This window comes from Apteryx mantelli, chromosome 2 (assembly GCF_036417845.1).
Source record: "Apteryx mantelli isolate bAptMan1 chromosome 2, bAptMan1.hap1, whole genome shotgun sequence".
NCBI lineage: Eukaryota > Metazoa > Chordata > Aves > Apterygiformes > Apterygidae > Apteryx > Apteryx mantelli.
Window position 1 is genome coordinate 114800832 of NC_089979.1, and position 110049 is coordinate 114910880.

A 110049-nucleotide genomic window follows, 5' to 3' on the forward strand; every position below is an offset into this window, starting at 1 on the left:
AAGATGCCATTTGGAGCAAATCCTTCTGAACATTATTTGTATTCTTTGAAATAAGCTCTGTAAAAGCAACTTCATTGATTCCTGTGTGATTAACTGATTCACAGCTGTGAGAAAAAGATGGGTGGCGGGGAGCCCTGAGAGAAGGGCTAATGCAAAATACAATACAAATACTAGTATTTGAAATACAATATTCTAAAGGCTTTTCCAGCTCAGTTATTTTAAAATATTGGAAAGATTTAGTCTGGCAAATGCTGTAATTTCACATATGCTGCAGAACAACATAAACTTCAGTTGCCACTGAAGAAGTCATTCTGCCCTAGCCATCTCTTGTGGTAGCATGAACTTTCTTGCAGTCAGTACAGAGACTTGAACCAAGAAGGAGAAAAAGCATCATGGAGGAAGATACAGACAGGCAACACCAGCTTTTCAGCTGACACTGGTAGGAGAGATCAGCATTACCTCCCCTACTGCGAAAAAGCCAGCAAGACCTATCTGCTGTGGCTGCCTCTGCCCTAACAGCCATGCTGCTGTCTCTTGCCTGTGCAAGATGTAGTGAGGATATGGGGAAACGAGGTTATGGCGGTAAAGGAAGGGGGAAGGAAGGCTAAGAACAGGCTTCACTGTTCGTGGGTCTACTGGTTTTATCCTTGGCAAGTGCTTATATTTTAGAGGTTTTGTGCACAGCTTTGCACATAGGAGGAAGAAATGCACCTTTCTTTGGAAAGTATCAAGATGGCTATCCATAGGTATGGATATCCATATCCAAGGTATCTGTAACACATGAATGATGCCCTGGCCTAAATTTAAGGTGAGATTACACCCCCTCAGCCACCTGCTCCCTCTGGAAAAGGCTCCTCCTCCTGCCTTAAATTTGCAGGCAGTGCTGGAGGAGCAGAGGCTCCTCTTGGGGCTCCCACTGTGCCCTGAGGGCCCGGGGGAGAGAGCTCCAGCTCCAGCTCCAGCTCCAGCTCCAGCTCCAGCTCCAGCTCCAGCTCCAGCTCCAGCTCCAGCTCCAGCTCCAGCTCCAGGTGCGTGGAGCCCCTGCTGAGGCCGCACAGGTGGGCTGAGTGGTGTGGGGGCTCTGTGACCTGCTGCAGGAAGCCCCCCACTGCGAGCGTTAGTTGAAGAGCAAACCTCCACCTGGCCTGTGGAGACTGCAGGCCTTCCTCCAAGGGCACAGCCGAAATTCAGAGGTGGCTCTAGGCAAGCCCAGCCCCGGGACTCCTCCGGGTCCCGCAGCGGGTGGCTCTCTGCGCTGGGTGACTGCTGGGCCGGCTGAAGGTGAGTGGGAAGGCTGGGCATGATGCTGGGCAAGGGAGCAGGAGGCACCGGGAGGGCGCTGGTGGGCGGCCGGCAGGGGCTGTGGCCACATGGCAAGCAGCAGGCCTCAGCGCAGGGCTGAAAGGTAAGCCGTGGCGCGGGGGGATTTCTGCAGGTTTTGTGTGGCGCAAAGGTTCAGGGGAGGTGCGCTGCGGGGATGGGAAGTTTGGGGCTGTGTCTGGGCTTCCTGGGGTCTCAGGCAGAATTTATTATTTTAATGTCATCCTTTATCTTGGTTTTTATTTTGCTTGATCGGTTGGGTTTTTTTGCTTTTTTGGAAAGTGCTGGGTCACCTGAGATTTGGACTTGTTTATTAATTTAGTAGGCCCTTAGTCTACTTATTAATTTAGTAGACGCAGGATTGCAAAGGAGAGAGCCCAGGCCTTGCTGAGGCTGAGCTGACTGGCACCAGCCGGGGTGCAGGCTGGCGTGCACCATGGGTGCGCACCGCGGATCAGTTTGGGCCCTGTCCTAAAGATATGGATTCTCTTCCATTTTTTCCTCTCTCTCCTGGGAAGGCTGATGTCATGCCGGGCAAATCACTTAAACCCGCGTGTTCGTGGGGCCGGGGCTGAAGCGCTCTTCTGCTCTTGGGCTCCTTCGCTGAGGCCGCTGGAGTCCAATTTAGAGCAGCGCTGAGCACTCACAGCTGCCTGTGAAACCATCAGGATTTCTGAACTGAAAACATAAATTTAAAACGGACAGTGCAAAACTCCTCTTCCGTGTCTGCGAGAGTGGAATAACAGTGATGTGCTGCCTCACAAGGGTGAAAGGGAGCGAATCTCACTGATGTGGCTAGAGTGAACTCATGGTGCAGTGATGAGTATTATATAAAAACCTAATGCAGAACACTTGAAAAGTGTGGAATAAATAAGGTCTGTAGTCATACATTAAACGATTAGGATAAGATTAAAATAATGAAGAAGTACTTGTTGGGGTTGTCTATTCTGTGTACTGTATAAAATAAATACACTTTGTGGTAATAATTCTGTTCTATATCATGTTATATCCACATACAGGAAGAAAGGGTAAATCAGGTTGCACAGGCAACCTTAGTTTTGACTTGTGCTAGTTTTTGAGGGATTAAGTTTGACACATTTGTGGGTTTTCTAGTGCTTGGATATGCATGCGATTGCATTCATATGCTGCCCAATTAGAGACTGTGTATCTGTCTGAAATAGCAGGTCACTTCCAGATAGTCTGTTGATTCAAACTTTCATCCATAGCGTTTTCACATGCTTTGTCTTCAGAATATATTTTACAAGACAATTATTTCAGAAAGTTTTTACCATTTGAAGGACCGCACTCTTCCTGCATGTAAAACTGATGTCAGGCATCCACATACAGCTCTATAAGCGGCTGTTGCTGCCAGAAAAGACAGTCCATTGGCTCTTCCCCTCTACTGCCCTCTGCTTTTGTGAGTCTAGATTTCTATGAAGAAACATGGTGAACAGGATATGGGAACTGAGGATATGGGAACTGACCGAGGTAATATTTATCCACATTACTCCAATTAAGGCTAACACAGCAACATCCCTCAAAGTGATTGTGTGCTTGAGCTGGCAAACAGGAGTATGAGGAGAGGGTGGGAGAGGACAGGATTGCTCTTTTCAGTGACATGTGCTTACATCGCCTTAAAGTGCATGTGGAACATGAGCATGAGAGTGTAGGTGTGAAGCCAACAGCTGAGGGCCAAAAAACAACATACTAATTTCCCTCAGCTACTATCGTAAACCCTCTTGACAAGGCTTAAAATAAACTTGCTGTACATCAAAATGTTGCACCCTAAAGCCTGAAGTCTTAGGCTTTTTCAATGTGCAAAGTGAGGACTGTTTTTTGACATGAAATTGAATATCTGTGAGACTAAGCAGTGTGGGGCTCTGAATGCGCCCTGGATAGAGAACTGAATAGTGCCTGCACGTGCACGCACACACGCCAGCTGAGAGGTTTCCTTTGTTGCAAAAAGACAAATTCCACATTTAAGCCGCAGAGAGAATCTTTTCCAGCATTAAAAAAATTATAAACATTTCATGACAGCTACTCAAGCTTATATTCAGCATTTTGGATTGAACAGGGAAGGTACATGATAAATAAGGCCCCTAATGAATATAGATCATCATCTGAGCGTTCACCAGCTCTGTGTGTGTATACACATGGGGAGGGAAGTGTGAGATCAGCATGTTTTGTAGAATGAAGCTATATCCATATCTGAGATACCATGTGCACTGTAAATATTTTGTTAGTTTTATTTTGCCTTCTCCTACATTCTTGGTCAGTTATGAAGGGAATATAACAAGTGAGTGGGAATCCTGTATTTTCTTGTGTGATATAATAAGGAAAACCTCAGAATGCATGTATGGCTCAAAAAAAGTGAGAACAAAGTTATCACATCTTGTGCCTTGCCAATAGTTAATATTGACACTGCTCTGAAAATCCAGGAAGAAAAATGAAGTGGATGAACCATGCCTAATAAAAGAGGAGCAAAGTTCTATTCTTTAGTTTGCTCATCTTCAGTTTGTACAGTCAGAGATTTGGAGAGAAATCAGGATAAAGTAGCTAGGAGGTATGAGAATAAGTATATTCCTAAGTGCTTTTGACTCCAGTCATCTGATTCTATTTGACAATCAAAGCGAACAGGCTTTGCACTGCTAAAGGTAGGTGCCATCTGTATCACACACAAAGATGGGTATTAGAGCCAGACTGTCAAGTAGCTTCCACGTGACAGTCTTATCTCTTATATTTGGCATTGATCAGCAATGTCTGTCCTGGGACAGAAGTGTTTTAACTCAGTCCCACAGCTTCAGGCTTTTAGAAGTTGTTGTCCCAGGCCATGAAGTGCTGTAAAGACGAAGGCAGATGTGTTGAATGGGACTCGGCACCCTATAGCAGCTGATAATGTGTGGGGCAGGGTCAGATCCAGTATCCTCCTGTTTTGTTGGAGGAGTGCTCAGAAGCTTGCAGGAGAAGCTGGAGTTTTTGCATCCTGGACATGGCATTTAGAAATCCTGAATAACAGCAGTCTAGCTGAAAGAGTGTGTTAGATACTGAGACCAATTCAGTGTCAGTAAACCATAGGGTCTACTAATCAATCAGAAATGAAGCTCAGTGCAGAGTTCAGAAATACTTCTATGCTACGGTTGAATTGACTAAATGCACATCTTTAGCTTCAATCAAAGGATAGTCAACCATGATTTAAAATGTCTTAGGTTTGGTTTCAGTTAAATGTTCGATATGCTGTTATTTACATAAATGTGGATGCTATAGCCCTGGAAAAATATGCTCATCTTTTCTTGCCATTTCTTATTCTCTACATAGTAGTTACTCAGGTAACTTCAGAAACTTAGCTCATTTCTGTGTAAAAATTCCTTTTGTTAAAATACCATGCTTTGTTTGCTGTATAACAAAATGATATGTTAATACTACAACCCAGTAATGAATTCTCACTTTAAATGGAAATACAAAAATAATGTAATTTCTCCTCCTTCCTGGAAATAGTCCACTTTGTTTTTCTTAGGATTTAGTCAGATTTTAAACCTCTTCTTTCCCTGACTTTAAGTGCTTAGAGTAAACTAACTATTAGGAACTTTTGCTATCTAAAGTTGTGACTAAGCAACTCTTCCTATACTCATTCTCTTGCATATGTCATTTAACTTAGATACCAACAATGAGTCAGAGCCTCAGCTGGAGGTTAGCTGATAAATAAGCAAGTAACCAAGCAGGAGCCTTTTTTAGGGAAATGAATAGTTTTTGTTTTTTTCTAGTGTTTTGAATGGAACTACAGTTTTTGCCTATAGTACAAAAAATCCATTTTTCTCAAGTGCTGGCTTATAGCCAGGGACAAGGGGGTGTTTCAGGTAAGCTTGAAACCTGCAGTGCTCTGAGAATCCTTGGCGTGATGTTGCTGCCAGTGTACAGTTGAGGATGGGCTGGTTAAAGGATGAGTCTAATGACCGTACAGTCAGGAAATTAAAGATTGCAGCTGACATAAAAGCAGAGAAGCTAGCTTTCGTCTCGAAAGCTGAGATAACAGTAGCCAAGTAGCTGCAGCAGCACTAGTCCTGAATGTGTCCTGAAGGCAGCTATGCCTCTAAGTTGTGGTGATCTTGGGTTAGGTCAGCCCAGTTAGGTGAAAAGATACCTTGCGTGTATCCGCACAGCCATGCTTGCATCTGTAATCTTATTGTGCAGGATAGCAGATGGATTCAGGCCTGGCTAAGCTGCGCTGTGACCTCCTACAGCCCACAAAACGTCTAGGAGCATCACAGGACCAAAGGGCCCTTGTATGAATTGCGAGGTGTCTGGGAAACACAGCCCTGACTCCTCTTCATGACAATTTAATCTCGGAGAATGTAAAGAAACACACTCGCCACCCTGCAGCAAACTACATGTAGTATCAAGTCCTGAAGTGGTGCAATTCAAAGTGTAGTCAAAGGTTACACACTTTGCTTTCAGTGATATAATAAAATAGAATTAAAATGAGGTATTATAAATAAAAAATGTGTGTGCCTGGATGAATAGAATGACATTTTTAAAAGGACAAAGGATTCTTCTGAATAGTATTTAAAACTTAGTATTGCAAATTGCTTGAATTAATAAAAACGACATTTTTAAAAGGTCAGAAATTGCTTTAAAATGGTATCTAATATTTAAAGCTGAGTAAAGGAATCTGCTTCTTACAATCACTCCTCTGCCGGCATTGTCTGGGACTTGCTTACATCTGAGGTCCGAAAAGGTGGGTCTGACTCTTTCTCTGTAGGTTAAGATGCACCAACCTGGATGGTAGCGTTTTTCATATTCTTTTCATTAGCATAAATGACTCTGTGAAATACTGATCAACAGTTGGTTGAGCCAAGCTAAAACAAGCCTTTTGGAAAATCCATCGCTCCTCCAGGGAATGGAGAGAGGGAAGATCTGAGCCTCATGTGAACCCCATCTATGCAGTAAAGCTGCAGAAGTGCAGTGGCTGCCAGGGAGGTTCAATAGGATTTTCTGGAGGCATCTGGTCAGCATCCTTTTCCTTCAGCTCCACGTAAAGTCTCTTAGTGAGGTGCTTGGAATCTTCTTCCCCTTGTTTTTATGTTCGTGGTCTCTGGTTTGGGTTTTATCTCACTTTTTGGATGGCTGTTTTTCCACAGGTGCAGGATGTGCTGCAGCTGAGTGGGTCTGTTACAGGGTGGAAAAGCAGAAGCCATTCTGGCACAGACACAGTAGGACTGTTTGGATCCAAAGACATTTTTCTTCTATGGCTCAGCATCTTTAACATGTTGAATTTACATGTTGAACTGGGATGTCAGTACTCTGCCTGTTTCCATTCATATATTCATATACTTAAAAATATTTTAGGTATCTGTGGCGTTATAGACAACTCAGTTAATCATATGCTGCCACGTTAAGTTAGCTCCCTTGCATGCCAGCTCTTAAAAGCCTTACTGTCTGAAGCAAATTGTTAAGCGAGTTCAGGAGGATGAAGTCTGGGAGACAATAATGTGACCTTCTGTACAAAAGGTCATCGGTGGATAGAGTCATATTTTGAAGTACCTTTCTGAATCAGGGTTCTACTGGTAATGGAGATCTACCCGACCATTGGATGAGTAGCGTTGGGTTTGTTTTGAAAAACACAACAAAAAAGAAAGAACACAGTGTTTGCAGAAATACACTCAATGCTTTTTTCTTCTCTCCCATCTGGTTGCCAAGGAGAATAGGGGACCAGGGAATTATCCTGGCCATAATTTATATTGGATTAAACAAGGACCATGGGAGTATTAAGTTGTGAGCAGTACGCAAGTGTTTCCTGCTTGGAAGGAGATACTACCAGCTACTGAGTGGTTCTGGCAGAGAGCTGTTTCCTCTGAGACCCAACCTTCCCATCACAAGTTCTCCTTTCTTGGCTCATTTTATTTGTTCTTTACATGGTAAATGATTGTACATCTAGCGGAATCTGCATAGGCTGCAGTGGGCCTTTGCTTAATGTTATCTTTTTATCATGTTTTTGTAATTTTTGGACATGGTTACAGTGAAAACTAAATAATTATATTGTTGCTTTAAAGCCTATTAAATAGTTATAGTTACAGAGATAGTATCAGCCTCAGTTCCTGTAAAGCTATTATACTGGTAAGGCTGTCTTATCACTACCATCTTTTTTTTGTTAAGACATCTTGTCTTTAGATTAGTGCTGACTCTAAAAATGGTTTTCTATGATAACTAAATATGTTCAGTCATGAAAACTGAGCAGACCTAGTCTGCGTGCTTGTCTTTTGATGGAGAGTCTCTGGGAAACATGGGTGGACAGGCTACAGAGCTGTGGTGATAAGTGTGGTTAGCTCTAGACCAAGAAATGGAATGAATGGGAAGACTTTGCATGGGCTCATCAGCAAATTAGACAAAATAGTCTTTGTAGTCTGATTAAAACGCTAATTGTCACAGTGCCAATGAACTTTCCTTTCATGAGCCGATTAGAAAATTGCAGTTTTCCTTGTAATAACTTTTGAATGCCTTCCCTTCCTTCCACCTCCTGCTATTGTTTCATTCTGGTATTTGAGAGCTTGCTCATTGTTGCCAGTATTTCCAAATAAAACAGTCTCATTCAACAACAAAAAAAATACTGTTTGGAAACTTGTTGTGCAAAGAGTTGTCAGAATCAAGCTTTTCTGGCAAATGTGTAAATAACTAATATTTAGATTTTGACCGGTTGTCCTTCCTCATGTGTTTCAGGCAAACTGACTTTGGTACTCACCTTGAACGCTGACCACATGCTGGGGAAATGACTATATTTCACTCACTGTTCTTCTCACCCTGTGCTGACTGAGAAAGAAGTGAATTCAAGGTCGCTGCATAATCCGGTAAGGCAGACTTTTTTTTTTTTTTTTCCTTGTAATGATGACTTCCTTCTGTTGTTCAACTACCAAAATGCATCACTAGTGGCAAGCATGATAATACATGAATTTCAGGGTACAGAGCTTTCACAAATCTCTGGTCCAAACCTCTCCATTCTCAGTGGATGTTCATCAACAGTGAATTCAATCTTGAGGATACATCAGCAGAAGATCTAGTTAGATCTATCTGTAAACTGATCAGCTAATCTAGATGTCTTGTACATTGGCACAGTAACAGTTGTACAGATCGGTGGCTCATTTGGGAAAGTGCAAAGTGGCATCAAGGACTGAGTCTGTCTTTTGTGGCTTAGCCAGAGACAGGTCTTAGCTGAAGCACCCAGGTTTTGTTTTGCTCTGTGTGTCTGTAGGGCTGAGATCCCCAGTGCATGAGGGAATCAGAAATCTGAGTAAAGAGTTTTCTCCTGGTGCCTGTAGTTTTGTGTCACATGGAGATGTCTTGCTGGGCTTGCTGGGGTGCAGGCAATTTTGCATGGAGACGTGTGCGCCTTCGCAGTGATAACGCTGATGTGGAGAAGCCTGGAGTTCCCCTCAGCGATGCAGACAGCTCGGAGACCCTGTCAAATCCCCTCTCTGCCCTCAGCTCCCAATACCCTCATCAGCAATCTGTATGGGGAGGGAGTGTGCATTTTTATAACACCTTCCACTTCTGTACTGCAAGGTATGTCTGTCGCTGAAGTGCCAAACACTCCTCAGTAAGTCAGGGCTGCTGGTACGTGTTTGCTCCTGGGGTTTTCCAGAGTTTGAGAGGAAAGAGTAAGTAGCTCCCATCCTACATTTGATATACTGATGCTGCACTGACACTACTCAGCAACATAGTGTCAGTGGGGGCAAAGTCTGTGGCAGCTTAAGTCAATCTGGGCTGCTGCAGTTCTGCCCTCTCCCTGTCCCCGAGAGCATGTTCCCCCTCTCTCCCCGTGCCCTAACACTAGTCTCTCTCAGAAATGATCTGTCTGGAAATAACTCTACGAAAAATAAATAATTAGCTTTCTAGCAGCCTGGTGGCTGTGGCACCTCAGATTTAGATCAGCCTCAGCAGCTGTAAAGGAAACCTCACAGACACTTGCTACCTGAAGGACCTAACAAGCTATTGGCCTACAAGCTATGCTCACAGCACGGCCATCCCTTCTTTCTTAGCATCCTTGTCTGGTAAATGGATGAAGATTTAGATGAAGTTAGCTGCCCTATTGCTATTTTCTGTGAAAAGAACGAAGCTGCAGAAACAAGAGAACCTCCAGGAACTGGGAATTGTTCTGGTACGATCAAGAGCTAGGCTCGTGCTTTCAGACTCCTTCGGCTCGCAGAGGTTATCACCCAAAGAGTTGTTAAGTGAGCACTTTGCTAACATTTTGCTGTGATGGAGGACTAAAAAGAAATTAGACAAACTTTAGAATTCAGAATTTGGGTGACATTTAGGAAATGCTAAATTAACCTTCAAAATCTACCCAAGCGTCTTGTTTGGCGGGGGGGAATACGGAAAGTCAAAGACCTTCCATCTGGTTAACACTGAAAATGAATGTGTGCATGTAAACAAACTCCCTCAAGCATTCGTGAATGCATTTCCTCAGTTGCCAGTATTTTATCAGTAAATGAATAACTTCTACGTCTGTCTTGTTTAATAAAAAAATCATAGTCTAAGCTTGGAGGTGGAAAGGAAGCAATATATTTAAAATAAACCTGGACTTCACTGAACACAGAGAGATTAAAAAAAACTTGAACTCGCACAATATTAACTTCTTTTTCCAAACAGAAGAAACTAAAACAGGCCTAATCCTGTATTTTTGTTGATAGTACAAGTTCACCATTGTTTTGTGTGACTGCAAGTTCAGGCCTTGAAAAGAACAGAAGTTCAGAAAGAAAGAAAAATTGAAGGGGAAATTACTATAGGTTAACTGCTGGGGAGACCCTTACCAGCCTTGTGTTTGGGTGCAGACCCTTGCACTCCCACATACGAGACACCAACGCATATATTTGCTGGTTGCCCTTTTAAAGAGAGGCTTTGTCTTGACGATGGCTCAACCGAACCAAAGTCCTGGCACCGCTGGCCGGGCGGAGCAGTGCGCAGGGGGAGCAGTGCGCTGCCCTTGCCGATCCTGGTGCTGGGGGCCCGCTCCAAGGGCTCCTCCCATGGGGCGGTCTGGCTCTGTCACTGCTTGGCCATGGGCATCCTGGCATTTAAACAAGTGCAGCTGTGAGGTTTTTCTGAAGCAGAACATCTCAGTTGTCACAGTGGACCATGCTTCCCCTGGGAATCTGCTGAATATACTGCCTTCAGGAAGGAATAACATCCAGTAATCCGCCATTGAGGAAAAAAGGAACGTGTGCCAAGCACCAACAAGGTAGTTTAGGCGTACCTTTTTTTTCTTCTTCTTCTTTTTTTTTTTTAATAAATCCTTCTCAAAATTACAAAAGCAGATTCAAGCAATCTCACGGTGGCTCAGCTGTAGAGTTATAGGCAATACACATTGCAGATTAAATGTACAATTGGTAATATCACTGGGCTGCTCTGTGAAAATGAAAAATGACTCATTTCCTATTTGCTATATGCAAAGTACTATAGGCAAAGTTTTACATCAAGCCAGAACAGTTGTGAGAAGAGAACAGAGGGCAACGGATAGCCTCAGACAGACTAAAACACCATCCCCTCAATGTCCTGTTTTACCAGTAAAGGGATCTTTGCTGCATGTAGCAGCAGAGAGGAAGGTCGTGCACAAAAGCAGGATGGGATTGGACATTTGTGCAGAGCTAATGTATGATGCAGGGAATGGAAGTTTTTTCTGATCCAACCTGTGGTATTTTTTGCCTGGGAATGTTACAAGCATTATGTTTTTAATTTGGAATCCACCCAGAGCTACAGTAACTGCAGGTGCTCTTCTTATTCATTTAAGCCTTTAATCAGTTTAAATCTTTGTAAACTATTCAGTGTTAGCATGGAGTAATGAATTCTAAAGACTGATATGTTAATTATAGTATTGTATTTACAGCTATTGCTTACAAGTGTGATTACTTTTATAATTAAATTGAATGTTCTCTGTTCTTTTGTTATGGGACAAAATAAATAGGAGTATCTGATCTGCTCTATATCTGTATTTTATATACTTTATTCCTATCTTTTTAAAGCACCTGTCACAGCAGTATATAAATGATATTAAAGTAGTGTCCAAATCCTTACTTTCTCCTGTGTAAACTAAGTAATGTTTGTGTGAATTCCTGATTCCTTTTGAAATCAAAGGTAGAATTTATATTAACTGCAGAAGGGCCAGGAGATCTCCTTCACAGTCCTGGAAGTTTCTTTCTGCTGTCCAGCTGTTTTGTTGTTCACCCCTTCTTTCAGCATCCCTTTTATTTTCTTTTTTTGTTTTTTCCCCTGTGTCCTACTGAGGCGAGATTAAGAGTCTGCTTTACTCGGACTGAAAGTACCGTCTCCTGTTTTTCCTATGCCAACTCAACATGTTCTAAAAGATACTTGGGCATGTCACTCCTGTTGATTAGATATAAATAATCAATGCTTTGCATTTGCTTCTATCCAAAAACAAGAATGCAAAAATCTGGTTGTGGGACTTTTCAAAAGCTAGCCAGCCATTTTACCTTTGGCTCTCACTTTATCTAATATAGCTAACTATTGCTAGAAGAGGCAATGCAAAGCCATGCAGAATATGACTTTGCTCTTCAAAGATTTTAAACTGAAGAAGGGCTGTCGAATTGTGTTTCTAAAGCACAAAGTCCTCGACTTTTCATTAGAAGACATCAGAGATGAAGAATCCAGTATTTCTCATGGTAATTCCCTCCAGTAGTTAAACACTTTCACTATTTAAATGTGATTCTAATATCTGACTTCACTGTAGGCTTCAGCTTTATACCACTGAATTGTGTTATGCCTTGCTCCACTAAAATTTTTGGCACTATGTTTTTCTCAGATGTTGTGTTCAGTAATCTTGTCCTTGCTCTAAGCAAGGTTGATTGATCTTGAAGTTTCTTAGCATAGGAGGTTTTCTTCAGTCCTCAGATTCTTTTATGGCTCTCTGTTCACAGCCTTCCCAGGTTCTTTAAACTTTTTGGGGAAAAAGATGCAATATCCCCATCTGTCCTTCCCATTGGGTATATAGGGGTATTGAACAACAACTTGTTCCTTTTCACTGATCTTCTGTGATCCTCTGATCACTCTGGGTGCTCATGCTAAGTTTTTTAAATTCATTATTATTCTCTCTAGTTCCTTTTCAGTCTCTGTTTTCCAGATACAGTGTCAGGAGGATTTCTGAGGAGTCATATGGGACTTAAGGTGTTTTAGGGAAAAGCTCTAAATGGGAGAGGGGAAGGGCGGTTAATATGTCAAGCTGTCATGCTACAGTCCTGTTGTTAGCTGTAGGCTGCAGTAAACAAAATTTCTTGAGAGTTACTGTCTCTACTAGAAATACCTTTTTTTTCCTCTCTCTCTCTCTCTCTCTCTCTCTCTCTGTTTCCACAATACTTTAAAGGGCTTAAAAGGAGCTTTAGGATAGAAATGCTATTTCTGTCTCTACTTGCAGGTATGTGACATAAAATAGTATGAACCATAAATCAGTTTAATAGTTAACAGCAGACAAATCCTTGTGATCCAAACTTCAGAAGAGGCTAATGTGGCAATTCAGAAGTGGAGGACTGGAAAACTGCAGTGGTGCATTTTGTGCTGGTAACTGATTGAAAAGCTCATGAACTGAATTTGGCTAATCACATGAGGGATGTTAGCCAATTGAGCCATGGTTATATATTTAAAGGGATTAGTGACTCCACTGGTGAATGTCCTGTGACTTGATAATTGTTTGCCCTTGAGTTAATTATCTGAGCCACATTAGCTTTTTGAAGCAGAGGTGGAGATGTGGGTGGCTTTTTGTGCTTTATATACCATAGGAAGATTAAAATCAGATTACTATATCATGAATCTTAAAAAAGAATGTGTTTCAGGGGAAAGCACTTTTATTTTGAAGCTCACTTTTTGCTTGCGTCTCTTGGACAAACAGCAAAGCAGTCAAACATGCTGTGTGTTTAATCCAAAAGCCTTTCCTTATTAAAGAGACAGATTTCAGAACCTATTTGACTGTGGCCTTAGACATAAAGCTGGCACATATGCAGAGGCAGTATCCCAGTATGCAGCTGGGTGCAGGAGCAAGCAGAGGTATCCAAACCAGCTCCACATGAACTGTAGTATGGGCACAGAGTGTGGCACATGACTTCTTGCCCGTGCCTATAACCCCACACATGCACGACGGAAGCGCAGGGAGGGCCACCCAAATAAAGGGTCTGGATGTGGATTTGAATCACAAGTAGATTTTGCCTGGACTCTTTCCAGCCTGCTTTCTTCTCTCCAGACTGGGAGTTTAGGCTGCAGCTACCCATGGTGTGACCAGTTCCTCCGTAAGATCTGATACGCCCCAGGGCCTGCAGCTTCGCTTGCTCTGAGTGCAAAGAGAGTATCCAGCAGTGACTGTCCAAAGTCTTCATGAAGATCCTGGTAACTGTGAAATACTCCAAACCCACTTTCAAAAGTCCAAGGCTTTTGGTCACAGTCTGAGGCTATGGTAGGAAATTTTATTGAATTTCAGATGTTTTGTCCATCAGGACCTCTGAACCAGGTCCTGTGGAGTTTGTGCTTGCATGCAGTGAAGGGTGAGGTGGAGTGAAACCCGACAGAGCTCTTGTCTAGACAAGAGAGAGGCTTATGTTGTCCTTTAGATTGCCTGTAATTCCTACAGGTGGTGACTCTAAGCATACTCAGTGAGCCAGAAATTATATTACACCAGTACTCAGCCCATAAAAATATAAAGAACATGTATGAAGTTGATGCAATATTCTTGGAGTGATCTGTGCCTCTATAGTGTTTTTGACTAGAGTGTTTCCAGAGCATCACATCTGTCAAGTGTCGATGTTTTATGATTTTCTGGTCTGTAGTGTAATTAGAATCCATTAAACTTTACTGGCTATCAGGGAAGTCTTTCAGGAAATAGGAATGACCTGTACTTATAGAGAGGATGCATTATTATTATTATTATTTTTTTCTTTCTGCCATGCATTTAAGCAATGCCTCCTAGCCTGTTTCTTATGCTTTCCTAGGTAATTCTATGTCAATGTGCATTATTTTCTCTTAGCATTTTGCTTGGCTGACCTGAAAAAATTTCTGCAATTTGGGTTTTAAATGTCAGTTTGATTTGAGGTGGTAGTTAAATCAGTTCAGTGCTGACTGAAATAGTAAATGTAAGCACGTTAACGAGGTCTCGTGTGCTTTCCTAGAATAGAGCCCAATCAACTGCTACTGAAACCAGTAAGAAGAATCCTCCTGACTTGTGAGAGGCCTGGACTGATCAAATATTATTTATTCATAACTAAATAGGCCTCCTCTGCTAATACCTATGGAAGTTCATGCTGCTTAATTTAATTTTTTTCCTCTCTCTCTCTCTTTTTTTTTTTTTTTTTTATCAGATACTTTCAAAATATAGCAGCTTAATTGCTCTCAGGCTTTTGCAAAGTGTACAGCTGGGAAGGATATTAATCTTTTATTCTAATAATTATAAAATTATAATTATGCCTGTTTTCTGATGATTGGTCATAGTTCAGAACAATTCAGATGCATATTCCTTGATATATGGATGTAGGCCGTGTGTGTGTGTGTGTGTGTGTGTATACATGCACGTGTGTGTGTATATATACACACACACACACCCCTTCTACATAGGGTGATAAAGCTGTGCTGAGATGCATGAACCGAGAACTTGGCTCAGAATGTTAAACAGGTACAAATGTGTAATGTTGGGTTCCCAACAGGCTGTTTCTGATATTTCACTGAGCCCCTATAGTAGCCTTATCAACAGTGTGTCTCCATACATTGTTAATTAGGCATCTCACCCGGGTCTTTGGGATGTGAAAGGAGCATTTACTGTAGTCAAGCAGTATGTTGTGTTGTAATGAGTCTCCCCTATCAAACAGTGCTTTTGTAGAAAGCTGAGACAGAGCTATGTTACCCCTCTTCACTCTTGGGCAAAGCTACTTTGTACTAAATTTCACTTTTTTTCAGAGGTCAGACATTTTTTCCAGCCTCAATGAGGAGTCCCAGCCCACATGAAAGTCTCAGCATGGGAGGGAAGACTGGCAGAGAAAGAAGGGAGCAGACAGAAGCAAGGGAGTGAAGCCGGCTCCCAGGTGTCCCACGGGGACCAGGCACTGTGGGACCCTGCTCCTGGGAGTCGGGAGCTCCGTCTGGGCATTTCACATCCAAAGGGCGTGCATGCTCTGCAGCGTCCCAGAGATGTCTCCAAGAAGTCTCTCCTCACCTTTCCTGTTGGAGTAGTTCAGATCCGAGTGAATTTTTAATTAGTTCAGAGGCAAGTACCCAGCCACATAACCCAGGGGTTTTAGGATTTGGGAAACTAAGGTCAAGTCCTTGCTTAAGTGTGTTCCTTAACCACCAGGCCATTGTTATGCTGAGGTGCCTCCCTCTTCCATTTTATCCATAAGATGTAGTCTGCATGCAAGAATCTTCAAAATCAAAGTTTTTCTCAAAAATAATTTCCTGCATAATAATTTCTGCTTGACAAGGCAGATTCCCAAATGACTTTGCTCCCTGTCATATGTGAACAACCACATCAGCAATGTGTTCTCTGGGCCAAATATTTAGAGGAATTGCCAAATATTCCTGAAAGAGTGACTGCATTTGACTTTCCTCTGTAAATGATTTTTCATTCATGGCATTTTATAAACACTGCAAAGCAGAATCACTTTTAAATTATTATTTTGGTGCCATATCAAAACTGAGCATACTTCTTCCACCTACCTGATACCTACATAAATCAGCAATTCCCCTGTCTGTATTTTTAAAAACTCTCTCTTGGAGTAATCCTTCTCTCCCACATGAGGAGATTAAGTCATGGGCTCTGAATGGGACTTAGTGATATTTTCCTGTTTGATCACTTTAAAGTCTTCTCTCTCTATGTTAGCTTCATAAGGTACCTTTTAGCATGATCAAGGGACTCTGAGTTCTCTTTAATTTCTGTGTAATGCATCTTAAGGGACCCAAATCCTTTAAGTCAAGGACAGTTTGTTAATTTATGGCTACATGTACTTTTTCCCTTTGATATTAGTCTGTACTGCCCAGGAGGTGCAGTTTTCCAGTCATGTAATGCATAAATGTATGTCAGATTACAGGTTCTTAATGAATTCTCTGTAAAACCACAGGCATATCTGATGTTAATACAATGGCAAGCCCACTAAGAGGTGAATGCAGTCAGGTTGGCTGAAAGACAGCAGTATGGGCACAAGGTGATGTCCTAACACACATTTTTCATGTGAGACTGAACAGTGCAAGTCACAGTATCTTGGGCAGACAGGAAAGAGGATTATACTTCAAAGAATAATGCTTGTATAATTCTGCAGTTATCAAATTTGGTTCCAACCTGATAGTTTGAAGATAAGAAAAAAGGTCAGTTGCTAGTCTGTACTTTTCTAAAACCTGTGATGTGGGTTGGTAGGCTGGAAATGGGAAGGGCATGTATGTGCTTGAAGGCTTGTTCATTTTCCTAGTGACATCAGTTAGTCTAAAAACATATTACCTTTCCAAAGAAATATTCCCCCATTCACATTCTTCATGATAAGGCCATGGAGTCACACAGGTGTCTCCATACCAGTCAAGGCAACTACCATGTCATTTTGTACCTTGCAGAAGCCATTTTGTACGCCTACACTACTAAGTGAGGTATTAGGATATCTGGTGATCTTTAGGCATGAGTCAGTTCAAATCTGGAGGAAATACAGTTCTGACATCTCTGTATTCTGTATCTCTGTATGTTGCCTTGTCCTGAAGTGGCAAGTCCTTCCCCTTGGTTTATGGCTTGCAGACTTGAGGTGAGACATCCACACAACACTGTGATATTCCTCGAGGACTTGCAGGTTGTCCCAGCTAGGATCTCCTTACTGCACTGTTATGACAGCAAAAGCATGGCCACTAGCATGATTCAAAATGAGAGGAACTAACCCCTCCTCTCACTGCCCTTCTGTGAAAAGCTTGCGCAGAAAGTCTTTCCTTGCCTTGTGTTTAGACCTCAATAAACAGCAGTTATGCAAGCTAAAAGGGCTCTCTTATTCCCATAAAAGCTTTTTTCTGACCCATGCAATAAGATCGCTAAGTCTCATAAATTTATTATTCAAATTTATTCATGATAAGTTTATTCCTTGGGGGGTGGGGGAGGGTGTTGCAAAACTATCATTTATTTTAAGTAGGTCTCTCCTCTCCCTCCTTCCCCCAGTCGACATTCTTGATGTATTAATAGTCAGCAATAATAGCTCTCTTCATCTTTCATTATACTAACCCCAACAAGCCAAATTCTCAGGTTGTTCTGTTCCGTTCCATCTTTTTTTTTTTCTTTTTTTTTTTCCCCCCACTTGTATTGCACAGAGTGGTCTCTACAGGGATTCACAATGACACTAACATGGCCTTAGCTCTTCTGATATATATATATATTTTACCAGATACATGTTGGGATCATATTAGCTCCCCACCACCTGCAGCTGCACTGTGCTGTCAATAACCAGGTATCATCTGACCCATGAACACACTCAAGTCTTTCTCCTCCTCAGACATTTCCAACTGATGAGCTCCCAATTTATAACATAATTTTTGTAATTGATGGAATTAAATAGTAGCACACAGTATGGTACCTTTCATCACGTTTCTGCTATTCCAGTTCTGAAGATCATCCCGTTCTTTCTAAGTGATGCCTCAGTCTGTGTTCATTTTTACTGACTTGATTAAATCTGTTGAATTTTAGCCCATTTTAATTTGCCTCACTTGAGTCTAAATTAACAGTTAAGCTTCTAATTATGTACCACTCTAACCAGCTCAGTACAAGGAATCGACAGTGTCTATTTGTAAATTTATGTCTGTGTTTGTGTGCTTAACCCTCTACCCCCATATTTTATGAGTACTCAGAACGAGCTGCCATCCAAACATGACAAAAGATTATCTGATGAACCATTCAGCTATAACGCTTATCTAAATTTAATGCTATGTAAAATAAATTAGTTTGCTATAGAAAGTGAAACATATTTAACCTTACACTAAAAATTGCATTTACTCCCCAAATCAATCATGTTTCAAAAGGCTGATAAATAAACTAAGTTCTGTGCTCCTGTAAGCAGCAGTCTCTTGGTTAGAAGATGGAGGCAGATAGCTTTTTTGGTAGTTCATTATCTGTGGAATGATTCCTCGCTTGAGCAAAGGCGCCTGTGCCAATGATGTACATGTACGGTTTTGCTCTGCTTTCTGTAATGTCCTTCTTTTGTAGTCATCAAGTGTTTCTGAGGATTGCCTGCAGTCCTTGGGATGGGTAAGGTGCAGTGGCACACAGAGTTGAGCTCTTTGAGTTCTTGTGTGAAACACATCCGTACAAACAGCACAGGCAGTACTTTCTAAAAGGATTCACAATTTGGAGCATCTTGCCAACAATGGAAGTGCCAAGAAGCTTTTCTTAGGTATCTCAGATTGGTATTATCCCAAAGTTCTCATGTCTTGAGGAAATTCTCTGCCAAAGTCCCTTTGAAAATGTTCTTTTTTTCAAGTCACTTGTTCGTATGCTCTCAGAAGAGGCCTGTTTTTTCCTATTTGGTCTTGTAATGTCAAGAAAACAATATAAGAAATCTTAATAATCTTAAAGCTTTCTTTTATTCAAATGCCAGGGCTTGAACTAAAATAAGTACTAGACTCGCTTATGCTTCCCCTGTTTATGCAGCCTTCTTAGAGCCTGCTATCAGTACGGGTTTGATGCTTGCAATAGCTGATACACTGAAGCTATATTGTGTCAAGACATTTATGTGCCTGTTTCCCATTGAAATGAATTCACATTTAAATGTCTAGATAGCTTGTATAACAGGGACCCTCATTCATTCAAAGATTGTAATACCTAGAGATGTGTAAGAAGTTGAAGTTTTGTTCAGTGGAAGACAAACCATTCTGCATCATGCCAAAAAGTACATTTTTTTTCTGTGGAACACATCTTTGGGGGAAAAAAAAATCAAGTGGAGACATAGACAACTAGGGAGCCTAGGAGGCAGAGAACGCTTTTATTCCAGAAACTCATCCTTTTCTTCCAAAATTGCATTGAGTAGCTATAGTGCTATGTATCCTGTGTACACGTACTCCTTCCCAGAAGTATCATGTTCAAGAAAAATTAAAATTTTCCATCGACTTAACAACAGGTACTGCAGAGTCCATTTTTAAAATATTAAAATGGAATGCTATGCTGCTAAATGACAACGCAGCAAAGGGAAAAGTCAGTCTTCATGGGGACCATCCAAGAAAAACACCACTAAAAGCACAGTGTATGCAGAGATTGGGACAGATGTTGCCTCCCCTGTCCAGTCCCAACAGCATAAATTTTTTCAGAGATGAGAGTCTGCCCCTGGTTGTGGGATGCATGTATGGCTGAGCCAGTAAATGAGTATAGAAACCTGGGCTATTCGCACATCTTTATGCATTTGAAGCACTGAAATCTGCACTGTGTGTTGCTCAGTTAGCTGCACTGGCTACTGTATTTCTTGACCAATAATATCTGCACCTCCAAGCTCTTGATCTGCAGTGTGCAGGAGGATGCAAAATGCCTCAAGATAGGCTTTTACTTTGTTATTCTTCCATGGTTGCAATACTGAATATTATAGAAAATTACTAGAGTATACCCACCCAGGGATTTGAGCATTTAATTTCATTGTCTTTCATTAATTTTTTCAAAGTAAAAAATAAAAATGGAAATAGAAATTTCAATGGCAAAACCAGCATGAAAGACAAAATACAGCCTTTGCACTTTTAGCAACAGATGGAAATCTGACTGAGAGAACTGGATTTTTAATTACATCCGAAAATGTGCAAGAGCAAGTTAAAATAGCTTTTCCATTCAGATTTTATTGGCACCTGTCACAGAAAGCACACATCTTCTGTTCTCTTGAATTAACGTATTACTTTGAAAAGTATCGTAAACATGTGCTGTTTGATGTGGCTGGGAGTTATAACACTTACCTGTTTTCTGTGGGGTGAGTATCTGATTTCTCGTGCTTCCTGGGAATGCATGACCATACAGGATTTTATGTCCAAACAGGCATGCATACAAATAGTTATGGTGGCTGTGGGAGTGTTGGAAGGACAAATGCACCTCGAAATGCTATAACTGATGAAAAACGGACCTCCTCATGAAGCTTATTTTTTGGGGGCTGTCACAGGCCAGCTACCTGGGTGCCCTTTTTTTGTTACGTTCAGAGTCTCTCTCAGCATTCAGATCTTGAGATTGACATTCACTACCTCTCCTGTGAGACTGTTTTCTGGACTAATGGCAAAACTCAGCTTAGTTTCGGTTTCTTTACTTAGTGCACCCTAGCATACAACAAAAATATTGGAGAACATAAAAACCTAGCCAAGATCCATCTCCTGCACAGTAAGAAGGCGGGAGAAGAAAATGAAGCAAATTAATGTGTATTTAACTGCTTGGAAGGGATTTGGGCACAAGTGGTGTGGCACCATTTAAACTGAAAGATCCCCATATGAAGAGCAGCATCCCAAGCAGGTCCACAGGAAAAATAATGTAAATAACATGAAAATGATGCATAGTACAATAATGGTTGAAACAAAATGGCTGTTTTTCTGAAAGTAAATGGGTAAGGATTTCATTTAAGGCTACAGTCATCATGTATATGCTTAATTTAAATGGGATAATTCACGTGCTGACCCAGCTAAATGATGAGTGAGCTTTAGTGAGGTTGAGGTCATGTTAAGTTTGCCAAAGTGCTGCTCAAAAATATTATGTGATTTTTAGGTATTAAGCCGATGAACTCCATTAGCTGTTCAAAAGTAGGCAGCCAATGTATTTGTATCTGGTGAAAAAGTTTATACATATATTATCTCATTACGAGGCTTAAATCAAGAAGTCCACTGTTGGGAAAGTGATAAGATGCCAACAAGGAAAAAAGTCATCTAGTCCTTACATACAGTATATCTAGTGTGGCTGTTGTAAAGGGTGGTATAGATTCATGGTTTTAATTAATTTGGTACCAAAATTTAGATATAACAGAACTTTTTAATAATAGAAAGAGAAACGTTACTAATTTTCTTGAGAATATAAAGCCCCATGATCTTATATCTCTCTTATTTAGGAAGAAAGATTATTGTAATATAGATAACTAAATAAATTTTATTCAGTTCGTGTTTTGCAGGGAACAAACTCATTGTAAAGGATAATAATAATAATAATAATAATAATAGAGAAAACCCTGCTTAAACAGATTCTGCTTATGTAATAATGCAAAGCTTGTAGTGAGAGAATAAAGCAGAAGATATAACATATCAGAAGATCTATTATAATGCACGGTGTAGTACAGCTGGTTAGAGTGTATTATCATGCAAACACTTCAACTTGCCTTACAGTAAAGTAAACATTGAAATCAGTATCATTTACCCACATGCTAAACCTATGTGAGCACATTTCTCGTTAAATTTGAAAGCACTGTGGCAGGAGGGTCCCCTGAGAGCATAGGGAAGAAAGTACCCAGCTTGTTGGGGCACCAAGCTCTCTGCCCAATGGCCTGTGCTCTGTGGACCCTAGGAATTAATATACAAGAGTGGACCATTAAAAAATAAATTTCTCATAAAATAATCTGAATTTTACAATTTCATCCAGGCCTTTCTCTGCCTCTTAGGTTCTCTGAAGATGTATGCCATTTGTAACCATGATTAAAGTGGCATGGACTTTTTATGTAGGGCACCAGACAGTAAAATACCAATTGCTGTCCAGAGCAGCAGTTTTCATTCCCCTGGGAGGTATAGGGGGCAGCAGCAGTTACGGAAAAAGCATTAGTGGTTTGCGCAGTCAAGCAGGGAATTAAGTCTCTATGCAAGTGAGCAAGGTATCCTGCAAATGCAAACTGTGTGTGTGTGTGTGTGTGTGTGTGTGTGTGTGCGCTCTTAAAGTACATTGACTGGTTGAAACCTGAGTCCTAAATGACAGGGAAAAACTAAAGCGAAGGGCAGGAATGGCACGGGCCGGGTCACCCAGCAGCAGCCGGGTGAGGGCAATGCTGCTGCGTGGTGGCAAGGTTGACGGGGATTTGCTGAAGTGCTCTGCGTGGGCAGCTCACCTTGACCGGCATGAGCGCAGGATCCCCAAAAGGTTGCTTGGGGCTTTGTGCTCTGGAGTCACGGAAGCACGTGGGAATCTGAGCACCGCAGGGTTTGGTAAGGGCTGGCAAACAGTTTGGTCATACAGTAGCCTAGAGAAAAATAATTCCCTGGGTGTGTCATATGGCAGTGCTGCAGGGAAGCTACAGTGCCACTGATGCAACAAGGTAAGGTAATAGGGACTTACTGCAAGGGATGGAGGAGAAGCACCTGTATGGACAGTGGAGCTGGGAGGACTGGCGTGGGCTGAAAAGCGGGGCCGGGAGATGTGGAAGGCAGTAATCCAGCCCTTTATTCCCCTCTTCTCTGAGTACAACATTGTAGGTGGTGGTGTGTGAAAACAAGACAAGATCATAGAGCGATGGTTGTGTGTGCACCGATGGGAAAAGTGCCAGTGTTTTCATTTTAAGTAGGGCTCTCCCTCTGTAATTACTTTTAAATGCTCTTTACCAGTTATATGAGCCACACGGTATAGTAGATGGCTTCAAGAGACTCCTTAAAAATAGAGAGAAGATTCTGATGAGGCTCTGTTTACATTGGTATTTGTCATATGTGCATATTACAGCTTGTTTGAAAACAGGGAGCCAAAAGGAGCCATCACAAAAGCAATGCATGCAAACCCCTGAAAAATTTGGCCCTGAAGGTGTGCAATCACCGAAGCTGCGGTACCATTCAAAATACTTATGCTGCAGATCGAGAAGGAGGCAGCTGCTTTTTTCTGTTGGTACACATATGATGTGCACCCATGCTCACAGCGCGCCGAGCTTGGGAGGAACCGCCACTTTCCTCATCACAGGTCCCAGCGTGACTTTGGGGGACATCGCCTGCGCTAGATGTATTCTGGTTTGGATAGGACCTGCATCTCTTGCCCTGCATCACTTCTGTCTCTGAAAGTTCCCTCTAGCCTTCTTGTCCTTCTTTCCCTAAAGAAAATAAAAAAGGCCAGAATTAAGACATGCAAAAACAGGTAATCAGTTGGTGAAGTTTAGCAACTGTATCTATGTGTCTTCCCCCCACCACCACCTTCTTAGTGATAATAAAGGAGCAATACTCAAAAGGAGGGCAGAGACGGTTGCTGAAGATGCAGTATATGAGGGGATTGATGGCGCTGTTTAAAGCCGGCAGATTCTGGATAATCACAGATGCATAGAAGCGTTCTTTGGTCTCAGGAAGTATGTTGAAGTTGTCCAGAATATCAAAAAGAAAGTAGGGGCTCCAACAGAGAACAAATGCTGCAACAGAGAGAAAGAGAGAGAGATGGGAAAAGCTTGATGTTAGATAGCATAGCAATTTAGGGAGGTAATCTCACAGACACACAGACACAGACACACACACACACACACACACACGGTCACAACACATACATATTTGTTCACACAAGAAATATCTCTCCCTATTCAGGGTCTTATTTAAGAGAATAGTTATTAGAATATGTTTTTTATTTGTCTTTATTTTTATTTTAATGCCCATAAAATATATTATGTGTGCTTCTTTAAGTGTTTAAAGTGCTCCCTCTAGACATATTGAGGCACTTTTGAGCACTACACAGCTCATAAAGGGTAAATAGGTAGCCAGTTAAAGCATCATCAGTTATAGCAAAGAGCTCTTTTAATGGTCCCCTGAGTGAACACCAACCTAAATGTACACACCACCAAAATGCTGCTCTGTGACAGTGCTGCCTATCACAGCTGCCTATTAAGAAGAGGCTCTTAAGCACCCAGGAGCAAGGAATGACACTCTTTCAAATTACCAGAATTGCAGCCGACCAACAAGCGACTTTGCATGCTGGTTGCAGGCAGTGTATAAACTGAGCATGCAGGAAGACTCTCTAGTTACTGTACTGCAGTTTGAGAAGTGAATTTGGGGAAGGGAAAAGAGGACTGCCTTGTTCATAGACCCTGCTTTTGTTTGGAGGTGGCAGATATGAAGAGGCCACAGGTTTACCTGTATTTGCAGAAATAGGGAATGAATCTGTGCCTCATGAATTTCTGTGTTGTCTCCTCTCACAAAGTCTGCTGATTCAAGATTTACATAGAAACTCTGAGATGGAGAGCTATAAGTTCATCTCATCTAACCTGTAAGTTCAGGAGTTGCAATGCACGGTTATCTGTGAAATCAAACATGCGATCTCTCTGGTATCCAAACGAGACAGCAGAGTGACCCGATGTTTTGTTTCTTGTTACATTAAACAGCATTTCTTAGTTGGCAGTTAACTGAGTGCTCACTGAATGTGCAAGGAAGAGGTAAACTATCTTCCTGTTTTCTAGAGTACCAGACTGATTGTGTCTATGTACACAGACCTGTAAAATAACGATATGCAGTGTCAGTGTGAGGATCGTCATACTGACCATGCAGAATTTTAAATTTCTTTAAAGAAATCTAAGAATGTTAGGTACCGTAATCTGTTTACACGCCAAGAGATACAGAGTGCCTAATATGCTCAAGGGTCTCTGAAGTATTTAGCATCCGGCTGAGCTTTTGACATCTGGTGGCATGGTAATAGTAGTTGTTTCTGACATACTTTCTGTGATTGCTGCGCAGAGAAGTTCTGACACAGCAAATGTGTACTTGGTCTTTTGAGAAGCATGAACCACACTGGTGGCTCAATACTGCTAAACCGGGAACTAAGCACCTCTCTAGCAGCTATTATCACAAAATCAATCAATCCAAATTTTGTGCAAGATTGGAAAGAGGAATGATCACTGATCTGTTTTTTAATGGTGGGCGATGGCTGTCAGCCCTTGGGAGTAAGTTGCTTCAGTTGCCTTCCTGCCTGTCTCTGGTAGCTAATCACGATCCCTGCATGACGCTGCCTTTATTTATTGAGACATAATGTCAACCTCCTAATTCCATCAGGATAATGTCATCTCCCTGGGAGACAGAGGACACCTGCACTGAGTCATCTGCTGCCTCTTTGGAAAAGGAGAGCTCCTTGTTCCCACCTAGGCAAGCTGCATCAAATTCAACTGCTCTGCATCTCCCTCCGCCCCTTCCTTTCCATTTCGCTGCCCCAGCTGCTAATATGCCATATATATTCTCTAAACCTAAAAGGCAGCTCAGTTGCAAAGTCTTTTGGCAGCCTGGATTACAAGGAGACAACCCCCTCCTTTGTTCCTTTTTTTAGTGATGCCTGCTCCTTTATTTTCTTACACGCATATGACGGGCTGTGCATATGACTTCCTTTGAGGCGTATGTCAGATGCCTAAATTAGGAGCCTATCAGTCAACGGAGAGAGGGGGACAAGGTCAGAAGACAAGTCAGGGGTCTAAATAAACTGCCTTCTCCAAGTCATTCCCTGCATTTTACGCTCTCCACTGATGATGGAGGGAGCTGAGGAAGACTAGCTCCCTACCTCCAGCATCCTCCGTAGCTACCAGCTGTGGGGATTTTCACTTACCAAGAATAATTACAATGCTGTACTTGATCGCGTTCACTTTCGCCCTGGATATGAAGCCACGGTTGGTGTAGCCAGCAGAGACTTGGCCATCTGGGGAAAGAACAGTTCAGCTGGTAAAAGAGCAGGGGTGGTGCAGGCATCTGTCAGTGCATGCCGCTACAGTTAGGACAGTGGCATGTAGCTTGTCCTTCCTGGGTGTCAGTCAGGGGCTCAGCACTTTCTGAAATGCAGGTGCTTGCAAGTCTTCTCATGTTGGACGCTCACAAACCCAAGCCATCCAAAATCAGAAGTGGAAATGGAAGCAAAACAAATCTTCCTGCGGTGTTGGGGCATTGTGATCCTCAGCACTTGAGTGCACAGTCAGCAAAAACAGTGCTTCTGTGCCCAAGTATATCAGTTAGTTAGTCCATTAAAAACCATGTGGCTATCACAGCTACCAAAATGCTACCACAGTGGTGTTATAAGAATATTTTGTGAAAGGAACTAATAACTGTAATGAAGAAAACATAAGAAATAACCTGGCAAAACAGACTACCTGTTCACTTTAAATGCATTTCAATTAGAAGGATTTTAAAAGCTCCATACTCCATTCCTTTAACCTTTTACTCTTTTCGATGCTTTAGATAATCAGTCGAGCATTTTACTCTTCATGTTGGCTCAGTAATGAAATAAGAAATGGTGTAAGACTAGCTTTTCAGAAATGAAGAGAGTATTGTATTGAGAAGAAAATGCTATTCTGTCTCACACCAAGGCTGGTCAATCTCATTTCCTTTGAAGTCATGCTAATGTCTCTGAGGATCAAGTTCTGTATTTGAATAACAGTACTAGCATGATTGTAATAATATGCTTGATTTCATTATTAATGTCAATATTCTGTTCATGTTGCTGTGTTAGAATAATTAAGTTCACCATAGTAAATATGCAAGCAGGTCATATTTATCAAAACATCTCTAAACTCCTGTAATCCCAATTTAGAACTGGAATTTTGATGAATATAATCAGAAATAACCCTGTGTACGTAATTTTTTGCACCTCTTATAAAAACAGCACATTAAGGCTGTGTAATACGTGAGAAAAAAATATAAATAAAGTTAAGGTGGGCTTTTTGTCAGTGAAACACCCCATCCAGAAACTTGAAAATAGTCCATACTTCGTATTACTGGAAATTACTTGTTGGCTCACAGAGCAGAATATACCACTTGGGTGAGAAGACTGATATTTTTTTCAAGCCTACTTGATACTGATTGTGTCATTGAGGCAGGATGGTTAGAAATTGGTCCTGCTCAGGCATTTCAAAGGAGGAGTAAATTTTTGCAAGATTATAATTGACAGAAACGTGGTTATGATGCAAGGATACCTGAGGAGGTGCAGCATCATGTCACGATGCTTCCTCTCGTAACAGGCATGATTCTACTAAAGGCAGATACCAGCCGCATAGTCACCACAGTTTGATGCGTTACCACTCGTCACTTAGGTGAAGTAACTCGTTGTGTGCACTGTCCTCTTACAGTAAAATGCATTAGTGTAAGGAACCGTACTGTTCTTTGCAGTTTCAAATGTTTAGGAGCATGGGACAAAGTTAGTTAATATGGTTCATCTGAGAAACTGTTATGACTCTATTTGTCTGTATTGCCAATTTGTGATTTCAGAGGACCTTTTTGTGCGAGTAAGGGTAGGAAAGAGAGTTGTCAAGTGAGGATCTTTATTTGTTAGTGGTTTGTGTTCAGATCCTTTAGCTCAGAACAGCTCAGAACAGTCCAAGCAAGTTTATGATCTTGGGATGAAAATTTTGGTTCATTTTATGGGGTTTTTTTTTAGCATTCAGGAATTTGCTGTCTTGATCAAAATCCACAATTGCAAGGGCATGTAAAAGTACAGCAAATTATCTAAATGCTTACTAAACATCTATGAAAAAATTTTGATTCTAGAAATGGGCAAAGGTTCTAGGCAGAGTAGGAATTTTTACCTTTTAATTCTTTTCTTGCATATATTTTTTGTCATTTTTCAAAAGGGGATTTAATGTCAAAGGAGAGAAAGTAAACACAGTAGAAAAGAACTATAAACGGTTAGAGAAAACCTGTTCCCATTGTAGTAAGACCTGGGGCCCGATGCAACACTGTATGTTCAGCCATTCCCAGATTTGATGGGACAGTCCCGATTTGACTCGTGGCTGAAGACCACGTGTGTGCTGAGACTCACCAGGACAGCTGGATATAATGACAGCCTGAGCTTTGCTCTTCATCCAGATCTTTTGAATCACAATTGAGTATATGACGCTACAGTAGGGAAAGAATCATTGATATTATGAGGCACAGAAAACTCACCTAACATCCCAGACATTCATGCTCTGTGAATATACATATCTATCTGTATAGAGCTCATGGAGATGACAGGACTTCATAGTAATGATGACAACAACAATAACAAACAAAACGTGACTCCCCTGTAGTACTTTGCACAAGCAAACCTGAAGTGTTTTCACGATGGTAGTTGTTATTGTTGCCCTGGCTTTACGGATGTCAAATCTGAGATACAGGGAAATAAAATGATTCAGCCCCAATCTCACAGGCATTGTTTGTTGGCAATTTCTAGCTAGCTGGGGCCAAATCTGTCTGATTACCGGCTCCAGCCAGGAGGCACCCGATTCCCACACAGGCCTACGTGCTTTTTGTGGGAGGTGCAAGGGGGAAAGTAGCCCTGAAATAGGGGATGCAAGTGGGGCAGCCACTGGCATTGGAAAGCCTGGTGTGGGTGGGTGCAAAGGTCTGTTCTGGGATTACTTTGTGAATTCAAGGCTAAAGAATAAATCTGTACCCTGGATGAAGGAGGTAAGGACAAGATCCATTAGAAGATGCAAGTACTGCAGTGCTCACTTTTAGGATCAAGGTCCTGGGAGTGAAACTGAGGAGCTCAGAAGTAGCAGGTGGGTGGGAAGAGTTAAATGATGCAAAACCAGATCCACCACAGTTGAAGAGAATATACATATGCTTTTAATGGGAAAGATGAAAAGTGCTCTAGTCCACAGCAACCTTGAATAGCTATGGCCTTTCCCTAGGTGATAAGAACTGTGGAATTGTATGTATTTACTACAGAATGGGTAAAACAAATTCCTTTCAGCTGAAGAACTGCTTGATCTCACATCCTGGATGAAGATGTTACCCTTTTAGCAGCTTATATATTAAAAAAAAAAAAAAAAAAAAAAAAAAAAATCCGGCCTTGTTCTGTGTCCCTTTCCTCCTGCAAGTTTGGATAGTGTGCGGGTAAAATCACCAAGCAAAAACATACTTTGTAATAATGGTGATTTCCTTTTTAGGTAAGAAAGATAAAAATAATTTTAAAAAATTTCAGCTAATGCACTTGGGTTGCCCCATTTTCCCGGTATAAAAACCTAGTGTCATAGCAGAAGTTGTCATGTGCAGTTTGCAGCACACCATGGTGTTTGGCTGGGCCTGGGGCAGCCTGAGCATTAATTGCTATAAGCCTTAGTGGTGAGTCTGTGAAAAGGGGCAGCTCTGGAGACTAATTCTAGGTGTTTTATAGAGACCAAGAGGTGTCGTATTATCATATGGCTTTTTTATTATCATAAGAGACATTATTCTTATGAGGGCTTTCAGACTAATATACGAGCCTTTCCTGCAGCACTCTCAGTTATTAGATACATCTGCAAGGGTAGTATTTGTGTGTGATGGGGGTTTCCTTTCTGTGGAAGTTCGAGCCATCAGCTTTCCAGGCGGGCAGGTGACAGCCAGACGTTTAATGTGACCTCCGGGCTGTGTAGTCAGGCTGTAGCGTACTTGCCCTGGGAGGATTTTGCACGCATCTGCCACGGACTCCAGCTTCCCCTTTTTAATCCCTTCAAAAGTCCAGCGTGGCTCCCAGCTGACTTAAACATTTTCCTTTTATCTTCTGGCTTTTCAAGAACCTGTTTATTTGTCAGCTGGTACACTTGAGAGTTCCTTTGTACTTTGTACTAACAATGGCTGAAAATTCATGCATCATTTCTCCTTTGATTGTTCCAATGAATGAGAATGTATTATAATGATAATTGTTATCTCAAGAAAATGTTAAGAAAATTTCTGCCCAGCTGCTATAAATCCTGTTTGTATTTTATCACTATCCTGGTATCTCTAGCCTGATCTTTTTATTTCCAGTCAAAACAATATCCTTTCTGATCTAGATCCTGTTGGACACATCCAGAGTTGCCCAAACACCAGGATAAAGGAGCCTAACTCTGTAGTTAAGTGATGCTATGATGAGCGAGAGGAGGTCCTGGACATTCTTTATAGCTTTTTTTTTTTTTTTTTGCCCCCCTCCTTTTTTTTTAACCTAATGGCAGTTCAATGTGAAACGTATACACAGCAATGAGAAGAAGGATGAAATACTCAGACTTCCTACTTCCAGCCACATGCCCTAATGATTAAACTATGAAGTCAGGCTTCTCACCTGCTTTCCTTCTGGCCCTAGAAATCCTGCCCTCTTGGCTGCAGAGTTTGATAAGAGCAAGCCTTTCACAAAATGCAGCTATAGCAGCTTTCTTTTTAGTGCACCAGTAGAGGGGTATGACAGTGGGCCCTGGAATACACGTGCCATTTCATGTATCAGATTACATGCTTTTTCATTGGAATCCTTAATTTTCTGAAGTCCAGGGCAAAGTTAATTCCTGGTTTAATCCAGGGACTTCAAAAGTGTTGCCAACATAATAGATTTGTTTTGGTGTTTTTGCCTCTGTTCCTCTTTCTTTTCTCTATAGCAGCTGGGTCTACTTGGAGCTGTCCTTACTGGGAGGAGTCCAGCAGTGGTGGACACTGCTGAGGGTGGGTGTCAAGGAAAGAGGAGTCACTTGTCACTCTGGGGACACTCTCAGTGGCTGCTTTGCCAACCATAATTGTGCCTTGATACCTTGATCTCTCCTGGACTCCAGATCTTATCAGTGCCTAATCTTTTTTTTCTCCAGCTATTGTGGCACAGAGCTAAACAACTGGAGTTTCTAGAAATGTATCAGTCAAAGTTTAAGATCATAGAAAGCATCTGTTTACGTATTTCAAAGCCATGACAAGAAAGTAAACATTTAGGGAGGAATTCTTGCAGATTTCTTGCAGAATGTGCTTGTAGATGCTTTTCTTCCTTTAAAAGCTGGATAGAGGGGTAAGTGGTGGTTGGTAACATCTTAAAGGGTGGGAAGAAATTCCTGCTTGATGGAAAATGAAATGGCAGATGGACAGAGAATAGAAATGGACAGATAAGAGTTGGTATTCAGATGGACAGGAGTGTGTTTGGCAAGGGCCTACATCGTTCTGTCCCCTCATAATCTTTGGGTTTTTATTCCTTTTGACTTCAAGTTACTTAGTATTCACTGTCAAGAGGTAAAAGCACACCACAGACACATGCATGGCATGCCTATAATGGTAAAAAAACTCATTTTCCAACACATGGAACTTCAAAATATGCCTTTGTGCCACTTGCCATGCTGCTGGATGAGTTCTTGTCACCACTGGGAGATTTGATGTATAGTTCCTTAAGTCCAGATTTTACCAGGTTTCTTTGTTTCTGTATGTGTTTAGTTCACTCATCTTCAAACCCTAACTGGGAATTCTTGGGGGCTATATGAACATGAGTTGGGGTCATAAAGATTTTAATACATACTATAATGTTAAAATAATATCTGAATTGTTATGGCCCATTGTTTGCAGCTGAGGGACAGAAAAAGGGAGGAAAGAGCTCAGATGAAGTAGTCAAATCTGGGTGGAAAAAGAATCCAAGCCTTTTTGAGAAGTAACTGCTCAGGCTGTGATGGCGACAGGGTAGAAAGGACATGCTGTTGATCTGAAAATACAGCAATTTTTTCTGGCCCTGAGAAGATGCATATGTGTAGTGGTGGCAGAAAAATATAAGAATATGTTTCAGATTGTGGATGTATCTCAGCAAATTAAATTCACTGCATGTCCAAAAGCAATTTAGCTTGATCCAGATTCTGAAGGACTAAGATGCTTGTTCATTGTAGCATGTTATTAGTTAATGGCATTGGTTAATTTGACTCCATCAGTAATTACAGCAGTCTTTGTCACTGTAAATAACTAACTAACTAATGTTTAGTCATACAAATCCCACTGTGAGTATTCCTACTCTTTTTTTAATTTTTAGATCACACTTCTTTTGAAAAATAAAATGTCTGCTGGTTAAGCTAAGTATTGTTATTAACAACCATTATAAGAATTATTGATCTGCCCACTCTTTAAACACAGAAACTTTTTAAATTTTACATTAACTAATTGCATTATGATAGCATCCCATCCAGTGTCAACATTTACTAGTAAAGTGAGCCTTTACAACACCAAAAAGTACACTTAAGCTCCCTACTAATTGTGTTTATCATCCAGCATTGGCTATGCTTGCTTGTATTCTATTTGCATAAAGCCATGCAACTGTATTATGTTTTATGGTAGCTAATTTAGAGCATCATTTATCTGAGACAAAAATCATGTGTAACTTTATCCAGACAAATGACTGTAGGCCTGTGTAATAGATGAATGAATAGACAGGCAGATATTGGAACATATGTGCAAGACCTAGGCTTTTTTATTTTTAAGTGGAAATTGCAGGCAAAAATGTTTGCACTGGTTGAATCAAACTCAAAAAATACCTTTGTTATTGTTATTAATGTTGTTTTTATTCTTATTATTTAATTCAGACAACTGCCATTTATTTCATCTACTCTTTATCTCATTGAAGTGACTTGTTTTGAATTCTATATCTTTTCTTTTAATTTATTATGTTTTTTCCCTTCTAGTTATTTTTCCTCTGCTCCAAAGCAAATGTTTTCTTTGGAATTTTGATTTTGAATGGTATATGGATCTTTTTTTCATGGTACTTCAAGAGATACTGCTGCAATTTTTTTAACTTGCATCTAGAATTGTGTTAGGTAAATGTCTATGTATTGCATTTATCAGGTTAAAATACTAAAAATATATTATTGGTGAGCAACAGCTAAAAAAACCAAACCTTTATAGACTCCAAATTTCTGGATACCCAAATGACAGAATATAATTATAGTTTGGCATAGAGCAGTGATACAGAACAGAAACCCAGTAACTGTCCTGTCACCCCATCACAGGACCTGGGAGAGCCAGGTGCAAATATTTATAGGAGAGAAGTCTGTAATCTTTATTCGACCCATATTTAACCTCTGTTCAGCAGTGCCCCAGAGGTATTTAGCTATCGCGGATATCTTTTTGAGATTTGCTTGGCATTTCTCAGTGCAGGAAAATGGCTTTGGTTATAGTTGATGACACTTGTCCAAACATAGGAGAGAATAAACTGCTGCAGATTGCCTAATTCATTTTTCTTATCTTTTTGGTAGTTGACAATATGAACTGCAGAATAAGTGGTAGTTTAGCCTAAATAAGAGGGAAGAACAGGCCAGATTTTTAAATGCTGTAAGGAAGATGATGATGCAGGATATTTGGCCCTAACCAACACTAAGGAAGGAGGGCAGCTTTTACATAAAAAGAACAAATACTGTCTCCTTTTCTCAGCTCTCAAAGCTAACCACACACTTGGACTAAAAATTTAATCAGAGCCTTTCATTATCTTTTCATTATTCATGTCTTGTTCATTCTTCTTATTATAATCAGACATAACATTTGCCATAGAACCACAGACCACATAATAAATGATGGCTGAGACCCCAGTTGTGAAGACGGGGTAGGAACAGATCTTCCTACAATACAAGTCTCTCAGGACAGGTATAGTTTTGTTTGTTGATGGCCTTTTTGTAAAAAAAAAAAAAAAAAAAAAAAAAGAGAGAGAGAGAGACAGATTGTTGTTTTCTTATGGTTCACATTTTGGTGGAATCTAGAGGGTTTGCTCACGTTACGTCTGGGGGATTATCTCATAAGTGGAAGGGCTTTTCACAATGAGCGTGAAGGTTATCAACTAAATAATTCATTTCATATGCTGGGGTGTTATGAATAACCCAAGTTCCTGTGAATTAGCTGAATGCGGTGTCAGGAACACATGAAATCAGCTCTGCTACGAGTGAGTGGCTGGATGAGAGAAGCTTAAAAGATGATGGTACCTGGACTGTAGCAAGTGAAAACTGCTCAGCCAAAGTGGCATATTTAATATGGAGTTAAGCTCAGCACCTGAACAGTAAAATTTTCCCTCTTGTATGTGCTTTGGATGAATGGCACCAGAAAATGTGCTGTCATCAGTAAACTACTTTGCTGTGGAGTGAACAGGCTTTCTGCAGATTCAGGCAGTAGAACTAATTTAGAATTAATTCCACCAGACGGTGTCCCAAATGGTGTCATGTACTTGCAGTGCAGTTAAGTCAGAATGCTATGGAAGAGAAAATAAAGTAGCTGTGCAAACAAAACTGAATTATTATAGAAAAGGTCTTACTCTTTCTCTGTGTGCCGCCTGCATTGTGAAGCTTTACTTCCTCAGTAAGTGCTGTACGCGTCTTGACTACTTGTTTGGTCTTATTCCCTGCTTCTTAGATACTGTTCCTTGATTTTCAGTTGCACGTTTATTGACCGTGTCTCCATTGTTATGTTATGGCATTTTTTATAGAATCTTCAGGTAAAGGCTATTAAACTCAGAAACCACAAAATACCTTCCTTAATTTACTAAATAACACATTTCCTTTTTATAGTTAACCTTTCAATAGAGTAGCACATAACTAGAACATATCTGGTATCTCTCTCAACCTTTTGAAAGTTTCTCATTTGCAGTCAAATTTACTATGCATCTGAAAGAATTAAGCTGAACAGCACTTTTGAGGAGAAACAGAGTTCCTGCATATGTTAGCAGCCGTTCCAGACATCCTTTAGGTGCAAACTGCCTACCAGAGTATTTACATGTTGCAGCCAGATTAGGTGGATTAGTTTTAAACTCCAGTATTTTCCAACAATTTTAAAGGAATAGATGATGTGCCTTGAGGCTACACTGAAAAATGCTTGGAAATTCAGAACTTGAAGACATAGTTTAAAAAATCACCGATTATTCCTAGACTGTATGGCATGTGTTGTTCATAATGTCTCTGCTGATTTGGTCCTGATGGTAATTCTCTTTTTAAGTGGTTTTAGTCCTCTCTATTCTGAAGAAAACAGTATCACTGACATCTAGAGACAAATGGGCACAAAAATCCTTCCACGCCCCCCACCCCTTCCCTCCTCCCAGCGCCCAGCACCACTTAGGACGTGTTAAGAGTTTGACTTCAGCTTTTGTATTAGCGTATACTGAACTCAGAAACACATCCAAAAAGGCAACGGGCAGTGCTCTACCCTGTGACTCAGAGGTTGGTGCTTTAAGTTCCTGTCCTGCCATAAACTTCTTCTGTGAAAGTCACTTAAGGTTACAGCCTCAAAAATTTTAGGACATTTTATTCATGTCTCAACTGTCAGGGCAAATTCATTAAATGCTGCATTACCCTGCATTTCCCTTCCCCTCGTGTCATCATCGCCTTCTTGCTTCTGGGGACTTACTGTAAAATAAGTCACAGCGCTGATCTGGTTTGAATATCTTCTTTTGGCAGGGAGGAGGGGGGTAGTGTAATGTCAGCTTGAAAATTTGAAATATTTATTGCTTCCCTTTTTTTGCCAAACATGTATGCCATGTAAAAGAGAGTGGCTGATCTGTGAAGACAAGTGTGCAAATCTGCAAGTCTGAGTATGAAAGAGAGATTTTTATGCATCTGTGGAATGACCAATAAATTGATGGGTTATAGACCTTTTCCCTGAAACATTTTAAAATGCTGATTGAATTTCCTGACTGTTAACCATTTAAGAAAATTCAGAACAAAACTCCTCCACAAATAATTGCTGGCCTTAAGTTTTTCTAGAGTAATTTGTTGCAGTTGAATTATTTTTGTCTCTTTTGTGTATGTTTATTCTTTCTACTGGTAAAGGTGGGCTGCAGATTCACCCACATCTTTATTCACATGTGAATTTTTTTTTCATTTAAAACTAGGCTAGTTTTAAGATACAGGGATACCTAGAGAGAAGAATGATCCTGTCTAGGAAAGAAGAGCACTGGGATAATCTGGGACGAGTTTTCTTTCTATTGCTATGATGTCCTTTATTTAAGAGCGTCTCATAATTTTGTTTATTGTTTATCTCTGTGCAGTCTGACACGAAAAAGGGAAGGTTTAGCAAATTGGTGTATTATGAGCAAAGTATAAAAGTTGTCCCTTCACTCTGGGGATCAACACTGGTCAGTGTTCAATATCAAAAAGTCAGCTAGATGAATTCAGCCACCAAGGTTTTGTTCCTCCTATGTTTTTGGTTCTACTAGAAATAAGTGTGTTTCCTTTAGAAGCTGCAGAACTAAATCTCTGTGATTAAACAGTAAGAAACTTCAAGGCACAAGTCAGTTGAAAAGGAGCTAAAAAAAGAGCACAGGCTTTAGTATTTAGCTTATGTAGCTGGTCCTGTCATCATGCAGGAAAGATCAAAACCACCTGCTCTCACCAAGGGCACGGATGGAGCAGGCCACTGAGGGACACGCCTGGCTTAGCGCCCACTGCACACACCAGTGGAGCAGTGTGGCCATGAGAGATGTCTGAGGGACCTGCAAACACAGCTCTTCTTTCATAGCCCAAATAGCGTGACACCAAATTACGAGCAAGAAAGGCCTCCTGGTAAGATGTCTTTGCCACTAAAAAAGGAGAGACAAACATGAAGAACTTTTCCACCGAAAGAGAAAAACAAGGGGGAAAAAGGGAAAGGAGTACATGTGGGCTCAGCCAGGACAAGCTGCCGCCACCACCAGCCCTTCACGGCTGTTAAGGATATTCCACACCAGTTTTGACTGCACTCTTGCATTGGTAGCTCCTCCTGGCTGGATAATATTTGCTCAAAACAAAATGGCTAGTGGTAGCGGCCCCAGAGGAAGGCAGTAACAGTCACAGATCACCAAGCACGGTTCGGGATGTTGACTGACCCCAGTTTAAAACCATATGCTGCTCCCAATTGCCTTTGTGATTTTGGGCAAATCGATGTTAAATATTTGTGGCTCAGGTTTCCCGTTACAAAATAGGAAGGATTTCATTCGTTCACTTTTTAAAATGTGCTTGACATCCTCAAATTATTGGGGATTTCTTCCAGACCCTGATGAATAAACAATCTTCTAGTACTATGAAGCTTGGGAGCACTTTAAGTTAATTTTAGTTTAACTAGAATAAGTGTGGTTTCTGTTCTTTTATTAAAACTGTGCTTTGTCATAATACTTTTATACTGTATTTATAAAGATATATTTCAAGCCTGAAGCTATGGAGATAAGTGGACACACTTGGAGATTCAGTTCTTATTCAGAAAAAATGTTCCTGTCTATTAATACCACGTGGCAAGCACCCAGGGCATCTACAGTGACCTGTGCATTGTGTGATACAAACCAAAGTGGCTTTAAGGCAGCTATGGAAATGAAAACATAAAGAATAAGGTAAATTAAAGCATTAAAACTGATTGCACGCTCGACAGCTTTCACCACACACTCACTGATCACAGTTTTCTCCCGCTACCAGACTTACCTGATAATGATCAAAGGAATGAAGTACACCAGGAAAGCAACCACCATCATGTAGGGGATCCAGTAGGAGTCGTCAGGCCAGAGCGCCCAGCACTGCACTTCCCTGTTGGAGAGCTGCCGTTTCCCAAAAATAATCAGAGTCGGTATCGAAAACAGGAAAGAGAGGCTCCAGGCCACTCCAATAAGAATTTTCGCCTGCCTTTCTGTTCAACAGATTTAAACAGACTGTGTTAATGGGGGTGCTGGCGCCACTGGCCCTTTGTAGCAATGCTGAACAACGGGCAGGGGAGAGGAAGAGGAAACGGTGTGAAGGAAGGGAATTTTGGTTTGCAGCCTGTTGATGCTGAAAAGGCTGCACAGGAGAATTTCATCTCGGTCTTAGGATAAAATGTCATTTTGTTATTGGCTTGGTTTTTAACTGTTTTATTTAAAGACACTAAGAGGCCATCAAATCAGAAATGTTGGACAAAGGCACTGGTCAGGGTCAGCAAGTCAGAAACGTGAGGTACAGAAGATTGCGCTCTGCCTCAGAGACCACTTAGCAGATGCGTGGAAGATCCCATGGGCCTGCCCTATGGCAAGCGCTTACTCCAGCATAGCAAAGCTGGGGTCCATACAGGACTTGGATAGAAAAGAAGAAGGAGCCTTTGCCCTACAGGTATCAGAGGAAGGCTGAGACTGGAAAGTGCAGGTTCAAGACATAAACTGGGCTGGAGCGCACAGAGGTCCTGACATCCTGTGGGGAAAGATGTTCTCCTCAGAAGGGAAATTAAACATTTTGATGCATCTTGCAGTGAGAAAGTTCAGAAAACATTTCTTTTCAGGCAAGTTGAAAATGCTTCTGCTCAGGCTTAAAGCAAAACCGCATGGCCAGCTGCCTTTACCTCCCCACTGCTCCTCGCTGGCCCAAGGAGACATGGCCCCAGAAAGGGTTGTGAGAGCCCAGATGTCTCCTGGAGGGGTTGCCCCGAGTGGCCCTGCGGCATGGTGGGGATCAGACCCAGCTTCTGCCAATAGGCAAATGCCCAAACCGTGCCAAGAGGGGGCAACTCTTGATGCGGGCAGATGGTGCTGAGCTGGTGCTTACGTGCTCAGCCCTGTCTTATTCGCTCGTACAGATGCCATGTGGAGATCCTGCTGGACCTCACAGCGAAGATCAGGAGCTCGAGGATCCCCAAATAGTTTGCACATCAGGGCTACTGCTTCCCCTCAGCTTTTGCTCCCCTCCGCTGCCAAGCTGAGAAAACCAGTCAGAAACCAAGTGATGCCTGATAGCTGTCGTGGAATTTTCTAAAAATCAACAGGTTGAAGGAAAAAGCCCTAAAGCTTTTATGTTCCACAAATCTGCATCTCCTGGCTCAAATCCATGCAGCTCTAGCCAAAAAGTGGAGGAGGGGCCCTGGCCTGTGGAGCACTGGTGAGCCACAGTGGCAGTTGTCCCTTCCCAGTTAGGCTGCTACAGGAACAGAAGGTGACAGGTTTTGATCCCAGGCAGCTTTGGTGTTGAACTATTTTATTGTCCTACCTGCCTGCAAAATACCTGAGGTTGTGCATGGAAGTAGAAAATCACTTTAAAGTATGCATATCAAGAAGAACATTTTTCCTCCTTGAAGCTCAAAGAGCAATATGAAAGCAAATGGGAGAAGCATTCAAAAAGTAATTTTACACTTTATAAAACATCAGTTGCAAATATTCATTTATCCTGCTCATTTTTAAATGCTACCCATGTTCAGTAAAATACAGCCTCGCTAATCTAGGGCTTAAGGGAACTCTGAAGACATCTACCTAAACGAGAGGGTTAGATTAAGTCTATAAATATTGCACAGGCAGAGGAAAAACTGTGAAGTTTCACACAGTGTAACAGAATAAACTTGACAAAAGGAATGTCAGGAGCAAGTATCACAAAATATTTGCTGACAAAAGGGCTTTCAGACTGTGAACTAGCTACTTAACACACATAGGAACTTTAGTGGGGTTCATGTATAGGGGAAAAGATTATATTTGGGTAACGTACTTTATTTTTTGTATTGCTTAGCTGCACCCTTAATTTGAAGACAATTGGGCAGTTTGGATTTGGCAAGAGGGTTATTTAATCTTTATGTTTTATAAAACAGCTGCAGTGTTCATTTATTCTCCTTTTTAAACATTCCTCATTTTTGGTAGAACATGATCCTGCTAATCTGAAAGGCTTTATGGGGAACTCATAACATCTAAGTAAGAGGATTTTTGTTTTATCTGACTAATGTTAATTTGGTGCCTCATAAGTAGGGGGTTTTTTTCATTATGCTTTTAATAAGTGCTCTAATAATATGTTGCAGCTAGAAAATCACATGACTAAAACTAAGTATAGATGGACTCTAATAAATAAATGCATCTCTACATATGAACTTCCACTCAACCAATCTCAGTATTTTTCTTTTAAAAAATAATTTTGCTATTTATAAATATATATAAGCATTTATAAATATAAAGCTTTTAATACACTGAAATTCTCACCAATGCTAGCACCCAGCATTGGAGCAGGAATCTCAGCCATGCCTTCTGCTCTCAGCTTTGGCCCTGACTCTTTTAATGGACTTTTTCATGTCATCATCCCCTTTGCTCCACTTCTGCCATCTGTATATCGCTGCGGTGGATTTGCGCGCATCTGCCCGCTCCTGGGAACATGCGGCTTCAAGTCACCTCTCAGGCTGATTTTTATCCCCTGCTAGAGTGAGTAGCAATGCTGTGCAATCCTTCCGTAAGCCAACTGCCATTTTAAAAATAGTTAGATTTATTGCTCACTAACCCCTAGAGAGCTGTTTCAGCATCTCATTGCTATAGTGCACATTAGCGTCATTTGCAGCTCAAAGTTGCTCAGGGAACAGCTTACACCTATTTGGGTTTTGTCTTTTGCTTAGGCAGTTCTATTGTCTCCTGTTGTTTAGTTTGTACAATGTTTGTGTGTATGTTTTAAATATGATGACATAGTCATAAAACTTCTTCAGCTCTAATGTCTAAGGTTTTCTTTTTTCTTTTCAATCTCTATTTTACCTTTTTTCAATGACCCTTTTGGTTATTGAATTAGACTCCTCTTATACAGTAAAAGTGTTAGGATTAGAATGTATAATTCTTCCACATCTTGCACTTTCTGTGGTTATTTATGTCTCTGGAACGTGAGTATAAAATATTTAATTGACAAAGTTAATCTTCTTAGAAGCCTTGCAAAATACAGCTTCTTTCAAATGGTTTCCTAACATAGCTTGAGGCTAGTAATTAAAACACAGCTTTTTTTAAAAAACAAATTGTTCAACATTTTCAAAGCAAAATGTTTGACTTTTTTTCCCCAAAACAATATTTCAGTGCTACATGTAAATGCAATTTTTAAAAGCTGTAAAAAGAAACAATTCTTTTGTTTCTTGGTTGAAGGTCTTTTGGGGGATGAGTGTTTCATTCTGGAAAGAAAAAACAATAATTATTTGCCATAGGTGGACTCAGAATTGTTTTTACAGTTTCTCTGTGTCAGCACCAATTAGAAAGGCTGGTTCTCTTTGTTCTCCTCCTGCAAAATAACTAAGAGGACTTTCCCAAATCGCCACACATGAAATGTCTGCTAGGAATAGCTAGGTGCAAAAGGTTAATATTTTTATATACTGCAGGAGGCTGCTCTGGTAAGTAGAGCTCTCTTGATCATTCTTTTAAATGTATAGCCGCCGCCTCCTTTTCCCCTTTGAACATGTGCAAGTGTGGGCGATTATACGGTGCCACTTCATAAAATATGTCAATCACGGTGTAAATGGCACCGCGAGAGCCAGGCAGAGCTTGTCAGATGGCGTGTTTAGCAGCGTGGCTCTGCTCGGGGCCTGTTTTCCCTTTCGAAAGCTGCCCCCCGCTGGTGTCTCTCATGCCCTTCAGCTGGATACAATGCCAGCTCTTCCCGAGGTTTTAGAAAGAGAAAGAAAAGCCTTTGTAGTGTAGATACAGGAAACTGGATGGAGTTAAAGGCAGCTCCTGACCTCTGCCTGGTGACCGCGTGCTCGCTTCAGGCGCTGGCCGCGCCGCAGCCGGAAGGCGGCGCCCCGTGATGGTCACCTCCTTCTGCCTGGCGCGCGGGATCTTAGCAAAGCCGCCCGAATCACTCGGGCTGCAGTAAGGGCGATAAGGAAAAACGGGCTGGGTTTCTAGTCTCCTTAGGCTCATTATCACTTTATTATACCAGAAACTACAGTTCAGCTCCTGGCATTGATGTCCTGTGTAAAAACAGCAGCTTTGGACAGAAGAAAGGGCCGGTGCAGGTGGTCTCCTGTGCGGGTGTGATGGGGACAGCGGGACCTGGCTGCCCCGGCTCCCCAGCGGCAGGAAGAGTTTGATCAAGGTGGCCTGTCACAAAAGCCAGCCCTCCGCCCATGCAAAGAAAGAAATCACACGCAGTGCGTTCTTTCATCTTTGCCAAATTTTACCTAGCAACATAAAAAAAAGCATTTATAAAGGTTTTTGAGGGTATATACATTTTTTTCCTCCCAGCTTCAAAGTGCTTTGCAAAGATCAATGAACAAATTCCTTACCAAGCCCTGGAGGTAGTTCAACTAGTGCTGCTTTTCCCGTATGGCACCCGAAGAAGAAACGCCGGCGAGGCGCATGGCGTGGCTGGCCCTGCTCGGCCGACGCAATGCGGGCGGGAGCCGCGGAGCACCCCCCACCTCTGCAAAGCTGCTGCCAAAACTTTACTGGCAGTCTCCCCATCCTGAATAAACTTGGTCTGCCTGCTGGGAAATATTCGGCTAAGCTTCGCACAAGTATTCAGAGTTTTCAGACCTTAACATCTGCCAAAGCTGCACAGCTACCTGGGCTGTGATTGATTCATGGTTTCTTAAGGCCAGAAAGGACCATTAATCCGCTCCCCTTCATAGAGCAGGCTGTCAAATGCCATCATTACTCCAAAACAAGAATGATATTTGTGTCTGGTTAAAGTGCATCTTCCAAGCATCATGGTCCCTGTAACTGCTTCCCTTCTTCCCCACATACAATTTCTGTTTATTCACTCAGTGCAATATATTAAACTTTAGACTTTAAGCTCTGTAAAAAAGAAATCATGCTCTTTAAATGTATTGCTAAGCAGCCAAGATATTTCTGAGTGCTGTAAAAATAACAAGCAGTAGAAGAAATTTTAAGAAACAATAAGTATCCCAGACCTATTTTGTACAGTTTTTTAAGTTCTCTGATCAAACTGTCACATTAATTCTCAGTTATCCCAATTATTTTTAGTGTGAATAAATAGATAACATAGGTAAGAAATTCCTGCTATAATTCCTAGAGTCAGTACAGCTGTACAAGAGAGAACTTTTGCCCATAACCATTTTCTCAAAAAGCTGGAAGATAATGAAAACCTATATGCTTCTTTAAATGTCATTTCATTCTTGCTAACACAATGCTTATAGAACTGCTGAGGGCTAAGTGCAGCTTAATAAATCTTGAATCACAACTCTATTGCCATTTGGAAAACTAATGGAGTCCAAATATTGCTACAGCAGGAATGAATAATTCATGGCAACAAGGTTAATAATTTTGAAACTTTTCTTAGCAAAATGGAACTAGCCAATAATATCTATAGCAGTATCAAGGTAGAGAAATTCTCCTACCTCCTTGCAAGAACTTCATTGGATAAACTATGGCATGATATCGATCTATGCTTAGTGATACAAGGACGTAAGTCGAAGCGTATAGAAGCACCACCTGGGGCAGAAGATATACAAGACAGTTGAGCAGTTGAGTTTATAGCAGTTGAGACACATTTGCATAAAATAATGTTAGCCACAACACTGCTCTGTATTTAATATTTGAAAACTTTTTTTGAAAAAAAGGAAAAAAGAAGAAAAAAGAAAATTCTTGTATTCTCACCCAAATCTTTTTCCTTTTCCTTGTCTACAAAGTGTAAAGGATTTCATATGGTTTAATTAAAAGCATTTAAATTTTAAATGATTATTTTTAGCATTTAGCACTTCTGTTGCCTGAAGAATCTATACAGCATTTTTGTGGGGGTTTATTGCTATTGTCTGAGCTTTGATATAGAGGAGGGCATGTGGTTTCTATACCTGTAAGTAGCGAACGACTCTGCAGACGAGATCGGGAGCCATGAAATCTCCAGTGTAGCGCCAAATGATGTCAGTCATTATGTTTATGAGTCCTGTGAATGAATCTGCAAAGGAAAGCCACTGACGGTACATTAACGGCAACAAACGTACGGTGGCAGTTAACCTACGGAGACAGCTCGGACTCTTAGGATGAGCCAGCTCCTGCAATCTTGAGGGAAGCCACTCTGTGGTGGGTCAGTGCAGGATGCTGGAGAAGAGGGAGAACATCAGAAAACACTTAAGTTTTGTGCTTTTGTTATCTTGTTCTCATAATTCAAAGTAAATTCCTTCAGACAGAAACGGTGAGATTGCTCTAAGCATAGGTGTCTGCAGCTCAGTGTCATGTGTGATCTGTGGAGAACTTGTCACTACCCTCTGGGCTGTCGTGTTTCAAACAGGTCAGGTGAGCTGCACCCTTAAAGTGCCTGCTTCTCTCCATTGCTTATCAAGGGATGTGCGGCAACCAGCTGAGATGGCTACAGCAGCCCTGTGCTGTATATAGGTGCCCCTATGCTGTATGCAAGTCCTGATCTATACTGACATCTGTCTAAAATTGGGATACCTAAAAATGATGCCTAAAATTAATTGAGATCAATTCCACCTTAAATAACTCTTTTCTTTTTTTTGTGTGTGAGTGGAGTTGCATACCAAATCACCCATGGGGTTACTCTCCCATTTGGCTCAATGTTTAAGGACTATCCACGAGGGTCTTGGCAGAAAGGCTCCCAAGGCCTGATCCTGCAGCATGCCTGGTGTCCCCTCATCCTGCGCAGGCTCTGCTGGCTCCGGGGCAGGGTCCCAGTGCAGGGGAGGGAGAGGCCCAAAATGTCCTGGTTGGTGAAGTCCAGATGAACTCTAGCTATAATAACTCCAGAACAATTCATCACGGCTTCCGAGTAACGTTGTGCTCAGTTTCAGTCAAATCACTGCGTTGCATTTACTTGACTTACAGAAATGGAGAAAATTGATTTTGGTGTAGTCACTCATACTGACCGTATTTTGCTCTTATTACTTCAGTCAGAGCCCTTGATGTCTCCTTATTTAACGTCTATTATTATAAATCTGATGTCTCTTGTTTATCTGAATACTAGGATAAATAGGAGACATCAGATGGACCCCTATCTTAATGTTCAGTCATGCTTTTGTTTCTGGTATATGCCTAAGCCTGGACTTGCCCATCTTTGGTTGACAGCCATGCTGGGAGTGCTAGCTATTTCCCCCCAGACTTTCCATGACACATGGATAATATATAACATTGAAGAAGCTGTAGGTTAGAGTCTAAATGTGTCAGCTTGCTCCCAACTATGCCACATATTGAACTGTTTAATGGGTGATTTTCATTGTCTTTTTTTTCACTGTAAAAAGAAACATCTCCTGCAAAAACATCTAGGGTGAAATCCAAATGCCACCAAAGCTGGTGGGAAATTTGTCTGGATTTTATTCATGAACATAATTATTTTATAGCCAACCCTGGGCTGTCAGCTTAAAGTTAACCTACTTATACCTGTATTTATCTTGTAGTCTGTATGCACCAAAATAAATTTACCTCAGGCCATCTCTTTTTCGAGAAAATCCAAGGAGATATACCAGTCTTCATTCTGCTACCTTTTGAACAAATGGGTGTTCATAGCTTTTCAAGTTTTACATAGGAATTGCAAAAGCTGTTATTGCTATCGTGCATATGGGCAATAATAAGTTATTTTATTTAAAACAAAAATAATAAAGAAGTTCTCTCCCAGTAGGACAGGATAAATCTTTTAAGTGCTATACACAGAAGAAAATGTGCGTCAGTCTAGTGTTCTCCACTTAAAGCAACACAGCATGTTGCTCTCCCTACACAGCTTACCTCAATGGAAGACAGCAGGTTGGAAAAACATGATTTCATGCAATTTGTCAAGACAAAATTAAGTCTAATTTTTCTTAAACTAGAAATAACTTCAATCCATACTTAAAAAAATTGAGGTATAATGTTTCATTTTGAGACCAACATTTTACATACTTTAAAACTATCTATAAAGTTTAGTACAATAAGGCAGTCTAATCCACAGATCAGAACTTTCTGATCTGAAAATATATGCCTCTGGAAGCAAGACATTTCAACAGTTTCAAAACATTTTTTCAAGCAATAGATGATTTGAACCAGTGTTTTCATGCAAACAGTTTTTGTTTTGACAAACTGAGTTTCTTCTAACCCTTTCCCCTTTAAAGCTACAGATGTTCCAGGTACTTCTAGCTGGAAATTGAGATCTGAGCTTTAGAAGAAGCAACCTCTTTTAGTATGTTGGAAAACTGAGGTTATTTTTTCTATACTAGTAATTCTTTATCTCCTCTTTTTAGTCAAGGCTCAGTTCAAAGTGAAATTAAAACAAAAATGTCATCACTGTTGCAAGTAAATAAAATGCCTCCCTATTCATGACTTTATTTTTCCTCCCCCGGTATTTCTTAATACTTTTTTCTCTTTCTTCACCCTTCTCCTGCCTCAAGTGGGAGACTGGACGAGAAAGGACCTCCAGAAATCCCTTCCAACCAGGATTTCTATGTTCTCTACTCTCACAGCTGCTCGAGACAGCATAAAATCATATGCTTTGAAACTATATGTTAAATGTTGCTCATTGATTAGAATAATGGGGGTGAGGAAATCACTGTTTCTCTCATGAGTGTAGTGGCTTTAAGACTTTCTAGAAAAGATTGTAGGTACCTATAATTAAGGTGATCTTTGTAGAAACCACAGGGTTTAAGTGTTTTAAAGTGAAACGTATCCTCTAGCTGTGGTTCAAACCCAGCTCTTTCCCTCTCCTAACTCCTGAATTATTGATTCATATTCTCTCTCTCTAGTAATGAAATATACATTGGTTCAAAGTAACAAACATTAATAGAGCTTCACCTCAGGGTATCCTCCAGCTTTTGATGGTTTGAGCATCCACCGAGCAGGTGGTAAACAAGGGTTCGGTTCCCCTCCAGAGGAGGAGGGAGCCGAGTCTACCCTTCCCCCCTCCAATCTGAGGGTGCTTTGGAGAAAAGGGGGAAGGAGGGAGGACACTCCAGCTGTCTTCTCATTTCCTCTCACCAGTGTTTTGTCACGTTTTGTCACCAGAATGTCATACATTTTGGTACGTTTGGAAAGTGCCTTGGAGGCAGATCCTGCAGACGAGGCGAGGGAAGAGCCAGCATCTTTGCAGTTTGTGGAAACGCTGGGTGTGGAGCTGCCTCCTGGGGCTAGTGATTTGGGCAGGCCCAGAAAACACACTTCTAGCATACGTCTACGTCAGCTTTTCAGCTTGCATTGGGACTGCATTTTCAGACTTCTCATTGCCCCCACTTCTCTCATTCATGTCACAGAGCAGTCACAAGTGAGTAGACAGGATCTGCTTCAGATTAGACTCAGCCCAAAGACGCTCTCCATGGGTGTACCTCATACACCATAACTGCTACCCAGTGTTCAGGCTGAGGGGCCACACTAGAGAGTAGCTGAAGCAATATCTTCTCCAAAAGTACAGTGACGATATCATGTCCATCTTTTTCATTCTACAGATCTGTTCCAGTTGCACTGCATGACCTGCCGATATAGCAATAGCCTTAAGTACTTTGGGAACTTTAAAAACAAGTAGAAACTGTCTTTCCCTTTAAAGCCTTTGAGCAAGGTTTTCAGGTGACTGCAGAGGCTTTTAGGCAGGGTTTAAACTTCACAGCTTCTTTGTGCTGCAAGCCTAAGCTGCTCTCACCCAGTGGTATATTTTAAGAGCTCTTCATGCTGAGTTTCTGAATCACTGTGAAGTGCTCAGTGTGCGTTCCTCAGAGTGCGTGTTCCCAACCACAGCATGCTTGTGTGTGCCAAAGCACATGCAACCATGTGGTTTGTCGCGTGAAAGGGACAAACCAGCTGCGTGCATGCTCCAAATTAGTCAGATTTCTCAATATCCTTTGATTAGAGAAGCACCCTCCCATGCAACATCCTCATGCCCTCTGCCAGTTTCAGAAATCTCTCTTGTCTTTTTTTGATCCTACCAATTACAGGACCAATTTTTTTTTTCCCCAGCAGCCAGAAAACCTACTGATCTCTCTGGTTGCTCCCTCCAGGGTCTGCTTACTCCATTTGGCTGCTTTCTTTTCCACTACCAGCTCTGCAGGTACTTCAGGGACCTGCTCCTCTCACTTCATGGTACAATTACACTTCTACTAGCTGTTCCAGAGGCTGTTTCTTCTCCTGTCTCTTCAAAGCCTGTCCCAGTCATGCAACTTGACAGCATTTGTCATGCAGGTTACTTTACGTAGGGCAACTGAGGAAACAATGGGCTTTGCACAGGTGGTCGGACAGCATGCAGGTGAATGCATCCAACCAGTAGGTTATGACAAACCAAGAATCTGTGCTTCTGCTGCCTTCTATATCTGCTTCTCAGCAGCTGTTTCTGGGCGTCATTTTTTTTTAACGCACCTATTATTCACTCTGTAGTCAACTAACTATTTACTGCTATGTTAAGTGTACACCCAAGCTCCATTGATTGCCAGCACCAGATTCTCTTCATGCTATGAGTGTCCCATCTGGCATCTGGCTGTTTCTTGCTTTCTGTGTCCTCCTTCTTTCAATACTACAAGTAGCTGGTGCAGACTTCTGGAAGTGATTTAGACAGTGAATGTGCTTCTTGTTACTCTATTACTTAACTGCTGATCACAGCCACAATAATTAGACTTCATATTTTTCACACCTTCATAACATTGCTTTATCCTACAAGCCCTTTTTCTCACAAAGCCCAAATATGCTAGTGCTATAAATTTGAGACACTGATCACTAATTACCTGCAGAGCTCTAGTCAATGGTAGATGAATCCTCCTCACCCACATTATCACCTTGCATACAGTTACAGCAGTGATCATGATGTCTTGAAATCCTTGTTCTTCATGTTATTTCAATTGTTTTGATAGAGTCATATAGAAGTCAGTTTCAGTTATGCGATCTTGGCAGATCACATGTTCAATGTTTACATTTAAAAATCCTATACTTCTACATGTGTTGCTAGATTATATCGTTATGTTGAGCAGTAAAAGTATCAGAAGCCAACCTAGTTGATACATCACTCTAAATCTCAATGTCCTCATTGCTGCTAATGTCCTCATTGCTCCTTACAAAGTTTGTGGCTTGCAAACTATTATTCTTTCAGTAATGAATGTTCCTATGTCAAATGAAATCACCCTCTTTCTTTGCTGAAAGCAGTGCTAATCAGCCTTCACTCATAACCATGTGCAGTCTTATCATTGCCAGTGCTTTCTTAATACTTTTCTTTTTTTTTTCCCAAGAAGTGGATGTTTACTGTAAGTTTTGTGCCTGCATTGCTAGGCAACTGTATGATTATAATTTCATTTAATTCCTCTGAAAAACAGGACAAAATATCAGTTAATGACATATCTTATCTTTTGATGAAAAATAAAAATACCAGCAAGTGGCTTTTAACATGATCCAAATGCATATTCACCAAATGATGCAGACAAAACGTTTGCTTGTTAAAGAGAAGAAAATGGCACCAATGTGATGGTGAAGGTAGCAGCTTGCTGTTGAGAGGAGACAGAGTTTCTAAAAATGTTTTAAAAAGATGTTCCATGAGACTTAAATAATAAGAAAAAGTAGAAGCAGTGGGGAGGAAAGAGGGTGGGGTGCAGAGAGAGGGAAAAATGGTCTGTCAGGGACTGCACAAGCCAGAGAAATGCATGAACCCAGTGATCTGAGAGGAACATAGCTGCCCAGGTTTCAGCTCCCTCCTCCCCGTTGTCAATGCAACCACATCCAGCCCTTGATGGCAGAACCAGTATCTACCTTTAGGATCCTGTTAATGTTTCAAAATGCAGCATTATAAAACAGCGTTTATTAAAAAGACCAAAAAATCACTGGGAAGGAGAGAGACCCTGTTCCTAGAGGGCGCTGAAACACAGTGAATGTAGCACTACAGCATCAATGGCTGGGAAATATGGCAGGTACTGAAACAAACTGTGACAATCCTGGGCCCTAAAGACTAATTCTTACTTCATTGTGCTCAGTAAAACCACTCTGAATTTTTATTGATATAACTCAGCGCCAAACTTGATCTTATATATTTGAGCACAGGAACCAGTTGGTTCATGAGGTGACTACAGAAACTTGTGTAGTGGGCACTACCCCATATGACTGAAGTGTGTAAAAACATGAAAAAGAAAACATTGCCCTTGGAGGGACAAATTTGAATGCAGATTTGCTATTGCTGTGAGACAAATTTTCATGGCAAAACCGCCCCACAGAGATAAAAGTCCATTACAGAGAACAAATGAAGGTAATTAGTGATCTAGCGTAGGAATACAGACATGTTACAACTGTCTCAATTAATCTTTTTATAGAAATTCATTGACTTGATGGCGTTGCCCAAGGGAGGCATCTTCTACAGACTTCAGGATCTTTCTTCTGTTAGAACTAAGAAAGTTAAGACAAAATTCAGTGCCAAGAAATCTGCAAGAAAATATCTCTATGATTTGATTATTAGTACAGACACTGGTCTTCCCATAAATCACTTCACCTTAAGGTTGCTGAAGGTCTTCCTTGTAGGAAGTGGAGAGCAGATTGCTGGGAAGCTGTTCTGATTTGAAAAGCTGTACTTGTCCTCTCAGCTGTAGTTTAGTTGTTTTTTTCTCTGATGAGAACAGTCCTATTAAGTTGAAGGGGGTGATCCATGACTTTTTGATGGAGTCGACAGCCTGTGTTGCTTATTGAAATTTCACCCCTCTCCCCCTTTTTATAGCGTTTATAGAATGATTTCATTTTAAAGAGGCAAGTTTGTTCTGTTTCATTTATAGCCCCAGATTGCATGAGGGACGGCAGCAGCATGTTTTGTAATGCAGGACAGAGGGCACGAGTTCCTTGTCAAGATTCAGCATGTCACTTGGTAATCTCCTGGGGATTCCACCGTGTGCATTGTCATCACAACCTGTGCCTGAGGAACACATCACCCAAGGGCAACAGTTTGTAAACGCCTGCCTGCAGGGGAGTGCTAGACCCTTACAAACAAAAATGGCACCAGCAGTAGGGTCCTGCCTCTGCAGCATCTGTGATTTTTGAAGGGATGGGGCAGCTTTTGTCAGACAAATTCTCGTTCAGCAACAGCCGCTGCCTTTCTGCTGTTTATGCTTTATATCGTTGCTCAATGTTCTGTTACCTAATAATGTTCTCTCAGAGATAGTGCTGTGAATTTGCTTTTAAGTTATTAAAACCACTAGCTGGGAAGTGCAAGGAATTTAAAAGCAAGTATACTGAGAACTCCTGAAGCGGCAGGTTGGCACCCGCGGGGGCTGCTGCGGTCCGGGCCAGGCTGGACTTAATTCTTTTAAAAGGGCTGATGTGGAGCAGCTGGGGCTGCTCGTAGTTCCTGTGAGGAGCCCGGGCCTCCGCTGGGGAACCCCTGGTGAAGGGGCAAAAGCACTGTCCAAAATTCATGGTGCAGTCAGCTTTCCTGGGGAATCTGGCAACATTTGCAGTTTGCAAGACTCTGCTCTGCTGTGGTGCCTGTGTGAAGGAGCACTTCTGCCATGAGTGCTAATAATGTGTACTATGCTGCTTTTATGTATTTTCTCCTTCAGGCGCACAAGCTTGGAGTGGAACACAAAATGTAATAGTTAATACAAAATCCACTTGAAAATCTTCAAGAGGGAACCTGTTCAGTTCTTCTGCTGAAGCTACACAGAATTTTTCAATGGTAGAATTGATGCTTTTTTCTCTTTCTGGCTCATAGGATATGACAAGAAGTTTTGTTGCAATAGGTGAGCATTTTATTTATTTATTTATTGCATTTATTGCATCTCTGCTCTCAGTCCCCCCAGGATTAGGCAGGCTCTGTTATGCTGGATGCTATAAAGGCAAAAGGGAAGATAATCCCTCCGTCCTCACTCCAGAGCTCATCCAGGTTAAAACGTGAAGGGCTTAGAAAAGCTTTTAATACACAATTTTAACCTCTTAACGAACAGTGCTCACAAGGGAGCTGGAGAACAGGTCCTTGAGAGTTCAAATTCAAGGTGAGCTGTAACTGCGAGGGGTGTTAAGGTTTTGTTTAGTTTGCATTTATTAATAAATCTCCTCTTAACATCCCTTCCCACCCCTACCCACGCTGTGGGAATAGAACGGGAAGGTCACAGAGGGCTGGAATGAACCAGGTGTGCTGCAGAGGGTCCTGGGAAGACAAGGCAAAACAACCAGAATAACAGCAGCACACCAAATGCAGTAACGAGTGAGCAAGAAGATGATCTGGCTTATGATACGCAGTCATCCACGTCAGCAAAAGTTTTGGTCATTCAGAGAGCTGCTTCCTTCAGCAAAGATGTGCTGCCCATCTCAGGCAAACAGGATTATGGTGTGGAATGAAGAACTGTTTTCTTGTAAAATCAGGATGTTTATCATGAGCCCGTCAGGACTGGAAAGGCAAAGGATTTCCAACCAAACGCCCCCCTCTCCAGACCTCTCCTAATTCCAGTATGGGGATTGTGCAAGGAAAGATGAATTTAATGGTAATTCTGAGAGTTAGAACAACATTTCTGCTTCCCTTCTTGTGTTACTTCCAAGCAGGTGAGGACGTGGCCTGTCTATTTGGTCAGACATCATTTTGCAGTGTGTAGCTGTTCAGTTCTACATAGAGGGAAAAATTATTTTTAGTTGGACCATGCAAAGGTTCAGCTGAACGTAGTTTCAAACTGAGGCTTGATCAGTGGACAAATTGCAAAACCCATTTGCACAACAGGTAGTGGCAAACGCTATAGCACTGCATAAACTATTGTTAAGGATCCTGTTGTATTTGTTCCTTTCAGAGTGGCTATAGGTGTAGAAATAGGAATCAAGCGTCTCTAGCTGTACAAACATATGACTTCTTATGCATGCCTGAATTTGTAAGTCAAAGTTAAGCAAGAACAACTGCTTGCATAATTATTTAGCTGTTGGGGCAGTATAATTTAAACTGAACCCATTAATATAACCCTCCTTCTCTCCTTCAGGATGAGCAGAGCAGGTACAAAGAATAAAAGCAGCAGAGGGAAAAAATCCTCCATACAGGAGACTGAACTCAGTTAGTATAAATGCAGATGATCAGCTCCTATGGATCAGCTCCTCTCACCTACGCACCAGAAAACAAGCACATACCTTTTAAAGGACACAGAAATTAGGTAGTTTGTACTTCATTGCCTCTTCATTTATTTCAAGTGATGTCTATAACTAGTATTATCAAAAAGAAATATACCTTCTAAGATATCAGGCAGCAAAGAATTCCATTTTAATTCTGTCCTTCCCCACATCTTCTACATAGTTTCTTTTATTATTTCCTCTGTATTGCCCTTGTTGAGCCTGTTGGGCAACGCTTTACCTTGAGTATTTTAAGGACTGCATATCTATACCTTGGTCACAACAGCAGCTGCATGATTTTTCTCATATAAAAATTGTTGACTATCCTGGGAATAATTTCTGTTGGTGTAATTCAGGCATGCTGGGTATTATAGTCACTGAATACCTGTGCTTCCTGTAATACTGTCCCACTAGGCTCAGATATTGTTGATGTATATACTTTAATCTAAGTATGGATGGTAAGAATAAAGCCTTCTTTTCTGCCTCACGTCAAACTGTAAATCAGATTCCCATGATGCTCAAGCAGTGATATTGGAAGCTGCAGCTCGACTTTATCTAACTGTAAGCTTGCAGTTACAAAACACTAGGACAGTCTTCGTTCTGATTTTTGTACCTGCTCTGTCTCCTCTGGCGTTTGCTGATAACATGAACAAAAGCATACTGGTGAAATTCTTTGGAGAATTGCCTTGTAAAAACAATGATGTGTAGAAAAGGTAGCATATGCAAATGTCTGCTGAGCTGCTTTCCATCATTACATATATTGCAATACTAGAACAAGATGAAGATCTCACAACATATGGTCTGGATCTCAGTCTTATAAGTGAGCTGAACTTGGCCAATATGGTCTTCTGAGCTTTTGGTCTCATTAGAACAACTAAGTCTCAGTAATGCCACATGTGATATCTTTGATGTGAATTCCATAAATCCTGTTAAACCTTTATAAGCCAAGTGGTATCCAGCTATGCAATGGAATTAAAAGAAGTAACTCTCTATAGAGAACCTTTGATACATGTGAATGTGAGTTGCACAAATCAGCAGGTTATGAAGTACTGCATGAAATTGCTAGGTGTTTTGTCCTACAGCCATTTGGAAAGATGGGGAAAAGAGCAAGTTCGTTTTATTATTGGTGACACAAAGGCATTCTGGCTTTGGGTATTAAATAAATGCCACTGTTTAAATATACTAGAAGGGAATAGTAAAAAACCTGACCTTTTAAATATAGCTAAAGTTTTCAATGCTTCTTAATACCTGCAAAGGTTCTTTCCAGTATAATTTCCATTAGATTGCAATTAGAAATGCTGCAGTACAGATGCTGGAGTAAAAGGTGTTAATGATGTATTTGTATGCCTAACGTCAAAAGTTTAAAGTCATGTCTTTTAACGGTAGATAATGAGATTCTACATGATGATTCTGAGTAAAGTGTAGTCATTATGGTCAAATGGCTGGCAGCACTGTGAAATACATCCTGCTCATGCATCCTCTCTCTTATGTTTATCACCAGCATGCAGAGAAGCTAAGCAGAAAAGTCCATACACCTGCCCTCGTTTATCAGCAGAAGTCACCCTCATGTAGAATAACTCTGTAATGTAAGTGTCCCCTCTGTCGGATGACAATTCTGCTTGTACTTTCAGCAGAGAATCAAAAGGAATCTATATAATTTAGACGCAGCATGTTTTCCAAGCATTTCAGAAAGAAATCCACTTCCCCCTTTGTGCTGAAATGTTGGACCCAAAGGATTATACAGCTTGGCTGTGAGCACTTTTTATTAAAAACAAAAACAAATACAACAAAACTGTCATTTGGATTTGAACATCTAACATAGGCTGAAGGTAGAAAAGCCATAATCAGTCCTTCAGGACAGCAGAACAATTGCATAGCTGTCAAAACAAGATTTAAGCCTTCCTATAAACTGGCATAAATTGACACAGCATAAAAAAGACTGCTACTGATGTAAAAAATACATAGTTCATTCTGTTGGCTGCTGCGTATATCTGCAAAGCATATGTACTGCTACCACCAGGTCATAGAAAAGGTTATTAAAATATCAGCCATCCTAATATCCAGTTTTGCTCTGTGGCCCCAAAGAAAGCCTCGACTTCACCTTTTGCCCTTCACGTTTCCCCATACCTCTCTGCATGTACTGAATGTGACACAGCTGTTCTTCTTGCACACAGTCTTGGCCAAAAAATGGGTTGTTATGAAGAATGTAATTTACAAAAAGATGCTGTAAACAGGAGCAACATTTTGCTAGCCAGAGTTAATGACTCACCAAGTTTCCCACCAGCCTAAGAGTATTGGGATGAGATGTTATTTTTGGTTTGAGGGCTAAGTCAGCAAGCAGCTTGTGCCACTGTTGCAATCCCAGCCTGAGCTGAAACCATGGCATGCTAAAAATGTGAAGGAAATCAGTCTTTTCAAAATGTCCAGCTTCTGTTCCTGACCAAAAAGGGCTGGGTATGTTCAAGATGAATATCCAGAGTGTTGGATTCTCACCAAAGTTAATTTGTTGAGCTGATGAGATTAAAGAGTGTAAATGAAGAACTCTCATTTAAAAACTAAAATCAATTTACTTGCACCTTTTCTACATCCTCTTTCAGTCTGTATGCCAGTAAAATTCTGAAATTAGAATGTTTTCTGAAATAGTAAATGCATATGAACTCTCATATTTATTAACAATTCACCCTAGAAACCTAACTGTGGGAAAAGCTTCATCCAGAGCAAACTGAGTTTCTCCAGTTCTGGAGCAATGAAAAGGCAACCAGTAAGGGATGTGAACATTTTTACAGTCTCCTAAGAGAAATAGGTAACTTAAGCCACTAACTGCATAATTTCAGCAAGTTGATGAATTTATAAAGTCATTACCTTTTTGAGAACAGTTCTGCAAAGTATAAAAGATGAGTTGTGGAAACATTGTTTGCTAAAACAGCTAACCTGCCAAAGCACTTATTTAAAAATATATTTGGTATACTAATGAGTGGTGTATAAGGATTTGGCAATATGATTGGAAATGCATAAAGCTATCTAGCAAGAGTAGGTAGTCAATTTAGCTGTGACATTTCAGGATGATCAGATTAGTGCTGAGCAAGAGCAAAATATTTTGTTTGTGACATTGTCTATCTATACACAATAAAGCCCAACAGAAGAACTCAAAATCATTTCCTTTTTCAGATCTTACACTGGCATTTTAAAACACCTAAGTGAAGCACAAAGTTAATTAAAAATGTATCTGTAAGGAATATGGTTTTGAAAGCATTGCTTTGTTTTTTAGATAGATCCAGCTGAATCAATTTTCTCCAGTCTATTTGCATTAACTGTGTAGAGTGTTCACAGAAATGCAATTGTGTATTGTAATTTCACCTTGATCACAGTCATTTTCTTTCTGGTGTTATCCAAGCAGTCTTCTAGAAAATACAGTAGTAATGGTATGCAGCAGTGGATACTGAACTGCTTGCAAACCGCTCAGGCAGCTCATAAAAACATTATTAAAAGGCAAATGCCCTTTGTGCTCATAACTTCTACACTATGCAAGCTGAAATGCCTTAATACTTCTAATGCATTGTAATATATTGAAATGTGCTCTGTTTGCATCAATACTGGAGCTTTCTGGCTGGCAGCTTTGTGCTCTCCTGTCCCTCACCAATTTGGTCTGACTCTGATTCTCCCTCCAGCTCAAGACATTGGACGTCTGAGCAGGGTTTGCTGAGAAGCTCAAAGAGCGGCAGGTGGCCCATACCCTTGACTCTGGCCAAGCTGCTAGCATGAGTCTGTCCCCAGTAGTGCTGCTGCCCTGGGAGAGCTATGGAGACCCTCTGCCACGGAGAGAAAGAGCGTGTGAGCTTTCTATAGACTGCTGGCAAAATATGTGCTGTGAGCGCTTCACTTGGTGAAATACTGATGGAGCTATTTCAAAGATATCCTTGCTGTTCACTGAGGAAGCGGCATATTGCTTTTATTTCTGGATGCAGTAAAAAGCCTTCATCCATGCTCCCCGAGGTCATCCCCTGCTCTGCTGTGTCTATGTTCATTATGTTCAGACGTGCAAGTTCACTCCTTTACCTAAGCATTGGGAGTTCATCTGAGGACATGATTCTCTCAGAGTCAGGTCCTATGCAGGTAGCCTGCAGCTTTCCCGGTGTAGAGGAGAGCAGTGACGCTCACCACAGCTTTTAGCAGCTGAATGAGTATCGTCAAATCTCATAGCCTGATGGGGACTCTTTTCTCACTGCATCTGTCCTGGCTTCATTCTATGTTTTTCCTCATTGTAGCTTTTGTTTGCTGTAAAGTTGACTTGTTAGGTCAAAGCGAGCACTTGACCGTGACCCTTAGCACTCTGAGATAGGCACAGGTGTTGTGCTTGTAGGCAACCACTTCCTACAGCCAAAGGAGCTTCTCGTCTGAAAGCTTTCATGTTTGCTACCACAAAGACTGGTTGCTGGACATATGATGCTGCTTCAGAATATGAAACTTGCATCATTTTTCAGGCTGGTTTGTTGCACCGGGTGAATGTCAATGCTTGATTTCCCATGTGCAGAAGATCTGAGCTCAGTTCTTGAAATATACAGCTTTCAGGAGAAAACAATTTTCTACTTGGAGGTTTGCAGCATTAAGAAAGTGGATGCTGGAAATTTTAGTGAGCCATGACTTGATGCATTTACCCCAATGAAATGTCTAATTTAAATCATGTTATATTAGTACTATCTGCTGGTCTAGGATTTGCAGTGCAGGTGCTCAAGTCCTGCCTTGGTGAAGTTACTTCCATCTCTTAATAAACTGGGAATTTGTCTTCATTTGTCTATCTATCTTGCCTATTTCTGTCATAAGCTAAGCATTAACTTTATGGTGTCTATGGGGTCCAGGTTTTGTAGCCCCAGAAGTTTTTCCATAGACCACAGTTATAAAATATGCAGACTATGACAGAATATCTAAGACCTTCATGCAGAAAACATGGACCAATCTAGCCAATATGAAATTGTCAATATATTATTTATTTTTTCAGGCAGCCTCAAGATTTTTATTCCAAACAGTGATTTCTCTATTTGTATGTGACCAGCAAATACCTTCCCTTTGGTAGTCAGTAAACTGTGTTGCCTTCTCTTTTCCTCCTCTCCATTGCTCCATCCCCCATCTCCCGCTCCCAAGTCCAAATGTTGCTATTTGATGATTTATTCATTTTGATCTAGATAGGGAAAAGTGTTCATCCCATAAAGAGCGCTTGCAAGTTTTTTTTAAAGGTGCAGTTTACATCTCTGCCTTGCCTAGAATTAAGTAGTGCATGACGAGCTAAACTGAATTTAAGCACACTAGTTACTCCGTGCTATCTCCTTTGGGGATAGTGTGTGCTTACAGCTTGAGAATGCAGTATGTGTTTTTAATATCATTGCTGACTGAAAATTCGTATTTTAGGTAGCATACTCTAACATTCCCCACAGACATAGTGTAAAAAACTTTCCTGCTGATTTCCGTCAGCCACCCTGTTTGCTCAAAAGCCACAGAAGATGACCAACTTTGAACCTCAGTCCCATGCAGTCTAGAACAAGATCCCTATTATCGCAGATGCCACATGCACACACAACTTACAATTTCTGTTCCAAGAAGTTATTGCTGTAGAAGATACAAAAGTGCTTTTGAGAAGTACCTGAAGGGGACAAAAGGTATGACATACAATCTGTAGAATAATAGTCTCTGTCCTGCTCTGTTTTGAACAAACCCAGTTGGCTTACTTACTGCGCAGAAAGCAAACCGGGCATTTGGGAGGGACTTTACAAAAACCATGTATGTGTTTTGTGTGGGGCTGCTATTCCTGTTAACTTACCAAAATACCAGTACCAGTTTACCTGTGTGGGGAGACTTTGAGACAGTCTTCGTTTACAGTCACGTTGCCAACCGGACTCATGACTGACTTGCTCATTTTAAAGACCTAAGTATTCGAGAGGTATGTTTTTGCAGTACAATATAATGAGAGGACCCTTCAGGGAAAATAGGGTGATGTGCATCCAATGTTGCTGGCACTTACTAATATTGGATTAGCTACCTGTACAAAGCAAAGATTTCAGGGTTGTTGGTTTTTTTTGCTGTGTTGTCTTTTGTGCATTAGAATTTCATAAGTTCTGACTTAGAGCGATGAGTTTTGCCACCAAAAACTCATTGATACAAAGAGCCACATTTAAGGTATCATAGGCAGTTTTAATAACTCAGAGCTATAAAAACTCACCTCAGAAGATCAGCAGAGGTTCAAAATGTGTATTGCACTAGTGGCCCAGTGCTACAGAGCAGACTCTGCAGGTCCCCTGCATCCAGTACTGTGACACTTCCTCCAAATGGGCTGCGCAGTCTAACATGGCCAGTATTTAAAATGTGTCAGATTTGCTGGGTGCCTGTATGTGTTTCTGTCAGGGAACTACAGGAACCCAAGTTTAAACTGACTCTATAAATGAGAGACGGAAAAGGTGAGCTGGTATCCTCCTTTTAGAGAGATGGGCAAACCAAAACACTGACAGACTCTCACTTGTTCAGGGGGCTGTACAAAGCTGGCCTCAGAAGTGGTAATGCTGAATTACATTTGCTGAATTCCAGGCTAGGGCTGAAAGGAAAAAGCCACTTCTGCTTTTCTGCTCTTTTAGGAGGATCTTCCACTGGCTTCCATGAGCAAAGGACCATGGCCTTGCAGTTCTTTAAGTACTGAATAAAGACATTTAGATAAGAGAGACCTCCCCTTGTTTTTTAAATAGTTTGTGTATTTTCTTAAACCAAAGAAGACAGAGCAACAAATGAAAACTTTATTGTATTGCATTTGGTTTACTAGGTATCACTGGAGATAGAATTTCACAAGGAGCAATGTGAAATGACCCTATTTAATATATCTTAGAGTGGTTTTCTGGACCTTTCCTAGTAGTAACATAACAGTAACTCATAACACATTAGAAAATCAGTGTTTATATGATGCCCATCTCTGTAGCTTTGGACAGCCATTTTCTAGGAAGGACCTGCATCCATTCCACATGTGGTGCCCATTCATGTTTTTCTCCCTGCCTATGTGAGCTAGATATTTAAAAATTGATAGAAATCAGAGCCTGCTTTCAAGACTAGAAAACATCCATCCATAGAATAACACCATCTCAAAATGCAGAGGTATGGTACTTGTCTTCATAGTTAAGGTTATACAAAAACCTGGTAAAGAAAAAGCTGCCCTGGTACATTCAGTGGATGGGATTTGATTTTTGCTATTAACATTATTTCTTCAGTTCATAAATGACTTTGTGAAAATACTCCTACGCATGTATAAAACACTGACTTTTTTGAAGGAAATAATTAAATTTCTCCCTTTCTGTCAAGTTTCTTTGGGTTCCTAAAGCTACAAAGCTACAAAGCAAACAATAATTTTCCCCATGCAGAAACCCCCCCAAGTTTGGGGATTGCCCAGATGTAGATTTCATCCTATTTTGACCATTCCTGTCCTTGCTGTTAAGCAGGTTTTACTTCTGTTCTTCACCCTTCTCCCTTTCTAGCTACTGCTTACCTATTTATGCCCTCATGCTGAATAAACATCATAGGAATGGAGAAATATGTGACTTATCTACAAGTTTCTTTTGTATTTCAAAGTTTGGGCTGTGGAGTTTAGCCACCTCAATTTAATACTGTCAGGGCTTTTTTTGTGTATTCGATATGTGCAGAAACAGAATGAGCTGCTAAAATACATCCACACCCACACTATATCCTTCAGTATTTTCAGGCTGTTCTTTTCGTTAATGGAGTGGGACATGACAGTTCTCTACAGGGCAAAGGTTCTATTTTAAGGTTAATCATGCAGCTGTAGTGTTACTGCACAGATTTGGAAAATCACTTACCATTTAAGCTACATTTTTTTCTGGACCCCACTTGAATAAATTGTTCTTTGGGCAGAGCCCAGAAAAGTTTGGTCGAATTCCAGATGGCTGCTTAGAAAAATAGCTGAGTATAAAAAATTAATTATGAGTTTGCTATCAGGTAACATGTCGATATGCCTTGCTGTGCTTAAAAAAAAACAAAAAGTACTGAGAAACAGCTTCTCTGTAAAACTTTTTATTTGCTGGTGGGTTTTGGGTCAGAGCCTTCTGAGGTCTGACTCCAGTGGTGGAGTATTAGATTTTTAGTTGTCAAAGAAGAGTAGTAATCTTGACATATTTGGTGATGTACAAATGTTGGAGGGATTTATATAGTCAACTTTAGGGGTCTAAATTAGGAATTCAATCCTCCTGTACAGTCAGTGAATCTTATCTTAGGCTCTTCTAAAAGGCAATTCAGAGTGTTTTCCTCTCTTGGCTATAAATGGAGCATAAGGAAAGTAACTTCCTATCTTTTGTACCTAAAGTGAGGTGCCTAAAATATATTGTGTGAATAATCCCTAAAATGAAAACCCATGTGAGAGGATGCAGTAATAGAGTTTAATCTGATTACCTCTACAACACCTATGGCCCATTCTGTTTCCCAGGACTGAAGTTGAGCTGTATGATTTCTTCTTCTTACTGCTATAAACATGGTGACAAGCTAACAGAGCATTTTCCCTCCTCCCTCCCTTCTAAAAATGATGACATATAAACCAAAAGACGTAGCTCCCTGAATAACAATAGTACTATGAGGTAAAGAAGATCACAGATTAAACTCTGTCTGGCTCAAAAACGTGCAAATGTATGTTGTCACCAATATGCTCAACTGCCTACTGTAGCTATAAGAGAAAACAGGTCTCTGAAGATATTTGCATAATTCACATTTCCGTAGGCTAAACAGAAAAGTTGCTAAGATCAGAATCTGGTAGGTGTTTTTGTTTTTTCTTTGAAATATTGTATGGTCATTTTAACATACACACACAGACCACAATGCATTTTTGTCTCACAGCCCCCAAAAGTGCTGTAGTCAGCCAGGCAGACCTTTATAATCTGTATACACTTGTACTGGTATCAGCAGAGCTGTGATGGCACAGTAATTTAGCTGCCCAGTGCAGGTCTCAGCACAGGGTTAGAGAAATTACATTGATGGTGAAAGGAAAAAAAAAAGCTACTAGCAAAGACTGGCTGAAAAGAAATGCTTTCATTTTAGTCACACAGGTGTCTAGTCAGGAAAAGCATTATTAAATAATGACAGCTCCTTTTAAAATAATAGAACTGGTAAATGTGGATCTCCTATGTGGAAATATGTAGGTGGGGAAGAGGAATCAAGTTTAGACTGTGTGTGTCTGCTAAAATGAGAAGATGGTGCCTTTGTATAAAGATAAGGCATCTAAGGTTCATTCATCATTTTTTAATGCTTTCAGAAATGACTGATTACCCAGGAAGAGCAAACAGAGCAACTGATTCCATCTTGGTTTAAAAATGCGTGTTCAAGTATGAATTTTAAGAGACAGGATTGTCACAATACTTTCCACTAACGTTATTTATTATTTCTATTGCGGAAGTGTCCAAGGGCCCGAGCCGTAGGGACGGCAGTTAGGGATGTCACTCCTTGGTGACTTAGGAACAGAAGTCTGGTGTGTGCTTGTGATTTAAAACATATGTGTGCACTGCAAAAGAATAATCATTTTGTACAGTATTGGACAGGTATAAGCATATTGGGGCTAGTTTTTCCCTGTGCTTTAGAACGGGAGGGGATCTGTGGACTGAAGATCAGTAAGTATATAAAGGTTTTATAAGGAAAGGCTTCAATTCTTTGCACAGGAATCTACACCTCTCCTGAAAATATGTTACAGCTCCAGAAAAGAAAAGTAGAAAACTACTGCTTTGCCTTGAGAAGTATGATAGTGGCTGCTGTGCAGGGCATCTAGTCTTAGCTGCTAAATTCTCAGGGGTCCCTGGTCTTGTGCAATGTGAAAAACCCATGTTGCCATCTCTGACCCGGCCCTTGGTACTGGAGCTATCAGCAAGCTGGGAGAGTGCTGGGAGCATCTTGCAGTTGCAGGATGGATATAAATTATATCACTGGGTGCTTTGAAAATCCCACTCTGAACAGCATGCAAATGATGAAGACACGGACTGTCCCCCTTCTGGGGCAGTTTAGCCTAGGATTTAGATGCTGTACTTGGAGCAAATAGGAAAGAAGAGCATTTTTTTATGAGTTATCCTTGCGCATGGGGACCCAGCGCTATGCCTGGGTGCTATGCTGCAGTGTGGTTTTGATACCTGTAAGGCATCCGAAGACCACTGCGCAGAGACAACAAGCTGAAAAATGCTGGTTAAAGGATGTCTGCCTAGTGGGTTGTGAATGCATTAATTATAAACCAGGAATCATGAGCATCTTGTTCCTGCATTCATAAGATTAAAGTAGGCTATGTAAATAACAGTCATTACAGGCATTTTAGGGGTATGACCATTCTTACTTTCAGTAACAAACTTGGAGAGCTCATTATCTTTATGCTTCCACTAATAGGAGGGACATTTCATCTGGCCTTCTACACTTCAGCTTTTTTTTTTATCCCTGTGTTTCATCTGTGCCAGTGCTATTGTTTCTTACTGCAGTGAGCTACAATGGAGCAAACAGCAAACAGACTTACTGTATCCAGCCCTGGACTTTCCAGTGAACCTTTAAGTAAGTTGCTAAATTATCATTTATCATAATTTTATCATTAATATAATAATATTATCAAAATATTTTGCATTTGGCAAAATTTACAGTCTGCAAGCTTGGGTCCAGGCTGGTTAAAAAAAGATTCTGAATTCAATTTGAAATTTGGGACTAAAGTGGAAGAAGTAATTTTCAGCAGGTCTACAGCACATTTCTACGCTCTCAGGAAGTGTCTCACTCCTACATAAGCTTCCCTGTTGAGTACTTGCCATCTTGCTTTTTGAGGTACCATATTCCAGACCAAAATTCTCTGACTATTCAGTCAAGGTCAGCTCCGTCACTGTTTCTTTGTCCTTCCTAGAATAAGTCCTTGACTCTGATTCCCTTACCCATGTGCATAGAAAGCAAATGCAGTACAGCTACCTTAGACTTCAGGATTATTGCTAATCCACAAAGATTACTGCCACCAAGATTAGAGCCACAGTCATGTGGGAGCACAACTTTATCTTTTCAAGGAGAGTTAAGGGATGTAATATGGACATTCTGCACAGTTTATTTTACTTTAAACCGCACAAAAAAGTTGTATAACTAGACTGAGGGTATGTGTCCTATTCCCTATTTCATTGTTCTTCCTACACTACTGGACTGTTTCAGGATTGACAATGGCAATGTATATTTAGGATGCCAGATTCTCAGTGCCAAACCTCTAGCCTCATGTTTTCACCTTTAAAAACATGAAATCTACTTTGTTTTGCATGGTCATTTTCCTTTGGTTGTATGACCAAACACTGTGAAACAGAGGTCCTGACTCCCCCCAAGAAACTATGTCCTCTCCTTCACACAAAGCTTCCTTTTCTCTCTCAGTTTTGGTGCTAATGCTCATACGTGTCTTCCTTGCCTAACTCCTGGAGATATTCCACTTGTTACCCCAAGTACTTCAGGCTTGTGTTTGGAGAAAATGTGTTTTAATGAGGATGTGCGTATCGGATACCCTTTATTCTCCCCAGGAAAGACTGAGCCTTGCGTTGACTGACCATACATGCAGACAAGAGTGGTTACGTACAGACAATTTTTCCTGTCTGTTCACATAGGAAGTCTGAGAGTATAGCAAAACATGATTCACTATATCAAACTGCAACTGTATAAAGTCAGAGTGTCCAATTTACTTATTACCATGTAGGATACTATGACTCATCTTCAAATTTGAGTTAGAGGAAGAGTTCAAAGGAGAATTTGAGTTCCTGCTAGGTGGCTTTAAATTGCCAGAAATGGCAATGGTTATTGAATCTGGTTTGCCATGTGCTACCGAAGGGTTTTGTAGGTAGTGACAGCACCACTTCTATCTCATCATCCTGCATTATATTTTGTGGGCACTGCTAATATATACCTAACTTAAAGTAAGTCCCAATTTGTTTTCCAATTACTGGATTAATCTTCTGGCAGATCAGGATGGAGAGTGATAGTTAATTCTCCAGGCATCTAGTGGAATCATACAATGAATTTTCTTACTCACTCCCAGGCCAGAAAACTGAACAGTTTCACAAGATGAACAGAAAAAGTAACATTAATATTGCTGTGTTTATTCCCTGAAACCATTTTTGCTCTTGGTAAATTGATTCTCATTTATTTTGAGAATAGAAAAATGACAGTTTTACTAAACCCTGTAGCTGCTCTGGCCTGCAGGGAAAGGTGGATGTAATCTACTTCTTTCCCTGTTTTTCAACTCATGTATACACTAAGGTCGTTTGCAGAGTTGTTAGACTTCTGCCTACGTATTCAGGAAACAAGCTGTAGTAAATGAAGACTTTGGAAATTTGTTCCTGAATGGGGGAACTTGGCCCCTGTTGGGTATTCAAGCACATTTCAAGGTCTGTACCTGAGGGAATATGAGGAAAAAAATGCTGCTCTTTCTTCCCAGTTCTGCCTTATACTTTTTCAGTAGTCACAGAAACATGTCATGTAGAACACAGACAATGTGTGATCAGTCTGTTTTCTTACCATATGTTAATTAGGGTTTCAGCAGGTCTTAGTAAATAATAAATATAAGAAATGCATCTATCTTTCTTTCAATGTTATTGATGAATGGTGCTGTACAATTATATCTTCCTCCAACTTTCTTTCCTGCATGTTGGATACTGAACTATTTCCTTAATGTAAAAGCAAATGAAAACCAAACACCCTCCCCTTTCCTCAGACCTCACTTTTTCCCACAAAATAAGCAGAAAATAGAGGTGTGAGAAAGAGGAGAAAGCCACAGATTACTGGACATTGGCAAAATAAATTCTATTTCAGTTCAGCATTCTGCATTATGGGTAGACAGTCATGTAAATCTTATGTCAAGTTCCAGCCAAGACCCAGCTGGGGAGGTATACATTTTCCAGTAAAAACGGGAAATCTGTGAGCCCTTTGGCTGCCAACAGTCCACCTCCAATAAGGTGATTTGCTGAGTTAGCCACTAATGGCTCTATGCAATTAACTTCCAATGCTCATAATCACTGCGATGCCTAAGGTACTTGTAGCACTGATAAATTTGTACTTATGATTCCTCTGAAGTGAGGAAATGTTACCAGTACCATTTTCCAGATGAAAAGCTGGAGCAGAGAGAATTATCTGTTAATATTGTTCTACATGTTAATTTTGGTAATGGTCTTACTGTATTAAGCATTGTACAGATCAGGGAGTAACAAGTTGTCCTCATTCCTTCAAGTCCCATAGACAAGAAAGAAAAACAATGAGGGACAGATACAGCCCATGGAAGCAGCAAGCAGCGGTTTGTGAATGTCATACCAGTGCCCGAGCTCCTTTGTTGTAGTTTTATTCTCCAAATCATTTCGAGAGATCACATTTGGAAGAGATTAGGCCAAGGGACCAATCACGAAAAAAAATCCCAAAGAATAAGAAAGAAAGGACAAGTTCTTCCTGGGAGCAACTGAAGAAGATGGAAGTGATGTGAAGAGACACTTTCAAAAATACCTCCCTATCTTTCTAATGTTATTCTCAAATTGTCCCTTAGGATTTGGTGTTTAAATGATCACAGTATAGACTGTAGCTAAAAACTTTTACAGATCTTATTTTGTTTTTCTGCTTGTAAGTACACTACAACAGAAATTAGCTGACATGCTTTGTTTTTCCTTTCTTCATTATGTCCGCAGTAATACCTTAAGTGAGCACATATTTCCAATGAAATCTGCAGGCCTAGGGTGTAAAATTAGACATGTTGTAAAGTTCCTATCTGTATTTCTACTTGTAATAATAGACAGCAGCCTAACACCGTTCTTAAGGTATTGATTTCTGCTAAATGTTGGAATAAAAAGGGAAATATCATAGAGCTAATGGTCATGATATTTCCAACTCCAATTTTCCAAATGTTAATTTTGAATAAAAAATTAAGACTATGCATAGGCATATAAACTTTTGGTCACTAATGGAAACTTAAATACTTTCTTCTATCACTAATAGCTGAAGTTGGGTGAAGTATACTGACAAAATACTTCTTAATCAGATTTTTTATGTATTCTTTGATCAGTTTTAGAATTGGTCAAATAATAACAGTTTTTTATTAAAAGGACAGTTTAGCCAATAAATGACATTACTTGTCCAATGGTACTTGAACAATGCTGTTATAAATAGAAAAGATATATGTTCAAATCTGCTGCTTCTACATTTTGAGAGTAGGGATACGAGAGCCTTCATTTGACAGAGCTGGGTAAAGTGATCTAAATGGAAGTAAATGTGTGGACAAAACCATGCTCTCTGAATATAACCACTTGAAAATTTCCAGTTTAAACACAGTGTCTGTGAATTTGGCTGTCTGTCAGACCCCACTTTTTGTTCTTGAACAACTTGCTAAATTCAGTCAGAGGCAGAAGTCTTAAGGACACTAAAATCTGCAAGTTATGTGAAATGGCATCAGGTAGAGGAGGGAGATCTGAGAGGTTTGCTGCCAGTAAGGACAGCCACACGACAAGCGTAACTTGGGTTACACTCAGAAGAAAACTGTTTGGGAAAAGAGTTTATAAGCTCTCCTAACAGGGTAATCTTCAGAGTTTACACTTTCTGAGACATTAAATTGCCTTGGACATAGAAATCTGTAGGAAACTTGCCTTTAGTTTCAGTCTTCACAGACCAATTTGTTTCTAGGAAAAACATCAGAAAAAAAGAATATGCCCAAAGCAAGCTGAACGCAAGACAAACACAGCAATATTCTTCTTTGTTAAATTAGCTGATGCTAATGATTAGTACTATTGTTCAACTCAGCTGTTAACTCTTAGCTGATTTCCTAGTGCTTAATTCCCGGATAATTTCAAAGGGATTTATGCATGAGCTGAGAGTTAAACATAGGCTTAAATGCAGTATTGACATAGTCATTGTATAGGCATAGATTTAATATGAAATACTCTCTGAATACAGGCTTCAGCAAGGTCTTTAAGTACACTGAAGTTGAAGTGATTACTCACATTTCTAAAGATCACTGCAGCCTCTAGCACCGTGTTGAATTAGTGTATAGTGAGGGAATCTTATCTGCGAATTTGCCAAGTGGGTTAAACCATTGAATTTGGTGGTGGTGAAAGAAGCCTCAATCAGTTACTTACTTCTCTTTCTGCATCTGGCTTGGCAGCGAGTCAAGAAGAACAACAGTGCTCATTTCCTATTCATGTATTATACATAATTTGTTTTGAATACCTTGTTTATTCTAACATGAAGACTACATTTTCACAGAATCACAGAATCGCTGAGGTTGGAAGGGACCTCTGGAGATCATCTAGTCCAACCCCCCTGCTCAAGCAGGGTCACCTAGAGCACATTGCACAGGATTGCATCCAGGCGCGTTTTGAATATCTCCAGAGAAGGAGACTCCACCACCTCTCGGGGCAACCTGTTCCAGTGCTCTGTCACCCTCACAGTGAAAAAGTTTTTCCTCATGTTCAGATGGAAGTGTCTGTGTTTCAGTTTGTGCCCATTGCCTCGCGTCCTGTCGCTCGGCACCACTGAAAAGAGTCTGGTCCCATCCTCTCGACACCCTCCCTTCAGATACTTGTACACATTGATAAGATCTCCTCTCAGCCTTCTCTTCTCCAAGCTAAACAGGCCAAGCTCTCTCAGCCTTTCCTCATAAGAGAGATGCTCCAGTCCCCTAATCATCTTTGTAGCCCTTCGCTGGACTTGCTCCAGTAGTGCCACATCCCTCTTGTACTGGGGAGCCCAGAACTGGACACAGTACTCCAGATGTGGCCTCACCAGGGCTGAGTAGAGGGGGAGGATCACCTCCCTCGACCTGCTGGCAACACTCTTCCTGATGCACCCCAGGATACCATTGGCCTTCTTGGCCACAAGGGCACATTGCTGCCTCATGCTTAACTTGGTGTCCACCAGCACTCCCAGGTCCTTCTCAGCAGAGCTGCTTTCCAGCAGGTCAACCCCCAACCTGTACTGGTGCATGGGGTTATTCATCCCCAGGTGCAGGACCCTGCACTTCCCTTTGTTGAATTTCATGAGGTTCCTCTCTGCCCACCTCTCCAGCCTGTCCAGGTCTCTCTGAATGGCAGCACAGCCCTCTGGTGTATCAGCCACTCCTCCCAGTTTTGTATCGTCAGCAAACTTGCTGAGGGTTCACTCTGTGCCTTCATCCAGGTCATTGATGAAGAAGTTGAACAAGACTGGACCCAGTACTGACCCCTGGGGGACACCGCTAGCTACAGGCCTCCAACTAGACTCTGTGCCACTGATCACAACCCTCTGAGCTCTGCCATTCAGCCAGTTCTCAATCCACCTCACTGTCCACTCATCTAACCCATACTTCCTGAGCTTGTCTATGAGGATGCTATGGGAGACAGTGTCAAAAGCCTTGCTGAAGTCAAGGTAGACAACATCCACTGCTCTCCCCTCATCTACCCAGCCAGTCATTCCATCATAGAAGGCTATCAGATTGGTTAGGCATGATTTCCCCTTGGTGAAGCCATGCTGACTACTCCTGATCACCTTCTTGTCCTCCACATGCTTGGAGATGGCCTCCAGGATGAGCTGCTCCATCACCTTTCCAGGGATGGCGGTGAGGCTGACTGGCCTGTAGTTTCCTGGGTCCTCCTTCTTGCCCTTTTGGAAGACTGGGGTGACATTGGCTTTCTTCCAGTCCTCAGGCACCTCTCCTGTTCTCCATGACCTTTCAAAGATGATGGAGAGTGGCTTAGCAATAACATCTGCCAGCTCCCTCAGCACTCGTGGGTGCATCCCATCAGGGCCCATGGATTTGTGGGTGTCAAGTTTGCTTAAATGATCTCTAACCCACTCCTCCACCAAGGGAAAGTCTTCATTTCTCCAGACTTTCTCTCTTGCCTCCAGGATCTGGGGTTCCTGAGGGCTGGCCTGAGCAGTAAAGACTGAAGCAAAGAAGGCATTCAGTAACTCTGCCTTCTCTGTATCCTTCGTCACCAGGGCACCCACCCCATTCAGCAAAGGGCCCACATTTTCCCTAGTCTTCCTCTTGCTGCTGATGTATTTGAAGAAGCCCTTCTTGCTGTCCTTGACATCTCTAGCCAGATTTAATTCCAAACGGGCCTTAGCCTTCCTTGTCGCATCCCTGCATACTCTGACAACGTTCCTATATTCCTCCCAAGTGGCCTGTCCCCCTTTCCACTTTCTGTATACTTCCTCCTTCTGTTTGAGTTTTGCCAGGAGCTCCTTGCTCATCCATGCAGGTCTCCTGCCTCCTTTGCTTGACTTCCTACTCATAGGGATGCACCGCTCTTGAGCCTGGAGGAAGTGATGTTTGAATATTAACCAACTCTCTTGAACACTCCTTCCTTCTAGGGCCCTCACCCATGGGATTCCTCCAAGTAGGTCCCTGAAGAGGCCAAAGTTTGCTCTCCTGAAGTCCAGGGTTGCGATCCTACTTGGTGCCCTGCTGCCTCCTCGCAGGATCCTGAACTCCACCATCTCATGGTCACTGCAGCCAAGGCAGCCCCCAACCTTCACATCTTCCACCAGTCCTTCTTTGTTTGTTAGTACGAGGTCCAGCAGCACACCTCTCGTTGTTGGCTCCTCCACCACCTGTGTCAAGAAGTTGTCACCAATGCTCTGCAGGAACCTCCAGGACTGTTTGTGCCTAGCTGTGTTGTCTTTCCAGCAGATATCGGGGTGGTTGAAGTCCCCCATGAGAACCAGGGCCTGGGATCATGAGGCTACTTCCAGCTGTCTGTAGAAGGCCTCATCGACTTCCTCATCCTGATCAGGTGGCCTGTAGTAAACACCCACAACAGTGTCACCTCTGTTAGCCTGCCCTTTGATCCTTACCCATAAGCTCTCGACTCGCTCTTCATCCACCCCTAGGCACAGCTCAATACATTCCAGTTGCTCTCTCACATAAAGAGCAACTCCACCACCTCGCTTTCCTGGCCTGTCTTTCCTAAAAAGCACGTAGCCATCCATGACGGCACTCCAGTCATGCAAGCTATCCCACCATGTCTCTGTAATGGCAATGAGATCATGGCCCTGCGACCGCACACAGATCTCTAGTTCTTCCTGTTTGTTCCCCAAGCTGCGTGCATTGGTGTACAGGCATTTCAGGGAGGTGATCGAGCATGCAGGTTTCCCAGGAGGGGTAAAAGAGGGTCCTCCATAGCCACATCCCGTGCGCACTTCCCTGGCTGCATTCACCTGTTGGAGGCATCCTGACTTGAGCAGTCTTTTGCCAACTACCCTGTCACTATAACTCTCCCCTTCCCCCATCTTTCCTAGTTTAAAGCCCTCCTTACCAGGTTGGCCAACCTGTTGGCAAAGACCCGCGTGCCCCGCCTCGTGAGGTGGATCCCATCTCTCGCCATCAGTTGTTGATCTTCAAACAGGGTCCCATGGTTGTAGAAACCAAAACCCTGTTGCCAACACCAGCGGCGCAGCCAGTCGTTAACCTGGAAAGTCCGTCTCCTCCTCCTCTCATCCATCCCCCTCACTGGCAGGATTGAGGAGAAGATGACCTGGGCTCCCAGACCCTTGACCACCATCCCCAGAGCTCTGAAATCCTGCTTGATGGTCTCCAGTTTGCCCTTGGTGTCATTGGCGCCCACATGGAAGAGCAGCAGTGGGTAATAGTCCGAAGAATGGACGAGCCTAGGCAGTCTTTGCATGACATCTCTCACACGAGCCCCCGGCAGGCCACAAACCTCTCTAGACAAGAGGTCAGGTCGACAGATAGATGCCTCCATCCCCTGTAGCAGGGAGTCCCCCACAACAATCACCCACCGCTTTTTCCGGGCATTCCGGCAGGGCACAGGGTCTGTTGTCCCAGGTACTTCCCTGGCAGCCATGCCCATCTCCTCCTCATCCTGGAGGGCACTAAACCTGTTCTTCAGCTTCAGGTCTTCAGGAGGACTAGGAGCCTTTCTTCTCCCACGAGCAGTGACCAGTTTCCAGTCTTCTTCTACGATGTTATGATGTACCGTTTCACACGGCACAGAGCCCTCTGGCAACTCCACTGCTGCAGGGGGTTGGGACTCCTGGAGCTGTACAGTCTCCGAGAATACCCTGTCTATCTCTTGCTCTGCTTCTCGGATGCTGCGCAGCCTACTGACCTCCTCCCGTAACTCCCTTACCTGACGACACAACTCGCCAACAGCAGCACACCTCCCACAGGAGAGCTGGCTGCCAGCCCAGGCCTTGCGGAGAGGCCCCAAGCACTCCCTGCAGCCTGAGACCTGTAGAGCCGCATCTACTGTAAGAGGGTCGGTCTGGGTCCAAGCCTCTGACACAGCAACTCCAACAGCCTTCATTTTATATTAGTACTACATTAGCAAGAAGATGTGAGAATTGAGGCCCCTACTCAGCTATCGAGACACAAATCAATAGAAAAAAAGTTTTTAAATGGTTTTGAAATGCCTGCATTGATAAGCTATATCCATTCTTCTTTCTTCTGCTACTGGGCCAGAAATAATAAATATTTTAAGAATCCAGAAATAGATGGAAGTAGTAATACTGACTAAGCAGAAACTGTTTGCCAGGAGATTAGGCTTTAGTTGGTAGGATTTAAATATGCCTGGCATGTCAAAGCAATGTGACAAGCCAGTGTTTTCATAATGTTCTGCATACACCTCATAACTTGTTGTAAAAGGATGATGACTGTTGCCAGCTTCTTTGTTCTTATTAATATTTTTGAAGATAAGAAAGTGAAATGGCTCCATTTCAGGAATTAAGTCATTTCTTTGTGCCAGAATACTGACAGGAACTCTTGGGAAGGAAAGATAAATTAGAGGTCTGACTCCTGCATCTCAAAAAAGAAGTCAACATTGCTTGAAAGGAGCTTTGCTGTTCAAGCTGATGTTAATTCTTTTAACATTGCAGATGTGAATGTCAAACAAGTTTTCTATGTGAGTTTCTGTAAATTTGAAATGGAACAGACTGTTGAACTCAAGCACTTAAGAGTTCTGATTCTGGAAGTCAGGGATAATCTTCGGAAAGGAGAGGTCAGAAGAATCAGCAAGTGTAGCACGTGGACCTCAGTCAATAAAATAGCATTAGCTGCATAACACTGTTTGCTGCCCCCATCCAGCAGGGTATTAGCCTATTGACAACTAAACATCAAATAGCCTTGTTGTCTCTGCCACTGATTATTGCAGCTCCCTCCAGATTGCGCTTTTAATGCCTTCCACTCCCTTACTGTAGGCTATATTCAAATCCCCAGTGAATAGGTATTTACCTCCAGTCTAATCCAAAAAATCAGCCTTTCCTATGGGTTGAAAATGCCAAAACTCCCATCCAGGATCTTATCCAGAGCAGCAACAGTAACCCGCCTCCTAGTACATCTCACGTGGACCAGCTTTCTCCTGATCTGTCCTGGTCAAGACACTTCTGTCCACTTCTTGCTTTATTCCTCTGACTTGGACATTCGAGTGCTTATTTCCCTTCACTAGCTCTTTCTCTGCTGTAGTAAATCCTTTTCTTACCAGGACAAGGCCCTTTACTCTATAGTTTCTTTCTTCTTATTGGGAGCCATCTTCTATCACCGCATCAGCCATGCCTTTGCTCTGGCAATGAACCCAACTCTTGTGCCCTCTGTGCTGGCCTTACACACAGGGTCATTTTCCGCCCCCCTCCCTTCAAAGCCCTCTCACGGCAGTGCCCCCAGCACTCTGCTCCCTGATGATGGTGAGGTAGGTGATAAATGGACTGTGACCATCTGGGGCTTCAGCTACTGGTTCACTCTTTTCCCACGCTACTGCTTGATTGCCTACTTTTTACCTTTTCCCTCATATTCATCCTAGAGGGGGAGTGCTTTAGGCAGGGATTGGGTATTTTGGACCTGACATGAGTGCAGAAATGCTTGATCTGTGACAGACATTTCTAAACTGAACCATGAGACCACATCGACATGACCTATCTGCATTTTCTGATGGCACACGGAGGAACTGACATGAAAGTCACCACAGAGATAAGGAGTGAAACCTTTCATTAAGGATGACTCAGGCAAATCCAAAAATCAGCCATCAGCACTTCAGAGGAGGAGTCCCATCAAAAGTTCACCTCTTCATCTTGCAACAACTCTTACATCAACTGTCTGTAGTTGTGGGCCAGTCCCTTCGCATCATTTTGCACATGCTGGTGTAACTGTTTTCAGCTGGGAGTAGTATTTGAAACAGGATAAACCCCTGGGCAAACATGGTAGAGAACATGAGCAGGAGTTCATTTACTCACCAAGAGTACATGCATGTTGCAAACTGGGGAGTCTAGTCCTTTGCTTTTTCAGGTTAAACAGAGACACAACAGACATCAAAGGAGGACTCAAAACTGCTGGGAAAACACACTCTTTAGTAGAACTGTGTTATAATTCCTCCCGAATCTTACAAAAAAATCAACAGAAACCATACAAATATATCCTACACACACTAACAATACAGAACAGCTCTCTTGTAAGCTGGGATTAGTAGCGGGACATTGTTATAGAAACAGTGCATGTTTTCCTCTAGGAAACTATTAAAACTGCACAAATTCAGGCCATTCTAGGCCAGAGAGAAACAAAGTGCTATTTCTGTTCCTATTTCTATTCCTAGTTGTTGAGATTGACATTTTACAAACCAGGTTTCTGTATATTTTCCATTTTGTACAAAAACTACAAAGTTCTTGGATTCCCTTTTCTCATTCAAAAAATTAACAAAATGCATTCCTCTCAACATTTATATTTTTTGTATCTACCTTACTTGGCCAAACCAGATGACAGGAAGTTATTTTCTCCCTTCAAAGCATGCATATAATTGATGGAGCAACACTGTTATGAGGTAGTTTTAAAAGATTTTTAGTAAAAAAACAGTGGAGAGTCATTTTAAACTAGTTTAATCTAAACAGTTTTGTGACAACAGCTAGGGACATAACTACTGGGAAATGTGGATGCAAATTCAGACTGGAAGATAAGATTCAATGAAATTATTGAGTTGCAGCTGCTGTCTGACACAGATATTACATAGAGTAACAGCTTTTTAAATCAGAGGCAGACAGCCCTAAGATAAGCAGCCATTGATCTGTCTTATGACAAACTGCAGACAAGATAAAGACATTAGGTGGCAACCGGATTTTTCACCATTCATCTTGAATCTTCTTATTTACTCAAACATCTTCTCTCATTTTGATACTGATCTCTGTGCAGTTCAGAACCACCTTTCCCTCCCATACATTACCTGTGATTGCCAACTGTGTGACAAAGAAGGTCATTCGAGATTTCCGCTTCCTCTTCCAGGTGGAGAACAGCACGATGGCATTTCCAGCAATTGTGACAATAAAGAGAATCCAGAGAGTCACCAGCTGCTCTGTCTGCATTGGAGAGAAGAGAAAAAAAGCATATAGGTAGGTCAGTGGATAGTAACTTGGGTTAAGCCAGTGAGTTAGCTTAGGAAAAATGAGAGAAAAAAAAGAGTGAAATGTGAGTTTTGCCAATTGATTTTAATTATTTGGTCCAAAATGTATTCATCTCCTTTCAGAAAACACTAGCATGCATCACAGCTGTTGATATTCATTCCAGTTTTATTTGCAATGTCTGCATATTACTTCTATTTTCGCAAAACTACTAGCAGCATCTGTGTTCAGCACTTAACACTAAAATGATAGGCAGCCTTCAGTTTTCTCGTATTGCTCCAGCAAACTGTGAAATAACCAGCTGCCTCATTTTGTAAGGAATATTGACAGATTGGCTCCTTTGGAGAAATTTGGGAAATAATTGCTTCTTCCCAGCCCCGGTGGATATGGGTCATACACAAAGCCGATGAAATTCAGACATCCACTCCATGATCTAGATGTGACCAAGATTGAAAAGCAACCATGACCGACTGCAAGGAAAAGTAAAATTGTGTAGTGAGCAATACATGATGACCAAACGTCCCCTAGTGGTAGTGTGCACAATGAAAAGAAATAAGGAAGTTGCTCATGCTTTCAAAGCATCAGGATCCCTTGGACACAAGAATAAGGACATACACGTGTGCGTTTGCTTGTATTGTATGAGCGCATGGCCTACCAAAAGCCACTTGTTCGTCTCTAGACACAGGATAATTATTTTTTCATTGGCTGCTCTGTAGGTTTCTCCTGGCCAGGTAGGACTGTCAGGTCCATGTTTTCTCCTTGTCAGCTAGCCAGATCTGATGCTGAACCTGAGAAGCAGTGAGCACGGGGTCACCTTGGCAAAAAGATTCATTTCTGCAGACTTCTCACTTACAAAGGCTGTCCTGTGTGAAGCTACATGTCATGGCACAGAGGAAGGTGGTTTGCTGCTCTTCTGCAGAGACAACTAGAACAGATGGTATTTTTCATAGCAACAGTTATGTTTGAAGAGCACAGTGTGGGGCAGCTCAGGGTAAAAAAATTCTAACATGCCCAACAGCAACAATATGTACATTATTATTAACTTGTTTAGTCCATGAGTGAAAAAATACACGTGTCTCAGCGGAACTACTAGTTATGAAGGTAAAGCCAACTTCCAGAAGGGACTCCTTGCATTTCCTCTCCCAGAGCCTGCTCCTACTCCCTGGCAGACCCCTGCTTTTGATGATGTTGCATGAAGAGACAGGTTGCACCAGTGACATCTGGAAGGGCCATCAGCCTCCTGTTCTGTCTTCTTATGGTTTTCCTGTGCTTCAGCTGCACGAGTTGCCTGGCTTCACATCCTAGCAACAGGGCTGAGATGCAGGATGTGCCTAATCAGTTGTTTGGGATCTCCCACACTGAGGGGGCTAGAGAAAAAAGGAGGAGCGAGATGAGGGCTGCAGCTGAAGTGTGATCTGTGTTCCTTGCCTGCCGGCCCTAACAAGGTGACCCTGACGAGTGAGGAGCTGCCCTGAGCAGGTGGAAGGAAAGGGCCTGTCAGTGTGACCTGTGCCCACCTGATGGGGTTGGTGGGGGAGCAGGCAGCAAAGTAGAGCACCACTCACAGCATTTGGCAGTCACTGACCCTGACCCACTTACCCAGATCCCAGCACTCTCCTGGCCACCAGCCCTGGTCCCTCCTCTGCCAGGACCCGTGGGCCCAGAGAGGAGCCTTTTGCGGGAACTAGCCCTTTGCTCCAGGTACATCACTACGTGAAGGAACAGCCTCTGGGAGTCACACAGGTGTGCAAAAAGGATGAGAGCTGGTGTATGAACAATTCAAGGCCATACTCTGTGCTTGAATGTGGGGATTAGCGGCAGCATACAATGAAGGCTGTGTTTAGATGGTTTTGCTTTCCCTGGCATGATAACTTTTGACAGAGTAACTTACCGTTTGAGTCATCTCATCTAATTTTAATGGTCTAGACAACTAGTCTAACTTGTCTTACATGTAGTCTGTAGACAGTGATGTATCTGAGATGAATCACCATTCATGTTACCTACCTTGGGATGGACTGTCTCCACTGATTATAGAGGGACCTACCTAAGACAACTAGCTTGGGCTGGATGCTTAGCTTTTACACAACTAAAAACATTTTGAACCTGTTTGTTCTGCAAATCTCTTGGAAACAAATTCCCTTGAAAATGTGTGGCAGAGAGAGAGTGAAACTATTTGTTCAGGGATGCTTTGTCTTATTTAGAAATTAGAAGGAGGTGTCTTTTGTGAAGGTAATTAAAAGAGAAACATGTAAGATTTTACATCATATTTGTACTTGAAGTCGGTGGATTCTTATCAGGGTTTTGTTTGTTTCCATTTCAAAAAAGATCTTTCACATGTGAAAAAAAACGAAGGGAGAAGCTTAACTCCGATTTTCTCTGATATGCTCTGAAATGCTCTCAAGAGAGCATTTCCTTGAAAGAAATCCTGTATTCCTATAGTACACTGATAAGAGTAAGAACAGAACCAGGCTACGACACTCAAATCTTCTTACGATTCCCACAGAAGGAATACCTCTTGAGTGGCAGAAACTATACTAGAGGGGTGTTTCCACACCATGGGGACAGCACATATGGTCAGTTTAAATCCCATTCTACCAAATGAAAGACCAGCACTTAACAGTTTAGCAGTTTTAGGCTTTACAGAAATGTAGCATTGAACCAGCCTACAGAAATGAACAAATAAGTACAAAAGCTGAATCTAAAAATAGTAATTTTGAAAGGACGTAGACAAAGAATAAAGCCAGTGTTTCTATTCCATTGGTTTGTGGTAGCTGCCATTCAGAAAGAGAGAAAAAGATATCATTCCTGGGGATTAAGGAGGTATAATAGCAGGTGACTTAAATCACCGCAGCCTCTCCCAGCCTGCATGAGCTTGCAAATTAAATGTTCTGTGGTTATAAATGGGATGCCGACAGTGATAAAGGCTGTCATGATGGCTAGAATTGAAATTCAGAATAATGTCGATGAGTTGGAAAGGTGTACTGGAAAAAACAGGACGTGATTCAATAGAGGGCAAATGTGGGGGTCTACACTGCAGCAGCTGTAGTCAGCTTGGGTTGGGCGAGACTTCAAATCATGCCCCCGCGTGTGGCAGATAAAGTGCCTCATAAGTGGAACATTAATTGAATTAATAATGTCGTGCTACCATGAAAATGAAAACACCACCACGGGATCAACACCAGCATAGCACACCTCTAATCCGTCCACTGTACCCTGCTGCTGTACTATGTCCACTTTTGGGCAGCCTGCTTCAAGAAGGACAGAGACCGATGAGTTGATAGCAGTCTAGAACATACAGCCAGCGGAAAAGACTGATTGACTGAAGTTGCATAATCTAGCAAAGAGAGGGCTGCAGGAAAATATGATCACAGTCTTGAACAGGCAAGAAGATGGCTGCCAGACAGGAAGGGAATAGTCTCTTTTTCAGATCCACTGCAGATCGGTCGAAAATCAGTGAAGCAAAATTACAGCAAGGAAATCAGGGTGACCATTAAAAAAAACTTGATTTAAAATATACTGGTATAGATTGATCGAGTCAATGAAGCCTCCATCCCTGGAGGTCTTAAAAATAACTAGTAGATTAGAGATATCGCTGATCCATCCCTGAGCTTCAGCTGCATTTTCTGTAATTCTGTTATATTCCTCACGCTCAGTTTGCTTAAACATAGAGGTGTTTCATTTCATGTCTTGTTTGTTCATTGAATAGAAATCCTCTTTTTGTAACAACCTTCAGCAAGGTGATTTTCAAAAATCATTATTTAATATCTTGCATGGACACCAGAGGTATTCTGGATAAAAAGAAAGATAATAATGTCTCCCAAAATCCAGTGTGGAAGCTGCTGGCAAGGGGTGCTTTTGCAATGGGTATTACTAATTAAACCACACAAGAACACTGTGAGAGAGGTTAGTGTCATACACCATTTCTTTTAGATCAGCAAAACTAAAAATGCCGGTGACTTAATTAAGGTCACAAAACAGATCAGAGTCAGGAGGATTTCCCCAACTTGACTACAACTATTACATACACTGCTAGTCCATAAGACTGCTGTGTTTGGAGCGTGGAAGTGCTGGACATCTGGAGCACATATGCATATTTTTCTAATTTTGCTTTGAGATTAAAACCAGCTTTTGCCAGTGAAGCAAGCCTCTTCATATAAGAAATGTAGGCCAGAAAAACCTGTCTGAAAACGGTGGGCATTTTTGTTTGCTTGTAGAAGTGGCTTCTTATTTTGTCTCTCTGACAAAATTTCTGAATTCATAGGCTGCAATAAGTCTAGCATGAGGTGTTTTGTGCTTAATAGTTGAAAAATCATTTCTGTGAGCCTTGTGTGTCACTCGCTCTTGGCTCATAAACCATCCGTAGGCAGAAGGGATTCTTCTGGGTTGCAGACATATGTTTTATTTTACCATCTCTTGTATTTATCTAATATCAATGACAAATTTTTCCTCTGAAATCTGCTTGCAGGCTCTTCATGCGATAACTCTGACTTGTTCTAGTGTGGAGAGTTTAGAAATGGGAAATGTTTAACACCATAAATGCCTGAGCATAAGTTAACTTCAGCCTGATTTTTACCTCAGATTACTTCTCATTTCACTGCTTGTGATGGAGAAAGTCTGAAATTCAGCATTCAAGGAAAAAGCACTCTCTGAAGATCAGCAAATAGCAGAGGAGGAAAGCACGAGCCAGTGATTGGGGAGCTATGCCTTATGTAGCAGTAAATAACAGAATGAATAAACTTCACAGGCAAGACCTGATGAGAGATACCAGTCCAGGCATCTCATATTCATCCAGCCCTGGCAGAGCAGAGTAATTCTGGTGCAGTAGCTTTAACTGAGTCTGTAGCTAAATCCTTTCAGAGCCATGGGAGACATTTTGGTACCGTGGTGCTGTCCCTCCTTCCCATTCTTTCCAATCGTTCTCCTTGCTCACTCATTTCTTAGGGATTTACATCCCCTCTGTTGGGGGCACCAGCTGTGATTGTGGAACTGGAACATATTTGATAGCCCACCCCAACAGAGGTACTGTTGCTCGTATTTTGAGATGCAGAAGCCTTTGTCTGACATTGGAGCAGCTGCTTAATAAAAGGCAGGGGGGAATCCAAATATCGCTGAACAAAGCAAGTGTTTTGCTCAAGGAGCCAAACGGGAACTGCAGGACCTGTTTTGGAAGGGAGTTTTCACTTGAACCGCAACCCACTGTGAAACATAATTTTGCCATAGCTGCTGAGCCTGATTTGGAAATAAATTGAAAAAACAAACAAACAACCCCCCCCCCCCTCCAGGTTGCCAGTTAGGAAAAGAGCAAACCAGAAAAATGAGAGGAAGATGTACACAGGTCCTTATGTGACTGGCTGACCCCTTCATGTGAAGAGAGGAGGCCTATAGTGAATACTAGCACTCACTGACAGGGTGCCCTCTTGCTCCATGTGCCTAATCAGCTGGATGAAGAAGAAAGAGGGACCGTTCCCTGATATCACAGGAACTTCCACAGGTCGGGGGTGACTGAAGTCTCTAAACGACTTTTTCTTACTAGGTGATTAAATTATGCAAGCAGTCTGACCACTTGCCTTTGGTTTATATTAAGAATAATGTTCCTAGTGTAACTTATTGTAGCAATAGAGACATAATCATGGAGAAACAAATAATTTCACAAGTTCTTCTTATCAGATAATATGAAATAAACTCATAAATCTGCTTGTTAAGTTGGAGAACTGGCATGCTCATAGTCAAGTTTACCACTAGTAGATTACATTGCCCGTTCTTAAAGGAGGAAAAGAAAAAAGGAAAACTTTCTTCTCCCCCTTTCACCCCCTGAAATAATCACTTTAAATGGAAGACCATGTAAGCTAATGGAGGACTCTAGATATTGCAGTATTTTGACCCTGTTGAAGAGGATCCAGAATCTTCAACTGTGACTGAATACTGAATATGTACAGGACAGATTTGCTAATTTAGCAGTCCCTGTTTCGGGTGGAACAAAAGATAAAAAAAGATTGGTTTCTTGAAGCATACAGGTGCTATGCAGCTTGCCTGATTCCAGTGGGAATTCACAGCCAGTTTACTTCTCAGGCAAATTGCTCTTTGGACTGTGACATTGAAAGAAATTAAAGACAGACACCCTTTGGCACAATTTAATTAAGGAGTCTTAAAGTTATTGGTACAACCTCTGACATATTTCATAAATTTTGTATTAAAAAAAAAAAGAGGGAGGGAACAGTGCAAACCATGCTGGGATATGAAACAAATTGTTCCATGAAGGAGAACACTTGGTAATTCCCATGTCCTCTGGATACATGCCCCGCACTGCCAGGCTGCCCCACAGCAAAAACCATACCTCCCAGCAGAATTTGAAGAAAAATGAGAACCTCCTAGTCTTTCTCTTCCTGAGGCTCTGCTCTCTCCCCTGGCTAGCCATCCATTTTCATGGATTTAAATATCTTTGAGGCTTTTACCACAATGTCAAATTTTGGTGCAACTAACCCGCTATTTCAGAAGTTACTTGTATTTAGCAAGCATGTTACCTGACTTTAGCAAGGCTTTCAACATGGTCTCCTAAGATATCCTTTAGCCAAACTGTTTAGGTATAATTTGGATAGGTGAACTATAAAGGTGGGTAGAAAATTGTCTTTGCTGCCGCCCTCAAAGGTTTGTAATCAGTGATACAGAGTCTAGCTGGTGGCTGACCTGGAGTTTCAATACTGTCTCATGTCTTTATTAACAACCCTGATGATGGGATAGAGTGCCCTCCTTATGGATGATACCAAACTGGGGGAAGCAGTCAGTAAACGGGAGGGCAGGGCCGCTGTTCAGAGGGATCTTGACAGACTGGAGAAGAGCTGTCAGAAAATTCACGAAGTTTAACAAAAGCAAATGCAAAGTCCTGCAACTGGGATGGAATAACGGCATGCAACAGCACAGGCTGGGGGCCAAATGGCTAGAAAGCAACTTTTCAAAGCAGGACTGGGAGTGCTGGTGGACACCAAGTTGACCATGAGTTACAGACGTAACCCTGCAGTAAGAAGGCCAAACACATACTGAGCTGTATTAGCAAAAGTGCAGCCAGCAGGTCAAGAGAAGTGATTATTCCCCTTTATTTGGCACTTCTGAGACTGCATCGTCTGTTGTACTATGTCTAGTTTGGGCCTCCCCCAATGTCAGGAGAGACATAGACATGCTTGAGCGGGTCCAAGAGAGGGCTCACAAGACGATCAGGGGGCTGGAGCGTGCACTCTACAAGGAGAGACTGAGACCCAGGCTTGATGAGCCAAGAGGAGAAGAGCCTCAGGGGGACCTAGCTGCTGCCTACGACTGCCTAGTGGGAGGGTGCAGAGAAGATGGAGCCAGGCTTTTCTCGGAAGTGCACAGTGAAAGGATGAGAGGCAACAGATAGGAGTTGCAACATGGGAAATTTTGATTAGATGTTAGGGGAGGGTGGAATAGGGGGCTCTGAGAGGCTGTGGGATCTCCATCCCTGGAGATATTCATAACTTGACTGGACACCGTCGGAAGAAACCTGATATAGTTTAAACCTGCTTTCAACAGGGCGGTTTGCCCAGATGACTTCCAGAGGTCCCTCACAAGCTAAACTCTTCTATGATCAGGGGCATACCTGCATACAGAAGAAGTATGCACAAGACCTATTTTCTTAAGGAATTAGTCTAAAACAAAAATGTATGTAGGCATGTATTCAGATGAGAGCTATGCACAAGTTGTATGTTATATACTGTATCGTAGAAACAAACTCAGATCTTTGTGGGGAAAAGTATGTAAAAGAGTACAGGTGTAAAAGCTTTCGGTGTGGTAATGATACAAACATATCAGTCTTAGTAAAAGTAACTTAAAAAATACTAGGTGGCATTTGCGTTATGCTTATGCAGTGCTCTGAGATGAAGGATTTCTGCCAGGGTGTAGCCAGGTTAAAGGCTGAGCTGTCAGAAGCAGGGTGGGATGCCAGTGAAGGGATCATGATTACATTGTGGCTGGCTAAAACCACAATAAAGGTTCTTTAATATAAAAAGAGAACCGACTTGGTTAAAATGCCAACTGAAAACATCAAGATTTCTTCTTGTGCTGAAACCTTCCTAGGGCTGTGAAAAAAACAACAGAAATCTGTTTGAAGATAAGGTGCACAGTGAGAGAGTAAGAGATACATATACTTTAGTACTGGGTAGCACCTCTGACTGTCAGGAGAGAACAAAGTCGAGGCACAAATTAATTTAACCAAAACAGGGACAATAGTGGGAACATTTAGGCTGGAAGTAAACGTTACACAATAAAAGTCAAGCATCTGAATGTGGAAGATCAGATGATTAATTCAAGCTACCTCCTAACACTCAAGAAATCTCCAAAAAAAGAAGGAAAATCTGTGGAGGAAGAAAAGCCACAAAAAGGGTTGGGCCATTCCTGATTCATTTGCAGATGGTCCTGTCTCAATAAGAAAGAAACCTGCTGAACTGATGGGAAGATCACTGAAACCTTGATCCTTAGTTGCCACAGCTAGCAACAATTGTATTGGCTGTTCCTGTAGCACAAGTGTGTTTGGAAAGAACATTTTCCATCCAATATGGCAAAAATGAAAAATGTTAGCATACACTGCTCATACAAGATGTTCCCAAAATATCTGGGAGGGCAAACTGATTGACACCAAAAGGCTCTGCGAAAACTCATGTGAAGATAACAAAGACTGAGAGAAGTACAAGTTCAAAGTTAAGTTTCATATATATTTTTAGAAGTACTTCTGCTATGCTTGAATTTGAAAGGAACACATGTGGGCAAGCAACTGGTCTGTTAGAAGTTGATTTTTTGGTGGCTTGACCTGGAATTGAGCCTGATTCAAACTGGAAAAGCGCTAGTTTAGTTCCAGGATTGTCTCTTGGACTGAAAGAAGGACACTGCTACAAGAGGCCCGTGGTCATGTTTTCTGTTCCACCAAAGAAGCAGTTTTGTTTGATTTTTTGTCCATGTTGTGTAGCACTTTTTATCTGTGAATATTAAGGTGTTATATAGAGGAAAAGCTATAACATTTTCAGCCTTTTAGGTTTAGGGAAACAGACAGGCCAAGGAGGAATATTCATTAAATCAGGTCACTTTCTCACAGGAAGGGGAAACTGTATTACTAAGATTACTTTCATTTCTTTTTGAAATCTAACAGAACCGTATTGACCTTTTTTTTGAATCCCCAATTTTAAAAAAATATATTTCTTAGCTCTGACTTCACCATCAGGCATGAGACATGGACATTTCATTGTGCAATGTTTAATGCATATGAATTGCTGTGATCTTTCTTCATTCAAATTTTCAGTCAATAAGAAATAGTAACCATTCAATTTTCCTAGCACATAGTTCACAGGTATTATTCTGCTCTATTTTGGTACAAGATGGATAATAAATAGAGACTATATTATTCTGTTATTGCAGGGTGGTTTTTTTTGCCCATTGTACCCTAGGAGATTTCTACAAAAGGAGATAAATAGATTTCCCTAATTTTAATGTCATCAAGAATGTTTTCATGGTGTACCTATCTAATTTTTCATAGCACATTTACAATGTGAGGAGATAATACAAGGTCACTCAACAGCCCATCTGTAATTGTACAATTTTGATAGCCCAGTTAGGACTGTGAAATACTGTTCCTTCTTAATCATAAAAAAGGATAACTGTCAGTATGTCTATTTTGCAAAATGAAAACATCTCACAAACTAGAGAAATCTGTATTTTCTAGGCATATGTAAATAAGAGAGGCAGACAGACTCAAATCCCATGGGCCCTGTGGACCATGGAATCAGAAGTACAAGGGATGCTAGTATAAAAATGCCTGCATTGGCTGCTCAGAGTGACACCAAGTCAGGCTGTCATGTAGCCAGATCACTTCTGCATTGCATTTAAGTTAATAGATGAGGCCAGCCTGGCCAAGAGCACTCCAGAATTGTTTTACAAGGTGATCAGCTATTGCATTCTCTGTGCAGCATCTCAGGAATGGCAATAGTCATTAGGACATATTACAATACCTGCATTCAGGAGTTCTCAATACTGTATTCGCATAGACTTGATTTTCCTCCTCTCTCCCCACCAAAAGATAACAAAGTTACCTATGCATTATTTGATTTGCCTGTTTCTCTAAAACATATGATTGCATCTGCGGAGGTTACGTTGAAAATTAGATGGCACCATTATTATTTTTCTATTATGTCTTCCATGATTGGATGTTCTGTGAGGTTTGCTTGGAAATCAGAACGAGCAATAGTATAGGCAAATACTTTCCGGAAGATAACTCCTGCATTTGGATGAAATGATAGGGTCAGCAAATTCTGCCTTAAATTGGATCTCAGGACACCTGGAGTCAAACCCTTGTCAGGTGATTGCTCTACAGAATAAGTTGACATAAACTTTCTCCCTACACTTCAGTCTCCTCAGCTGCTTGCTGTAGATGGTAAGTCCTGGCTGTTGTAAGGAACACTGAGTGCCTTGGATCAGAAGTACCCAGCCTCAGGTTTGTGCTTACCCTGGCAGGGCTATGGAGTTCTGTTTAACATCATAGCTAGTTGGGCTAAATCACTTGGTATTGGGAATGCAGTGGTGGTGGGAGGACAGTCACAGGCAGAGAGGCAAATAGTTCTTCCTGAAAAAATAGGGAATTTAGATTATTCATGTAAAATCATTTGTGGTGTATTCAACACATGCACTGTTTCTAATACTTCTGTGTTGCTGCTGGGGCAACACTGCTCTGCACAGAAACCAGGACTCAGTGGGCCAGGGAGGGCAACATCAACATTTGGCCTGCTGGCTGAGGTCCCACCTGGCAGGGCAGAGATCTGGGTTCCCAAACAACTTTGGGTGTAAGCACCAAAGCCTTGGTGTCCTGCTGCACAGGGGAGGGCTCAAATCTAGGCATCAGAAAACAAAATAAGACAAACTGCTAGATCATGAAAGTTAGCATGCTCTCCTGGGAGGCAGGAGATGCTGGTGGCAACACTGTCCCACAGAGGTAGGAAAGGATGCTGGGATTTCTCTCCCCTTGGGAGTGCTCTAACCTTTAGTCTATTCTGTGAAAGTGGGGCAACTTCCCTGGCATCACACTTCCCAACAGGCCTCTTATAAAAGAGATGAACCCTACTCACTTCTGTCTGAGAAGGAGCACATGCACCTGCCCTCGGAAAAGGCTGCGAGCTGTTTGAGCCCTGGCATGGAGAGCTGCTCCTGGCAGCCTTGATGTGGACTCCCAGCCCTGCTAGCTGCCTGGGGGAGAGAGAGCAGGGATGCCTTCTTCTGCAGGATGTCTTGAACCTATTCTGAGATACCAGCATCTCTCCAGGCTGGTTTCTGGTTCCCATCTAGTATCCTAGGTACACAGAGTTAGGGTCCTAATGTGAAAGAAGGCCGTAGATGTTTAGATAGTCTCAGTTCTCTTTGATTACTGTATTTGGCAGAGGGCAGTTGACACCTGCTTGGAGCCTTTTACACATCGATTAAATACATAATGGGGGGGGCGGGTTGAAAAGGGATGTAATGAACTCTCCTTCAGATTGGAATGTAGGAGCTGTAATTAATACCAATTTGCACATATGTTATGAATTTGGTGTGGACATAGCCAACATACCTTCTAGTGCTTGTGGTTTAAGTAATCTAACTACATACATTATGTAAAGGAACCTGAGAAGAGATACAGTTTGGACTTTCATGGGAAACTGACTGTAACACAACAGCAAGACCTAAACATAGGTGAGGATGAGGCACTAGCTAATTTTGCACACTGCATGGCACGAGGCTGCAGCTGTTCTTCCCCCAAAAACTGTGACTAGGAGCTCTGGCCCTGAGGTCTGCCTTGGTAGTGTGAATGGCCGCAGCTCCGCAAGCAACACCTCAGCTAGTGTCTGGCCAAGCAGCTACAGTAATGACTACCGGAAAGGAAATGCACATTACTCCAAGTGGAAGAAATGCTCCTTTCATCAGCCAAAATGAGAAGAGGAGAGAGAGAAAACAAACAAACAACAACAAAAAAACACCACCAACAACAAAAAAACTCAAGAAGTCTAACTGAACTGGTAAAATTCTTTTTAATTTCAAGTGGAACAGGATTTAGTTGTTAAGTTCTGAAGAGGAATGGACAGAAATTCAAATACCTCTGAAAGGGGGAGCAGGAAGGCATTCAGACCTCAACCCAGAACAGGACTTTTTGGCACTGAAGTGCTCTGAGTCACTTTTTTTTGGTCATGTATCGCCATAGTATGACCCAGACACTACCTGGAGGTGGGTACTTTGTCCACCTTGATCAGCCTCTGGGAAGATCTTGTGGCCAAAGAAGTCACAAACCCTTGCTCTGAGTAGGCTCCCGCCTAATGTAGTCAGCAGGAAAATCCATTGAGGGATAGGACTGAAAAGCCACCCATGTCCTGGAGTTAGCACCTTATTCTTGGCTGGTTTACTTCCCTCCACAGGGGTTTTGCAGTGTGAGGTTCACTCCCGCACTCATTCCCTAAGTGCGGGGATTAAAAAATCACTGGATTTTGTATACTTTCTTTCTCTGGTCCAGAGTGGCTTAAATTATTCTAGTCAAAGCAGAACATTTTTATCAGATCAGAGGTGAAGCCTCAGAATAGCCAAAAGCCGGTGAGATTTTCCTGGAAGCGGAGGATGGCTTTGAATCCCTGAGGGCCATGAAACATATCAAGCTCAGGCCTTCCCCTTCCCCCCAACTAAAGCAGGGAAGAAAAAGAACGAAGTCAAAACAAGGGGAACAGCACCAGCCTTTCCCCACTGTGCTCTTTGATAAGAGAGCGTGCACCTCTGCATTTCCCAGATAGAAATACATGTGTGCCTGTGCTCTGTATTGGAAGTGCCTGTGTGCATGTGGCAAGTCTGACGTGTCAGGGACCCATTGCACTGAAAACCCTGACAAACAGCCAAAGTCCCATTTACAGCTGTATTTTGAGCTCTGACCCCTGACTGGTTTTGAATCCATTTAATCTATGTCAAGCTGACCTTTTATTGCTCTAGCTTCTTAACCAGAACTTTACAGCCATGGTGCTGTAAAGAGGAAGGTTTGTATTGCTGGAGGGGACCAGGACACCAACACAACCCACAACACAGGCAGTCCTGGTGGAGGATAGCCAGCAGAGCCACTGATTCAGCAGGTATCAACAGCACCTTCCACTCGTGAGGCTTAGGACTGAGTTTTACAGACAGCTGAAACTGCTGGCAGAGAGCCCTGTCTTCCTTGCACAGTAGTTGTTGTAGCAGGTACTTTATTCCTGCTTTCCTGTAGTAGCAATGCCAGCTGCCGTTTGTCTCCAAAGTCAGAATATTTCCATGCCTATCAATAGCTAGTAATTGATGTGGCATCAGTGAACCTCTTTGCAAAGTTCATACTATATTTGTCAGAACGAGAGAGGAGGCAGCAGAGAGCAAGTCTAATGAGTAGTTCTCAGCTAACAGAATCAAGTTTCCTTTAGCAATGGACAAGTATGCGTGACTATCCATGGTATCCTAATTAGTGTAATTTACTCTGTCTCCTCTATTAAGGAGGATGTTTCTGCCTGCGGTCTTTCTAATCCTGGAAGTAATTGTCACTTTTACCGTTATAAAATATTGCTCCCATGACATTGTTCAGATTTACAGCTCTAAGTGTTGGAGAGAAGAAAGGAGATAAAGTTGTTAAAAATGTTTTGCCCACTTCTGCTTTTTTCAAGAGCATTTTAGGAGTGTAACACACACACATGCACGCCCACGCATGCACACACATGCACACAAAACAGTTTTGATTCTTGAAATCACAGATGAGAAAGTGCTGTCTTATCAAGACAAAAAAAAAAAAATACCAGCAGCGTGTTAAGAGATCCTCATTAATTAATTGTAGGACTACAGATCAACTTTTTTCTTAACAGAGGTGGAAACCTGTTGTAATTCCATTGATTCCAATGGCATTATATCAGAGTAGTAAAAATCTCACAGAAATCAAAACTTGCCTCTGGAACATATTCCCTTATATTCAACCTATTATCAAATGATCTGAATGCCTGTATCTTTCCATCTGAAACAGATCTGTTCAGCCCTGAACTGCAGAAGGAATAGCAGGGTACTTCTTGATAAACCTTTTAATAACTCTTTAATAACTTAACTTACATAATGTGCCACAACAGCAAAGTGATACATTGCATACAGCAGGAAATGAAACAACAGGCACAGAAATCTGAATTAAAGATGTAATTCAGTATCCCTTTCATCTTTTCCCTACATTCATATACTGTAAGTAGGAAGTTTATTTTGGGAGAAGAATGAACACACTTCTCATGTCATCCAGCAGCATTCACTACTGAATGATACATCTGATACATTCTTAAAAGCAGCTTCAAGAGACACTGCATTGCCCTCTGAAGTTAAAAACAAACAAACCATCTAATTAGAACCTGTCCTTCTTGATTAAAAGAAATAAAAATAATTCTCACTGTGTACAATGTATGTTATAGCTGAAAATTTGAAAAAGAAATCCCTTATGTCAAGATGATGGCTGTTATGAATTATATAAACGATGTATTAAACTAATAAAAACCTTTGATTAAAGAAAGATGAACATATAACTATACTACCTCTTTAGAAAAACAGTACCATCCCCTATTGGAAGTGGATACAATTGGCCAAGACCTGTAAGTCTAAAGTCCAAATCCTACAATGATTTTGTTTTTCAGTAAATGATTCCCACATGCTGTCAGCTGTCTTTACAGCGAAAACACAAATATTCAGACAAAAAGTTCTATAATCCTAGCTGCCTCCTTGCAGAGGTGCTGAAAATGCACCAAAGCTGCAGACGTGAGAAAAGTAATGCATGCTGTCCATACCTTAAAAGAATAGTAAAAGGATCCCCACTCCTCTTCCTCTACCACTTCAGTGAAAGTCACTGTTTCTGTGCAGGTGACAAGGGTAAAATCCAGCCAGTCGGTGCCTCCATGGGAGCTGCTGCTGGCTGCTGTGAAGGTGACGTCCATCACTGGATTTTGTTCTAGTTGTCTAGGTGCTTGTTTTTGTAAGTTAATGCAGCCAAGCTTCTCCTGTAAGAGCACAGCAGCAAAAACAGCTTCTCACTGCTCCAGCACTGGCTACCAGAGGCATAAGGCTTTTGTGCAGCTGAGTGATAAAAAAAAAAGGCAAGCTGGAGTCGTTCCTTTGAGCTCTCCTTTGGTACAACTCTGACAACAACGGTCCACATGCTCTTTCCAGCAGCAGAACCAGCCCCAGGAAGAGACTGAGCAACTGTGGACTCGTCCATACGCTTTGCAGACTCAGCGTCTTGCACCCAAAGTTGGCAAGTCTGGAGTCAGGCATACCTGTAAAAACATTGGCATCCTTCCTACATTATAGCTCGGAAGTCTGGTTATTCCACTCAGCAGCTCTGCTTTCTTACCTTAGCACAGCCCACTTTGATTTCGATTACCTGCAGAATTACAGTATATCCATATACAAGCAGCAACATGCTCTCCTATATTAGCAAAGCCCTATGAAACTTTTAGGTTTAAACTGTCATAATTTTCCTGTCAGTAACTGGCTGACTTTTGACGTTGTCTTTACTAAGAAAAATCACAAATAGGCCCAGGCACCTCCCTTTGCAAAGATACCAAAGATGCTGCACACCCGCTATAAGCAGGGCTTTCTTTATGGTAAGGGGAGCCTTTCTGGATAGGCACGGCTTCCAGAGTTCACTGGGGCCACACGCACAGAGGTTGGGCTCAAGGACTTTTCACAACAAGGTAATCAACTATCTACTTATTGTCTGGGCACTGACCACTCTTACCCTCTGCTTTTTTTGATTTATTTCAGTGGTGCTACTCCAGGTTTACATGATAGATTAGGTTCTGCATATCTTCCCTGACTGGAATGCAAAATTGCATGTAAATCCAAAACTTGTTTGGCTTGATGGAATTGCTCTGCCTTGATATCAGTGCAATTATTACCAGAATTGGATGTATTTTCACACTCACGCCCCCCACAACTACATTTCATGGCTTGCTGACCACAGAACCTAGTGCTGTGTGTACGTGTGTGCAGGTGGTACCAGGGTTGCGAGAGCTAAGGAGGAGCATGAACGGTGAAAGAGAAAGCGGTGGCATCAGGGCCTTCTGGCTCTCACAGACAGTAGTAACAGAAGGATGTGGGCACAAGTACTAAAATGCAGGTCTGGATTTTGATTCTTAATCCTCCCAGGTTGGGACACGTCTGGATCTAGGGCTTTGGAGAAGGCTGTTCTGGGCTTTGGGGAAACCTCTGGATTTCTGAGCAGTATGCAGATCTCTCCAGGTGATGCCGGAGGGATCCTGAGGAGGGTTTTGGTTCAGGTCCATCTATATATAATTAGTACAATTCATGATGAGAAAGAATTAGCGCTGATTTCTATGTTCCAGTGATCAATATTTAAACAGTAGTGAATGATGCACATGTTGGAATATGATCAGATAAATGGAAATGTCCTAGAACCACCGTATTTAGCTGAAAATAACAAGGGAAACACTCCTTAATATATTAGGTAAAACAGGGGAGGAAATCCTTTTGGAACCTTTTCCAATTGATAGTACAGGTTGACTCCAAGTCCCTGATAAGGAGTAGTTAGGTAGCATCCAGACTTCCTGAAAGCATCTTACTGCTTATTTGCTCTTTTTTCTTCTTTTTCTCTTGCTTTCTTATGTTTATAGAACTGCCTTTCTAAGAGTTAAATGTTATTGCAGTGAATGTTTTTTGACGCTTTCATTCCTACAGAGATGTTACGCTTGAGCATATTATGGGCACTAAGAGCCTTTTCAGTAGTTACATGGTAAGTCAGATCCTGTACAGCTCTCAGAGCTAAACCAAGAGTCACTTCTCTTGTGAGTTTGCCAGTTAGTTGCTCTAAGAAGTACTTATGGTATTAAAAAGGCTGTATCATGCCCTGCTCCAGCAATTATCAGTCTACCCAGAGGTAATACAAGTCTTCCATTAGTAATACTTTTTCTGTCTTGGCTCTGAGTATCTCACAGTCACTGCCATCGTCCTGGTTTGTTAATGACTGGTTTTGCTGAAATGCTGTTTTCTTTCTATTTAGTCAGGGAATATCAAGCTATCGACTGTCTACAGTACCACATCTATAACTAATCTAATTCTCTAGAACCCACCACTCCTTTTTTAAGCCTCTATAAAATCGTGTTAGCTCTCTGAAGTCTGGTGTTTGGGGGTTTTGTTGTTATTGTTTTCTTCTCCCCCAACCCCACTTAGATTAAGCAAACTGTTTGAATACCCCTAAAATGAATGGTGAAAGAAAAGACTTTGCTGATGGAATATCAAGAGCCTATAAAAGGTAAGATCAAATCCTAGCAATTCCTCTGCGGAGAATGATTGACTGATTGATTCCTACAAATGACTGGGTAGTTTTCCTCAGCCAGAACTTTGAAAAGTCACCGAGAACCTTCAGTGCACAAAGCGATTTAGTGTATTCCCACTGATTTAATGTAAAATGCTCTCAAATTATTACTCTAAGATAAAGTTTTCCTAATGTATAGTAAAATGTAATACTGTTTTCTTAACATTTTAAACTGTTTTTTTTTCTGGCTCTGGTATTACATGGTGAGCATGCTTCCTAATAAGCAATTTTGAGAATAACCTTTAAGCAAAGAGAATGGATTATTTGGAAGAAGAATAAAGAGGACTAGTTTTAGAGGCTTATTTATTGGCCATTCTCTTTACCTTGGTCTCCAAAGCTACATAAAATTAGTTTCCTTAAATACAGCCTTGAACCAGTGGACCTGCAAACTTAAGAAGGGTTCCAGTGGAAGCTAAAGAGAACATTCAGCAGCTACAGTGTATAAAAAACTGGTATCTTCCACGAGCAGACACAGGAGGGAGACCTCTAACACTTCTCTTGTGTATCCCTACCGTGGATTTTCCTGTCTGGCAAGGGGAGGACGTCCTGTAAAACTGCAGTAACTGGAATCAGCAGATTTTCAAATGATATGATGAGACTCAGGTAGGTGCCTCTGGAAAAGAGACACATTAAGTCTGAAAGACTTTAAAGACCAGTACAAAATAGTGATTTTGATTGTTTAAGTCAGAAATTCCTCATGCAGAGACTTTGGTCTCTCCGCCACAGCACTCTTGAAATATAATACTTGGAAAGGGGCCATTTTGTAAATCACATTTTGAAACACTCCCTGCCATGCGGAGGCACCTTCGCAGCCATGATGGACATCGTTGTCCAAAGCCCAGTGGCAGGAGGAGAGGGGACTATGTGAGAATAGGCAGTTCCTCCTACTGTGTGCCTTTCCTTATCTTGTCTGCCCTGGTAGAAACTGTAGCGTGACAGTACCTGTTGTGCGTAATTTTTATAATTTGCCAAAAGTCAGCTGATCTAAATGTTTTAATGTGTCTAATTATTTAATTAATTAGGCACATCTGAAATGGACAGAAAAAACATTCTGCTCAAATCTATATTATTTTACAGAGAATTTAAATTGCCTTTAAGTATAGTAAGATATATATAGTAATATATGTAGCATATATACAGTATATATAGTATATATGTATATAGTTTAAGTAGAGTATATATCTTTTCTGCATTGAGGCAGAGTTGGGAATATAGTGTAAACATTTGGATTTTCGCTATTTGGAGTTTCCTACACCCTGAAACAGTTGGACACAATCATATTAAATGCCAAGAAGAGACTATTGTTATCAGACTGGAGAAAGAAAGAGAATGAGATATTTCTTGCTTTTAAAAGAATGACAAGTTAATTGCTTGTCTGTAAAAAAGCCTACTTATCCGAATCTGTGTATTGTGGCCTTGGAAGAGGAAGGTCAGTCTGTTTTTCCCAATTCACAGCTGGTCTCCACGAAAGCTTAGTATCTGGTGCAGTGCAGAGGGGCTCAGCTGCTGCTTCTGGCAGTGGAGGTGCACTGGAGAGCTGCATCCCTGCATCCCCGCTGCACAGCACAGGGGCAGAAATTATACATTAGTGACACAGTTCCTGTTGTCTGGCAGGGAGACCTGCTAGAGGCATAAACTTATTTCCCGTTAACTTAAAGGCTGCATGTAATTTTCTGTGTGCTCTGTGCATTTGGCGAGGCGCAGCCCTGTTCAGCTCAGGCAGGCGGTAACCGCGCAGTCCGTGCTGCGCTTGGCGGGCACAGACCAAGGCAGCGGGCACCGGACCTGGCAAGAGTGCGCATGGTCGGGAAGGGATGCACGTATTTCTGGACTTTTTGAGGTCAGAGATGTGTGTAAGGCAGGGCCGGCACCATCTGTGCCTTCCTCGGCATCCTGGTCTCCAGCTGCCTTCCCTGCACCATCTGCATGTGCGGCACCGCAGTCTAGGCTGTAACCATCCCCCTTCTTCACACTCACAGTTTTACACTTGCTTTTAGCCCCTCTGATTGAGACAACACCAAGTTTCTGAATCTTCTAAGGCTAGAAATAGATTCTGGTCTTTTACAGCAGTTAAATATACATCTTTTACATTTTTTTAAGAACTTTTACAGCAGCTGAATTTACAGTTACTAGGTTTTCCTGACAGAAGCCGCTGTTTCCCATTCCCCACATTTCTGAATGAAATGGCTGTAACTTAGGATTTCAAGATTCAGGGGACACAGCAAGATTGCAGAAGTTGGTTTCAGTCTTATGCCTAAGTGTTTTGTTTCCGAATCCCTGCCTCCGCGGGGGATTTTGAGGCGAATCCTGGGAGTCTGCAAGCAGCCTGCTGACATTATCAGTCTTAGTGGTTTCCAAGCCACTATTTGCTGGTGTGTGAATCTCAGTTTGCAACTGCAGAGAGTCCTGGGTTGTGACTCTGTCCCAGCTACGCCATGTGGGTCACCTTGGGGCCATGGGGCTGCCAGACCCCTGGGTTAGCTGGTTCCCTGAATTTCTGCCTTCTGGAGGCAGACTGGACTGGCAGCTGGAGCTGAAGAGTCTGTCCTGTTTACAGATAATTTTGATTGTTATTTTCCTTCAAAATCTGTATAAACTCAGTCTTGAAATATTAAAATACTCCACAAAATGAGATGACTGTTCTCCGCGAAGCTCCAATTTGATCTCTGACCTGTCAGTGTGCTATCCAGCTTTGGATCAGACCTCAAAACTTTCAGTAATTGGATTTTTTCTACTGATTGAAGTTTTGGATCAGATCTTTTGCAAAAATCTGTATTTTACCCTTAGTAAACACTAGAGCCGTAGAAATCACAGAGCATTTTCATAATAGTAATGACAAAAGATGAACGCTTTATTTCTCTTCCATAGATAACTTGAAAATAAAAGGAAGGAGTTTTTTTCACATCTTTATTGCTTTTTATGGTCTTAATTCAGACTGGTCCATTTTACAAAAAGGACAGCGAGCCATTTATCTGTTTTTGCTAAGAAACTCTTGCAGAAGACTAAACAATCCTTAAGGCATTATCTTTGAAAGCAAGGCAAGCAATTGAAGAGAATACATAGAAGAATGTCATTAAATATGAATATCATGTTAGTAGAACTGTCAGACACCCTGAAATTTCAAATCCCTTTACTCTTTTCTCCTTCGTATAATCATCAAGAAAATCATATATTTTGCAAGGGCCTGATTCTCCATTCACTTAGTCTCCTGTAGATCAGGGTTGCTTCCTGTTCAGTGAATGGAATTGCAAGTAGCTTAAGTGAAAAAAAAGCCAAGCCGCATGAACTGAAGGAGAAGCTTGACGTGAATTCCTCTAAAATATTGAGCACTTAACATAGTCATTTGGAGTATTTCTACTTTTAAAGAGCTGAGCAGGTAACCAGTATTTGTGGCATCAGTCACAGAAGGTCCTGGCATGCATCGGCACGCCACGAGACAGACAGAATAAATTCACAACTTGCAGGGCCACCAGAAAGATTTTCATTCATCATCTTCCATTTCAAATGGCCGAGGCACCATTTGCCATTCTTAAGGGGTTGGCGTGCCAGCTTCAGCTGACATGGGAAAGCAGCTCAGAAACAAAGCGGAGCTGCCAAGAGGGAAATCCGGCTCTGGGTGAGCCCGGGCTGGCTCCCAGCACGCCTGCCAGGTGAGCAGCCAGGCCTGGCCACACCATGCCGTGGACCTGATGGTCAGAAACGGGGTGACAGCAGAGAACAAAATGCCGGCCTTATGGATGGCCCAGCCTTCTCCTCCCTCCGCTTAAGGTCCCAGTTAACTAAAATGAGTACTAATGGTTACTGAGAGTGGGTCAGAGAGGCTGTGCAGACACAGATACTAATTCCCATTTTGTCTAAAACTGGCATCAGCAGCTAGTTGTGTGTTTATATGGCATCTTTCGAGCTATGAGCCAGCACCTCAGCAGGGCCAGAGCTCGGTGTAGCACAGCTCAGGGAGGCCAGCTGGAGGAAAATGAAGCTCCAGGTTTCCACAAGCCAACGTCTTGCAGTGTTTTAAACCACCACCACAGATAAACAACTGTTTTTAACCCACATGTGATTTCAAAGGATAGAAATTCTTTTCAGTGCAGTTTTCATATTCTTGCTCAAAAGCATTATTCCTCCTGTTGTCCATATTTAATCAAACTATAAGCAATTTAACATTGTTCTGAGTCCATCTTAGACAATAGCATACTGACATCATATCTCCTTCAGGACAGAAATACCTCTCTTCTCTCCCATCTGCTACCTCTAGTGGTTGCACACAAGATGATAATCCCATTTTCAAAGCCTGCACTGATGTAAAATTTGTTCCCCATTAGAGTGGAGAGGATGTTCCCTCACACCACCATCATTCCCAGTCGTTGGCTGGCAGATCTGAACTCGGGAGTGAGCTAAAATTGTGCTGAGCCACCTTTGCAAAGCAGGCATATGCAAACACACAATAAGTGAGCTGGTCACTGTAGAGCAAAATTGACTTTGCTATGAATTTTGACTGGGCAGATCTTTAAAAATACAATTCTAAGCAAGACCAGGCCAACCTAAAGTTTATAACATGGCAAAAAGCAATAATTAACACATGAGAACATGCTTTAAGACTAGCTCACCAACATTGCTTTCAGATCAAATGGTACCACAGATACACAGTGAGAGAGAAGAGGGAAGTCTAGAAAAATTAATTTAATTCATCAGTTCAACACTAAAAGTTTGGGAAAAGACCAGCACAAACCGAAAAATGGAATAGGTCAAAAAATGGAGGAGCTCTGTGCCCACAGGGAGGTAGGAGAATAAAGAAAGTGTGGGAAGAAAATATTTAAAATGTCTACAATCCAGTTCTCATTTCTGTGAAAGAAGTTGTATCTGGAGTAATGAATACACTGTCTTGTTTTGCGATGAGCAGCTGAGTGAAAGTACAGATTTACAATGCAGGTGGAAAGCTGTTAGATGAATTACAGGACTTTTTATTGCCAATTACAATTTCATGGCGGGGTTATTATTTATTAAATATAGAAACAGCCAGTTGAATTCTAACTGCTGTTAGGCTTAATTCCACTTATATAAATGCTGCAGAAATTGTGCAGAGCTAAAGGAAAAAAATCCATTGCAGTAGCAGGCATGCTGCTTACTGCCTTTGCATTTGTAAAGAAACACACACACACACACACACACACACACACACACACACACACACACACGAAAGAGAGAGAGAGAAGGAAAGAAAGAATGAAGGAAAGATGGAAGGAAGAAAGAAAGGAAGGAAAGAAAGAAAGAAAGAAAGAAAACAACTCGACAGGAGGGGAACAGGTTATATCCAGTTTCCCTTTAATAAAGCCTAAGGTGCAGTGAAAAAAAAAAGTTCTGTACTGCTACCACTAACAGGCATGTGAAGGACAACTTGACTAGTGTAACTTCCTCAATTATAGAAGCTCAGCTTTTGAGGATCTCCAAAAAAAGATATACTTCACCCACTGCTCTCCCCTCAAAAAGCAGTGTGCAGATGGAAAAAAAAAACTGTTAGTGGGTGAAATCTGTGCTGGGTCAGAAAGGGTATATGGGTCAGAGGACCCTAGTATGCAATTGCTTACCAAGTCATTTCCCTAAAGGAGGATGACGTATATTTTCAGGCAACAAGACGGATGATTTATTCAAGTCCCACCAACTTTGTGCCAGCACTTATTTGAATTTAGATCACTCAATTGTAGAGCAGGGAAAAGGGGAGGGAATTGAGATAATTGAAGAAATATTCGCTGAGGAAACTGTTTCAGCTCCTTCACAGATCTCACATGGATACAGTCTTTATTCCTTTGTTTATGCTGATATGTGTCACTGCATATTGCCACAAGCAGTGTGTTTAATAACATAGAGCAGCCAGAACAGCAATCCAGATCTGGTAGGCGGTACAATAACTTTGTTTTTTTAGTGTTAGACAAATGACACAGAAGAATGTCTTCTGCAAGCCAGCTCTTCTCTGACTGGAATATAGATGTATGTTACTCATTCTTGTGTGTTTCAAAATTTCATTTCCAATATTCCATAGTCTTTTGCTAACACATTTTTCAGGCGTACCTCTTTGGATATTATCTGGGGTTGTTTAGAATATCAAAGGCAGTATGTTCATGTTATTGATCACATCATGAAACACATAGTTTCATAAAAATGGAGAAATGGACTGATATAATTTCCATTTCTGAACAAATAAATTAATTTGGTTATGGTTCTGATGCATTGGAGAAAGAGTAAACCAGGAATGCTCCACGCAGTGGGTTGAAACCTAAAAGGACAGCTCAAAGAAACAATGCTGTCTAAAGAAAAACACAAAATTTAGCAACTGTCATAAGTTCTGGGGCAATACTTGATATAAGTACTCATATCGCCTAGTGACCGAACATGTAGCAAGTTGTAACTAGGTAAATCCTCCCAGTCCGGTGCATTTATGTCCCCACATTTGAAAAGACTTTAGTGGCTCTTAGACCACTGGCCTGATAAGTACTTCAATGAGATGTATCTAATTCTTTGATAATACACAATGATTTGGATATCTTACACTTTTGATTCTTTACTCACCCTTGTAATTGTGAGTATTACGACCCAAATGCACAGAGAAATATAAAATAGTTATTTTCAGAGTGGGTGAAATCACCCAACTGATCACACTAGTACTAGGCAACCTTTACTAGCTATACTGAGAATGAATGCTCTATTTGCAGTAAGTTATAGATAGACAGTGCCAGATTGTCATGGAAATAGAGGGCTTAACTCTCTTGAACTCACAGGTTGATCCCAGGTATGCAAGCTGAAGATCTGGCTTCCAGATTCTGCTTGGGAAGTGGGTTATTGGTTTCTTCACACGTTAGTGATTATATGTTCATATGTATAAGCAGAGGTAAGTTACAGTTTATATAGACAAAACAACATTTCCATCAGTTATGCAAGAAATTTCCGGTCCCTGTCCAAATATGCCTCTGAAACAGGTCATATTATTCCTGTAATAAAACTAGAAAGAATAAAATAGTAAGTATCATTTAGGAAATAGGAATGCCAAAAGTTTTCAGTGCAAAAAGAATTGTGATGTGGGTGGAATAAAATAACAAATGCAATATGTATTTTGTTAAAATCTTTAGAAACAAACCTGAAATCAGTGTGAGAGATATGTATTGCTCCTGCTGCCCAAAGCCAAGTTTTCAGAACTTCTAAAAAAAAAAAAAATTGCTGAAGAATGATGCATCACAAGCAATGTTCCTTAGTTTTTCTCTTTGGAACAAAAACAAATTTTGAAGAAAACTTTTTATTGTTCTGTATCCACATATGTAAGAAATTAGGGAGAGATTAAATAAAACAAAAGCAAATGATCTCTTCATTTGAAGAATTCATAGTTTTTGTTGCACAATTTACCTTGGGAGAAAAGAAATATATTTTCTATGGTTATGATCATGCCAAATGATTCTAGACTTTATATGAACTGCTACTTGGGGGATTAGATGAGGAAATGAATATCTTTCTCAGAAAAATAATTAATTAAAGTCTCTCCTCTTTGGGAAGGAGATGAGCAAAACAACTTTATTTCTCTACAGAAATAAAATGTATATAATTATTTCTCATTTCATTCCTTTTTCTTAAAAAAAGAAATCGTTTTAGAAATTAATCATAGGACTTGCTTAAGGGACTTTTACATGCTTTTGAAATGCCAACAGAAATTGAATAATGGAGTGTCTTTCTGAAAATTTTGAAAATCTATTGTTAGAAGCTAACCAAATACTGCTTAAATGTCACTAAAACCTGTCCTTTTTTTTCCAATTTTCTCAGGCTTAGCAGTGGAATTGGTTAACTAGTCCATGTAATTCCTTGCAGGATGAATGTGGAGTATTGCAAAGTTATTCTTGAAAGTTTGAGATCAAACTATAATGCATTCTCCTTCTCTTTGAAAGAGGTTCAAGAAGTTATGCATACTATTTATTTCACATTGCTCTCTCACATGTCCACTGTTATATTGCTATATCACTGAAATTTCTTACAGTCAAAATCAGGCCCAACAGGAAGTTCATCTGTTTTCAATAGACCTAGCTGGGTTTCCCATTTTCTATGATTTTCTCATGAAAAACTGTGCTACAATTTTCATGATGGACCTAGATTTTCATCAAAAGCTAGTGAGTGCACACAAACACACTCATTCTTTTGTTGGCAAAAATTTTCAATTTTTGACTTTTATGATGTAATTTTCTTCTAATGCAAGCAGATATTTACCATGAAAAATATCTGTTTTAATCAAAACTCCAATTCTTCCTCAAAATAATCTTCAGCAGGTTTTTCTTTTGACCAACTTTGCTTGCTAATTCTAGGAATCCCCTGCTGGATTCTTTCAGAGTCATGGGCAGTTTGATTTGTTTCATCATTAATGTACATCTATTTAGACCATATTATTTGCTGACTCTGGTAAGATTGCTGGTATGAGAAATATGGGATGTTTTAGGACATGACTGTAATTTCATTTAATCTATAATGTGTGGGATTAAGAATTGCCTATATTCAATAAACTCTGGAACAAGATTAGTGCCTAACTTCAACTCACTAATGTGCCTTGCACTTTTATTGTCTCATCAGCAAACTAAGGTCAAAAGCAGCTCCTAATACTTGGACTGTAACATTTGCCAAAGATGATGAAACTTTTATCCAAATGCAGGTACATTATGAGTGTCTGTTTTAAAGCATGGTTCATAAGTTAACTGATGTCTCCCTTGTTTGAGAATTCAAGTATTTGTATTTACTTTTTAAGCAAATACCCAGGAAAGAATCATCCAAAGTCATGTATCTTAAATTGCTAGAGCTTGTTTTCTGATGCTCAGATTTGTTCCTGTATGGATATTCAAATACAATGACAATGTATTTAGCATCAGTCAAAAGCCTGAGTAAGTATAAAAATCCTGTCCAGCTCTCAGTTTCACAGTAGGAGCTGTTGTAGCAAAGCACTGTTTACAAATTCTTTTTAGCTGAATTATATCACCATTTGCAGGTTATTTGGAAAGACTTTGTATGTGCTCTAATCAGAAGAACCATTGTGTCCAGTATGTCTCAGTCACTTAATTGAAGACAGGCACAAAGGGTGCTTGTGCTGAAATATTTAAAATTTTAAGGGAATAAAAAAACAGGAATAGGCACAAATAAGCTGCTGAGAGGAGGTACTTACAAATTTTCACTCACTTCTAGCATTTGTTGACTGTTCTTGTGGCACTCCTGGAAGAAAAAAAAAGCAACATACTTTTTTTTCTGTGCTTGCTTGTTGCCTCTCTGTGCAGAGTTTCAGTAGTCCTTATTGCTACTGTTTTAGTGACTGTCTGAATAAAAGTATGAAAATCAGTCTTTTTAGTAATACTAAGAAAATAATAAGGAAAATCTTCTTTCCTTAATCTGAGTTTTCCATTCCAAAGATCTTAATACATGGTTTTCCTGTTATCAGCCATCCTGCTATCAACCATCTTTCACCACAGGTAGCAGCAGGTGCTGCTGTTCAGGTAACGGTTTTATCAACTTCTGTTTGACTTGTATGAAAATGCCAATCTGGGAATCTATGATAAGTCACAGAAAAATAAGAAATTATATTTGCAGACCTATGCAGCTGCTGTTTTAGGCAACTCAAATGAAAAGCCAACTAATATAACCCTGCCTTGGGGTCTTAAAGTCTGGAAAGGCATTTCAACACTTTGTGCCAGGAATGACACAAATTAGTGCATCTTGCAAGAAACCTTATAATGCCTGACCCCCTCCATTCTTTGGGCTCTGCAGCTGTTTTTAAGATCTACAAATGAGTTGTGCTGTAGCCTCAAACCAACAGTCCATAAGAGCTGAAAAAAAAAAATTAAAAAACATCCATTGTGTGTTTCATGATAAAAACCCCACCATACATGATTAAATTCCTCCCAGCACTGATAGAAAAGTTTGAAAGAATCTTTTATCCAAATGCAGGTCTTTTAAATCTTTTTAAATCTTTTTAAAATCTTTTAAAATCTCTAAAATCTTCTACTGATCTGCATGAAATTTTTTACTGTAGGAAAAAAGTTATCCTTAAAAATAGCTTTTTAAAACAAACTAAAAATGTCCTTTTTAAAACATTAAAATAAAATTCTGCTTACTATTTTTTTGTCAAAATCATTCAACACAAAACTAAAGATTTTACTCAACACAGATAGGCATTTTTGTGAAAGGTGTTTCACAAGAATAAATGTTTATATCCTGTTACAAGGAGTCCAACATAAACAATGCCTAATATGTATCAGCCTTTCTGATGAAACCTCTGGCAAGTTATATACATAATTTGATACATAAACCAATATGTAATTGGCTTACGCCAAAATTAAGAGCCACCTGCATATTCACAGAATCACAGGATAGTTGAGGTTGGAAGGCCCCACTGGAGTTCATCTTGCCCAACCCCCTGCTCAAGCAGGGTCTCCTAGAGCAGGTGGTCCAGGACCATGTGCAGTCAGGTTTTGAATATCTCCCAGGAGGGAGACTCCACAACCTTTCCGGGCAACCTGGTCCAGTGCTCAGTCACCCTCTCAGTGAAGAAGTGCTTTCCTGTGTTCAGACAGACCTTCCTGTGTTTCAGTTTGTGCCCAGTGCCTCTCATCCTGTCACTGGGCACCGCTGAGAAGAGTCTGGCTCCGTCGTCTTTACTCCCTCCCATCAGGTATTTATACACATGGATAAGATCGCTCCTGAGCCTTCTCTTCTGCAGGCTGAACAGTCCCAGCTCTCTCAGTCTCTCCTTGTATGAGAGATGCTCCAGTTCCTTAATCAGCGTGGTGGTCCTTCTCCAGCCTTGCTCCAGCAGGTCCATGTCTTTCATGTACTGGGGAACCCAGACCTGCACCCAGCACTCCAGGTGTGACCTCACCAGTGCTGAGCAGAGGGGCAGGATCAGCTCCTTCCGTCTGCTGCCAGCGCTCTGCCTAATGCAGCCCAGGACACCACTGGCCGCCTTTGCCGCAGGGGCACATCACTGCCTCATGTCCAACTTCTTGTCCACCAGGACCCCCAGGTCCTTCTCTGCAATGCTCTTCCTGCCCTCCCCAGTCGGGAGCCACCCACAGCCCCGGGGACAGTGCATTTGGTGCCACCCCCCTGGCCCTTACGTCTCACACTCACCAGCGTCAGCGCCAGAGAGCCTGACCCTGGGGGACACCGCTGCCCATGGTGCAGTCTGTGCCTGTCAGGTGGGCTTTGAGCTGCTGATCACATGCCAGTGGTCCACGCACCTGGTTGCCCACATCTCCTGTCCATGCCTCACCCATCTGGCATTTGGCCTCCCTTCTCCCTCTTCCCCTCTTTCCTCTGGCGGAGTTTGAAGACGAGTTTTGGTGAAAGAAAACAGAGGTTTTTAATTCAGCTATGCTCATGAGCTGATCTGCTCCCTTCACTATCTTAACCTTCTTCAAACAGAAGAGATTTATCTTTGGAGCATATTATGATTTGAACAGAAAAAAATTAGATGCTGACATGACTTTTTTTTTTTAAGCATTAAAATACATGACAAAGTTGTGCTTCCACACTTCTAGAAAAGCATTTTATTACATTAAATATTTAATCCAGGACAGTTAATCCATATTTATCTCACAGGGCTGTGGCCGTTGCTCTAAAATTCCTGGCCACTGATCCTTTCTTGAATTCCTTATGAAAGATCTATAATAAAATTATGGGCAAAGATGGCCTTATAAAATTCAGGCTAATACTCCTCGAAGTTGGGCAGTGTTTAGATCAGTAGGCCACATCTTCCAATACTGTGCTCTACTCCATCCAGGAGACTGGTTTACCTAAGTGAGGGGACAGCAATTCCTCTTCTGATGCTCATCAGAAAGAGTAGCAGATGTTTAACGTACATCTACCTTAAACATCTTTCATTTGGGGACTGAAGAAATGAGCCAGATGCATGGCATGGAAACATAAATGAAGTCCCAGGCTTTTCCAGGGAGAAGTGGTACATGAGAGGGTGTAAAGTTCTTTGTTAGAGCCTTCATTTTTGATTGCTGTCTGTATTTTATTCTCAGTGTGTCTGTCATACCCTTCTGGTATGTGATATGCATTCATTGCATATTTTTATTTATTTATTTATTTATTTGTAAATGATCTCTGTTTTCCTATGACTACATGGGTATCATGTGACAAAGGGAAGTACAACAAAAGGAAGTTTAAAGTCCTGCACCTGGGGTGGAATAACCCCATATACCAGTACAGGCTGGGGGACAATGAGCTGGAGAGCAGCTTTGCAGAAAAGGACCTGTGGATCCTGGTGTACAACAAGGTGAACACGGACCACGAATGTACCCTTGTGGCAAAGAAGGCCAATGGTGTCCTAGGCTCCACTAGGCAGAGGTTAAAAACATCTTAAAAACTGTGGCAACATCACAGCAGCTGCATCTTTTCCTCCTCCTGCTTCTCCAGTGCAAAATTGACATGTGCGGCACGGTGACAGAAATGATCAAAGGTCACGTACTTGGCTCAAAATCAGCAGGGAAGCTGGTCCTATCCCAACAGACCTCACAGTTCAGTCAGTGTGAACTGGAGGTGTCACTACCTTGGCAAACTCATCACCAAGGGAAGTAAAAGCATACGGAAAATCTAGGGCTATTCATATACAGATAAACATAGTCTATGGCTATGTCCATAAACAAGCAAGCATTGCCCTTTGGCCGCAGTTCCCGGTCCCCTCTTCCCCTTCTTCCCCTCTTTCCTCTGGTGGAGTTTGAAGACGAGTTTTGGTGAAAGAAAACCCCACGGTGGCTACACTCGAGGACCACCAAACCATGCTGCCAGTCCAGGGAGATTCCTGCAGGCTATGCAGCTGCAGTACTACCTTCATTACTGATCAGATATTTATGCTGATAGCAGAGTATGTAATACAGAAAGCAGGAAAGATTAAAAAAAAAAAAACGGGGGGGGGGGGAGAACAGTAATACAGAAAAGGGGTTAAGGGTAAAGGGAACATTTAGCAGAAGAAGCAGTAGTAGTAGTAGTAGTAGTAAAGTGTGGCCACTGCAACACAACTGAAGTGGGAGGGAGAAAGACCAGAGATTGCTTCACAGTGAAGGAAAAGGGAAAGAGAGAAAAGCAACTGAGGGTGAATGACCAAAATAATCTGAGGACAGAAGCTGTTTTGCTATTGAGGCGTTAACAGGATTCAGAGGAATTCTAATTGTGCAAAACCACATCTCTGGAAAAAAAGATGCAGCTGCTGTGACGTGGCCACAGTTTTTAAGAAGCGGAAGGGAACCAAAGAGTGACTGGCTGCTACCCCTGAGAGGAAACGCTCTCTCCCCTTTGAAAGGAAGGGCACATGACCCAGGGAGAAGGGAGGCTGCTCCAAGCAGCGCTGCCCATGCGCGGGCACACAGAACCAGGGATCAGAAAGAGACCAGCGAAATGTGCTCTGTGAAACCATTTCCAGTTAAATTCCAAGACTTTTGCCACATCTGCAGTCCGATTTATATCAACTGCTGCAAGTAGGACACTGAAGAGGTGGCAGATAAGGTTCTTGGGGGTTTTATAGCTGCGGTTTGGATAAAGGAAAAAAAAAAAAAAAGAATAGGCTTCAAGAAGAGGACACCATTCCCCATACAGAAAAGTTTCACCAATTGCCAACCTCAAAGAGTTCCTTCTAAAAAAACCACATCCATTCAGAAAAGAATTAAACACCAATCGTGCACATTTTAAGCTCTCCTTTTCCAAGACTATAAATTAGCCTAATGTGTGCAAGAAAGTATGCACACACAAGTGTCAGCGAAGCCTTATAACTTCCCGGACCTCACACAGCCAACTGCAGTAATAGAGGTAGTAGTGTGAGGGACCAGGCAAAGATAAAGCTCATGACTCCATGAATTTGTGCGCACCCCCAGGCGTGCGTGCGTGCGTGCGTGCGTGCGTGCGTCTCTACATACACGTACCACCTTCTACGTCTGCAGAGACACCTGGTAACTTCAAGCAACGTAGTACTGGTGTTGCTCTCAGTTAGTGTCGTATGACTAAGCACAATATAAAAAGAAAATAATCATTTTGCTCTTCTTCGGTCTCATAAACCAGCAGGCAAAAACTTGAAAGCTTTTCCATGCGCCAGAAAGAAAAGGAACGCTTGTACTCTAGGTAGCTCTAATGACAACCAACCCCTTTAAGGCAGCTGTACTTTGTGAGACTGCCATTTCCTCGTCCAGATTTACCGCTTCCTTTTGATTTACCGCTTCCCCTGACGTTCCCTAGTCCTTCTTCAAGCAAAACAGTGACCAGACAGCCAATGCTCACAGCACTGGCAGCTCCACCATCCAGACAGTTGATTCCAACATTCTTGCTTTGTGGCTGTGGCCCAGTCACATGCAACGCACAGAGGTAAAAGTGAAGGCACTGCGAATCTTCTGAAAGGAAGCCTTCTCTTCTGAACGCTGAACGAGCCCAGGTCCCTCCACCTCCCCTTCTATGCCACGTGCTGCAGCACCTGGTCACCTCTGTGGCCCTAAGCTGGGCTCCTCCAGTCTTCTTTGTGGCGGGGGGGGCCCAAAGCCGGCACAGCAATCCAGAGGAACTCTCACAAGGGCCAAACAACAGGGAGGCAAACGTTTTTGCAGTTTGAGCAAATTAGCCCTAATGGAGCCATTAGAACGGAAGGAACTCCCTGCTGAAAGCCAGCACGTCTTTGTGCTGGAATTAATTGAAGCCCTTTGCTTCTCCAGGGGAGCAAAGCTCCTTCGATCGATCCGGTGGTGGTGGTGGTGGTGGTGCGCCTCCAAGGAGGGCCTTGCTCCATTTTCAGCCACCCCTTAGGTAGCTGAAGAGTGCAGGAGCTGAAGACAGCTACCCCCATTCGCCTTCTCGACCGCCGACGGAAAAACACCCGCCTCCGGGCCCCCAGTGACCTTGGCGACCCTCCGCCAGGCTCCTCCCACCGCCCCGGCACAGCAGCCCAAAGGCAGCCAGGCCCTCTCGTCACCTCTCCCTCGGGGCTCAGGGCAGAAGAGAGGCCACCTCTTCACGCCCCAGGGCGTGCGGGGACAGTGCGGGGCAGGAAAGAAGGGCTCACACAACACTTGAAACTCAGGAATTCTTTTATTCATTGGCCCATGGGGGTTGGCTGGTCTCAGTTTGCAGCCTGCAGATGTCTCTTCCACGCAGCCCCTCACCTTGTTCTTTTGGCGGCGGGCTGGTGGCTGCGCTCTGTTTGCCGCCTGCGGATGTCTGTTCCACGCAGCCCCTCACCTTGTTCTTTTGGCGGCGGGCTAGTGGCTGCGCTGTTTGCCGCCTGCGGATGTCTGTTCTATGCAGCCCCTCACCTTCTTCTTTTGGTGGGGGGCTGGAGGCTGGGCCCAGCTCGATGGCCGTGCCACCCCCTGGCTCTCCTGGCACGCCTCTGCTGTCGTGGCTGATGGAAAGCCATTCCAGGTGCCAGGGGGTTTTGGCAGGCCACCTTTGCTGGCGGCGGATCGACCTCCATCGGCTCCACCTCATTGTATGCTGGAGGATCGACCTCCATGGGTTCCGGGTCGTCGTTGGGAGGATCAACCTCCATGGGTTCTGTGTCATCCTTTTGGGGCAATGTCACAGAATCCTTGATGGCCCAGATCTTGTCCCAGAACTCCCTGCTCCTTATCCTCATCCTTTTGGTTCCCCTGCGGGCCACCTGATTCATTGTGCAGGAGTGCCCTGCAGAAAGCTGCGAATGCTCGCAAGACACCACCCGGAGGGTAGCAAGTAACTCGCCGAGGCTTCGTTGCCACCTGCCGCTCCAACTCTCGTTGGTGCTCCAGGAGCAAGAGCCTCAGTGAGCTCTGGGCCAGTGCCAGCGCTCCCGCTTTTATAGGGCCACCGGCAGTGAGGGGGATTGTGACATCAGCGCGCCGCTGTGACCTCAGGCCAAGTGGACCACTGGACCGCCAAGCATGCCAGCCATTCAGTGGGCCTGAGGTCACAGCGGCGCGCTGATGTCACAATCCCCCTCACTGCCGGTGGCCCTATAAAAGCGGGAGCGCTGGCACTGGCCCAGAGCTCACTGAGGCTCTTGCTCCTGGAGCACCAACGAGAGTTGGAGCGGCAGGTGGCAACGAAGCCTCGGCGAGTTACTTGCTACCCTCCGGGTGGTGTCTTGCGAGCATTCGCAGCTTTCTGCAGGGCACTCCTGCACAATGAATCAGGTGGCCCGCAGGGGAACCAAAAGGATGAGGATAAGGAGCAGGGAGTTCTGGGACAAGATCTGGGCCATCAAGGATTCTGTGACATTGCCCCAAAAGGATGACACAGAACCCATGGAGGTTGATCCTCCCAACGACGACCCGGAACCCATGGAGGTCGATCCTCCAGCATACAATGAGGTGGAGCCGATGGAGGTCGATCCGCCGCCAGCAAAGGTGGCCTGCCAAAACCCCCTGGCACCTGGAATGGCTTTCCATCAGCCACGACAGCAGAGGCGTGCCAGGAGAGCCAGGGGGTGGCACGGCCATCGAGCTGGGCCCAGCCTCCAGCCCCCCACCAAAAGAAGAAGGTGAGGGGCTGCATAGAACAGACATCCGCAGGCGGCAAACAGCGCAGCCACTAGCCCGCCGCCAAAAGAACAAGGTGAGGGGCTGCGTGGAACAGACATCCGCAGGCGGCAAACAGAGCGCAGCCACCAGCCCGCCGCCAAAAGAACAAGGTGAGGGGCTGCGTGGAAGAGACATCTGCAGGCTGCAAACTGAGACCAGCCAACCCCCATGGGCCAATGAATAAAAGAATTCCTGAGTTTCAAGTGTTGTGTGAGCCCTTCTTTCCTGCCCCGCACTGTCCCCGCACGCCCTGGGGCGTGAAGAGGTGGCCTCTCTTCTGCCCTGAGCCCCGAGGGAGAGGTGACGAGAGGGCCTGGCTGCCTTTGGGCTGCTGTGCCGGGGCGGTGGGAGGAGCCTGGCGGAGGGTCGCCAAGGTCACTGGGGGCCCGGAGGCGGGTGTTTTTCCGTCGGCGGTCGAGAAGGCGAATGGGGGTAGCTGTCTTCAGCTCCTGCACTCTTCAGCTACCTAAGGGGTGGCTGAAAATGGAGCAAGGCCCTCCTTGGAGGCGCACCACCACCACCACCACCACCGGATCGATCGAAGGAGCTTTGCTCCCCTGGAGAAGCAAAGGGCTTCAATTAATTCCAGCACAAAGACGTGCTGGCTTTCAGCAGGGAGTTCCTTCCGTTCTAATGGCTCCATTAGGGCTAATTTGCTCAAACTGCAAAAACGTTTGCCTCCCTGTTGTTTGGCCCTTGTGAGAGTTCCTCTGGATTGCTGTGCCGGCTTTGGGCCCCCCCCGCCACAAAGAAGACTGGAGGAGCCCAGCTTAGGGCCACAGAGGTGACCAGGTGCTGCAGCACGTGGCATAGAAGGGGAGGTGGAGGGACCTGGGCTCGTTCAGCGTTCAGAAGAGAAGGCTTCCTTTCAGAAGATTCGCAGTGCCTTCACTTTTACCTCTGTGCGTTGCATGTGACTGGGCCACAGCCACAAAGCAAGAATGTTGGAATCAACTGTCTGGATGGTGGAGCTGCCAGTGCTGTGAGCATTGGCTGTCTGGTCACTGTTTTGCTTGAAGAAGGACTAGGGAACGTCAGGGGAAGCGGTAAATCAAAAGGAAGCGGTAAATCTGGACGAGGAAATGGCAGTCTCACAAAGTACAGCTGCCTTAAAGGGGTTGGTTGTCATTAGAGCTACCTAGAGTACAAGCGTTCCTTTTCTTTCTGGCGCATGGAAAAGCTTTCAAGTTTTTGCCTGCTGGTTTATGAGACCGAAGAAG

At 42.0% G+C, this 110049-nt stretch overlaps 1 protein-coding gene across 1 annotated transcript; it reads right to left on the minus strand.

The window, feature by feature from the left end:
• Positions 1-23218: 23218 nt before the first annotated feature.
• Positions 23219-89880, minus strand: NPSR1 (neuropeptide S receptor 1). The gene is made up of 9 exons (XM_013948120.2): positions 89734-89880; positions 74728-74860; positions 43384-43487; positions 42931-43024; positions 37314-37515; positions 27986-28062; positions 25787-25876; positions 23441-23621; positions 23219-23312 (listed from the first exon to the last, which is right to left on the minus strand). Exons 1-9 carry the CDS (start codon positions 89878-89880, stop codon positions 23219-23221), a joined length of 1122 nt encoding a protein of 373 aa, XP_013803574.2.
• Between the last annotated feature and the right edge of the window lie 20169 nt (positions 89881-110049).

Bases quoted from the DNA above. Each gene is read 5' to 3' on its own strand.
- NPSR1 (XM_013948120.2), bottom strand. From the start codon at position 89,880: ATGGACGTCACCTTCACAGCAGCCAGCAGCAGCTCCCATGGAGGCACC. The intron at 43,025-43,383 runs GTATAGAAACCA...CTTCTGCCCCAG, and splicing joins GAGTCGTTCGCTACTTACAG to GTGGTGCTTCTATACGCTTC. The intron at 25,877-27,985 runs GTGAGTCTCAGC...TTCTTTCCCCAG, and splicing joins CATTATATCCAGCTGTCCTG to ATGGCCAAGTCTCTGCTGGC.